Raw genomic sequence first — 144179 nt, 5'->3', positions numbered from 1 at the left:
GGGTGTGGCCCAAAAACAAAAAAAAAAAAAAAAAGAAAGAGAGAGAGAGAAAGAATGAAAGAAAGAGAAAAGAAAGAAAGAAAGAAAGAAAGAAAGAAAGAAAGAAAGAAAGAAAGAAAGAAAGAAAGAAAGAAGAAGAAAGAAAGAAAGAAAAAAGAAAAGAAAGAAAGAAAGAAAGAAAGAAAGAAAGAAAGAGAAAGAGAAAGAGAGAAAGAAAGAAAGAGAAGAGAGAGAAAGAAAGAAAGAAGAAAAAAAGAAGAAAGAAAGAAAGAAAGAAAGAAAGAAAAAGAAAGAAAAGAAAGAAAGAAAAGAAAGAAAGAAAAAAGAAAAAGAAAGAAGAAAGAAAGAAAGAAAGAAGAAAGAAAGAAAGAAATAGAAAGAAAGAAAGAAGAAAGAAAAGAAAGAAAGAAAAGAAAGAAAGAAAGAAAGAAAGAAAACAGTGGGCACAATTGTCGCTGTAAAGGGGATAGTCAAAAAAGTTATTGCACGTAAGGGAATACATCTAGGATATTCAAAGGAGGTATGCATGTCCTTTTTATGTCATTAGAAATAGTCGGAAGGAGGGTGCTGAATTCTAGATGCCACTTTGGTCTGTGATTTGGCCTTCTAGAGTCTGCAAAATGACTCCCAGCAGTTCCATATCAGGAAATGCATTTGAGTGGGAACTAATCAGAAACCTAGTATGGTAGCAACCACAGTTAAGAGTGAAGGAAGGTGGATGACAGGAGGCCGCTGTGAGTAGATAAGTAGGAACAAAGTACTGGATTCTTTTCAGACTGAGAGTCTATTTTTTTTTCCAATTTGGTAGCTGTTTGGCAGCTAGCTTGGGTGGGGATAATGATGTGCTTTGTGGGGAGCCAAGAACTGAGGGTAAAAATGGTTAAATGTGGGGTAATAGGTGGTGGAAGTGAGAGAGTAAAGGACTAAAAGTGAGCTACTGGGTGGTGAGCCAAGGGGGGGAAGGAAAGTATACAACATAGACATTGTGTCTATGAAAAACAGATTAAACCCAATGATTTCCAAACAATTGTCCGTATTTCCACATGGGGCCTCCATGCAATTTCAGATTGGGCAAGGATAAGAAGGAAAATTGCCTGAGACTTCCATAAGGCAGCACCTCTTGTGCTGCCATTCCCCATACTGGCAAGAGCTCCCGGCTCCCAGAAAGAGATCCTTCAAGAGCTGGAAGCCTGGAAACTCACCACCTCACCCAAACCCTCCCTCCTCTAGAGCTGGGTGGGAAATGGGGAAAGCCCACAGTGGTCCTCAAACTATGGCCCGCAGACCACATATTGTATTTGTATCTGTTTTGTTTCTTCATTGCAAAATAAGATATATGCAGTGTGCATAAGAATTCATTCATAAGTTTTGTTTTTATTATAGTCAGACCCTCCAATGGTCTGAGGAACAGTGAACTGGCTCCCTGTTTAAAACATTTGAGGACCCCTGGCCCAGGGTCCCAGATATAGGAGACTTCTATGTATTTTCAAAAGCAAAAGGCTCACTTGACTAAGGAATTGGGGAAAATTTTATGATATTAAATAGGAAATGAACATCATAGAGGGAACATCATAGATTTCATAGATGCATTTCAGGTTTCTTTGGTATATATTTAATTTACTGGTTTGGGATGTTCCTTTATTGTATTCACTGCTGAATAGTTTCTAAATAAAAAAACATAATATGTATCTATCTCAAAACTTTACAGAGAGATTAAGTTAGATAAATGAAAGATTGAATAGAAAAAAATTATTAATGATTCTGAGATAATGTACCCACACTTTTGTGTGTTATTTTTTTTTTTAAAGAAAATCTATGGGCTCTTCAGTATAACCTCAGATTATATACTGTTTTATTTATGGATAATTTCACTAACAAGAAGTCTGATGCTAGTACTCTAAATAATTTATCTATACCTGAGGTTTTTTTTTTTTTTTTGGTCTGTTTATGTTAAAGAGCTTTGGAGTGTCAGAATCAACTTCTAAACCCAGGCGTGTCCTACCCACTCAATATTCTCTTTGGTCCTTGTAGCTTTTAAATTTAAATATGATAATGTCTTATTCTACTTGGCTTCTAAAATCAGAGTTGTAGCACATGCTTGCAAATTGTTAAGTGCTCAAGTATCTCTTGATTTATTACTGTTGGTAATGTATTTGTTCATAAAGATTTCCTTTTCCTATAGTACCTTTATTTTAACATTAAACTTACTTTTAGGTGCCTTTCTTTATATCTTCTTATCTGAGTTTGAGATTAATGCATAAGCATATTTTATTTTTATACTCCCAAATATGGTAATCCCTTTTTGCTTGAAAAATGAATTAATGTGACTTCTCCCTAAAATCTGAAAGCTTGTTGATCATCTGTAGTTAGTATTTAACAACCTGATGTGTGGGAATAACAAATTTTGCATATTTTAATGTGTACATTTTGAATAATACAACCGAACTACCTTTAGTAAATGTTTTTATACTGGGTGGGAAAAAGAACCCCTTAGACTAAACTTGCTTTATTTTGCTTTATTTATTTATTTTTGCTTTATTTTGCAATTATCACAAAGTTAAACAAAACTGTCAACAATATGTACTGTCAAATAATCAACAATGTTCTGTGAGCTTTATAACTTCTTTAATTATGGCTGCTTTTTAAAGTTGTAAATCTGGCTTTTAAAAGCAGATCTATATGCTGAATTTAAATGAAAAGATAATACTTATGGAAAATTATTTCTTCACAAATATGCCTGGGTTAATTACAGTAGCACAGTTTATTATGCAAATAATGCTGTTTAATTTGACTTTTCAAAGGATTTTAAATCTAGTCAGAAAATGATTTGTTCTTATTTGAAAAAGAGACATTTCCATTTCCATATGAAAAAATTCATTTTATATTAAGGGATTCGTAGAAGTGACTTTATTATGTACCACTAATTTTCTATGGGCACATGATCAGCACAGTATCAGAATTTGTACCCAACAATCATGGAACACTTTGTTCTTTCCCAGAGGTACTTTGTGTAAATGTGCCCAAAGGATTACATACTGTTTATTAATACAGTATATGTCATTGCCTTACTTCACTTGGCTAGTGCTTTGAAACAGTAATCTCATCTGATTATTTTCTTGTGGTCTATGAAATCATGTTTTCCACTGAGTTCTAAGGTTCAGTAATTCAATATTACTGATGAAGATGAATTTTTAATTTTTTAATTTATCTCCATGTGTCTTTTCCCATACAGTTCCAAGTAGAATCAGCATGCAAAACTTCACAAACTAAACCTTGTACATTTTATTCTATAAAAATAGTATGCAGTGAGTTACATAGTACTTAAGTATTTTCTAAATGTAGCTGTAAAATCTAGAGAACCCAGAATCCCTAAAATATGTCTAAATTTGCTGTTCATTTGATCTCCCATGTAAAATAAACACTGGAATTCTTTCAAACTATTAGCACAGATTCAGTGAAAAAAAATGAAGTGTTAATATCTGAATTTTATAGTTCTTCAGCTGGGTTATTTTGTCACTAATCTTCAATGTTTTGTAGAAAATTATAAATTATATAGTTTGAATTTGATTCATTAATTATTATTAGCAATATATCTAAAAGTTGATCAATTGTATATTCTTATTTATTTTATTTTTAATATAAAATCTTTATTTAAGCACCATGATTGCAGTTGAGTTTCAGTCATACACAGAACATCCCCCTTTACCAGTGCAACATTCCCACCACCGATGCCCACCCCACTCCCAATCCATGTCTGTATTCAAGACAGGCATTTTACTTTTCTCACTTATTAAGATAGTAATGATAGTTGGTAGTATAGTTATTTCCCTAACTATACTCACTACTCTTTGTGGAGATCTTCATATGTCTTGTCAGGGTAAAAAAAATAGATTTTTATTTCAAAATTAGTATTTGTATTTATCAATAAGTTCAGAAAGTATTTAGAGCTTTTACTTGGAACCTAGCACTATTTTCATAATTTTCAATAAAGTTTTGAAAAAAGAAAAAAGAAAAAAAACTCTTGCCCTCAGAAAGTTTACATCTGGACAAATGTTAGAATGAAAAAATTAAGTAAATGACTAAAAGATATATTGATATTGGAGGGACTATGAAAGAAAGAGAACAAAATAGAGAGAGGGTATAAAAGGGATGGAGGAAATAAGGGAGATATAATTAATTTTAAGTAAGAATATATGTGTTAGGTCACATTTGGCATACTTAGGGTTTACTCCTGATTCTGCCATGGTATTCCAAAACTTGAGTAGACTGTGTAAAAGACAAATGCCCTACCCACTCTGCTATGTCTTTAGCCCTTGTAGCTTTTAATTTTAAATATGGTGATTTCTGACACTATTTGGCCTGCCAAACAAAATATGTTAAGCTGGTATCTTTACACGATCCCTTCTCTAATATTTTTCTATGCTTGAGTCAGTTTGGTATTTGGTGAGGATTCTTATCTGGCAGAAATCTCCTTCTCACCATGTCATTGCTAGTGTTTTCCTCAGAGCATGTGCAAGGAAAGAGAGAGATAACTTTATGGTATGTCTTTGGATAACAACACTATCCTTATAAGAATGTATTATAATTGAGATTCTAGCTATTATAAACACACTCAATGTTCAGTACTTTCTTCTCCATACATAGCCACTCTGCATTTAGAGGCAAGAGCTTCAAATGTCCTAGTTTGGTGTGGGCATATATTGGTGGTTAGGCTAGGCTTCATTACAAAGGGAACATTGAACTTCTCATTAAAAATAGACAACAAAAAATTAAGAAAAGAGACTGGTGCAAAAACAAACAAAAAATAAACAAACAAAAAACAAGAGTGAGCTAGTATGACATCCCTCAGTAACAGTATTATAAACCACAGTGCCTAAAAAAAGAAAAAGAAAGGAGAGGGAGAGAGACAGAGACAGAGTGAGAAAGAGAGAGGAGACAGAGGTGATGAAAGAATAATTAGAGAAATTGGTGGGAAGTGAAGTGAAGGATGGGTGTTGGATGACCAAACTCAACTATCAACAAGTTTTTAACACTATCTCATAGTGTCTTGTGGACTAACTCTTGGGGTCCTATTTCAATTAGAGGGCTTCTTTTGAATCCTCTTGAGGAGAGTGGATGCATGGCGGTGAAATAAGAAGAAAATATGAGAGCAGACACAAATGTATGGAGAACAGCATTCTAATTTTAATTTTTCAGCTAGGAGTTTTAGGGAGTGACTGCTGGTCACAAGTATGAGAAGAATGTTTACAATTCAAAGCAGAGCTTAACAATAAAACAATATATCAAACTATGGGAGTAAGCAGCAAGAGTTCTGAGTTACAAAGGAGAAGGTCAAGTTTAACATCTCAAAGCAGTTTCTGATAAGCTAGCCTCAGATGTAAAATTAGTAAGAAATAAAATTAGTAAGAAATAAAAAAAATTGTAGGAATTTTGTCAAGTATTTATTCTAAGGAGAATAGGCTCTATTGTTTTAGAGGTTGAAGTGAAAGGAGAAAGCTAAATTCTGAAAGGTGTAGTTCTCAATTTCTGGGAAAAGCCAATAGCCCAAAATCTGCATTCTGGCTAAGCCCTTGCATCTCAGAAGGAGGCACTGCAAGGGCAATTTGAAGAGAGAAAAAAATATTGTCTTTGATTTGGTGCCAAAAATTATCCAGGTAAAGGGGTTTTAATCAAGGCTATATTTTGCCTGCGAATGTCAGCAGAAGGGAGAATTAATTTTAAGACAAAATAATATGAAGGGAATATAATGCCAGTACCATAACATGAATCTCAGAAATTTCTCTATGGAATTTTTCCAACTCTCCATAGGCAGGGGTGAAATAACTCTGCAGTGGGCCTTTGGTGAAAACCCCTTGAGGGTAAATGAAGCCATCCATGCTAAAAATATGACATTTTAGCGGGCCTTCTATTTAACCTCCTAGAGCAGGGGTCCTCAAACTTTTTAAACAGGGGCCAGTTCACTGTTCTTCAGACTGTTGGAGGGCCAGATTATAGTAAAAACAAAAATTATGAACAAATTTTTATGCACACTGAATATATCTTATTAAGAAGTGAAGAAACAAAATGGGAATAAATACAATATGTGGCCCGTGGGCCGTAGTTTGAAGACCCCTGTCCTAGAGAAATAGGAAATTCCTATTGATGGTGTGACAACAGCAATTTAATAATAACAAATTTTTAAAAAGAAAGAGCTGGTATGTGCCAGGAAAAATAAGGAAGCTAGGGCAGCTACAAAAGAGAAAGAAAAGAAAAATTTAAAAAAAAATGGAGACTGGCAAGGAAGTTAAAGGGGTAACAGGGAGCTTATTAAAGGACTAGATTATACTGTTTTTTTCTCAGGGAAAGATGAGAATTGGAACAGACAGCACAGTGTTAAGAAGATTTCTATGACATCCTGTTGGAAATATATTTTAAAAAGGCACATGCCTAGGCACAGGGAGATTAGTTGGGCATCCAGAGAAAATTTCAAGGAGATATAGGATGATGTTCTGTCCCACAATGCAGGCAGCAGAGAGAGTAGTAAAACTGTGCAAGATAATCACAACCAACCTACAAATATTACTGAACTAATTTAATTGTGCCATCTTTACTTATGCATTTTCTTTATGTCTGAAGTACTTAGAAGCAGAACATAATTTATCTAAGTAAGTTAAATGATATTATTACTTTTAAAATCAATGATACATCTGCTAAGATGCAGGGGAAACTTTCCCACATCTCTGGGTTTCAGAGTCACATCAGCAGTTTAAGAACAACCAACAGACTAGCAGAGGGAAATACATCTTGTAATATGTGCTAACAGAGAATTTAGTGGTAATAAGGAGGAGAGAACTAAGGTGGGGGTCTTATTCTAAATTAAAGGATCTAGGACTTTGGGAGATCAAGGATTTCATGTAAGATGAGAGGAGGGAATTTCTTCTTTACTCATAGTAGGAAGATATGTTTCTCAGCCAGTTTATATTCACTAATAAATTGTTAACTGGATGAGATCCCTTAAACCACCTTCCTACTGGTCAGAAGAGACAGCAATCATTAAATTTTTGGTTAGTAAAAGAACAAAGAACTGAGATGAGGCAAGTGTTTCTTCTTAATCTTTAGAGTCTTTATAGCTCTGAATCTCAGTTCTGAATGACCCTTTCCTTACCCACATGGATGTGATACCTATTGGAAGAGACCAACTCTGGGCAAAGGAGAGAGCTTTGACCCTGGCTTGGTCTGGTCTCACATATCTGTATTGATAGATTTTCAAACATCTACTGATTCTTTTTCTTTACAGTGACTGATTTAGTATCCAAATTAAAAAGTTAACACCTTATATATAATTTAAGTCTGTTGATCTCTTTACCCTAAGGAGATATTTTTCTTTTTCCCCAACATGACTCAGTAAAGTCACAGAAGAATTTTTCCGTAGGATTTCTTTCTGAACTTGTCTGATCATTATCTCTTGGTGTTATCTTAAGTTTTTCACCTTTTCTTATTTTTTAATAAATTTGAAATTGGGTATAAGTATTTGCAATCAATATTTTTGGTAAGATGCTTTATAAGTATTATTGCCCAGGCCCAAATTACCAACATCTGACATATACTATCTGATTGTCACCTTTTCAATGATGTTAAATTAATAGATAAGTGCAATGGTAATGAAACCATGTTCCTTTACTGCAGTGGTTCTCAAATAGTGGGGCATGCTCCCCGGGGAGGGGGGGGGCATGAGGCTCCGTAAAGGGAGGGCACGTTTGACCTCGGCAAACACTGTCATAACAAGCTAAGCCCCATGTTTATGTCTCTGTATGTCTCTGGAGCTGAGAGTTGCTGTGTCCTGCTTCAAACCCCACTTCGAAAAGCTATGCATTGCAAAACATGCTCATTGTAGCCATTAATCCAGACATCACCTCTGAATAAAAAATCAGCTCAAATTATTTTATATATTTTTGTTTTGCAGGTTAAAGGTTTTTCTTTTAATAAAGATACTGTTTACAGGGGCCAGAGAGATAGCATGGAGGTAAGGCGTTTGCCTTTCATGCAGAAGGTCATCGCTTCGAATCCCGGCGGTCCCATATGGTCCACCGTGCCTGCCAGGAGCAATTTCTGAGCATGGAGCCAGGAGTAACCCCTGAGCACTGCCGGTGTGACCCAAAAACCACACACACACACACACACACACACACACACACACACACACACACACACACACAAAGATACTATTTGCAGTCTCACGGGGGAGGGCATGAAAAATGTTTTATTCTTCCTAGGGGGGCATGACAGAAAATAACTGAGAAGCACTGCTTTACTGGAAAGTACCATATTTTCCTGCGTATAAGGCCAGGCATATAAGATGACCCCCTAGGTTTGGGTTATATTCACCATATAAGACTACCTCACTTTTAATGCACACCAAATGGAAATTAAAAAACGTAAGAGAAGGGGCCGGGCGGTGGCGCAAGAGGTAAGGTGCCTGCCTTGCCTGCGCTAGCCTTGGACGGACCGTGGTTCGATCCCCCGGCATCCCATATGGTCCCCCAAGCCAGGAGCAACTTCTGAGCGCATAGCCAGGAGTAACCCCTGAGCGTCACAGGGTGTGGCCCAAAAACCAAAAAAAAAAAAAAAAAAACGTAAGAGAAGAAGAGTAGAACCTTCAAAGGTTAGCAGTATATGTTTAATAAAGCTAGACTTTGGAGTGCCAACAATCATTTTACGTTTGTCATTTATAGTGAGTGACTGTGATTTTTTAATTGTGATCTACATTGAGAGGAGGGAGAGGGGGCTCCTCCAAGAGCAACTAACTGGGGTGCAGTGATTAATAGGACAGCTAGAGGGAGAAAGAGCACTTCCTCTGTGTCCTATAAATGCTGAACAGAGGACTGAGCATGGGAAAGCCAAATACCTGGTGGCTGGATGAGATGTGGCAAAAAATAACTCAGTTCCTCTGTGTGCCCTGAAAGATGAATCAGGACAGAGGACTGAGTGATGATGCCTGGCAGCTGTATGGGATGAGGCAGTAAGAGGGGTAGCAGATCACTTGTCCCTGAAGCTGGAGTAAGCTTCAGCATGCTGTATACCGGTGTATAAGAAGTCCTGTGACTTTTAAGAAGTTTTTCAGTGTCTAAAAAGCCGTTTTATAATGCCAAAAAATATGGCTATTTTTAATACCTTTTTAAATTTTTTTTTGGTTTTTGTGTCACACCTGGTTCTGTGCTCAGAAGTCACTCCTAACAGACTTGGGGGACCATATGGGATGTCAGGATTTGAACCAGGGTCTGTCCTGTGTTGGCCACATGCCTTACTGCTGTGTTATCGTTCTGGCCCCAATACCTTGTTTTAATTAGTAAATAATATTTTGGTACTAAGTACATATACAATTGTCTTGTTTTAATTAGTAAATATTTTGATTCTATGTACATATACAATTTCCTATTAAGCAGTTTAGTAATTTAAGGTACATAAATTAATCTCACATAAATTATTTTATTAAGAATGACACATGATTTTTGTTTGTTTGTTTTTGGATCATACCTGTTGACACTCAGGGATTACTCCTTGCTCTGGGCTCAGAAATCTCTCCTAGGTGGGGGACCATATTGAACGCTGGGGTTCTAACCCAGGTCCTTCCTGGGTCAGCAGCCCTACAGCTGTGCAATCACTCAGCCCCAGGAATAAAACATAATTTTGTATTCTGTTATTTCTTCTATGTTTATTAAACAGTATTTTCCTCTAACGACTAGCTTTATCTTTTTTGTGTAGTTCATATGAGAGAGCTAGAGAAAATGCTTACATCTAGCTATAACCTTATCTATAAATCATTTTATTTTAAAATGTATCTTTCATTGAAATTTAGTGGTGACATTTGTGTAGTTTCATATATCAAAATCACTTAATACTAGTTTTATGCTATATAAAGCATAAATTCTGCTTCTGAAGAGTAAACATTTAAATGCTTATAAAATATAATTGCTACAAATTTTATTATAAGAAAGACATAATCTACACATTAATATAAAGCAAAATTCTTAAACCATTTGATCTTTTCTCTATACTGTTAAGAGTTTGATAAGCCATTTGATGTTTTTCATCTTTTTGTTTTCTATTTTCAATTTGAAAACTGCAACTTGCCAAGTTTCCTTAGTTCTTTTTAGTTTGGTGATGATAGAGCCAACAAGATTTCCTCAGAGTTTTTGTTGTTTTTTTTTTTTTATGAACAAAATAGTCAAGGATGACTTTCAATTTTCTGTTCTCAAAAACTACAACAGAAAAATTGCCATCAGCTAACAGGTAGAAAGATGAAGTTGGAAGAGGTGGGAGGTCAAATTTGGCATATCAATTTTGAAATTTTAATTTATTATACTTTAATATAATTTATAAATTTGATTTACTTATACTCCTAGATACAAGAAAGAGCAGAGAAGACTACAATTAATTATTCTCGAATGATCAGAGTTTCACAAACTTATTTGCCCTACCATCCCTTTTCCAAAAAAGAAAAAACAATTACTCAGCATGCCTCAATGGAAATCTACTTTGGTATAAGCAAAAATAATTTCCCACCAGGCCATTTCTGCTCCCAGGAATCACTATAGTTTCCCTTAGGGTAAAGAATTATTTGAATGAAAATAGATAAAAGCCTTAAAACTAAAGGAATCCATAGAGGTAGTGATTAAAATAGCAAAAAAGAAGTCAAAGACTGAAGTCAAAAGTTAGGAGACCAAAGAAATTTGTGTATTTTATTGTAAATCTTGAGAATTTTTTTAAAAACCATACTGTTTTAGATTCAAGACCATATTCCATAATCCTATTGAATGATTTGTGTCTCCTTCTGCTTCAGGTGAAGGGCTCTCAGAAAGAATGGTAGAGATTATTCTCTCAGTCACTCTGTGCATTCTATCAATCATTCTTCTTGGAACAGCGATTTTTGCATTTGCAAGGTAAGATAGATTTGAACTCACATTCATTTTTATGATGCTTTATGACATTATTCAGTGGAACTAGAAGATAGAAGCCATCATAGTGATTTAAATGGAAATAGTTTACATTTTAAAAATAGGTTAACTTGTAGAACTAGTGAAATATTTATAATGATATTTTAAAGATATTTGTATTAGTAAAATACAAATAGTGATATTTTAGAGAGCTTGAAAATATCCAGAGTAGCTAGGGAAACAAAGCAGGCATTCTCTCTTCAATGAAAGAACAAAGATTTAGAAAGAAACCATTTTCAGGGCCAAAACAGCCAAACACAGTGCATATTGCCCATTATCTATCCTTGGGAGAAGAGATACAACAGAGGAAAAGACTGGCTGTTCTGTGGAAGATATTCCTCATTTTTTGCCAAGCAGACAGATAGGAATTTGTGTGTAGGAGCAACCCAGACTTTGTGGATTGTTAAGGTCTGAAATACTCAGAATCTTTCATCAAGGAAGAGATAAAGCATTATGAGGTACCTCAAACTCATCCAGGCTGATGTCCGAGTTTCTGAAAGACTAATAACATGTTGTTATGGTACATACAAAGAAACCAACTTTATACCCACCCACAGACAAGTCACTCTAGTGCCTTCTATTGATGAAGTTTAACATACTGCTAGCTAGTGAAATAGATCATTGTCCTAAAGTAGGACTGAAAGGATGGATTTGAAAGGGGAAAATGAAGAGATAAGACATGAGCAGAAGATGGTAGGCTTTCTTCTTTATTCATAATTTATGAATATGATGCATTTAATTAAATAATTCAATAAGGTCTCCATTTTCTAGTATGTATAAAAAGAGTTTAATGCAGAAAGCACTTTAAATTGGTCCAGTTACTAACAATGGTGACCCCTTTCTTTGACTCACATTCTTAGACACTCTACTAGATTTTCCAAACATTCATTCAAGATCTTAAACTCAGCCTCTAAGTTGCCCTGTTGTTTGTGGGATCTCGGGAGAAATCTTACTGGCAGGACTACACTTACAAAAATAGCCTCTTATTGGAGATAGGCAAACCCAATGGTGCTCTGAGTCTGATGTTTGATGGCCACATAAAAGGATGCTGGTCCAGCTTGATAATGACACTGAAATCCTCCAGACTGTATCTAGAAGGGGACTGTGGTCCCCCTTAGGCATGTGCTCTGATCCTCTGAGCTATCTCCCAGGCCCAAATAAGATTTTCTTTTTTTATTTGGTGCATCAAACCCTGGGCCGCATCAATGTAAAGATATTTGTTTTCCCAACTCCAATCAGCTCAATTTGTATTTTCTTTGAAGAATGGTGTTATCTCATCTATATCTCCTAAGTATCATCTTGTAATCTCTTAAACTATAATTTGGGGGATGGGGCCAAGGTGCATGCGCCTCATCCCATTTGGATCCCCAGTTCAGCAATCAAGTTAGCCTGGGAGACCACTGAAGATTGCCAGGATGGAGATAGTAATCCCTCAAATAACAAGATCCAATGATTTATAGGCCCACATTGGAATTGCATGCCTAGTAGACTCAAGAATCACTTGGAGTCCTGAAATCCCTACCATCCACTCCAATCACCAGAGCACTGCTTCGTTAAGAAAACAAAACAAATGCGCAATTTTTTTGACAAATAATTTGGCACTCTGGAAATAATATTTTCCTAGGGCTGGAGAAATAGTAGAGAGAATAAGACACTTGTCTTGTATGTGACTGACCCTGATTTGCACACAACCCCACCTCAAAACCACTAGGAGTGATTCCTGAGCTCTGGGTCAGGAATAAGCCATGAGCAGTGCTGAATGTGGCCCAATCACCTCACCTCTTAAAAAAAAAGCATATTCCTTATATAATATACAGTTTGCAGATTCATATTATGGAAAAGTTATTATTTTAGATACTTCTAAAGATATATTTTGCAAGACATACATATTGTAAGATTTATTGTCCTATTCCATTTTTATATATATAAAATCTTTATTTAAGCATCATGATTAAAAGCTTGATTGTAATAATGCTTTATTGGGTTTCATTCATAAACAGAACACCCTTCTTCACCAGTGCAACATTCCCACCACCAATGCCCTCCCCTTCTTCCCTACTCCTGCCTGTATTTGAGACATATTGTCTTTATTTCTAAAGATACTATTCTGGCTATATCTTGTTTTTCTCCTCAAAATCTTTTATGAGTTCTCATACAATTACTAAATGAACTCCTTATTTTCCCTGGAAATGCCCCTGTTTCATTCTAAAATTGCTCATTATACTCTTAACTGCTTCTTAGCCAAATGGATTGTTTCACCTAAATATTGTTAGTTGTATGCAACTAATTGGGTTTTGTTTAGTTCATGAGAATCATTTACTTCTTTCTTGTTCTGAAATATAAAGTCAATCCTATTTGTTTGCTTCTTCTAAATGGTACTATTAATTGTATTTTCTGATATAAAATTTTGTGTGTGTGAGTGTGTGGTGCTGCATATCAAGTCCAGTTTCATACAAGTGAAATATATGCTGTGAATAAACCTCAAAGAGGTTTATTTACATTATACAGCAATATTATATGAGCTTTCATTTGAACCACTCTTTCTTATGCTTTCTACATTTTAATCCTACTTTGCAACTAAGTTGTATCATTCTTGAAAATAGGGGCAAGAGAGATAGCATGGAGACAGGGCATTTCCCTTGCATGCAGAAGGATGGTGGTTCGAATCCCCGCATCCCATACGGTCCCCTGAGCCTGCCAGGAGCAATTTCTGAGCATAGAGCCAAGAGTAACCCCTGAGCACTGCCGGATGTGACCCAAAAACCAAAAAAAAAATATTCCTGAAAGTAATGGCATTGTACGTTTTCTCACATCCTTAATTTATAAGTCATAATAAGTTGCATACAAGTTTTTTAAATGCTAAAGAAGCAGTTACATGAATCACAATATGGTATAGTAAGATAAGTATGTAAAGGACTTATAAGTAAAGAATTGTTCTTTTTTTCAGTTACATAGAACTTTATTTTTGAAATAGAACTTTCTGATAATAAAAGTAATAGTAAATATCTCACAATTTAAAGTAGGTAGGAAAGCTGGAAGCATATTTATCTTTTATAAATGTTCGTGTATGTAAAAAATAAAACATTGTATTTTATTTATTTTTAATTATTTATTTAAATAAAACTATCACATTGTTGACATAACTGATCAGTATACATTTGTTTTAGGATAACAGAAAGCAAAGTTATTAAGAAATAGAATGAGAACAGAGAATTAAGAAAATGGAAGGGGAGAGCTCTCATTAGCAGTTATATTTGTGAAAATTATTGTATCACCTATAAAGTCATTAATGCAGTAGCCAAATGTTTAATATTCTCCCATTTTTTTCTCCAGAGATGGGAAACACATTTAAAAAATGTGTGTGTGTGTGTGTTTGTGTGGCAATTGTCATTTGCATAAGCACAGCAAAATATGGAAGAAATTGAAAATAAATACTGTTGGCCTAAAAAACAGTGAGATCTTACCCCGGAAGCACTTTTGCATAAGACCAACTCAAGGCACCAGGCATACTCAGTTGTCCAACCCCCTAGTCATTTTTGGTGGTTAGCTCTTCAGTCTCATAGTTGTTACTGTCAGGTTTCTAAAGTGTTAGATCCTGGTTTCTGTACATGTCCTGTGTCAAAGACCAGGTGGTGTGTTGTGTCTTCTGGTTCTGTCTTTTCATCAGTTAATATTGCAGAGAATCCTGCCTAAAAGCAGACTATTGCTGTTGCCTGGTTGTCAGGGTGACATAAAAACTTTTTGGAGTAAGTCAGTGCCATGGCACTGTATGTAGGGACTTCCTTGGTAGAATTTATGTTCCTGGTGCTGGTATGAGAAATCTTGTTTGTTTCCATAGGTGGTATCCTCTGTTCAAGGGGTGAATAGTCAGTGTCGAATCAACTGGAGTCTGTCAAGTCATTATGCCAAGTGTCTAGGGTGTAAGGTCCCACTGCAGTATAAAAATTTTTGTATTCCCATCTCTATTAGATAAGAACTTGTTAGCAACTGTTAACTTTTCCCATTTTGATGTGCCTATGCAAAAAGGGACAGTGTCACAAGTGCATATGGGGGCCGAGGTGTCAAAACTGAAAGACCCCAGAGCGTTTTGTTTACATGAACTCTGAACAAAGATTTGTTTACTAGTATTTATAGTGTAGTATACTACTAGTATATTGAATGGAACCTGAGGATAGGGTAAATTGCTGCTATATGAGAAGGCGTTCGATAATGGTTATGCCTATAAAAGGGGTGTATCTAAAAGAAATATTCAAAGGAAATTTATAGGTCTTCTTTAACTCTTTTGAAATAGACAGGGAAGGGGCAAGATCCGGTGCACAGATTCAAGCTGTGCAATCTAGGTAGGATGGCTCCCAACAGTACCATAACAGAAAATGTCCTTAAGCGGGGATTTCTCAGGAACCAACTTTGGTAACAAGCAGAAGTCCATGGTTCTGGGAGGTGAAGGCAGAGGGTCACCAAGAGCAAATCAAAAGCAGCAGACTATAGGTTTCTTCTCATGCTGAGAATCTGTCTTTTCACTTTGTGGGCTGGTTGGCATCTGGCTGGGCTGGGGAGAAGAATGTTCTGCTTTGTGAGGAGTGAAATAAAGAATGAGTAAAAAATAGGTTAAATATGGAGAATTAACATGAAGGGCTTGAAGAGAGTTTGTAAAGTGTTAAGAAAGAAAAAAGGGGAGATGGGTTATCTATGATAGAGGGGATGACACTATACAATGTAGATATTATATTAGATATATATTAAATTAGACTGACAATGATATGGCATGCACAGACACTTGTGCACCTACACTGGCAGCCAGATAGGTTCGTGGATTACGTTTGAAAAGCTTTCCTAGGTGATATGGGACAGAATACTTTTGAAGAGAAGAAGGGGAAAAAAGAAGTATAGCTGGCAAATATGCTTATAAAGGTTCCCCTTCCCTTTTTTCCCTTTTAGGCTGGTCGTGTTTGGTAAAGGTAAACTAGATTGGTGAAAGGAATAGCTTAGGGTGTGTGTGTAGTGTTAAGAGTAATCATGGATTTTAAGTAAAAATAACCAAGTGACATGGAAATGAGCACTGTTTAGGGAGACTATACCATGAAATTGATAAATTAAACTGCCTCTAGTATGGTAAACATATGTATTCATCAATTGATTGATGGGTTACAGTTTAAAAGCAGGCCCAGTTGATATGGGACATATAATACAAAAGGAAGAGAGAAAGAAAAAGCAGTTAAAAACAGAAAAAAAATTTCATTTTTGGTCCAATCTGGTTTGGTGAGGGTAAACTTTACTGTAGAAAGGCTTGTATCTAGAACATTCTAGAAAAAATGTAGTATGGTAATGAGCACTGTATAGGCAGTATATACCATGTATTATTATCCAGTGGATCATGTGCATCATGATTTCTTTCATGTAAGACAGTTATGAGCATTTTGGTATCATGGTAGACTAAAAGAGTTTGGGGTAAAAGGGTTGATGAGGATGAGGGGAAATCTCTTTCATAAGGCCTGTGAAGGCCCGGAGGATGAGGTCCTGGAGGCAGGGCTCCCAGCCCAGCAAAGGCACAGGGCTCCTATATGGCAATGGATTCAAATGGTAGTGACACTGGGAGCCGGGGCTTAGGCCGAGCTTAGAATACCTGAGCTGCCAAAACCTGCCCGGTGGGCGGGGTTGCTAAACAGCATTCCCTTTCCCAACCCCCATTTGTACCCACCTGTCTGCTTCTGAGCTGGAGTGGTCTGAGTTCCCCATGGGCCAGTTAAGACTCCAGGGATGGGGTCCTGGAGGCAGGGTTCCCAGCCCAGCAGAGGCATGCAGCTCCCAGATGGCAATGGATTCAAACAGTAGTGACAGTGGGAGCCAGAACATTGTATTTTAGTATGGGCTTTTACTGTCACTTTGTCATTTCTCTTTTATCATGACACGTCTATGAAACAAAGATAGGAGATGCAAACCTGCAACCTCAGTTTTGATTTTTCCACATTTTCTATGTGTCTGTGACTCAGGCCTTGGTCACTTCATTCTCTCTACTATTTGATATCTCAACGAAACAACGTATTCAGATGAATTAGTAGATTTTATTGTAGATTCAAGCAGAAACCAAAACACTGATTCAGTATAAATTTGCCACATGCTCTTAAAAGTAATTCTAGCAAAGAAATTCTTGGACTTCCTTCTCTACCAGACAAGAAAACTCAACCTCATTTATCATCTGCTCTGTGCTAGTCTCTTCTTGAGCTTTTCTGTACTTATTTTAGAATTCGACAGAAGCAGAAAGAAGGTGGTACATATTCTCCTCGGGATGCAGAAATTATTGACACTAAATTCAAGCTGGATCAACTCATCACAGTGGCAGATCTGGAACTGAAGGATGAGAGATTAACGCGGTGAGCAAATTCCCGGGTGAACAGTGGTCCAGAGGGTCTGGAGTCATGACCCTATTGTGACCTAAGCTTGTTGGAAGTGTTTGTGGGGCTCCTGTTTACATAGGTCACAGGGATCTTCTTTCAAAGGGTGACCTCCATCTTCTACACCCTTCCTACTAGTCTTCAGAGAACCACTTAATCTTCCTATACTTTGAGTTTAATATGAACATCGAACTTGAATGCTCAACCAAGTTTCCAGTTTGTTTCTGATACACATTTTTTGTACCTTGAAATGTTTGGGTGATGTTTGAATCATTGATGTGATGAGTTTTTTACATCCTACTTTCTAGGTGTTTAAATCACAACTCTAAGTTTATAACTCCTTGGTATTGTCTATATCATTTTTATGAAGCTCTTTATCATTCCTATGTTAGTATCTAATTACATTGAAGGTATAAATTGTGTATTGGCATTTTAATTACCTAGTATTTAAAAAATAAGTTCTAGATAAAAGTTATCTTTTAAAGGAAAAGTAAAACATGTGTATAACTAAATATGTATTGTTGGTATTTATTATAATAGTGAATACTTACTAGTAAGGAATAATTTTAAATAGTTTGAAAATTTTAGAATGTTGACACATTTGAAAATGTTTGTCTCAAGATAGCTAAAATTTTTAAGTAAGTTAAAGATATAATATTTGTGATGTTTCTAAGCTTAAGCACTTTGTTATGAAATGATTGCACAACCTGTTAAACTTTTTAAAATTAACTGAAAATATATCAAACAGTTTTTGAGTTCATAGTTTTTATTTACCAGAGTTTTAATTTAGCAGATAGTTTTGCTTTGCAAGTATATTTGCTGTTTGGCAAAAATTTTGAATGTCCTTTTTTGGAAATATCTTCTAAGAATCAAGTTCCTTCTAACTAAACTAAAAAGAAGTTACTCGATTTTAGGAATAAATTATAAGAATTTGTTTTGTATAAAAATTTATGTTTGCACATTTATTGTTTGTTTTAGTTCTAATGTCTTGTTTTTATGCAAAATGGATAGTGTTCCAAAGACTGTATCTACAGTAGTTGTATATTAACCATGACAAACTTTCTACAAAAGAAATGTTTGAAGAGCATCCTACTGAGTGAAGTTAATTAGGAGAAATGGAACAGATAAGGAATGAATTCTCTCATAAATAGGATTTAATAAAACATAGTAGGGAAATATCAAGTGCCCCAAAGCAAAAGAAACTGAGAACTCATCTTTTGTGAGACTCTTACTACAGAATGTTGGGGACTCTTGAGGGGAGGCACTGGAACAATGGTTGAAGAACACAGACAATGGAGGAGGTTGTAGTGCTGGATGTACACAAGAAATCCTAACACTAACAGTATAGTAAACCACAGTTCATAAAATAAAACTAAAACAAATAAACAAAATAAGGCAAAAGAATGTTGGGCTGGAGAAATAGTACAGCAGAGAGAATGTTGTCTTACACCCGGAAGACCCAATTCAATCCTTGGCATATTGTAAGGTTTCTGGAGAATCACCCCAAATGATCTCTGAGCACAGCCAGGTGTGACCCATAAACAAAAACAAAAAGAACAATGTTATGTGTCAAAGATCAGTCAGTTGATATCCAGGGTAATCTGCCCAAATGAAACTGCTATAGGTCAAATAAGGATTTATTCCTGTGAGGTTATGTCTCAGCTCTAGAAAGACCATAGTGTAAAAATAGAAAAAACTTTTTCTTCTTTCTGCTATGGGGCTTCCAAATTTCAGTAGTGATCTCCCACTTTCTATTTTGTACTCGGCTTCTCAATGATTCTCAGTTGGGTTCCTAGTCTCTTCTACAAAGTGTACCAACTGTAATGCTTCCCATCTCAATTCAATTCTAATTTTTAAGCAATTGAATCTACTCATGCTATAATGTGAATGATATGCTTTAAAATACTTCAAAAGGGAGCCGGCGAGGTGGTGCTAGAGGTAAGGTGTCTGCCTTGCAAGCGCTAGCCAAGGATCAGGACCGCGGTTCGATCCCCCGGCGTCCCATATGGTCCCCCCAAGCCAGGGGCAATTTCTGAGCCTTAGCCAGGAGTAAACCCTGAGCATCAAATGTGTGTGGCCCAAAAAAACAAAACAAAACAAAAAAAAAACAATAAAATACTTTAAAAGCATTTTTGAAAGGCTGAATTGGTAGGACATTTGCCTTGCATGCAGCTGATCTGGTTCAATCCCTAGCATCCTATATAGTCACTAGGAGTGATTTATGAGCTTAGGGCCAGGAGTAACTCCTGAACACCTCCAGGTGTGGCCCAGGAATCAACCAACCAAAACAAAACAAAACAAAACAAAAATTCTTTGAAAAAAACAATACTGATTAATTCTTCACAAGTTCTCATAAGTAGATCTTTAGGAGAAAAAATGCATACAAAAATGAAAAATGTACAACTATGCCTAGAAAGTATTCTTTAAGAACTGTTTTTTTTACTACTTGCCTCAAGGACTGCTTTGTTTCATTTAACTCCTTACTTTTAGAACTTCATGTCAATTTACATCACTTTATTGGTAAAAGAATGAGTAAATGTTTTTCATCTGTATTCAAAATAATTTTTGTTTTTTTCCACATTGAAAATTTGTGCCTATTTTTTTCTAGGAAGTGAAAAGTGTGGCATGTATCTTCCAGATTTTTAATACTCAGTTATTTGCTATTATTCCAGTAGTTGTCACTGAAAAATATTCTTTTTTCTTTTTTTAAATTATGAGAGCAAAGATGCAAAGAAAGAGGACAAGGTAAAGTTACAGTGGAAGGACAATCACCCATAACATAATTCTCAGGAAAAGTCCCCTTGCTAATATCTTAACTTTGAACTTTCAGCCAAAGAACATTAAGATAAATAAAACAAAATTCATGTACAATTACTTTGTCCCTCAAGTCCCCAGATTGTAACACATTATAATATTTCTTAACAGCACACAAGGCAATCTAAAGCCATAAAACTTACGTAACTCCTTAAACATTAGAGGCATAGTATTTTTTACATTTCCATGTACATGCATATTAGCTTAAGTTAACCTCAAATTTTAAGTGGGTTTTTTTTTAAGGATTAGAGTCAAAGAGTAAAAACGGTGTTAGAGTGGCAATTGTTGTTTGCATAGGCCCACCAAAATATGAGGGGCATGGAAAGGAATAACCTTGGCCTAAATGCAAAGAGACCCGACCCCTGAAGTTTCCTGGCATAAGACCAAATCTAGGCTCCAGGCAAGCTAGATCGTCCAATCCAAGACATTGTCTGTAGTGCCAACACACTTTTATTTTTCACACAGTCTCTGTTGTTGGTATCATGTTTCTGTATTAAAGATCCTGGAATCTGCATATCCTACATTGAAGTCAGGATGTGGAGCATCCTCTAGTTTCACCTCACCATTAAAGGGCAATGCAGGGAGCCCTGTCCTGTAAGCAGGTCATTGTTGTTGTTAAGGCTTCTCAGTGTTAAGAGAAGTCACTTTTGAGCAGGTCGATGTCTGAGCAGTGGTAGGGTCTTCCGTGGTAGAGGATTGCTTCCAGGTGATGTTATAGAGAAAAATATTCTTGTTTGTAAACCCAGTGACCTATAGAATTATCTCTGAAATTGATTAAATTATCAAATAATTCAAATTTTAACTCATTTCATTACAGAGATTTCTCTACTATTTATTCAAGGCTTTCTATGTAAATAAAGTTCCTAATACAATATGCTAGGCTTGGTAAAATGATAATCAGTGGGTCTAAAATGATTCATGAGCATAAATACATGGGGTAATCCTTCAATGCAACTCTAAAACTCTTCACCTGTTTTTTGTTTGTTTGTTTGTTTGTTTGTTTGTGGGCACACCCAGTGAGGCTCAGGGGTTTCTCCTAGCTATGTGCTCAGAAATCGCTCCTGGCCTGGGGGACCATATGGGACGCTGGGGGATCGAACTGCAGTCCGTCCTAGGCTAGCGCACACTAGGTAGACACCATACCACTTGCCTGTCTTCACCTGTTTATAAATTCTGGAAGATCTTAATATATCCATGACTACACAGATTTTGTGAGGGTAGACATAGAGATGGATGGTGGTGTTTGGGAATAAAGGAGCAAGAGTTTGAATTAGCTTCAAAATTGTTGAGTAACATGTCATATGTCTTTGTTTCACAGCAAGAAATTTTGATTATTTCCTTTAAATCTGCCCTGTTCACATATGCTCTTTGTACTTAAGGCTTAAACATGTTCTTTTTCTTCCAAACTGTCTACTTTCTTCATGCTACATCAGACTCTGAATTTTTCTCAATGCTATACATCTTTATATGGCCATAAAAGAGCCTGGAGTAGCCAGAATTGCCTCAGATTAAGGCCAGGTGTGGACCCAAAACAAACAAAAGATTGCTGAGAATGATAACTGTAGCATTTCCCTGTGCATATTTTAGACTCGAGTTAAGCAAAGACTGTTGCTTAGGAAGAATATTGAATATATTGGACTTATCTTTTTCTTTTCACCAACTTAGTATATGAGCCTTCTAAACTTTCTGAGTGGTCTTTCCTTAGAGACTACTGTAACAAGGTTTCTAGGATGATAAAATGGTGATTAGTATAATCTCTGTGACTCTCTGAACTATTTTTAACTAATTTAATTTCAGCAAGACCATCATCCCATGAAAATGATACACAAAATTAAGTAAACCATATTTTTAGTGTCTGAATTTTCAGAAGGATACTATTTTATATTTTTAAGTTTTTTAACTATCACTTTTTAATCCAGTAATATATCAAAAAAGTTTTATTTCTTTTGCCACTAAATTGGGGGGGGGAGGGAAATTAAATCACAGTAATTAACGTTATGGATATTTTGACTTGAGATTTATTTTCTTCTGAAGTCGTATATTATTCCTTTCTAATTATCACTAAGTTAAAGGCATTATTTGGTTGGTGCATTAATTTGATGACTTAGGTCAATTCAGAACTAAAAATTCCAACAAAAGAAAGTAAATGCTATTTTAACAGTACCTTTTTGCATACTTATGTCTTAGAAAAAACATTTAAAATAATAATACGAGGGTTCAGAGAGATAGTACAATGGGTAAGGAATTTGTTTTTCACATGGCTGATCCACGTTTAATATCCAGTCAAATAATCCCTGAACCAGACAGGAGTGATTCCTGAGCACAGATCAAGTAGCCATGAACACTGAACCCTGAGCACGGACAGTATAGGGCCCTTAGCATAGTTGTGTGTGGCAAAATAAAAAAAAAGATATTATGAGTCTAATTCATAAATCAGAAAGTATTTTTATATTTTTGTTATTTATAATGTCTGCAAAATTTTAAACTTTTTCTACAGGGTTTTCTAACAGAATAATTGCTTTGTGTATAATTAGTTATTCTGTATTAAAATTTGCATATAATAGTTTCTGTTCACTAATGTTTTGTGGATAAGATTAAAGTATTATTCCAATTTCACAGATTAAAAAATAAACATACTCAGAGAAGTAGAATAGGTTTCTAAAATTGTTAATCTAGTAAATACAATCGTGATGCTACTCCAGAATTATTGAATTCTAAAGTATTAAGATATAGCCTTTTGTATGTGTATTGATTTGAGGGGTACATGAATGTATGTATATGTTTTATACTGAATATTATTAGATAAAATCAATATAAAAGTATTTAAATACACAGTGATCAATGTTATCCTTTATCAAGTAGTTTTCTAGACAGAATAATGTAAGGATAGAGTCCTCATTTTCTGGAGAAATGGGGCAAAGGGTGATGAGATTTTAAGGTAGGTGCAAGCTTGTAGAAAATGGAAAATCTCTAGTAGTGTAATACTTACCAGTCTTTTAATAAGAATGTGTATAAAATTTGACTTATATATGAAACCGTGTAGTTTACATTTTAGTATCAACAGTTCGCTGATAGATTCTGGTCATTCATTTTCCTTTTTTGTAAGCACTTTTAGTAAACAGTAGCAAATTTAGTGAACTTAGAAATGTACTGAAGAAGAATAAAACAAGTGACTTAATATTCATGTTCTTAGAGTAACAAGGAAAAAATGGCATGTTATGTTTGTATACTAAATAAATAATGAATCTTTACTTCCAGATATTCCTCCTTTTTCTTTAGACGCAAGGAGATTTTTGTCATCCAGTAAGTTACTGTGGTGAAATAGGTTCTGCTGTGACTTTTTAAAATTTTGTCAGGTGGTGTGCTCTATATATTTCAATACATGATGCTGAAAGCTTTGCTGTTTAATGTGTTTTTCCAACGCCAAAAGACAGAAAGCAAACTCCTATGCTTTCTATTTACACTGTGTCCTAATACTGCATGGTAATGATATGGTAAATTAATCTTACCAAAATGCACATTGACTCCTAATGTGCATGTCCTGAGAATTTGCTGTGTTCTCCTGCTGTGTTAGCTTTCCTAGTAAAATAAGTGTTCACCTGAACTTCTTAATATTCTTGCCTTATTATTACCAGGATACATCTGACAGGTGAAGGTCATACAAGCTCATGTCAACTGCTGTGGCTAGTAAATCCACATGACCCCAGATGATAACATTTTCTTTCTCCCATCAAAAATTCCTTGTTTTGCCCTCACAAGGGAGAGCCCATCATGTGTGTGTGTTTTCAGGCACTCTACTGATTTTAGAAAAGTCCATTGTTTCTAGATCTACAACAAACTCTTTCCACATTATAAGCAGAAATTATGACAACATTAGCAAGGAAACCAGAACTCATCTAAATGCCAAAGATAACATTATTTCTTCATATAAAGAAAAATAAAAATACATGTAGATAAGAACATTATTTTCTTCATATGGATAAATCAGAGGGTAAACTGTGTATCATTTGAGGATCAGTCTCTGAAGTTTCTACTTAGTGGTATAGTGATTATCATTCAGTATGATTAAAACAGAGACTGGTAGATCTATTTTATTGTGATAAATTTTAACATTTGGAGTCATAGATCATTTTGGTGGACTTCATTTTAACTAATTAATAAATTGTTAATTTCAAAATTAAAATAGTTTTATGAAGACTTTTTTAAATTTATATGTATATTTGGGAGAGGGGAACAACACCCAGAGGTGCTCAGGGGCTATTCCTGGCATTGCACTTAGGAATTACTCCTAGAGTTATTCAGAAGATCATATGGGATGCTGGGAATTGAACCCTGGTTGGTAGCGTCCAAGGCAAATGCCCTACCTACCTGTTCTGCTATCACTCTAATCTTTGCAGACATTATTTTTAGCTAGTTAGATTAATCAAATTCAAACATTTGGTCAAAATAAGTCTATTGATCAAAATATTTAAGTGATTACATCAAACATAAAATATTCATTTACAATCAGTACTCAAAGCATTCCAGACACAAATGGTTGAGGATTGCAACTCCACTGAATGTCTTTCTTTGTCTTCATTAGGCAGCATCCTTTTGCTTTTCTCACTTCTTTCTTATTTTTCTAATGCCATTAGTACCACAGAGAAGAATGTTTTTATTTCTATAGAACGTTCCTCTCCTCTCATTTGTCACAGACTTTTCTTTCTTAAAATCAGTGAGTTGTGTCTGGCTTAGATCAACAAGGCTCAGTTCATTAAGTTCATTAGAATCTTTTTGATGATCTCTCCTTAAATCTTTTTCCAAATCTTAGTTTCTAGAATTTCCTCTTAACCCCATAAGAGAGAAAGTATCTGCTTAGTGCTTCTTTTTAGATGGTAGAATGTCTTCCCTGTCGTGTCTTCATTATCTTCACCAAGGACCTTTTTCCAGTGGTTTCCATCACAGTAACCACCTCTTCATCCTCTCCACTGCTCCTACCCCCAATTGCCCCAGAGACAGCATAGGCTCAGAGTTTTAATTCAGATGCATGGCTGGCAAAGCAGAATATCTGTCAAGAATATTTGCTAATGTGTTAATGTGGAGAAGCTTAATGATGAAGAAAAATGCAACTTCCGTCACATAAGAAATATCACAGCTTTGGCTTGAACAAGAATGTAGCTTCCCAGAGCTTTCTAAAAGTACTGATCACTTTAGTTGAGTCAAAGAATTATCAATTGAGCATCAGTTGCCAATCCAGCAGTTTGCATGTACTTTAAGGAGTAGAAAGACTGGGATATCAAAGAGAGTCTTAATCTCAGAAGAGTTGTTATTCCAAAGAGTAAAGCTCCTATGCCTATTTGATCTTTTAGATATGAGAATAAAGTATTCAGTTAGCACATACTTATTTCCATTCTGATTACATAAAAAATTCATACTCATATTCAGATATATTTCTCATATAAATGAAGCTTTATATTCTGCTATCTTGATGCCAGTCATTGGTTAAGACAAAAATTTTGATTAATATTGAGGTTCACATAAAATTTACTATTTCTTTGGTAAAAGAATGAAGATCTGAATTGGATATATTCTTAAATAACACAAATGAGAGTTATATACAAGAACAAAATTAAGATCTTTTTCAAAGTATATTTAAATATTTTATGAGTATTTAGAATAAGTAATTTAATATTATAGAAGCAAATATAAGATGGAGTTACTAATAACTTGATATAAAAAGGTAAGTTAAAGCTCATTCATCATTTTTAAAACTTGAAAAGATTAATTTATTTACTTTATCACAGATTCTTCACATACTTAATAGCTAAATATAAAACAAATTTTTTGCATCTAGAAATACAAATTTGCATCTTTAACATAAAGATTATATAATTTGAAGTTCTTTTTTCAACCTATCTTAAATGACTAAAGGGAAGAGGGTCAGTATCTCAGTTGGTCCTGTGCTATTGAATGCTGATTGAAGCTGCACATCTATTGGCTTCCATTTATGGCTTTTTGCTAGGGCTATATTTTAATTCCCTATTGATTTCAACTAATTGACCTTGAGAGAAAGCTGAGTCTCTGTGACAATATGGTCTTCAATCACCACTGCCAACATAAATAAATGGATCCTCTCTGGTTATATCAAGAGTAATCTGAGTGGAATTTAAGTTTTTGATAGATTTCTAAAAAATGAGTCCAGACATGAAATAATAGCCTTTTGAGCAAAGGGCTTTAAGACAGGCTAGATTTATGTAATAAAAAGCATTACACTTTTCTATTAGAAAGTGATCTGTCTTTCTATTGAAATCTAGAGAGTTCCAAATTGGTTTATACACTAATGAACTGAATTTAATTTGATAGTCACCTTCCTTTATTTGAAATGAAGTGAATTAAAAAATAACAATAGTCTAAAATTCTTTCCATTGAGTATATTTTTTATTTTTAAATATTAATATCTCAATATTTTTAAATGTTAACATATTAACATAATTTTATATTTATATTAACATAATAGTTTTTAAAAACTATTAACATCCTCTATTTGTCTCTTCATTTCTGTAGATCATTTGTTTGAAAATCTCCACTGCTGAAATTATATTGATGCCTTCTATAAACATTAATTTCTTGTTTCTCTCTCTCTTTTTTTTTTTTTTTTTGGACCACATTTGACTGTGCTCAGGGGTTCCTTCTGGTTCTTCGTTAGAAATCACTCCTGGCAGTCTTGGGGGACCATATGGGATTCCAGGTCTATCCGGAATCAGCAACATGCAAGACAAACTCCCTACCACTGTGCTATTGCTTCAGCCCCATAAACATTAATTTCTAAGAGGTTATTTAAAAAAAATAAAAGCATTTTTCCTTTTAATAATCTCATTAGTAATGCTAATTAGTTTTCCTCATACTATATTCCACTTTCTTTTTAATTCCATGTGCTACTTGTTCAAATTACTAATTTTCTATATTTAAAATAAAACTCGATTCTCTAAGAGTTGAGAGTTGCAGTATAGGGAAGGATCCTAGGAACTGTGGTGGAGAACTATACTCATTTCAGTCCTGACTGTGGCCTGAAAACTTTGTACTCCTAAAACAACCTTGTAAACCAAAGTTACACCATTAACTAAATATGTAATATTAATCATAAGACTAGGTAAATATTATAATTTAAATAGTAAATTAGACTTAAAAGAAAAATAGATACAATATGAGGGCAATAATCAAAACAATGATGTAGATAAACAAAAAAAGAAAACTTTTATTTGTTTGTTTGTTTTGGGGGCCACTCCCAGGATGCTCAGGGGTTACTCCTGGTTCAGGCTCAAGAATTACTCCTGGCAGGCTTGAGGATCATGGAGATTGAATCAGGGTTACCACTTTGCAAAGCAAACATACTACTCGCTGTGCTATTGCTCTGGCCCCAACATCTATTTTTATTTAAAGTAAGTAGTAAGACAAGGAAGAATAATTTTATTTAAAATAATTATGCCATTTTTAAATTTATCTAAGTTATCCAGGTAAATATATGAACATTTCATTCACACAATTGGACATAACATAGGCTTGAGAGTGTTATATACAAATTAAACTACTAGAAGCAAGATAGATAAATAGGTGAAGAACATAGAAATTCAGTGATTTGGGTTTAGTTCATCAAAAAAGTATGACAAATGAAAAAAAAAATTCTAGCAGATCCTATTTCTCTTTTTAAACATATATTTTCTAAGTTTACTTGTTAAGAGCAATTTTATTATTTTTATTTCCTAATAAAATTTCTAATATTATGTGCTTCTAATATTAGATCATTTTAATGACCTTGTTTATATACATATACTGTATATATACTGTATATATATCATATGTATATGATAAATGCATTCAACATCAGGGATGTCTGATTAGAACTGCCTAAGAATTCTTAATTGATTTGCAGTTTAGTATAAAATGTATTCATAATTATAACACTTATATTTAACTTATCATGTATTTTAGTGTAAATTCACCCACAGCAGTATATTTAACAATGATTTACTCATTGTATTGCATGAATAGATTATGAGAGAATTATACTAAATCAACTGTTCGTTCTGCCCTGCTTTGAAGTGAATCTCAACCCATAATACATGCACTTGGCAGTACTATAGATAAGATGAAACATGATTAGGCTTAGCAATTTGCTTTTACAAAAAGAATTTTTTTTGTAATAAAACAGGTTAAATTCATTGAGTAGTTAACATTTGAATCAGCTATTACAAATTAGTACATTTAGTATAGAGTGTGTGAAGGGGGTAAAGGTTCAGTAGACTAATGAGTAAAATATGATTTTTTTAATAATTCCACATAGTTAAATGAGAACTTTTTTTGTTTGTTTTTGTTTTTGAGCCACACCTGGTAACGCTTAGGGATTACACCTGGCTATGTGCTCAAAAATTGCACCTGGCTCAGGGATGCCAGCGATCAAGCCCAGGTCCATCCCAAGTCAGCCACGTGCAAGGCAAAAGCCCTACCACTGTTCTATCACTCTGGCCTCTCAATGAGAACTTTTAACTAGTAATGTCATAGAGACTAGTTTAGGACCTTGAAACTAAAAACTAGAAAATCAAAAGTTCTAGTTTTAATAATGATCATTATTTTTTTTGTTTTTTTTTGTTTTGTTTTTGTTTTGTTTTGTTTTGTTTTGGGGGGGTCACACCCGGCAATGCTCAGGGGTTACTCCTGGCTGCTCAGAAATAGCTCCTGGCAGGCACGGGGGACCATATGGGACACCGGGATTCAAACCAACCACCTTTGGTCCTGGATCGGCTGCTTGCAAGGCAAACGCCTCTGTGCTATCTCTCCGGGCCCAATGATCATTATTAACACAAGTACCTGGTTAGGAAAAATAAGAAATCTTCCTGTTGTAAAATGATTCACTTTTTGATACATTTTTGAATATTACTTCATAAATAAAAATATTTTTCTTCATATTAACATCAATTGTAGAACATCATGAGTAGAAGAATTCTGAATTATATGAAACAAATTAGAAATAGTGATTTTAATACTAGTGACAGTAACTAGCACTTACATATTGCTTCCAAGTCAGGAACTTTTCCAGGCAAATTATATATGGGAGCTTTATTTGCATATATTAGCCATGCTTCCCAAATAAAAAACTGAAGCACAGAAGTATTAAGTAGCTTGTTCAAGACAATGTTTCTATTCATTGTACAAGCAGGTATTTCAATTAATTATGAGTGTTTATAATAAGAAAAAAAAGAAAAAGATAACATTGATATGCACTGAAGCTCAATTGCTACTGTTTTGATTTACAGTAGCTTAGTGTAATTTTGGCAAAGGTTATTAGTATATTTAAAGAAATTCTTTGAAGGACAAATAAAGTAAGATTATAAAATAAAAACTCAGAGTTTATTACTAAAATTAATCGACTTAAAAATAAAATAACTTTTTATTATAATTTATAATTTAGATAAATATTGCGAGTGCAAAATGAGTAAGGTTGTGACTGTAATATTGCTCTGCTTTTTTCTTGCTTATCTATATTTTAATACTTTATACCTAATATCTCTTAGATATTTTATGGTCCCCTAATTAGTTTAATAATAATTAATTAAAAGAGAATAACACTACTTTAGGTTCTAAATATTCCATTAAGAAAAGATTTGATGACACCTCCTCATATAATCTGTGATTTTCTGGGAAAACTAAAAGAGGAAAGCCCATATTTTCTCAGTAGATGATGAGCCTGTCATTACATCGAGATAATTTTGCCAATTATCTAAATGCCATTTACTAAATGAATAATTTTTTCAATTTGTGCGTATCTTCCCCATGTGACTCAAAAATCTCTATTCAGTGTTGTAGCTGGACACTCACTTATTCTTGCTAATTCAGTATCTTAATCATTTGTAATGTAAGGTTTCTTTCCTTCCTGTTTTTTGCCTAAGGTGCTTTTTTCCAGCAGGGAATAATTTCTGTTGCCTCCATGCCTCCTGCGTCTCTTGCAGTGATCAAAGCCTTGTCTCTAACTCAGGAAGGGTCTCCTATCCTTATATCAGAGATTCTTCTGATTCAGTAGCTCATCAACCATTTTCATCTAGTTCCTTATAATTTTTCTATCACCTTTTAAGACCACTTTACAGTGTTTAGGAAGCCCCAAACACATGTCCCAAGACAGAATTTGCAAATTGCTTAGTCTGCAGCTTCCCACCACGAGGCGATGTTTGGTTATAGGATGATCTGTCAGTTCACACCCTGAGCCATCACTTGAAAACATCTGTGCATGAACCAGTGACTGTCATTTTTGTCATATTTGCTCATATTTTTTTTATCAATTCCAGTATTGAAATAAAATATTTCTTTTGATTTAAATTTATTTAAATTTACTTTCTTTGTTTCTGTTTTCTTATTTGTGTCATTTTCTTATTTTTATCTTGTTTTCTTTCATCATCCTTTACTCAAAGCCACTTCATCCAACAGGTCTTATTCACAAAGGAATATAATAATAGCAACAATATTCAAGACCATGTTAAAAAAAATACCTTATTTTCATGTCATTTTATTATACTTTGTGCTTTTGTGGATTTTGCAGTGCAGTTTGTTTTGCATGATAAAGGTGTTCTTAATGATATGCATATCTCTAATTATGTGTGTTTTAAAGTGTACTTAGCTGTTTACCATTATTTTGAGATGTTTTTCAGCATGTAAATGAGCATGACAAATGAATAGTAAAAAGATATTTCTAAAGTAATTAAAGTGATTATAATTTTATTATGGTTATATATTCTTCAAATATGAAGCAGCATATAGGCAATGTGATTTTATATTTTGAAGATTCTTTTCCAGGTTTAGTACTTTCTATGGACAAATAAAATATTTTAGTTCATATTTACTGGACTATTAACTACTACATAATATATTAAAATGGTTTTTAATATTATATCCCATTTTAACTCTCTCAAAAACTTAACTTTTAGAAATATTAGTTTCCTAATTTTAAGGAAAATTAAATTATTTTATCCCAATAATAATATTTTAATTAAATATAACTAAAACAGTTACCACATAAGAAATTTATATTATTTACTTATTTATTTATTTATTTATTTATTTATTTATTTATTTATTTTTGGGGGATTTAATCTAGATCTCTTTCCGAAATATTTGTCCCTCCACTCAAAATATATTTAACACAATCTCTGTTGCAGGTTACTTAGTTATAGAAAATCTATCAAGTAAGTGAATAAATATCTTTGTCTTTGAATATAACTTTTAGACTCATCCATTCAATGAATCTTTATGTATGGTTCCTTTGTATATATATGTGTACATATATATACATATATATGGTTAGAAAAACCTCCAAGCTGGATATAAATCATAAAAGCATGACTAATTGCATGGTAACTGGAGAAATGCTTTCTCTCTCTCTGGGGTGAAGCATGCATGTCTGTATTTTAGCTTGGGAAGTAATACAGGGATATTTAAACTCCTTGGGGTTTAAAACCATGTCATTATGAGAATGAGGTCACTGCAATATTTTATATCTTCTAAAACCTTGTAATGTATAAAATGTTTTCTGTATGACAGAGAGGTATTAGTTACTTTGAGATTCATTGATAACTTTATGCCCTTGAATTTACTTGAAAAACTCTTCATTAAAATGTGCAATAATTTCTTTAAAGTCACTTTAAAAATGAAAGAAAGCTGGTCTGATGAAAGCCAATGAATGCAGAGGACAAAGGCTACTTTTCTTCTATGATGGAGTAACTTGAAAGGGCTGCGTGACTTCATGGATTTTCACTTGTCTGTTGTTCTTAAACATGTAAAACTGTCTAGTCCTTATCTGGGGCACCAGGAAAGAAATTCATCTTACATGATTCCAATTTGCCCCCTTTGTCTTTTCTTGGAGGCCCATAAGCAAGAAGTCCTTCCTGCAGCATGTTGAGGAACTTTGCACAAACAACAACCTAAAGTTTCAAGAAGAATTTTCGGTATGTTCCTAGCAGTTGTCACAACATTGCCAGACCTCCAGTCTTCTTGTGTGTCACATTTCATGTTCATCTGAAGCCAGCCAGGCCATGCGGACTCTGGCCTTGATAATCAATACCCAATTACCAAGATGATTGTTTGGATAGTAATGTTATACCAGGCAGCGTTGGTACAACTGCAGCGTGATTACCCAGTATGATAGGAGAAGGATCTTCTTCAGACCTCAGCGGTCCTGCCAGTCTGTCCTGGCTTTGGCTGGACTCACATCTGGACTGAGAATCTAGAATGTAAACTAACTTTATATTAGGCCACAAATAAATGTCACTTTAAATTGCACTCCCTTTTTTCTTAGTTTTAAACATCCCATCGTTTAGATATGCTGCTAGTTTAGGTTAGAGGCATGGCATGGATGAACTTCAAAACAGAAACTGATAGATCCAGACAATGGGAAATTAATGTTCTACAATGATTTAATAAAAGGTTAAGGGACAGCTATATTTTATAAGACCTATTTTTTTAAGTTCCTGTGAACTAAATGCTCTGCCATATTATGGAGACTATGTCATGATAAGAGTTCTCACTATTTAAAAGTTAACTATAGTTGCTTTGTTTTTAGCATTTTATGTATTTCTAAACTTAATGTTTTTAATAATGGAAGATAAAGGAAACAGCTGAAAGTTATGTAAAATCTGTAAAACTCTTTTTACACTTGATTTTTTTTGTATTAGAAATACAGACATTTTTCAGCATCACACAAAATTTTATTAGTTCTTTTTTCTGAAGTTCCCAGTTTGTAAAATTATGTTTCAAACAGTAGTTTTCAAATAATTCACAATGATAATATTTAAGTGTCTCAGGAATAACAGCAAAATGTGAGATTAATAATACTTTGAATAGCTTTTTGGTTATGCTTTTTAAGATTATATTGGTCTAGAGTTTACAAAAGCCATAAGATTCTTAGCATTTAAACATCAGGAACTGTAATTTTCACAAGTAAAAGTTCAATAGAAACTTTTCAATAAAAATTTTATTAGAAATTAAATTTTCATGTATATTGAAAAAATATCTATTGATTTTTGACAATAATGGTTTAACAAATTTTGTTTGTAACCTATAATATATGTAAGGAAATTTAAAAAATAGCATATGTCTTAAATTATAAACATTAATGTTTATTTATTTTTTTGCTCTTTGGGCCACACCAAGTGACAATCAGGGGTTACTCTGAGTTATGTGCTCAGAAATCACTCCTGGTTTGTGGGACCATATGGGACGCCAAGGAAACGAACCTTGGTTTGTCCTAGGTTAGTGCCTGCAAGGCAAACTACCTACTGCTTATATCACCACTTTGGCCCCATAAACATTAATGTTTTAATAAAGAAATATGCATTTGATAAAATTTACAATTTGATAAAACTTACATATGACCATAAATATTTATAAACTCCTACTTTTATGAACTCGGTATTATATTTAGTACCTATCTAGATATCAACTTAGCATTAATGATTTTGTGACTTGGACAAAACATTTAAACTATCTGTGCCCTAATATCTTCATTTGGAAAATAACAGTATCTAATTTGTGGACTTCTAAATACTAAAATGACTGAAAACATGCAAAGCTCACAAAAGTTATTGGCACAGTATTAATTATTATGATGATCACCCCTACCAGAAAGAGGTTCATATTATGGAAAATTCAGACATATATCACAACTTTAACTGTAACAAAAAAGATAAACATCAAATAGTAAGGGTATGCATTGCATTTATAGCAGTAATAAAAGACATCAAAAAAGATCAATTTGATGGTGACCTTTTGGACAAGAGAAAATTTGACAAACAAATGAGACAAGGGTACTCCAGAGAGAAAGAGAGAGAGATTGAATACAAAAGCATAGGTGGAAACCAGCCTCACTCATCTCTGATTCCACTGAAATGTGAAATAGGAGAAAGAACTAAGGAGAGGGATGATGGTTAGGCCTTGCATAAGTAAGGCCACCCCGTGGGGAACATTACTGTCTACAATCAACATGGTAATTGAATATCAATTACCAAAGTGAAAACCATTTAAATCTATAAAAGGAAACTTCTAGGTGTTAAATAGATGTGTCCCATCTGAAGGGGATCTCCAACTCATTTTTCTTCCCTACTCAAACTATCTCTGTATCATTGGCTTTTTCAAATGTGCTGACGTATAATTCTCAAAAAATTACCCAAATTGTTCTAATATTAGTCATTTGGTTAAGAATATCTTGGCATTTTGTACCACAATGGTGCTCACTTGCTACTTCTGGCTCAGTGCTCAAAGGCCACTCCCAGTGGTACAAGAGTTTGAACTAAGGTCAGTTGCATGCAAAATATGCACCTTAAATCCTTGTACTATCTTTAAGAATTCCGGAGTCCCATTTGGTCCCCTGTGCCTGCCAGGAGCAATTTCTGAGCATGGAGCCAGGAGTAACCCCTGAACACTGCCAGGTGTGATCCAAAACCACAAAACAAAAACAAACAAACAAAACAAACAATAAGCACAAAATAATCTTTTTTTTCTTTTTTTTTTTTCTTCTCTTATCTAGTTTTTGTCGATTTCTTTGTTTCAGTGTAGATATTTAAGTAGTTGTCCACTTTTTTATTTATATATTTACTTTTTCTTTCTTCGTTTCTTCCTTTTTGTGCTCTGTCATGTTTTTTTTTTATCTCAAGACCATTGAATTATGTGGTGCATTATTGCTGCAGTGCTCACTGGATATCTTATTTGATACTTCTTTTTGAACTGTTGTGGTATTTCACCTTCTTTTTTCCCCTTCGTCTCTCAAACCGAGGACGAGAGCCTCTAGAAGGACTCTGCCCATTGTTGGCGTAGTTGATTTTTACCCCATTTTATTACTTTTCTCTTCCTCAAACAAAACCAAATAACTCGATCTAGTCCCGCCTCCCAATTAAAGGGAGAAGTAATGGAGGTACCATGACAAAACAGTTATAAGATCACTAAGTAATAAACTAGACACAGAGGGGGCCACTCAATCTAGAAGCCCCTGGGGTGAGGGTGGAGGATAGGGGAGGCAGGATGGGAACGGAGGTGGAGGGAGGACAATTTGGTGATGGGAATTACCCTGATTCAATGTTAACATGTACTTGGAATATTACTGTGAATGATATGTAAGCCACTATGATTAAAATAAAAATTATATTAAAAAAAGAATCAGGCTAAAAAAATTTTTAAGACTTTGGAGCCAGTACAGTGAATTTAAAATGCCAATACTATCCTCTCCTATAAATTATACCTACATACAATTGACAACCCTGTTTTTCTTATTGAAGAATAGGAGGGAGAATAAAAATGTTTAAATGGTGTTGAAAACCATTGTAAAACACACTTTTAGAACTTGATGTAGAATTTGGTAAACTTGACATTTCTACAATGAAAAACCATAAATGTACATTAGCAGTTCAATGAAAATATTAACATTTTATTTTACACCAACTTTTTCATTATAAGTGGATAGTATCATCATTTTTTACCCAAAAATGTCAGTAGTATAACTCCTTGGCCCTTAGTCTGTGTCTGATTAATCTTAAGCACACCTTTGTATTCAACTATCAGTTTCACAATGACTATTCAAAACAGAGTTGACCTTTAGCATCTTCTCAAACTGACCAAAATCCTACCAAATAAAAGCCATGAAATCAAGCTGCCTAAATAGAAAAATCACTGAGCTCTTGTCCTCTACTAAGTAGACATTAAAATATTAATAATATTTTTCATTCCTAATGAAATTATTAGTAAAGGATAGAAAAGTGTTATTCACATGTTTGACACATCTTTATTTTAAGACATTTCAAGGCAATGAAATTATCCTGGAGAGAACAGTTCAACTGTCCAATGTTCTTACAGATATTTATGGTGAAAATTTACATAAATTACTATTCATTTTATCTTGTTTCCTTAGTTAATAATCATTTATTGTAAAAGAGAAGAACTTAAAATAAATAATTATCTTTTATTATATGGTATTGTTAAGTTCTGAAAAAAGTCAACATTTTTTATGACTTTATTCCATAGGAATTACCAAAGCTGCTTCAAGATCTTTCTTCAACAGATGCTGATCTGCCATGGAACAGAGCAAAAAATCGCTTTCCAAACATAAAACCATGTAAGTGCACTAATAGTGTTACTGATTCTATAAAATAATCTTGAAAATAACCACAATGTCAATCACCATTTTTTTCTTTCTTACATTTTCTTACATATTACTTTAACTATGTTTTTAAAGTGCATTGTTTTGAACTTATTCACATGGTTCTATTATGCAGGCTCAAAAAACTTGAGACCTTTTCTTTTCTTAGCCTTTAATATAACTAAAGAATATATCTTTTGGCCATTTGTATTTCTTCAAATAAAAAGTGAAGAAATACAAATGACCAAATGACACATGAAAAAATGCTCCTCATCACAAATCATCAGGGAGATGCAAATCAAAACAACGATGAGGTAGCATCTCATGCCACAGAGACTGGCACATATCAAAAAGAACAAGAACAATCAGGGCTGGCAGGGATGTGGAGAGAAAGGAACACTTATTTACTGCTGGTGGGAATGCTGTCTAGTCCAGCCTTTATGGAAAACAAATTGGAGATTTCTCAAAAAACTGGAAATAGAGCTCTCATATGATTCAGCTATTCCACTCCTAGTGATATACCCTAGAAACACAAAAATACAATTCAAAAATTCCTTCCCACACCTATATTCATTGCAGTGCTATTTACAATAGCCAGACTCTGAAATGGCTAAAGAAACTGTGGTACATATACACATAGAATATTATGCAGCATCAGGGGAGATGAAATCATAAAATTTTTCTATATGTGGATGTAAATGGAATCTATTATGCTGAGTGAAATAAGTCAGAGAGAGAGAGATAGACACAGAATAGTTTCACTCACCTATGTATGGGTTTTAAGAAAAATGAAGGGCATTATTTATTGTAAGATACCCAGAGAATAGAAATGAGGTCCAGAAGGACTGGCTCACAATCTGAAGCTCACCACAAAGAGTGGTGAGTGCAATTAGGGAAATAACTACACTAACAACTATCATGACAGTCTTAATGAGTGAGAGAAGTAGAATACCTGTCTTGAACACAAGCAGGGGTTGGGAAGGAGGGAGAGGGGCATTGGTGGTGGGAATGTTGCATTGTTTATGTTGCTCTGTTTATGACTTAAACCCAGCTACGATCATGTTTGTAATCATGGTACTTAAAGATATATTTAAAAAGTAATAAAAATTATATCTACTCTAATATCTATCCTAACACTATCAGGAATGGTCCCTGGGTTAAAAGCCAGGAGTAATTCCTGAGCACTATTCAGGTATGGCTCAAAACAAAATTTTAAAGTGATATCTGAAACATTATAGCTAGTTTAAAAAGAACTATTTTTAACTGTCTAATTTTATAGTTGACATATATATATTTTTTTAATTTCATATGCCTTTTCAATACTATTTGGAAAAATTTCTTTCTTAAAAACTCCTGGGGCCGGAGAGATAGCATGAAGGTAAAGCGTTTGCCTTCCATGCAGAAGGTTGGTGGTTCAAATCCCAGCATCCCATTTGGTCCACTGTGCCTGTCGGGGGTGATTTCTGAGTGTGGAGCCAGGAGTGGCCCCTGAGCACTGCCAGGTGTGACCCCCCCAAAAAAAAACAAAACAAACAAACAAACAAACAAAAAATAACTAAACTCAGTCTATAAGGGCATGGATTTTGAAGAAAATGAAATCAAAGAAAATAAGGTAATAAAGTATAGATAAAAAGACAATTTTGGTGTCCTAGAACTAAAAAAGAACTAAGCCATGAATTAACAAATTAAGAAAACTTGATATAGAAGGTAGCACTCTAATAGATTCTGTTATTTCCGAGGAATTTGAATGGGATAAAAAATATAGTATTTTTCATCATCAAAAATTATATTGAACAAAACTAATCATAAGTAAATTGTTTTATAGTATTGTTATAGAAATCCTGTTCTTTCTACTTTAAATGTCTGTAGTATGATCTTTCTCAATGGCTCATTTTTTTTTTAGGAGAGCTAAATAGGATTGGGTAGATCATAAGTCAGAAACTTAGAAATGACCATGTATTTATTAAACATCTAGATTGCATGCTCCATGCTCCTTCAGGGATATTCTATAAAAATAAGTACCAGAATCTGGTTTCATATAGTAAGAAATATTAAATATGTGACTAAGGTCATTATTATAAATAAGTAAACATATTTGTATGAATTAAAAATAAAATGTGTTTAGCAACTTCCAAGGAACAAAGTTTGGTCAAATCTTTATATTAAATTTGTAAAAACTTGGTATATTAAATAGGTATTTTTATGTGGTTTTAATTTTGGTTTTTTTGGACCACACTCAGCTGTAATCAGGGCTTATTTCTTGCTCTGTACACAGGGAATCACACCTGGTCAGATTTGGGAGAACCATTTAGGATGCTGAGATTAGTCATATGTATAATAAAAGCCAAACATGTACTATCTCTCTGGCCCAGGACACTCTTTTTAGTCCAAGCCCAGTTGTATTCAGGGCTTATTCCTTACTCTGTATTCAGAGATCAAACTCAGGGTTAGCCATTTGCAAGTCAAAATCTTACTTGTTATACTATCTCTCTAGCCTCTTTAGTGTGATTTTTAATATAAAGATTAACACTTTTGGTCTTTTTTGTTTTGTTTTGTTTTGTTTTGTTTTGTTTTGTTTTTGGGCTACATCTGATAACGCTCAGTGGTTACTCCTAACTATGCGCTCAGAAATTGCTCCTAACTTGGGGGACCATATGGGATGCTGGGGGTGAGGGGGGGATGGTGGAAACCAGGTGTCCTGAGTCAGCCGCGAGCAAGGTAAATGCCCTACCACTGAGCTATCGTGCCAGACCCACTTTTGATCTTTTATTACTGAGATCTCAGTGCAGCATTACTTGGGTTTCTACAAAAAGCAAGAACACTCACTCTTTCCTTAAAATACAAAAAGAGAATAGTAGTTAATGGAGCTAAATAAACAAGTTTTAAAACCAAAAGAGCTGAGAAGTGTTATCATCCCCAATTCTTTATGGCTTCAGTTAAGGTCCAAAAAATAATTTTAGGAATGAAATAAATTACATGGTAAATAAAAGATGTTTTGAAATATTAGAATAAGTATTGAATGCATTATTTACATATTTTGGTAAAGGTAAATGCTTATTTGCCTCCTTGTTTATTTAATTACATAAGATTGACAGTAACTTTTAAAAAGATGTGTTGGGGCTGGAGCATGGAAGATGCTGGCCTTGCACACAGACAACCCAGGTTCTCTCTCCAGCACCACAGAGTTCAGCCAGGGCCCCACCAGGAGAGATCCCTGGGCACAGAGCCAGAAGTAAGCCCTAAACACCACCAGGCTTGAGTACCCCCCAAAATAATTAAATTAAATTAATAACTTAAAATAGCATTTGTTCTAGATATATCCAAAAACCTTTAATCTGTATAAAATATTTTAAAACTAGTTTATTTTTGTTTTTAACTGCCCTATTGAGGAGTTGGTGATCAGAAAAGAGATGACTTTGCTAGATAAACTTTTCTTCAAGAATGTTACTGAGTAATTTGTTGGTACAACCAATAACTAATAACTATGTCAGCTATAGAGTAAAAGACAAAAACATGTAGGTTATATTAAAATTTCCTAGCTTTGTTATTGGATAGATTATTCAGTGATGTCTACCTCAAAATTTATTGTTAGAATTCGATAAATTATCCAAGCACCAGATTACAGAAAATAAAAAGAACAAAGGTTAATGGTTAATGCTTCAGTAATAGATTGCTTAACTTTGAATGCTGCTAACTTTCTGCATGAGTAAGATTAAGTAAGACTGTGAGGACTGAATGTCTGAAGAATGCAAGTCTACTCCACTAATCTAGCTTAAAAGATCAGTGAGCTGAAAACCACCTCTATAGACAAGCACACTCCTCTCTCTCTTTCTTGTTCTTTATCTCACATATGCACGCAACAGACCAGGAGTTGTTAGGCTAATTATATTCTCATATTACTCACATTGTGTTTTCAATAAAACCATAAAACTAAATAATGTTTTTGTTCCTTCTTGGAGAATAATTTTAACTTGGGCCTTCTAAATGCTTCACACTGTTTCCCCTGAGTAATGTAGGAAGTAAGATTTCAAATATCACAGTGCATTTTAGAAGGTATTAACTTACAGAGATTTAAGATACTAGAATTAGCAGCAAATGCTGGCGAAGGAATTCCTATCCTTTGATAGGACACAACCTTCAGAAGTGATCCACCATCACAAAAAAAAGTTTCATTTGCTATTGCAGAGTCTGATAGTTATTGCAGACTCTGATAGTTATAAACAGATATTCTGAGGGAACCTTAGCACCACATATGATCTCTTCATCACATATAGACTAGCCACAGTATTATTAAAATTTAAACTCTGGGAACAATCATTTACATAACTTGCTTCCAAACTCAATACATTGAGGTCATTATAAATCTCATAAAACTGCCAACTCCTTTAAGATATGTATTTAATTTCATTGAATACTCTTTTAAGTTGTCATATAAGTTTTCCTCAAGAGAAATTCTCAAACTAAATATAACTTCACATTATTACAGATTATAAAAGCAAAGAGAAGGTAAGCAATTTATCCAGACCACATATATGGTAGATTGGTCATAAAAAATTCAAAGCTAACTCCACTTACATTTTTATTTTCTCTCCTTCTTTATGTTCTTCCCAATATTGTTTTTAAAATATTCAAAATAGGATTAGATATCTTATGTTGCATATCTTAAAAACCTATCATTATGTTTTATTAAAATGAACACTATACATTAAATGTTTTAATTTAAAAATCCTCATGGAAAAAATCTGGGCACTTTTCATTGGAGGTCAACATAATATCCAGATTTTTATATATTATAAGCAATAAATAAAAGATTGGCCTTTCAAAAGACTAAGCAGGTAAAATTCATGAAAGGAAATAGTTTAGAGTATTTAGTTTAGTTTATAGTATTCTAAGTACATAGAGTAGCCTATGATACAAGTGACTTGAATAAAGGAGATTAAATGTTTAAAAATTACGAATGTTATTCCAAATGAAAATAAACACTTTTTAAAGTAAATATGCAAAACTAAAATATATTGCAAATAATATGTAGCAAAGAATATATATAAAATACCTTCCTATAAATTATATAGGAGTCCATAATGATGACAGCATGAAAATTTTGATTGCTTGCTAGATAGATTTATGTGTCAAACACAAATGTCAAACTAAGAATAAAGTTACAATGTACATAACAAAAGGCTATATACATAGCTTTACTTTTAGTATAAATATTTTTAAATATAAAATAAAAATAGAAAAAGCAGTTCACTTAACAATGCCCAAGATTAACACAGAAACTCATCTAAAGATTTTGTACTCATCTAAAAGACATTAAATTAAGCATTAAAAACATATATTACTCAGTAGATCATAAGTTAAGATGTTTAGTAATAGGAATGAAATTCAGAAGAAACAACAAGTTTTCAACCACTGTATTTTATAACATAAACTGATACAATTGGAAAATAATGTGGCAGAGTTTTGTTTAAATTTAAATTTAAATTTTTTAATTTTAATTTTATTTTAATTTTTAATGAGCAGTTTGACTTGGGAATTTTATTGTAAATATTGTAGTCTACATATACACACTAACTACATCCAAACTTTTTTGTGTGTTTGCTCTTTTGTTTGTTTTGGGGCCACATCCAGATGTACTCAGGGCTTTTTCCTGGCTCTGTGCTCACAAATTCCTTCTAATGGGCTAAGGAAACTATATGGGGTGCCGGGGATGCAGCATGAAGGTCAGCTTCTACTATGTCTCCAATCACACTTTAAAACATTTTTATATTCTTTTTTTATCTTTCTGTAATAAAATTGTATTATATTAGTTTGTTTTAAAATTAAATATATTCAATCACAAAATTCTCATATTTTAAAGATGATGAACCTAAACATCTTCATAGATGTTTATATTAAAAGAGAAATAGGTAAACCAAAACTAAAACTTTTCAGAATAAAATGCATAACATTTAACTTTTGGTATAATTGTGAGTAGATGTAGAAAATTTTGCAAATATGTAGAACATATTAATACACATTGTGTCTAGGTAGTAAAACTGAAAAAGAGAAGAGAGGACAGACATTTTTACACCCATCTATAAAGTTGAATATTATAACATGGACTCATTTGTTTTACTTTTATAGAAAAAAAAAGACAGGACTTTTATGAAGTGACCAACTCTTGATTCTCTGTGTTTTCTTCTAGATAATAATAACAGAGTGAAGCTGATAGCTGATGCTGGTATTCCAGGATCTGATTATATTAATGCTAGCTATGTTTCTGTAAGTTGGTGTATTTTATATTTTAAAAAAACATAGCATTTTTATAACTACTTAAGAATAGCAAACCTTATGGATATTATTTTTTTGTAATATTTTTTATTATGACTGAAGTTCATTTACACAGAATTATTTACAATACATAGTGACAATGAATGAAGGGCATTCCCACCACCAATGTTATCCTCCCTCCACTCTTGTTCCCAGCATGTCTCCCACATCTCCCTCCTTTACCCCCCAGAATCCTACTGCAAATGGTCTCCGCTTTACAGCTTGTTATTGGTTGGGTATCTATTCTGTTTGGTGTTCCAGTCTGGTCATTTTTTTATTTACACTACATGTTCATATGACTGGTCCTGGTATCATTCTATTTCCCCCTCAATTTATGAGGCTGAATGATTCAAATTATGCTATTCTGTTGGAGGTAAAAAGGTTAAGGAAAAGAGGAGAAAAAATTTGGTATCAACTACAAAAAAAAAAAATCACCGAAAAATATCCACAAAAGTGGAAAAGAAAGAAAAAAGTGGAAGAAAAAGGAGAAGGAAAATAATATCAAAAAACAAACAAACAAAAAATAAAACAAAACAACACCAGAAAAAGTGCTGCAGTGGCAGGGTTTGTGTTACCCCACTTTTTTTTTTTTTTTGTATAGGCACAGCAAGTATTGGGGAAGGAAGGAAATTCCCATGGCCTAAGAGATTCAGGGTTTCTCCACTCTTGAAGCATATTGTCATGGGAACAATCACTGGCTCCATACCTTCTCATTGCCATTTCTCAGGGTTGTTTTTTTTTTCTTTTTTTCTTTCTTTTTTTTTTTTTTTTGTGGTGTCAGAACCTTTCTTCTCTGTTGTGGATGAGAAAATAAGGCCACTATAGCAAGCAATCTTGGTATTTGCGCAGGTCCTAGGACAGGGCCTAGGATAGAGTCTTTAAGGCTCCATTGTTGGTGTGTTCAGTTTTCTGTATCATGTGCTCCATGTTTTTGTTCATTCCCTAAGCTGAAGTCTAGGAAATGATGGTTCCAATGGTTCTGCTCAGTCTCTGTTGTCAGAATTGTGCCTCTGTACTAAGAAGTCTTGGTTTTTATAAAAGACCTGGGCTATAGCCTAGGGTAGGGTTTTCCTTATTGGTCTCAAGGTACGTTCTGTTCAGTCACAGTTGTCAAAGTCAGGTTTCTGTAGTTAGTGCTCTTATTTTTCATAGTTCAAAGGACGATACATCTTCTGATTTCCACTTAGTGTTAGGTGATGTGATAGGACCTCCTGGTCTTAGGTCAAGTTTTCATTTCCTCGCTGTCCTCGTCATATTAACACTGGCACAAGTATATCTCCCAACGCAGCTCAGTTCCTGGTATTGTTGCATGGGTTTGTTTCAGTTCTACGTCTGGGATCTGGGATTTGAGAATGAACTAACACTGTCCAATCTCGTGGAGACTGAGTTGTATCCACATGACATATGTCCAGGATGGGACATATCCTAGAAGATAAGATCTTATGTCTGAGTCCATGATTTCCCCTTATTTACTGTGCCTATACAAAAACGTATGATGTCCTTTTGTATTGCTGGAGCTATTTCAGGTAAGGATGACAGGCCACACATACAGTATCTATGGTGTGGTCTGAGCTTTTATCCCAGGCAAGACGTTTTCTTGGTTTTTGACCAAGCAGCACCAAAACTGGTGAGGGTAGAGAAAATATGTATATATAAAAATAGAATATATAGATAAAATTGAGATATATAAAAAAAGGAAATTGAGAAAAAAAAAAAAGGGAAAAAGGGTATTTGAAAAAAGAAAGTGATTGGGGAGGCTATCTGTATGTTTAGGAATATATATCTTAAGATACATTTTTATAAAGGTATTAAGCTAACGTAGGCAATATAGGCCTCCCAATTAGGTATTCTGAGATATTCTTGTGGGGAGCGAAAGCCAAGGTACTTTTTCGTATCACAAACTTTGGTCTAGAGTTTAAGATATGATTTGTGGCATTTCAGAGTCCTATAGTGTCCTTGAGCTGGGGGTTTTACTGCAGCTGAATCCGGTATCATGCAACCATCCATGATTTGAAGGGGGTGAGAGGGGTCACAAGCTTGAGTCAGGAGGCTTATTGGTTGTGGTTTCTTGCTGATACACAAGATGACGGATCAAGAGGGTGTCGTTCATTGAGGAGCTGGATGGTGGTCTGTTGGGAAGGAGGTCGGTCTTGGTGCCTAACGAGTTAAAAACTGAAGGTAAACAGGGTTAAATAAAGGGAAGATAACAAATCCAGGTTGGGATATGGGGGGTGGAGTAGAAAGGTCTCTGGGTGTGGAAAGGCAATATAGAAGAAGGGCTCTATACATTATATAGATAAAATGTTTAAGACTAAGGCTCGGTAGTCAGAGAGGACAACTGTATAGAAAGTAACGTTTACTTCTTAGACACTGACTTCAGAGATCTATTTTAGTGCTATCCTCCATACATAGGATATTCCATTTTCTTACCTACAAATAGTCAAGAATTAGAATATTTTTTGGACTATGGTAAAAAAAAGGATATATGTCGCGCAGGTTGAGATAAATCTGCTTTGGCTAGCTGCCCAGCCCAGTGCCCACCACATACCAGTGCAAGGGCCCAACTCCTGGCTTGTGACTTCTCCAGGACCAGCTCTCGCCTCTGTAGCTTGCAAATGAATGGATAGGGGCGGAGTTTTGCTCCACCCCATCCCATCCCCCAAGACCCAGGTTACCAGATCAGGCCATGAAGACCCTCTGGCGTGGGGGAATCTGGGCCCCCGGACTGACTGGCAGTCCGAGGGTTCTTTGGCTAGCTGTCCAGCCCAGTGCCCACCACATGCCAGTGCAAGGGACCAACTCCTGGAGTGTGACTTCTCCAGGCCCAGCTCTCTCACCTCAATGTACAGAGCATCATTATGTGCCCCTATTTTATAAACTGAGAAATAGGGGCTCTTAGTTTTTCATGCTACAAATTCTTGGTCCTTCTACTGTTTCATGTTTTTTTGTTGTTGTTGTTGTTTCTTCTAAGAATTACAGATTTTCAATAATCAGCTATAAGGTGATAATATAGAGCAACTAATTAAGAATTCTGAATATGTATATTCTGCAACAATCAGATAAAGTAAATATTCCATGCATAATATTGCAGCCTTTTATGAGCAGCATTATAAGCGTAAGCAGATGAAAGCACTTTACATAGAAGCAAATTTCAGTCCCAAGTGAGCAGTATATTTGTACTATGTATGTCATTCAAGTAAACTTTTTGTTGTTGTGTTTTGTGTTACCTACCAGTGTTGAATCAGGGCTTACTCCTGTAATTCCTAAGGGTTTCAAGGAACTATATAGGATGCCAGGGACTGAGCCTGGAATGTCCAAGTGCAATGCAAACACTTTTCAGGATAATTTTTGTTTGGGATAAAAGTTACAGGTGGGAATAGACAAAGCTCTTCACTAATTTTTCTTTTCTAACTCAAGCAGTTTGAACCTCAGAGAGAAATGTTGTGTGCCTCAATTTTCTCACTCCCCAGTTTTGTCGTCTTACTATACCCCCACTGCTTTCTCAACTAAGCTCTGTTATTTCTACCACATTCCAGATACATAACTCATTTAATATTATTATACTTTATATTCTTTCCACTTGGAACACTTTATCCTCCAAATATTGCAAAACTTACTTTCTTCCATCTTCTTTTCTTTCCTAAAATAGCAATAATGAATGTTTTTCTGAGTATCCTATTATCTGAAGGCTCTCTCATGACACTAACTATTCTAATAAATTACCTTATTTTCTTAATGAAATCAATACATTCCATTTGTATTTTGGATTTATGTAATGTAAAAGAAAATAGGGGTTTTATTGTCTTTTGTCCATTATCTGCTACTAACCCTTAGACTAGAAATTTTAAATAATAATTTGAATAATAATTTCAATAATTCAATAATTTAAGTAATTTCAAACATAATATCATAAACATATGTTTTCCTTTAAACGTAAAAAAAATTGGATACTGGACCAGAGAGCTAGAGCATTTGTCAGGCAAGCAGGAGGCCAAGGTTCTCTCATCACACACATATGGACTCCTGAATAGTCCCAAAAACTTTCTCCAATCAACAAGTCAGGGGTCTCCCTGAACATTGCCAGGTGTGGATCCAAAACAAAGCAAAACAAAATCAAGCCACAGAGATAGTATAGAGATTCAGTTCATGCCTTGCTTGATCTAGAATTGGCTTGTTTCTGGCACCCCACAGTCCCCCAACATTGCCAGCCTGTCATGTAGAACCCCAGATACCCTGAGCTTATCACTGGCACCCCAGGCCTGAGAAACTGGATATTCTGAAGTTTTTGCTGTATCTTATTAGGAAGGGCCTATCAGATCCCAAAGTACTACTCAAGAGATTAAAAATAAAAATTAAAAAATACATCTTTTAACCCAAATATTTGGGTATTTCTACTGAAATTATAAAACTAAGGAGCGGGGACTAATTCCTCCCTATATTTTGGCACAAAGATGACATTATAAAAAAAACTGCTCTGTGGCTCCCTGCCTGGTTTCCTGTTTTTCGGCATGTGGCAGCCAAAGAACAAATCAGCAAACATAAACTCTCAAGGGCCATCACGATGGTAAGCTCTCTCTACCCACAAGGAGTAGGGGCTAATTCCTGCCTGTGCTTGGGCACAAAGGGGACACTATAAAAAGCTGCTTCTTCAGTGGTTCAGTGGTAGGGCATTTGCCTTGCACACGGTTGACCTAGGATGGACCACAGTTCTATCCCCTCACATCCCATATTGTCCTCCAAGCCAGGAACTATTTCTGAGTGCATAGCCAGGAGTAACCCCTGATCGTCACCTGGTGTGGCCCCCCAAACAAAAAGAAAACAAAACAAAAAGAGCTGCTCCATCGCTATCTGCCTGGTTTCCTGTTTTGTTGCATGTGGCAGCCAAAAAAGACCCCAGGGCTCATCACTAATGTAGGCTGTCTCTGCCCACAAAGGGTGAGTCTGAAGAGCGAGGCCACTCTGCTTAGCCCAGCGTCCATGTGCATCTTCTAATATAGGGACACTATCAAAACATGTAGTAAAAGTGACACCTCAAGCATGTCAATGAGGAAACAACACAGGACAACAGCATACAGAAAGAACAAGATGGTAGCTCTGATGACCCAAAAAAGTACCAACCACCTAATTAGCCTCTCAGATAAGGAGTTTAGAATAAAAATATGGGGGCTGGAGAGACAGCCATTGGTAGGTAGTTTGTCTTGCATGCTGATGATCCAGGATGAACCTGGGTTTGATTCCCACATCCCATATGGTCCCCCAAGCCAGGAGCAATATCTGAGTGCCAGAGATAACCCATAAGCATATTTGGTATGACCCCCCCCCAAAAAAAAAACAAACAAAAGAAATATGGAGGATGCCCATAGAACATAAAGAAAGCATTGCTACGGCTGACCAGAACACAAAGATAGAATCAGAAAACTCCAAACTAAAATAACAGGACTGAAAAACTCTGTAGCTGAAATGAAAACTTCAAGGAAAGCCTCTCCAACAGAGTAACTGCAGCTGAGGACAGAATTAGTGAGTGTATGATCTTCTTGATGATGCATTGGATCCTATTTGCCAGGATTTTGTTGAAGATCTTTGCATCTGCATTCATCAGGGATATTGGTCTGTAATTTTCTTTTTTGGCAGGATCTCTGTCTGGTTTTGGTATCAAGGTGATGTTGGATTCATAAAAGCTGTTTGGGAGTGTTCCTGTTTTTTCAATTTCATGGAAGAGCCTGGCTAGGATTGGTAGTAGCTCCTCTTGAAAGGTTTGAAAGAATTCATTAGTATATCCATCTGGGCCTTGGCCATTCTTTTTAGGCATATGTTTGATTACAGTTTAAATGATCAGAGTACTGATGGGGGTGTTTAGATATGCTACATCCTCCTTACTTAACAGTGGAAGGTTATAAGTGTCCAAGAATTTTTCCATTTCTTCTAGGTTCTCATGTTTAGTAGCATAAAGTTTCTCAAAGTAGTCTCTGATTACCCTTGGATCTCTGCAATATCTGTTGTGATCTCCCCCTTCTCATTTCTAATATGGTTTATCAGATTTCTCTCTCTCTTTTTCTTTGTGAGTTTTGCCAATGGTCTATCAATCTTGTTTATTTTTTCACAAAGAACCAACTTCTGCTTTTGTTGATCTTTTGGATTGTTTTTTAGTTTTCCACTTCATTGATTTCTGATTTCAGCTTTGTTATTTCCTTCTGTCTCCCTATTTTTGGTTCCTTTTGTTGGTTTTCTAATTTTTTGAGCTGCGTCATTAAGTTATTCAGGTATGCCCCATCTTCCTTCCTGATGTGTGCTTGTAGAGCTATGAATTTTCCTCTTAGGACTGCTTTTGCTGTGTCCCATAGATTCTGGCAGTTTGTGTCTTCATTATCATTTGTTTCCAGGAAAGTTTTGATTTCCTCTTTGATTTCATCTCGGACCCACTGGTTGTTCAGTAGCAGGGTGTTTAATTTTCAATTGTTAAAGTTTTTCTTTTGTGTGCCTTTGTAGTTCACATCTAATTTCAGAGCCTTGTGGTCACAAAGGTAGCCTGCAAGATTTCTATCCTCTTGATTTTATGGAGGTATGTTTTATGTGTCAGCATGTAGTTTATCCTGGAGAATGACCCATATACATTGGAGAAGAATGTTTATCCAGATTTTTTGGGATTGAGTGTCCTATATATATATATATATATATATATATCTGCTAGTCCTCTTTCTTCTATTACTCTTTTCAGGGTTAGTATGTCTTTGTTGGGTTTCAGTCTGGTTGGCCTATCAAGGGTTGATAGGGTCGTGATGAGGTCTCCCACAATTATTGTGTTATTATTGATGTCTTCTTTCAGATTTGTCAGTAATTGTATTAGATAATTTTCTGGTCTCTCATTGTGTGCCTATATGTTTAATAGTCTGATTTCTTCCTGTTGCACATATCCCTTGATTAGTACATAGAGTCCATCTTTGTACCTTACCACTTTTCTGAGTCTAACGTTGGTGTCATCAGATATTAATATGGCCACCCCAGCTTTTTTGAGGGTATTGTTTGCTTGGATAATTTTCCTCCAGCCTTTGATTTTAAGTCTATATTTGTACTGACTATTCAGGTGTGTTTCTTGTAGGCAGCAGAAGGTTGGATTTATCTTTTTGACCATTTTGCCACTATGTGTCTTTTAATTGGTGAATTTAGTCCATTGACATTGAAGGAGATGATTGTCATAGGATTTAATGTCATCTTTGTAGATAAGTTAGCTGTGTTTCAAGGGAATCCAGATAGTAAAAGAAGAAGTCAAGCTCTCACTGTTTGCAGATGACATGATACTCTACTTAGAAAACCATAAAGACTCTACCAAAAAGCTTCTAGAAACAATAGACTCACATAGTAAGGTGGCAGGCTACAAAATTAACGCACAGAAATCAATGGCCTTTTTATACACCAATAATAATAGGGAAGAGATGGACATCAAGAAGGCAATCCCATTCACATTAGTGCCACACAAACTTAAATACCTTGGAGTCAACTTGACCAAAGACGTGTAGGACCTATACAAAGAAAACTATAAAGCCCTGCTCCAAGAAATGAGAGAGGACACACAGAAATGGAAACACATCCCCTGCTCATGGATTGGCAGGAATAACATCGTTAAAATGGCAATACTCCCCAAAGCATACAGATTTAATGTGATCCCCTTAAAAATACCCATGACATTCTTCAAAGAAGTGGATCAAACACTTATGAAGTTCATCTGGAACAATAAACACCCTTGAATAGCTAAAGAAGTCCTAGGGAAAAGGAAAATGGGAGGCATTACTTTCCCCAACTTTAAACTGTACTACAAAGCAATATTTATCAAAACAGCATGGTATTGGAATAAAGACAGACCCTCAGATCAGTGGAATAGGCTTGAGTTATCAGACAATGTTCCCCAGACTTACAATTACCTAATTTTTGACAAAGGAGCAAGAAATCCTAAGTGGAGCAGGGAAAACCTCTTCAACAAGTGGTGCTGGCAGAACTGGTTAGCCACTTGCAAAAAAGCAAACATAGCCCCCCAGTTAACATCATGTATGAAGGTAAAATCCAAATGGATTAAAGACCTTGATATTAGACCTGATACCATAAGGTATATAGAACAATATGTCGGTAAAAACACTCCATGACATTGAGACTAAAGTCATCTTCAAGGAAAGAACTGCACTTTCCAAACAAGTGGAAGCAGAGATCAACAGATGGGAATACATTAAGCTGAGAAGCTCTGCACCTCAAAAGAAATAGTGCCCAGGATACAAGAGCCACCCACCGAGTGGGAGAAACGATTCACCTAACACCCATCAGATAAGGGCCTAATATCCAAAATGAACTTCAAGAAAAAAACATCTAATCCCATCAAAAATGTGGAGAAGAAATGAACAGATGCTTTGATAATAAAGAAATACAAATGGCCAAAAGGCACATGAAAAAATGCTCCTCATCACTAATCATCAGGAAGATGCAAATCAAAACAATGATGAGATGCCATCTCACACCACAGAGAATGGCATACATCACAAAGAATGAGAACAATCAGTGCTGTCGGGGATGTGGAGAGAAAGGAACTCTTATCCACTGCTAGTGGGAATGCCATCTAGTCCAACTTCTATGGAAAGCGATATGGAGATTCCTCCAAAATCTGGAAATTGAGCTCCCATTCGACCCAGCTATTCCACTCCTAGGGATATACCCTAAGAACACAAGAATACAATACAAAAACTCCTTCCTCACACCTATATTTATTGCAGCACTATTCACAATAGCCAGGCTCTGGAAACAATGAAGATGCCCTTCAACAGACGAATGGCTAAAGAAACTGTGGTACATATACACAATGGAATATTATGCAGCCGTCAGGAGAGATGAAGTCATAAAATTTTTCTATACATGGATGTACATGGAATCTATCATGCTGAGTGAAATAAGACAGAAGGAGAGAGAGAGATACAGAATATTCTCACTCATCTATTGGTTTTAGAAAAAATTAAAGTCATTTTTGTAACAATCCTCAGAGACAATGAGAGGAGGTCGGGAACTTTCAGCTCACTTCATGAAGCTTACCACAAAGAGTGGTGAGTGCAGTTATAGAAATAACAACACAGAGAACTACCATAATCATGTGAATGCATGAGGGAACTGGAAAGCCTGTCTGTAGTACAGGTGTGGGTGGGGTGGGATGGAGGGAGATTTGGGACATTGGTGATGGGAATGTTGCACTGGTGTAGGAGCTGTTCTTTGCATGACTAAAACCTAATCACAATCATATTTGTAATCAAGATGTTTAAATAAAGTAAAAAAATTTAAAAAAATTTAAAAATGAATTAGTTGTGTAATCTCCCATTGTGAGGTTAAATAAGTGAGATGTTAGAAAATTTTAGTATTTAATATTATATACCATATTTTAAAATTAGTTTATTTACTACTATATAATACATGCACTGCTCAAAACTAAAAATCACCATATACATATAAAAATTGATACATGTTGTGATTACATTTTTTTCAGGGCTACTTATGTCCAAATGAGTTTATTGCAACACAAGGTCCATTACCGGGAACAGTTGGGGACTTTTGGAGGATGGTATGGGAGACCAGAGCAAAGACATTAGTGATGCTGACACAGTGTTTTGAAAAAGGGCGGGTAAGTTATTTGAAAATCCTTCCATGAAATATTATTTTACAGTTGTGCTAATAAATATGGGATCATGTTAATCAAATTTGTGAGTCATCAATAACTTGGTCATCTACAAGAGTTTTCCCATACTATCAATAGCTGTAAAGGGCCAGAGAATCACTACAGGGTAGAAATCAATTGCTTTCCAACCTCAGTTTGATACCTGGTACTACATAGAGCTCTTAGATCCCAATTATGAGTGGTATGAGCAGAGGCAAGAGTAGCTCCTGAGTTCTTCTAGATGTGACAACTAAGCCTATAGTAGCTATAATAAAAACAACTGTGGTATCCCTCAGTTGTGCATGGATGATGACTGGTGATTTTCTCTAACTGCAGATCAGATGCCATCAATATTGGCCAGAGGACAACAAACCAGTGACGTTCTTCGGAGATATAGTGATCACCAAGCTGATGGAAGATGCTCAAATAGATTGGACCATCAGGGATCTGAAAATTGAAAGGGTAAAAAATAGAGAAAGAAAAAAATATAATAGAAAATGTGAGCTTCTTAAAAGTCTCATTTTAGCACTATCACTTGTAATCCTATCTGTGTATTCTTTAGTGCTTTCTTATATTTTTAAGCAGATGACTTAAATTTATCTCTATCACTGATTAATTACAAGTCATTCTGTTAAAGTTAATACTAATTGATTAATAACAATAATAGATGACTTGTTTCTATTTTATTTGATAAAGAGTTAAAATATTTGAGTGAAAAGAGGAATTTCCAAGGTCACTTGTATATACATTAAAATAATTTATTTTTCAATTTAAACAGAAACAGTACAAAAATGATAGCTTAAGATTCTTCTATATTGCTTTAATCTGCACAGAAAATAATATGAGGATTGTTTTTGGTATGTTCTGGTATTATCAGGCACTCAGTTGCTATGTTTGGAATACTTGGTGAATGTTTTTAAATATGGAGGTCAAACCTCTTTCAAAATCTACTATTCCAGTGGTACAAAATGCCAATGTCTTATTTAAATATAAATGATCTAGAGAAAATCCACTTGCAAACTTTCTTGTTGCCATTTATCACGAAAAGCAATTTTCTATATTATGGCAGTAATACAAAGGCCTCACAGGAAAAAAAAAGAACACATTTCTTCTAGTTAGTAAATAATATTTTTGAAAACCCCCTTCAAGGTAGCTGAGAGAGAGTTTAGCAGGCTGGGTTTAATCCCCAGTTCCACTTCGCCCCTGAATCACCTCCAGGAGTGGTCCCTGAGCACTGGGAGGTGTGGCCTCCCACAAAAGAAGTGTAGCCAGTTAAACACTGGCATAGCCTTCCCTGTGACGCTCATCCAACTGTGCTGTGTTTCTTGAATCTTTGCCCTTTTCTAGCATGGGGACTGCATGACTGTGCGACAGTGCAACTTTACTGCTTGGCCGGAGCATGGCGTTCCAGGAAACAGCGCCCCCTTGGTCCACTTCGTGAAGCTGGTCCGAGCTAGCCGAGCCCATGATACCAGCCCTATGATTGTGCACTGCAGGTAAGAAGCAAATAAATCCCTTTCTAACCTTCTTCTAAGCGCTAGAGAAGATGTTTTTAAATGGAATTGACTTTTTATTGGCATGCTACATTGGTTCGTTTCTGGCAGAACAGTATAGATTTATTCCAGTTTTTTTTTTTGATGTATCGATTACCAATGATCACAAATCAAATGGTAGCTTAAAACAAATCAATAAAAAAGATTATATGGCAGAAAGAAATGAATGTATCTTACAGCAAAGGAAACATGTATGTGTGCTTAGGAATTTTTCTGAAATATTGACTGAATGATGCCACCCATAAACATCCAAATATTTTGAATTAAACATATATAATTCATAATAGTGACTGTTAGGTATAGGGGTAGTCTGTGGCTTTTATAAGTAAATATTCTCATTATCTCAAGTAATCTACTCATAATTTAGCACCTTTTGTAAAAGCAGGTTTCTGGATTTGGGTGAGGAAGAAAATAGGAAAAAAAATAATCTTTAAGATGAATAGAAGCTGTCTTCAGTTTGGGGTATTTTGCATTTAAAGCATAACTTTCATTAGCAATAAAAGCACAAAAGTCAATTAGCAATGAAAGCAATCTCTACCTCTCCTCCTATATGATGTAAATAGAAAAGTATTTCAAAAAGCATGCCCATGTGAATAATTGTTTTTAAATACCATTTTTAAACAGTGAGAAATCCCTACCATTACCATCACCACCATTCCCTTCCTTTCATGTTGCTGTGGAGTGAGCTGCACAGGCTTGGTTCTGAGTTGCTCACATCATTTTCCAGTCCCCAGGCTCACATATATTCTTTCCCCAATTCCCCATCCTCTATATATGTGCTTATTTGTCTGACACCCTTAGAAACTTCTTAGAGAGAAAAGATTTTGTCTTGTTGGCTGCCATACCTCAGGAGTTTAGAAAAGGGTATGATATTAACTGATAAATATTGATTACTATGTTTAGGAATCTCTGTGTCTATATTAGCAAAGTTATATTTAGGCTGAAATGCTGTTCCTTAGGTCAAATTAAAGAACACAAAATTGATATTTGACTATTTCTTACCTACCAAAATAAATGAGTATTTTAGAGTCATAGTATATTGATCAGATTTAGTGACTTAATTTTTTTTTCTTTTAGTTTCACATCTTCACACAGAGGTCTTGTATTTCTGATGAAGATGGCTGAATATATCTTGACATATTTATTACTTTGTAATTTCTATGGCCTAACTATTGGATGTCTTTAGTTTTTAAAAATTAATATTTTGATAACAAAATCTGAGCCCAATACAAAGTTTCTATGATTAAGAATTTCACAGTTAAAAGAAAGCCTAGGAGCCAGAGCGTTAGCATAGCAGGTAGGCTGTTTGCCTTGCATGCGATCAACCTGGGTGGGTTGACCTCTAGCATCCTATATGGTCCCTGAACCTGCCAAAAATGATTTCTGAGTATAAATCTAGGAGTAGTATCTGAGTGCCACCAGGTGTGCCCAGACCCCCCCCCAATAAACAAAGTTCAACTGTAACCCATAAAGGGTTGTAACATCAAAAAGAAAATTAATCCTATTAGTTTCTTCAAATATTTTTCTTTTTCTTTTCTTTTTTTCATTCATTCATTCATTCATTCATTCATTTATTTATTTATTTATTGGTTTTTGGGTCATACTCAGTGGTGACTCAGGGGTTACTCCTGGCTCTGTATTCAGAAATCGCTCCTGGCAGGCTCAGGGGACTATGTGGGATGCGGGGATCGAACCAGGGTCCATCCTGAGTCAGCCGGATGCAAGACAAACGCCCTACCTTTGTGCTATCACTCTGGCCCTCTTCAAATATTTCATAGAGTAGTAATGACAACTGCCTTACCTGGAGTTACTCCAGTTACCTGGAGTGACAATATATAACTAAAGAAATTTTGAAGAATATATATATTCCAAAGTAAGAAGCTCATTTTCTATTTCCTTTTCTACATCACTATCAACCAGAACAAGCTTTTGCTGGATGTTTCTCATGGTCCCTTTACCTATTCCACAGTGCTGGTGTTGGAAGAACTGGAGTTTTTATTGCCCTAGACCACTTAACACAACATATAAATGACCATGATTTTGTTGATATATATGGACTAGTAGCTGAACTGAGAAGTGAAAGAATGTGTATGGTACAGAATCTGGTAAGTGGTGTAAAATTGTGCAGTGTCAGTTCTTCAATTTCTCCCTGGGAAGATGTATATGTCTATTATGTGCTTAGATGTCAACTTGAACCTGCCTTTGCATAGCAGAAACTTTCCCCCCACATTAGAAATATGTATGGAGGTGTTGGGGAGGCTGCAGATGGGGACTGTCCATTGTGTGCCATTGCTAGTGCCCAGCACCATTACTGATGAATTGTCCAAAAGTGTTTATGTTGATAGACACAATTAAGACTTGTTTTTTTTTTTTTTTTTTTTTTTTTTTTGTATTTAGCAGGTTTGAGAAGCTTAAGAATCAAATCAAAGGATCTTGTGAACTAGCTGGAAGCTGTAATTAGGGAACTATTTAAGTATTGTCTATTATAGAATTCTATGCTCTTTATTCTTTTATATTATATGCTCATGTATTAATGGATTTTACAGTGTATTATCTTCTAACTGGAAACTTCTATTGTAAGATTTTGTAGACAAAAACAGAAAGGAGAAAAGTAGCCTTTGTCATTAAACATTACACAGTCTCATGACACTAAGACAAAAACCATTTTTAAGTATCTTGTGCCTGTCAAATGATATTTTAGTCTTTTTCTGTATATTATCTTATTTAACCATTTCTTTTTTAAGTGGAGGCAACAAAATAAATCTACAAATGTATTATTAGCTCTGCTTTACAACAAAGGAGACAGCTCTTCGCAGTTAATGATATTTTAATTTTATAGTATTAATACATAAAAGAGTCAACATCCCATCACTATCCTGTTGATTATCACATCATGAGGCTGCAATAAGAATCTTAAGTTTCATTTGTTATCGTCTATAAATATATATTTTTATAAAAATAAGTATGCATGTAGCTCTTCATGAGATTGTTTTCCAAGGAGTTTGCTAGAAAACAAGTCTAACTTCACAGTTGTTAAGTGTGAGAAAATAGGTCCCCTCAGCCTGCCAGGGGCAATTTCTGAGTGCAGAGTGACCCCTGAGCCCCGCTGGGTGTGGCCCCCAAACCAATAAATAAATATATAAAAATATATATAAAGTTAAAAATAGTTTAACTAATCTAACTTGCCACACTTATTCATACATAATCTCAGCAAGTGAAAATGTATTATCACTTGGGGTTTAATGACAAATACATAAAAGAAATTTTGACACTACAGGAAACCACAGAAGCTTAGCAAACCATATTTCTGTCACAACATAAAATTGCTTATAGACATGTAAGTGATGTGCTTCTTAGTAACACTGGCTGTACCCCAGCTCAGTCTTATCTTTCTTTGTCATCTAGGCCCAGTATATTTTTTTACACCAATGTATTCTGGATCTCTTATCAAGTAAAGGAAATAATCAGCCCATCTGTTTTGTTAACTACTCAGCACTTCAAAAGATGGACTCTTTGGATGCCATGGAAGGTAAACAGAGGCAATATATGTTCAATTTCCTCATTTGCCCACCATAGCAGTTGCATGGACTTAATACCAAATATATGTTAGAAATGTCTTAGAAATTTGGTTTGTGCACCTGCTTGTTGTTGTTTTTTTCTTTCTCCAAAATTGGATACTCACCCTTCCATCGGCACTGCTTTTCGGTCATGAAATGTTTCAGGCTTTGGAATGAATCTTTGGAACTGCTAATTTTTCCCACCCTTCTGTTATAGGTGATGTTGAGCTCGAATGGGAAGAAACCACCATGTAAATATTCAGAGCAAAAATTACAGCTGGACTATTCTTTCAAACCCCAGGGGCCAAAATCCCCTTCCCCTTGTTACTTTTCAGTTAAACTTAGCAACCATCAAAAAATCTTTATGCTTCTCTTACTGTGTGTTACTACAACTTTCCTATGTAAATTAATTTTTAGAAAGTTGTTTGTACAGAATAATGGATTATGCATTTTTAAATGTTTTAGGAGAGAATTTCCCAGGGATATTTTGGAAGTCTTGAATATTTGGGGAATGAATCAATTACAAAATCATTGTTATGTTAGTATTCATGTTCTAGTGTGAATTTTCCCTCTGTGTTTCATTTTGAGTGATTGTTGTAAATGTTAATTCAGTGATGTTATTTTGGCTTCCAAGGTGTTTTTTTATGGATGACTTTCAGGCCAGTCAAAATGATCTGTCTTTTTCCGTGCACCCCTCCATTTTGGATCCTCTATTTTCTAAATACCATACTGAGATACCATCTCATGATCTAACAGCTGAGCAGTCACCCCTGACACTGGAGGCATGACTTCACCTTCAAACAATACACAGTAGCTTTTTGGGGACACTTGGGACTATTTCAATTGGATTGTGAACTTCGCCTTGCAAATAGAAAAATAGAACAGTTGCTTATGTGGAGTTATAAAGTACTTTTATAGAATGGCTTGTTTGTATGTTTTTAATCCCAAACTTTACCACTATGTTATGAATTTAAATACAAAGCATTTCATCCAATATTTGGAGTGCTTGACCAGCACATATATAATTAATCTATTGTTTACAGTTTTGAAGAGTTCTTTGACAGAAATGTCTAAAAATAGAAAAAAAAACAGTGTAGCAAAATGCTGAATAACAAAAGTATTACTAAAGCAGTTAATTTAACAAAAGTGCTCAGAATAACAAAAATTACAAGATCATCAACTAACGATGTTCTGGCATGATGCCAATGGAGATGGGAACGTCCATAAAATGGTCTTTATTTAATTTCCCCAGGATAACTAGAATATTTAGTGGGTGAGAAAACAAAGAAATGAATTGTGTCATAGAGTCAAGATATTTTTTAAGTCTTTTCACCTACATTTTATTAGATGACAATATTCTGAGAGTGTTTCTTATCTGCCACAGATTGCAATATGGGGTGCAGCAATAAAATAATATATATTATTCTCATAATTCTATAATAAGAAATTTATCTTATGCTCATTCCTGCATATTATGTGAAGGCCAATAAAATTGTTTTAAGGAATTGAGTTATTTTTCAGCATGACTTAAGGAGTCCTTATAAATGCAATTTTTTCCATGTTTTATTATATGATGATAATTCTTTAAAATAATCTAATGTGTTATAGATAAATGTAATGTAATGCAATATAAATAACTATGGTATAATAATTTTTAAGGTATCTACAAATTGTAATATAAAATTTACCATCTAAGATGTTAATTCTTTAATCTTGCAAGTCCTCATTCCTTTTTACATGCAAGAAAGTGCAGTTCCAACCAACCATTTAAGGCTGTGAGTTATAAAACTTATTTTAAAATGATAAAAATTCTAGAAGATTCAAGTTAAAATTGTAATTTTTTCAGTTTGTTTCTTTAGTCATTGATAATGTGTGGGCATCCACAATTTCTATGCTTCTTTTTCTGTTTATTTCTTTCTCTTTTTTTTTATTTCTTTCTGTTTTCTTCTTTTCTTTCTTATTTCTCCTTTTTACTTTCAATTTTCATTCTTTTTTCTTTTTCTTATTTACTTGTTTTCCTCTCTCCCTCCCTCCCTTCCTTCTTTCCTGCCTTCTTCTTCCCTTCCTTCCTTCCTTCCTTCCTTCCTTCCTTCCTTCCTTCCTTCCTTCCTTCCTTCCTTCCTTCCTTCCTTCCTTCCTTCCTTCCTTCCTTCCCTCCTTCCTTCCTATCTGTCCTTCCTTGAAAATAGCTGTGGAAGGCTTTGGTGAGAGGAATATTTAGTGTATTAAGGGATAAAGGGATAAACATTACCATCTTCAGGATTGTTGATTTTCTATAATATCTATGCAGAAAAATGTGTCTATAGAACATAGACATTGAAGTTTGGCCTATATGTATATGCATATATGTGTATAAGTTAGAGTTTTAATATAATGTCTCTAAAGCAGTACTTAATAAATTATATAGAGATTATGTTAAAATGTACATTCTGCTCTTGCTCTAGAGCCTGACTTTCTATTTTTATTTTTTAGACTTTACTTTTAAATTATTAAACTGCGATTTACTGTTAATGGTAGATTTACATGTACATAATTTAAATACCATATTAAATATCATCACCAGTGTACCTACCTCCCTTAAGGACATCAACTTCTCTCCGCTACAACTCCCTACCCCACTATCTCAATTGTGTAGATCCGTGTTGACTTTTGTCCTTTGTTGCTACCTTTCTGTGTTTCTTTAATTTCTGCTTTTCTTAGATAAAAAAGTTGTGAGTGGAAAAGTTTAAAGGACCTTGGTGTAGGGTAGAGATTGTGTGGCATGCTTCTTTGCTATATGAGACCATACACTGAATAGCAAGTTTTTAAAAAGCCAGTAAGGATCCATTAATACAAATTTATGCTACTTGAAATGATTTGAAATATGTATAAATTATTTGGCTTCATTATCTAAAAAGATGGAAACAACTGTTAAATGTGATTCTTAGCTCTCTAGCTATATCACAAATCTAAAATGTAATTGTACTTATATACTAATAATAGCTAACTTTTCTCTTAATTACATTGTGAAAAGGCTATTTGGGAGGGCCACGCCCAGTGAAGCTCAGGGGTTACTCCAGGCTATGTGCTCAGAAATCGCTCCTGGCTTGGGGGACCATATGGTATGCTGGGGATTGAACCAAGGTCTGTCTTGGGTCAGCCATGTGCAAGGCAAACGCCCTACTGCTATGTCACTGCTCTGGCCCCTAAAAAGGCCATTTTTAACCATATTTTGTAGGTGGCTTTAAGTGAAAATTAAAGTAATCATGAATATCTGTAACATTTTTAGATTAGATTTGTCAAAATACGTGGAAGCTCATGTACAGTGAATGAGCCACATGTGTTTCATCTGATCCATATGAAGCTAGGGTCTTAGAAAAGTTTGCCAGAGCCAACAGCAGGTGTGGGCATCACCTCTACTCTCCTCCTGCTTTACAATACATGAATAATTTGTAAAATAAAGTAAAAACCTAATTATATATTGCTCGCTTCCTAAGTGGTGGTTTATTCTTCACCTCTTGTGTTAGGGATTGATCCCAAGTCACTGGTATGCAAGTCAAGAGCCTTACTCATTGGACTCTTTCCAATGCTATTGTCCCTATTTTTGAAAACCACTTGACTGGTTTTATGTGGATTTGGTTTTTAACTTTTAATATATTTTGTAATTTAATTGTAAAAACCCTCTGCAACTATTTATACTGAGCAATTTTTCTGAGAAGGTATATGTCTAAAATGCTTTTATATGTAATTATATACCCTATATAATTTTACCTTCCTTTACAAACCTTATTTTTATTTTATTTTCCTGTCTTATAATCTAGAAACAGTAGTACAATGTTGAATAGGAATTGTGATAAGTTTTGCCGTTTTTACCTCTATATTTTAGAGTTAAGGCCCTCACTATTTAAACACAAGGTATAATATTAAGCTGTAGGGTTTTAGTAATTGATCCTACACAGGTTTTGGAGATACTTTCAGAACTTTAAATACGCCATTAAAATGTCTGCTGACTGGCATAGTTTCTAAATAGAAGCCTGCATTTATTTTTTAATCTTTGAAAGCCTCAACCATTTTTTTAACTTTGTTTTCACCTTTATTTTTTCTTTTTCTCAAATTTTCAATAACTGGGTTATGACATACAATTTCTTTTCCTACTAAGTAATGTCAAACATAGAAAGTAAGCTTTTATTGTTTTTCTGTACATTGTGCCTTAAAGAAGTTTAAAGGTTTTATAAGGATTAGTATTCTAAACAGGGTTTTTAAATTACTAAAACCATCTCTGAATACAGCAATACTCAGAATAAAACTTAAAATAATTTAAAATTACAATTATAGAAATATAATACTACTGATAGAATAAATCTTTTTCTACGTCTATTTTGTTTTATTTTCAAATGTCAATTTTGTAAATATTGACCTAGAAAATAAAGTTGAAAGGATAAAAAAATGTCTTGAGTTGTTTTAAATTTTATGTTATAATGTATATGCACACATAGTCACATATTTACTTTCCTCCAAAGAAATCTTTGAGAATATTTATAGTCATTCAAGAAAAGGTTCAATGATCTTATTTAGAACTCAGCTTAGCTTCTGTAATTTTTCTTTATTCTGTGTCTAAAACAAACACATGTAAATATTATATTAATGTTATAAAGGATACTATTTGAAATAGTATATTATCTTACTCATAAATACTACATACAGGCCATTCGTAGTTAAAGATTATTTTACTCTGTAATGTTCATTGTAGTCTTTTAAGTGTTTTCTTCAGAATATATTTAGTAGGCGGTATATGCACTCATGCAGTTTGACTTCACTCTATATTCCTGAATTACTGACTATAAAAATATTACATTTTCATTTTTTGGCTTTTGGTTTTTGGTTTTGGGCCACACCCGGTGACACTCAGAGGTTACTCCTGGCTATGCGCTCAGAAATTGCTCCTGGCTTGGGGGACCATATGGGATGGTGGGGGATACGTCATAGGCTAGCACAAGCAAGGCAGATGTCTTACCACTTGTGCCACCACTCTGGCCCAACAAATAAAGATTTTTAATTATAGTGTAAGTGCCTACCAGGATATGAGCAAAACAGCAATAAAATAGAATTTGGACTTAAATTGAGGTGAACTGTTGAATTATAAAAAACAGGTGAGAGACTAAAAATATTATGCCTTATGCTACCTTATAAAAAAGGATATATAATATATAATAATCTATTTGTAAAAATTTTTAGAACAAGCAAAACTAACCAAACTCTAAACTAATCTATAATCTATTCAATGTTTACACATGGTGGGATATATCTGGAGAATTGATTCTAGAGTACAAAAGATATTTTTTGAGGAAGGTAAAAGTGTTTTTTATCAGAATGGAGTGATATTTATGTACATGCATGTCTCAAAATAATTGAAATTATATACATACAATAAATACAATTTTATATTATGTAATTTGTAAACTGAAATGTTTAATTAAAAATTAGGTAATGAAAAAAATAGTTCTAAGATGTCTTTTATGTAATGTTTTAAAATCATAGCAGGTGGTTTATATTTTTATGGATTCTTTTACTAAAGTATATGCAGAATTATGAATGGGAATGTAGACATCAGAATTTTTATTTCCTTTGACCTGGAAGAATGCAGGTAGGGACAAGAATTACCATGAAAACAGGAAACCCACACGTTTTAAAATACATCTGTAAGTTTTATTATAAAATTCTAAGCATTGATAGCAATACTAATTTTATAATAGTCAATAATAATATGTATATTATTTCTTTTTTAAAATATTTTTATTCAAATACCTTGATTGCAAACATGATTGTAGTTGGATTTCAGTCATTAAAATAACACCCCCTTCCTCAATGCAACATTCCCATCAACAATGTCCCCATTTTCCTTCCACCTCCCCACCTGTATAAAAGACATGCATACTACTTCTCTCCCTCATGAACCTTGTTACCATAGTTGTCAATATAGTTATTTCTCTAACGACACTCACCACTCTGTGAACTTCATATCGTGAGCTAGTTCTTCCAGCCCTTATCTCTATTGTCTCTGGGAATTAATACAATAATGTCTTTTATTTTTCTTAAAACCCATAGATGACTGAGACTATTCTGTGTCTATCTCCTTCTGAATTATTTCACTCAGCATAATAGATTCCATGTACATCTATATATAGGAAAATTTCATGACTTCATATCTCCTGATGGCTACGTAATACTACACTGTGTACATGTACAATACTTTCTTTAGACACTCATCTGTTGAAAGGCATCTTGGTTGTTTCCAGAATCTGGCTATTGAAAATAACACTGCAATAAATATAGGTGTGAGGAAGGCATTTTTAACTGTGTTTTTGTGCTCCTAGGGTATATTCCTAGGAGTGGTATAGTGGATCATATGGGAGCTCAATTTCCAGTCTTTTGAGGAATCTCTATATTATTTTTTATAAAGGCTGTACTAGACAGCATTTCCACCAGCAGTGAATGAGTGTTTCTTTCTCTCCACATCCTGCCAGCACTGATAGCTCTTATTTTTTCTGATGGTGTGATACCTTGTTTTGATTTGCATCTCCCTGATGATTAGTAATGTGGAACATTTTTTTCATGTGTCTTTTTGTAATTTGTATTTCTTCTTTGAGAAATTGTTCATTTCTTCTCACCATTTTTGATGGGGTTAGATGATTTTTTTTCTTGTTAAGTTCTGTCAGTATTGTATATTTTTGACATTAGCCACCCATTATTTGGGTGATTTTTGTATCCTAGGCACTTTGAGGTAATGAAGCTTCTCAGCTTAATATAGTCCCATATGTTTATCTCTGCTTCCACTTGTTTGGAGAGTGCTGTTTCCTTCTTGAAGATGCCTTTAGTCTCAATGTCATGGAGCATTTTACCTACGTGCTGTTCTATATGCCTTATGGTTTGGGGTTAGATATCCAGGTCTTTAATCCATTTGGATTTGACCTTTGTGCTTGGTCTTAGGTAGAGATAAAGTTCGCTTTTTTGCAAATGGCTGACCAGTTGTCGCAACACCTCTTGTTGAAGAGGCTTTCCTTGCTCCATCTTGCATATCTTGCCCCTTTATCAAAGATTAATTGATTGTATGCCTGGGGAACATTCTCGGAATACTCAAGTCTTTCCAATGATCTCACGGTCTGTTTTTATTACAATACTTAATGAGGATAGCTTTGTAAAACAGACTAAAGTTGGGGAAAATGATGCCTCCCATATTCCTTTCCCAAGAGTTGTTCTAGCTATTCATGGGTGATTTTTGTTCCAGATGAATTTCAGAAGTGTTTAAGCCTCTTCTTTAAATAATGTCATGGGTATCCTTAGAGGGGTTGCATCAAATCTGTAAAATGTTTTGAGAAGTACTGCCATTTTAATGATGTTCCTTCATATCCATGAACATGGTATGTGCCCTCTTTTATTTCTTGAAGCAGGGTTTTGTAGTTTTCTTTGTATAGATCCTTTACCTCTTTGGTCAAGTTGACTCCAAGATATTTAAGTTTGTGTCACACTAATGTGAATGGGATTGTTTTTGTAATGACCATTTCTTCTCTATCATTATTGGTATACAATAAGGCCATTGATTTTTGTGTGTTAATTTTGTAGCCTGCCACTTTGCTATATGAACCTATTGTTTCCAGAAGCTTTCTGGTAGAGTCTTTAGGGTTTTCTATCATGTCATCTGCTTGATTTCTCCCTTTTTATCTAGATGCCCTTAATATCTTTATCTTGCCTAATTGCTATGGCAAGAACTTTCAGCACTATGTTTAATAGTAGTGGTGAAAGAAGGCATCCTTGCCTTTTACCAAATTTTAGAGAAAAGGCTTTTAGTTTATTTCTATTGAGAATAATATTTGCCATTGTCTTGTGGTAGCTGGCCTCAAATATATTGAGAAATATTTCTTCCATTCCCATCTTCATGAGTATTTTTGTCAAGAATGGGAGTTAGACCTTATCAAATGCTGTCTCTGCATCTATTGATATGATTATAAAATTTTTATTTTTCTTTTTGTTGATATGGTATATTATGTTGATTGATTTATGTATGTTAAACCTTCCTTGCATTCCTGAAATGAAACCTACTTGGTCATGGTGTTTGACCTTCTTGATGATGCAATGAATCCTATTTGCTAGAATTTTGTTGAGGATCTTTGCATCTGTGTTCATCAGGGATATTGGTCTGGAATTTTCTTTTTAGCAACATCTCTGTCTGGTTTTGCTATCCAGGTGATGTTAGCTTAATAAAAATTATTTAGGAGTGATCCTGATTTTTCAATTTCATGAAAGAGCCTGAAAAGAATTGGTGGTAGTTCTTCTTGAAAAGTTTGAAATAATTTATTGAGTTTATCTTGGTCTAGGCTTTTTTTTTGGAAGTCTTTTGATTACCATTTTAATTTAGTTAGTAGTGATGGGTTTGTATAGATATACTAGATTATTTTGCTTTAACTGTGGAAGATTATAAGAGTCCAAGAATTTATCCATTTCTTCCAAGTTCTCATGTTTTGTGACATAGAGTTTCTCAAAATAGTCTATGATTACCTTTTGAATAATCTGCAGAATCTGTAGTGATCTCCCCCTTCTCATATCTAATTTGGTTTATTAAGTTTCTCCATTTCTTTGTGAGTTTTGCTAATGGTTTATCAATCTTGTTTACTTTTTTAAGTAAATAAGCTTTGCTTTTGTTGATCTTTTATATTTTTATTTCCACTTCACTGATTTCTGCTCTAAACTTTGTTATTTCCTTATTGCTACCTATTTTTGGTTTCTTTTATTGATCATTTTCTGATTTTATAAGCAGTGTCACTAAGCTTTTTATATAGGCCCCTTCTTCCTTTCTTATTGCAAAGCAATAAATTTTCCTTTTAGTACTGCTTTTTGCTGTGTCCCATTAATTCTTTATTTATGTGTCTTTATTGTCTTTTATTTCCAGGAATGTTTTGATTTCCTCTTTGATTTCATATCTGACCTGCTGGTTGTTCAGTAGTAAACTGTTTAATTTTAGGTTTTAAAGTTTTTCTTCTGTGTCCCTTTGTAGCTCACTTCTAATTTCAGTTCCTTGTAATCTGAGAAGGTAGTCTTCACAATTCTTATCCTCTAGACTTTATGGAAATATGTTTTATGGGCCAGCATGTTGTCTATCCAGGAGAATGACCCATGTACATTGGAGAAAAATGTGTGTCCAGTTTTCTGGGGATGAAGTGCCATATATATATATATATATATATATATATATATATATATATATATATATATATATATATATATATACTAGTCCACTTTCTTTCATGTCTCTTTTCAGAGCTAGAATATTTTTATTGGATTTCACTCTGGTTGACCTATCAATTTGTGACAGGATAGATTTGAGCTCTCCCACTATTATTGAGTTGCTATTGATATATTTCTTCATATTTGTCAACAATTGTATTAAATAATTTGCTGGTTTCTCATTGGGTGCATATATATCATAGAATTGTTATTTCTTCCTCTTTTTCATATACTTTGATTAGTACGGTATGTCCATCTTTGTCCCTTATAACTTTTCTGAGTCTAAAGTTTGTGCGATCTGATATTAATATGCCCACTCCAGCTTTTTTAATGGAGTTGTTTTCTTGGATGACTTTCCTCCAGCCTTTGATTTTGAGTCTTTGTTTGTTTTTGTCTATTCAGATGTGCTTCTTGTAGGCTGCAAATTGTTGGGTTCATCTTTATTATCCATTTTGCCTCTCTGTATCTTATAACAGGTGCATGTAGTCCAGTGATTTGAGAGATAATTATCATGGGATTTAGTGTCATCTTTGTGTAGAAGTTTGTTGTGGCTGTTGGACTGTACTGTCTTAAAGAAGTCCTTTAAGTTTTTCTTTCAAAACTGTTCTTTATCTTTGAAGCTATGTATATTTCCTTCAAACTTGAAAGTGAGTCTGGCTGAGTGCCATATTCTAGGTGAAGCATTCATTTTACTGAGTTTTTTCACTATATCCAACCACTGCCTTCTGGCCTTGAGAGTTTCTTGTTACAGGTCCACTGTAAATCTTTTTTCTTTTTTTCTTTTGGTTTTTCGGGCCACACCTGTTTAATGCTCAGGGGTTTCTCCTGGCTAAGCACTCAGAAATTGCCCCTGGCTTGGGGGAACCATATGGGACTCTGGGGGATAGAACCGCAGTCTTTCTTTGGCTAGCGCTTGCAAGGCAGACCTTACCTCTAGCGCCACCTCACCGGCCCCCCACTGTAAATCTTAAGGTTGCTCCTTTAAATGTAATTTCCCTTTTTTATCTCGCTGCTTTCAGTATTCTATCCCTATTTTTGTGATTTATCATTGTAATTAGGATGTGTTTTCAGTGTTTTTCTTTGAGTCTCTTCTAGCTGGTACTCTTCTGTATGCAGAATTTTGTTGCATGCATCTTTCATGCTGGGAGTTTCTCTGCAATGATGTCCTTCAATGTTTCTTCCTGGTGATTCTCTTTGGGTCTCTGGGACTCCAATGATTCTTATGTTCTTTCTGTTAAGTTTATCAAAGACTTTTATTTTCATCTGTTTCCATTCTCTGAGTATTTTTTCTATTGTCTGATCATTTGCTTAAAGGTTCTTTCCAAGTCTCTTCTGTTGTATCGAGTTGTTATGTATCTCATCTTTTAGCTCTTTGACTCTGTCCTCAGCTTCAGTTAATTTGTTGGAGAGGCTTTCCATTGACGTTTTCATTTCATCTATTGAGTTTTTCAGACGTGTTACTTCAGTTGGAGTTTTCTGATTTTTATCTTTGTTGTCTGTTTAGCTCAATCTATGGTTTTTTTGAGTTCTATGAGCATCCTCCATATTTCTTCTCTAAACTCCTTATCTGAGATACTAGCTAGGTGTTTGGTTCTTCTTGGGTTCTTCTTGAGCTGCCATCTTGATTCTCTATGCATGGAGTTGGCCTCTGTTATTTTCTCATTGTCTAACTTGTAGTGTGGTTTTTTTTTCTTCCTATAAATTATGGTGGAGTTCATTGGCTAGAAGATGTGCATGGCCATGATGCAATGGCACCACCCTTGTGTGCTAGGACAGTCTACCTAGATAGTGAGCCTTGATGAGATAAAGTTCACTGGGGTCTTCCTCAGCAGCCTCATGCAGAAAATCAGGAAGCCCTATTATATTATTATTATTATTATTATTATTATTATTATTATTATTATTTTGGTTTTTGGGCCACACCCAGCGATGCTCAGGGGTTACTCCTGGCTGTCTGCTCAGAAATAGCTCCCGGCAGGCACGGGGGACCATATGGGACACCGGGATTCGAACCAACCACGTTTGGTCCTGGATCAGCTGCTTGCAAGGCAAATGCCATTGTGCTATCTCTCCGGGCCCTTATATTATTTCTTAAAGTTTCTTTGTTTATTGTCTTCTGAGGAGGAGACTTCAGACCATGCAGCAGTCTTTTGAACATCCCCAGTGCTTGCAAATGTGTGTCTCTGGAAGATAGATTTGATGTTTGGAGAACAAAGGTTACTCACACAAAGATCCATGATAATCGGTCTCTGATGGAACATAATTAGTCTTAAATTCTGGAAGACAAACTAGCAAGTCATACAATTTAGGGGATTGAGAAGTGTGAAAAAATCACTTCGTTTAAAAATATTTTTTCCCTGTGAATGCAAGAATAAATTATGAAAATGGCATGACATTATAGCGAATTATTTTTAATGGTTCTTGCTCTGCTTGGATGACTGCAAATTATGGATAAAAATACTTGCTTACTATTGTGACTTTTTACTCCATTTCAATAGTGCTAACAACCCCAGTGCTTTAAACATTAAATATAAAACTTGACTTACTTCAATTGCTATCCACAGAATTCACTCAGTTCTTATTCAGTTAGTATTTATAGCCAGGTGAATTGCCTTGGAACAAATGATGAATTCACTTGCCTAATTCCCATTCTGGAACATAGAGTTTCACGGGTCTGAATGCACTGCATTTATTAAGGAGAGGCACGCCAACAGGATTAACACTCTATGAACTGGCATGTTTGAAAGGATGTGCATTTGTGCTTTGAAGAATACATTGATATTTGGATATGGCTAGTTGTCATAGAATAGTCTTGAAAATTATGCTGACTATAAAAATAGCTTTATATATCAAAACATTTGCTATGTTTTAGTCTCTATCTTAAGCATTATCTGAATATTAATCTTCAGGTGATTATTGTAATTAAGTAATACAATACACATTGGAAATGGTTTTTATATTAATAGTTTTTATTAAGTCACCATAAGATACAAAGTTGAAAAGTTGTTGATCGTTTAGTTTCAGTCATATAAAATGAATTTTGGAAGACATAATATCTCGTTAATGCAAGAAATATCATTCAGCTTTGAGAGTGATAGTACAGCATATATGGTATTTGCTGTGCATGCCATTGACACAGGTTCAATCCCACCAGGAATGTTCCTGGAGCACAGAACTAGGAGCAAGCCCTGAGAATTTCTGGGTGTGGTCCCCCTCAAAAGAGAAAATATCACCATTAGTTGAAAAAAGAATTGTTAATATTAAATGCAATATGTAATTTGAGCTACTGGGGGAATATGAACTCATTATTAATTTATCTTTCACCAAAATTTAATATAAATTTTGGATATGATAATTCTAAGTATGTGTATGACTTTATTCTCTTTAAAGTTCATGACTAATTTTACCTTCTAAGAATGTCATTCACCCAATTTCTAATACCTAGAGCCTCCTAATTTACCAAGGCAAGACTTTTACAATTTTCTCTACAGTTTATTAGAATTTAAATTGTTTATTTCAGAAATAAAACAGAAAATTTAGACTATCGAACAGCTTTAAACAACTTTACTTCCCAGTCTGATAAACTTAAAGTAGCATATAACATTACTAATCTGTTGCTTTTTGGAGGAATCTAATTTCCTATATCATGCCTAAGTTCCTATATAATTTAAACTTATTATTCAGAGTCAACTATTTCCTTACTCCCACAGTCATCATTTCTGTGAATGAAAAAGGAATCAATTATGTAAATGAGAAGTGGTGCAAGTCAAGCAGAAAGCTCAGCTTTTGGGAAGAATTTGGTTAATCTCAAGAGAATTTCTTCAATAATTATGAAAAATTTCAAGAGAAGAACTTTTTTGCAGACCTCCCATGGGCCATTTTACTTGGTTCTAAAAATTAAGAATTGCCCAATTTACCAAGAATAAGTTTCTAGTGTTGCCTATGTTCCTGCTGTTATTTTATATTCTTAAATGATATTTATGTCAAACTCCTCTCATTAGAAAAGTAAAGAATGTCATTGTGGGGTATTTTAATTATAAAAAATAATTTAAATTCTATTAATTGGAATTGCAACACTTCATCATCTATTATTGATCATGAATCTTTTTTTTTCTTTTTGGGCCACACTTTGTGATGCTCAGAAATTACTCCTGGCTCAGGGGACCATATGGGATGTCAGAGATCAAACCACAGTCCATCCTGGATTGGGTCTGTGCAAGGCAATCACCCTACTGCTGTGCTATCACTCTGGCCTCATGAATTGGTTCTTTCTATTCCTCTGCATCTTGTCAGATAATTTTGATTTCTAATACTGAGGCTTATACACACTTACAAGTAAAGTAAAGTAAAGTACTTTACAAGTAAAGTCATAAGTGGTTTTATTTTAAAATATACTGAACTCTTCTCCTGTCTAGCAACACAAAAGCATTAGGAATTCCAGCTTGATACAAGACTGGCAGAAGCCCTGAGAAACAGAGGGGTAAGTACCCCCATCCCAAAATATATATTTAACCTGAGAGGCAACAACCCTTCTCTGTTGAAAGAACACAGGCTTCTCCTGACCAGACACACAAAAGCAGCAAAAACCCCAGCTCAGGCCAAGGCTGGTAGAAGCCCTAAGAAACAGATGGATAAGTGCCTGTTCCAACAAGTACCAGCCAGCTACAGAGCCCTTCTGAGAAAGACTTTAAGTGAAAATTTGAAGGATGTTCAAGGAACTCAAATAATTCATGGAACAAACTGGACAAACCACAACTAAGAATTAAGAAGACATAAAGTAGAAATAAGAAAGTTCCAAACCGAAATATCAGTTAAAATAGGTGGTAGGTAAAATGAAAACCTCACTGGAAAGCCTCACTAAGAGAGAAACAGCTACTAAAGACATAATCAGTGAGCTGAAAGATGAGATGCATAATAACTCCATACTATAGGAAAGGCTGGAAAGGGCTATAAAACAAATGATAAGACAATGGAAAATAGAGATCTGCAATAAATTCATTACAAACAACATAAGTATCATTGGGGTACCGGAGTCCTACAAAGAAAATCTCTATAAAAAATCAATAGTCCAGGGACCAGAGTAGTGGCACAAGGGGTAAGGCATCTGCCTTGCCTGCACTAGCATTGGACCAATAGTGGTTTGATTCCCCCAGCTTCCCATATGGTCCCCCAAGCCAGGAGCAATTTCTGAGTGCATAGCCAAGAATAGCTCCTAAGTGTTACTGGATGTGGCCCAGAAACAAAAAACAAAACCCACAAAAAAGAAATCAACTGTCAAGAACATCATTGCAGAAAAACTCCCAGAGCTAAAGAGTGCATGCAATGAAATACTACATACTCAAAGAATACTGGCTAATAGAGACTTAAAAAAAAAATCCAAGGTACATCCTAGTTATAATGATGAATTCCACAGTTAGGGATGGAATATTTAAGGTAACAAGATAAAAAAATGGACATTATGTACAAAGGTACATCCTTAAGTTTACAGTTGATTTGGCACAAACAAACCTCAAGGCACAAAGACAGTGATGGGATATAGTAACAAACTCAATGAAATGAATGTTTTGCCAAGGATACTTCACCCAGCCTGATTTATATTCAGGTTTGAAAGAAAGATACACAGCTTTAGAGATAGACAACAGCTGAGGAACTTTAGGGACTAAAAACCAACATTAAAAGAAAATAAATACCTACATTAATGCAAGGTAGATCCAACAAATACACCAAGCTCTTACAAGAGGATAACCTTAAATCCCATAGCAATCATCATTCTCGATGTCAATGTTAAGAGACAGAGTGGCAAAATAAATCAAAAAACATTTCTCTGCCTCCAATAAACACATTTGAATAGTCAGAACAAATATAGACTGAAAGCCAAAGATTAGAGAACAGTCATTCAAGCAAACAACTCCATTAAAAAGGCAGGAGTGGCCATATTTATATCAGATGACACAAACTTTAGGCTAAAAAAAGGCAATAAGTGACTGAGATGGGCACCTTTTGATAATAAAAGAATACACTAGGAAGAAATAATACTCATAAACATTTTATGCACCCAATGAGGGACCAACAAAATATTTAAAACAATTGTTGACAGACATCAATAGCAATACAATAATATTAGAAGATTGGGGAAGGTAGGAGATGGGGGCATTGTTGGTTGGAAGGTTACACAGGTGAAGGGGGTGTTCTTTTTATGACTGAAACACAACTACAATTATGTATGTAATCATGGTGCTTAAATAAAGAAAAAAAGTCAAGTACAACCCCCCATAAATTATTTTCTACGGGCCAGAGCAATGGTAGAGCGCTTGCCTTACACACATCCTATATGAGTTCAATACTCAGAATCCAGTATGGAGTATTTTTCCCCAAATCCCAGCAAAAGTGATTCCTAAGTATAGAACAAAGCCTATGCTGTGGATGGTCTGAAACCTACACACACACACACACACACACACACACACACACACACACACACACACACACGACTGCAAAACAACAGAAAGTTTTAGGACAGAAACAGTGAATCAAGGTTTATTGTTCACCACTATGGTTATGTACTATTTTCATTAGTTTTAGACACACAGCAACACCACCATGTCTACCAGGATTCCGATGATGAAAAGGTAAAACCCAAACTAGATTTATAGAGAGTGTCTCGAAGCCAGGCCAAAGGTAAGTTCTGCTCAACTGACAGGGGTACGTAGAAAAAGTATGACTCACCTTGACACTGGGAAATCAAGGATCAAGGATTGTTAGACATTCAAAAATTGGTTAACTCAAAAAAGGTTACTCCATAATACTTGAAAAACAAGTCAACTATATGCCTGGTCTCAAAAACATAGCCTGAGTATCTGGTTTTTCTCCAGTTTAATTGAGGCCGGAGAGATAGCATGGAGGTAAGGCGTTTGCCTTTCATGCAGAAGGCCATTGGTTCGAATCCCGGCGTCCCATATGGTCCTCCGTTCCTGCCAGGAGCAATTTCTGAGCATGGAGCCAGGAGTAACCCCTGAGCACTGCCGGGTGTGACCCAAAACACACACACACACACACACACACACACACACACACACACACACACACACACACACACACAAAGAAATGATCACTCTGGATCAGAACTGGGTCCTGAAAGTAAGGAAAGTGACATGCATGATACCTCTAACAGGAAAAAATGAAAGAAATGGGGCAGGAGGGAATGTCTGTCTTACAGGGAAAGGGGCAGAAGGGAAACTGGGGACATTGGTGGCAGAAAATTTGCACTGGTGAAGAATGACTGTATGACTGAAACTAATCATCAACAACCTTGTAATTGTGGAAAGAAAAACCCATCTGTATTATTTACAAATAAGTAGTGTCTAAAATTAACCGCAATGTCTAAAGTAATTTTTAAAAATTTTAAAAAATCTTTAAAAAAGAAAAAGGATATCTCTTCTCAAAGATACATTTTTCAAATACAAATTATAGTTTTGACAATGATGACTCAGAAAAGTGACATAGTACCTATTTTCTCCCTGTAGTCTTTTTTAAACACAATTACACTATAATTACTCTGTAGAGACAATGGCATGCATAAACACTAATGTGCTCTGTTTGTTTGGGGCCACACCAAGAAGTATCAGGGACAACTCTTAGCTTTATATTTATGAGTCTTTCCTGGAAGTGCTCCAGAGATTAGGTGGTGTTGGAAATTGAACCCAGGCTTCCTGCACACAAAACACACCATCAACCAGTTGAGCTACCTCAAATATTTGAGACAGAGGAGGCATATCTGGTGTGCTCAGAGCTAACTCCTAATTCTGTGCTCAGGGATCACTCCTGGCAGGGTTCTGAGAAATTTAAGTTGAGCTAGGATCAAATCTGGGTCAGTTGAGCACAAAGGCATGCTCCTTACCCACTATCCTATCACACCTAACCTCAAATACTTTTCATTTGTATTGAAAGAAATATAAAGCAATGCAATAGGATAGGTCATCATTCTGAATAGTCATAGAAATAATAACTTTGGTCAATATAAAATGAGTGGAAAGACATAGGTATAAGTGTGATAATCCAAGCTCAATCGAGTGTCTTTATGATTATTTCCCAACAAGTACCAGTTTTACACAGAGGTGTTCAAGGCATATCAAGTGTTTTTCTGATTTCTGTGATTCAATACTTTTTCTAGGAAACTTTACCATTAAGTAGGAGCTGTAGGTGCATCAAGAAAGAAAATTAATTTTTTGCATAAACCTGACTTTGTTTAATTACCAGTACCTCATATGGTCCACAAGTCCTGCCTGGAACAAATCCTGATTGCAGCTGAGTGTAACACAAAAAGCAAAATCAGAACCAAAACCAAGATACAATCTGAGAGACAGTGCAACAGGTAAGCTGCTTCCTTGAGTTCCAGCACCCAAGTTCAATTCCCCACACCACACAAAGTACCCCCCAGCCCGGCCTGGAGTGATACCTGAGCACAAAGTGCCCAAGAAGTTTTGAGCACTGCTGAGTGTGGCTCAAAACTCCTGTCTTTCTACCCGCCCCCCCAAAAAAAACCCACAGTATAAAAAAATATGTATTTTACCCTAAGGCCTTTGTGTTCATCTAAAATATTAATCACTAAAATTCAAACAATGTCTTGATTTTCATGACATTAATCTTGAGTGATTTTATTTATTTATTTATTTATTTATTTATTTATTTATTTATTTATTTATTTAGAGTTTGGGGTCATACCCAGTGGTGCTCAGGGGTTACTCCTGGCTTTGTGCTCAGAAATCACTCCTGGCAGACAAGGGAATCATATGGGATGCTGGGATTTGAACCACTGTCCATCCTGAATCGGCTGCTTGCAATCTCTCAGGTCCCGAAGTGAGTTGACTTTAATAAAATTGTAGTTGTCAGTTCTGAACTAAAAATGACTTGATAGGTTTAATTTTACCTACTAGATTTTCCTTTCTCTTTCTTGTCTTTTATTTCACTTCAAATGTTCTTTTCTCCCCACTCCATTAATGGTTACTCCTCTAGCTAAACTATCAAAAGCTACGGAGTCAGAAAAGTCTATGCACTTCTGAAGGCAGAATAAAGTGGCTGCACCCTCAGGAAATCTCCCTCTAATCTTATAAGATTCATATTCTCCTGTAGCTGAGTTTATTGTTAAGATAATATTTTTATAAAAACACTTAAGTAACACAAGGCTGACAAAAAGAGTATTATGTATATGTCCAAAAACTGATTTTAATCATCACTCTAATCTTCAAAGACAACTTACTCAATGGAGATCCTGGGATTTTCTTCAGTCAGAAAAAAAATTTAATTTTTGTGTGAATTTAAATGGATAAAATTAAAGACAAAAATTGGTGTTTTTTTTTTTTTTTACATTTATAGTGTGTGTGTGTGTTTTTTTTTTTTTTTTTTTTTTTTTTTTACAATTCTTTCACAGTAATATTTAAAGTACATGGTGACATTGAATCAGGGGTATTCCCACCACCAGTGCTGTCCTCCTCCAACCCTGTTCCCAGCATCCCCTTTCTTTGCCCCCCCCCCAGACTGTTTGTATAACTGGTCCCCTCTGTGTACAGCTTGTTGAAGATTGGGTATTGGTTCCGTTTTCATTGACTTTTGGTCTTGTATTTAAGTCTGATCATTTTTTTCTACTCAAAAAAAATTATGGAATGATTCACAAATTTTCATGTCATCCTTGCACCAGGGCCATGCTAATCTTGTCTCTATCATTCCAATTTTAGTATATGTGCTGCTGAAGTGAGCACAAAGGTTGGTGGGTTTTGTCCATATATACTACCAAGTGCTCAAAAAAAAGGAAGAAAAGTTGGTAACAAAGGGTTCTAGCTATTTCAGAATAGATCATAAAATTAATATCTTGGAATGAATCCATTTAAAATGTAGTAATGAACTTACAACCATTATATCATAAAAGAACTAAAATAAAAAAAATTAAGATATATTTATTGATCAAATAAAAAGATTAAAGAAAATAAACAATGTGGTTGTACTATTACACTCATACTACTATTAAGCATTAGAAATCACACAAAAATTGCTACTTTTCAAATGTCAAATACAAGTGTTTCCAGGAATAACATACTAGATTGGTAAAGTGCAAAGTAACCCCATGAATCTCACATTCTTACTACGTGATGTGAAATTTATCACAAACCTCAAACCTAAACAAACACACAAGAAAAGTTTGTTTTGCCATGGCAAAGTTATTGTACTACAGTCTAGGTCATGCCTGATATTTCTTGTCATGCTATTTAATCCTCAAAATTCTAGATTTTTCCAATCGTGAGTAAGAATTACCATGTCCGGTTGGATTTCAAGTCATTCTCTATTTCCTGGGTTCTATCTTCATGGCTTCAAAATGAGCTCATTCACACTTCTGTGCACACACACACATACACACACACACACACACACACACACACACACACACCTTCCAATATGAAGCAAAAAAAAAAGATTTTTAAAAAGATGTTTATAACATGGAATCTATCAGGTTAGGGCTAGGTGAATGATAAGAAGCAGGTTAGAAATTTACTAATTTCAAAATTCCTGGGTGTTGATCAAGAGTGAGATGATTTTGGTTTTTTCACTTTTTATGACATCAGGCTAAAGTTTCCCCTTTTTTTTAAAGTGGTAACAGAATAGTGGCAAAATGTGCTAAAAACTTACATTCTTCAGAGTCTGGAGTTACATAAAATCTTCTGAACACAAAGAAAGTTCAACACAGGGCTAGGCCTGTAGATTGCAGACCCTCAAATTGCTACAACAGCTGAGAGTAGAAAATTGTTCTACTGTGGGAAAATTAATGAACACTGTCAAAATGGACAGTTAATGTTAATTATGAGGATTTGGAAGTGAGAAATGGAGTTGAAAAATCCATGTTTATAAAGCCCTTGTTTGCATGAAAAAGAGATTGTTCTTTACTAAATATCCATCATAAAATTCACGCTTGTCACAGGTCACATTAGACTATTAGCAGTAAGAAAATGATTTAGTATAGTCTACAGATGAACTAAATTTTTTTTTTGGTTTTTGGGCCACACCTGGCGATGCTCAGGGGTTTTTCCTGGCTGTCTGCTCAGAAATAGCTCCTGGCAGGCACAAGGGACCATATGGGACACTGGGATTTGAACCAACCACCTTTGGTCTTGGATCGGCTGCTTGCAAGGCAAACGCCACTGTGCTATCTCTCCAGGCCCAGATGAACTGAATTCTGATGCTCTTGGATAACTTATGATTATTTTATTAGAAGTAAATTTAGAACAGAATTCTACCTTCTGCCCATGTGATAATCATTATATAAAAATGCATTTGTCTTGGGAACAGATCAGTCTAGGACAGCAAGGAGCACTCTTGACTTGAACAAGGCTGACCTGAATTTGATCCTCAACATTCCATATGGTTCCCCAAGTTCCACCAACAGTAATTCTTAAGTACAGAACTTAGAGTAGGGAGGGGGCAAGTTCTGCCTGTGGCCAATCCAGGTTTCAAATCAAGTATTCTTACAGTTTCCCAAGTACCATCAGAAGTGATTCCTGTACAAAGAAATATTCTTGTGTAACCTCTGAGCATTGTGGGGTGTGACTCACACAAACATCCATACTCACACAAAAACCTTTTCAAGAAAATAGACTCATTCAAATATAAACTATTTGCTAAATAAATTTAAAAATATGTGAAACTCAGAGTCAGAGTGGTAGCACAGTGGTAGGGCATTTGCCTTGCAGGCGGCTGACTCAGGACAGAAGCAGGTTCTATCCCTGGAATTCCATGAGGTGCTTCTAACTAGGAATGATTTCTGAGCACAGAGCCAGGAGTAACCCCTGAGTGACACCAGGTGTGGCCCCAAACACCAAATAAATAAATAAATAAAATATGTGAAACTCAAATATTTTTAGTCTATACATTTTTCCATTGAAAACAACCAGGGATCAGGGAGAGTAAAGAGAAATGGATGAGTTTTCTTTATACATGACATAAGTAAAACAATTTAAATACTACGCCTGCCCACTGGTTCCCTAATGTGAGAAACTGTGAGTGTTGCCTGTGCGTGTTTTTCCATTGTCCTGTCTCCTGAACCTCGTGGGAGTGGGCCAAAAAGGTCCCAGAAAAATAGCTATCCCAGAGGCTCATCCAAGGGCCGGAACACAAAGGAACTCTGTCTGACCATGAAAACCGACTACCTGCAGTATTCGCCGTGTGCTCTTTCTAACCAATGAACTCCACCACAACACGCAGAAAAAAATTATACCACAAGTGTGATAATGGGGGAGCCTCACAGGCAAACAGATTCACAGAGAATGAAAACAATAGCTCTGATGACCTAAAAAAAATCCAACCATCTGCTTAACCTCTCAGATAAGGAGTTTAGAATAGAAATATGGAAGATGTTTTTAGAACTCAAAGAAAGCATAGATCGATCTGAACAGAACACAAAGACAGAAATTAAAAAAAAAAACTGAAATAACAGATCTGAAAAACATGGTAGCTCAACTGAAAAACTCAGCGGATGGCCTCTACAGCTGGGTAACAGCAGCTGAGGACAGAATAAGCGTGTTGGAAGATGAGATGCAGAAAAACTCAAAACAGCAGAAGAAATTGGAAAAGAACCTTAAGACAATAATCAGGCAATGGAAAAAGTACTCAAGAAATGTGAATAGATGAAAATAAAAGTCTTTTATAAACTCAACAGAAACAACATAAGAATCATTGGAGTCCCAGAAGCCCAGGTAGATCTCCAGAAAGAATCAACTGTCAAAGATATCACCAAAGAGATACTCCCAGAGTTAAAGACTACATGCAATCAAATCCTGCATGCCCGAAGAGTACCAGCTAAAAGAGACCCAAAGAAAAAACACCCCAAGACACATCCTTGTTACAATGGCAAATCCCACAGAAAAAGATAGAATACTGAAAGCAGCAAGATAAAAAGGGAAATTACATTCAAAGGAACATCCCAAAGACTTACAGCATGCATGTCACAAGAAACTCTCAAGGCCAGAAGACAGTGGTGGAATATTGTGACAAGACTGAATAAAATGGATGCCTCACTGAGAATACTGCACCCAGCCCAACTCACATTCAGGTTTGAAGGTAAGATATATAGCTTCATGGAAAAACAACAGCTTAGAAACTTCACAGATGAAAAAACAGCCTTAAAGGAAAAACTGACAGGTCTACTCTAAGACAAGAGAGACCAACAAACACAGCAAATTTATCTACAAAGATGACATTAAATCCTATGACAATCATCACCCTCAATGTCAATGGACTAAATTCACCAATAAAAAGTCACAGAGTGGCAAAATGGGTCAAAAGATGATTCTAACCTTCTGCTGCCTACAAGAAACACACCTGAATAATCAGAACAAATAGACTCAAAATCAAAGGTTGGAGGAATATCATCCAATCAAACAACAGCCTTAAAAAAGCTGGTGGCCATATTAATATCTGATGACACCAACTTTATACTCAGAAAAGTAATAGGGGACAAAGATGGACACTATGTACTAATCAAGTGATATGTGCAACAGGAAAAAATCAGACTAGTAAACATATATATGCACCCAATGAGAGACCAGCAAATTATCTAGTACAATTACTGACAAATCTGAAAGAAGACATCAATAATAACACAATAATTGTGGGAGACCTCAACATGGCCCTATCAACACTTGATAGGTCAACCAGACTGAAACCCAACAATAACACACTAGCCCTGAAAAGAGTAATGGAAGAAAGAGGGATAGTAGATATATATAGGACACTCCACCTCAAAAAACCTGGATAAACATTCTTCTCCAATGTACATGGGTCATTCTCCAGGATAGACTACATTCTGACATATAAAACATACCTTCATAAAATCAGGAGGAAAGAAATCTTGCAAGCTACCTTTGCTGATCACAAGGCTCTCAAATTAGATGTGAACTACAAAGGCACACAAAAGAAAAACCTTAACAATTGAAAATTAAACACCCTGCTACTGAACAACCAGTGGGTCCGAGATGAAATCAAAGAGGAAATGAAAACTTTCCTGGAAACAAATGATAATGAAGACACAAACTGCCAGAATCTATGGGACACATTAAAAGTGGTCATGAGATGAAAATTTATAGCTCTACAAGCACACATCAGGAAGGAAGATGGGGCATACCTGAATAACTTAATGACGGAGTTCAAAAAATTAGAAAACCAACAAAAGGAACCAAAAATAAGGATACAGAACAAAATAACAAAACTGAAAGCAGAAATCAATAAGAGGAAAACCAGAAAACAATCTGAAAGATCAATTAAAGCAGAAGTTGGTTCTTTAAAAAAATAAACAAGATTGATAGATCATTGGCAAAACTCAAAAAGAAAAAGAGAGAAACCTGAAAACCCGTATTAGAAATGAAAAGGGGGCGATCATGATAGATATTGCAGAGATCCAAGAGTAATCAGAGAATACTTTGAGAAACTTTATGCTACTAAACATGAGAACCTAAAAGAAATGGATAAATTCTTGGACACTTATAACCTTCCACAGTTAAGTTAGGAGGATGTAGCATATCTAAACTCCCCCATCACTATTGAGGAAATTGAAACTGTAATAACATCTTCCCAAAAAGAAAAGCCCAGGCCCAGATGGATTTCCTAATGAATTCTTTCAAACCTTTCAAGAGGAGCTACTACCAATCCTAGCCAGGCTCTTCCATGAAATTGAAAAAACGAAAACAATCCCGAACTGTTTTATGAAGCAAACATCACCTTGATACCAAAACCAGACATAGATGCTGCCAAAAAGAAAATTATAGTCCAATATTCCTGATGAATGCTGATGCAAAGATCTTCAACAAAATCCTGGCAAATAGGATCCAATGCATCATCAAGAAGATCATAAACTACGACCAAGTAGGTTTTATCCCAGGAATGCAAGGATGGTTTAACATCTGTAAATCTATCAACATCATACACAACATCAACAACAAGAAAAATAAAAATCACATGATTATATCAATAGACAAAAGAAAGCACTTGATAAGGTCCAACACCCATTCTTGATCAAAACTCTCAGCAAGATTGGAATGGAAGGAACCTTTTTCAATCTTGTTGAAGCCACCTACCACAAGCCGATGGCAAATATTATACTCAATGGAGAAAAACTAAAAGCCTTTCCTCTAAATTCTGGTACAAGTCAAGGCTGTCCTCTCTCACTACTCCTCTTCAGCATAGTACTGGGAGTGCTTGCTATAGTGGTCAGGCACGAAAAAGGTATCAAGGGAATCCAGATAGGAAAGGAAAAAGTCAAGCTCTCAATGTTTGCAGATGACATGATACTCTAATTAGAAAACCCTAAAGATTCTACCAAAAAGCTTCTAGAAACAATAGACTCATATAGTAAGGTGGCAGGCTACAAAATTAACACACAGAAATCAATGGCCTTTTTATACACCAATAATGATAGGGAGGAGAGGGAAGTCAAGAAGGCAATTCCATTCACGTTAGTGCCACACAAACTCAAATATATTGGAGTCAACTTGACCAAAGACTTGAAGGTCCTATACAAAGAAAAGTATAAATCCCTGCTCCAAGAAATAAGAGAGGACACAAAGAAATGGAAACACATACCCTGCTCATGGATTGGCAGGATTAACATCATTAAAATGCCAATACTCCCCAAAGCATTATACAGATTTAATGCGATCCCTCTAAAGATACCCATGACATTCTTCAAAGAAGTGGATCAAACACTTATGAAGTTCATCTGGAACAATAAACACCTTCGAATAGCTAAAGAAGTCCTAGGGAAAAGGAAAATGAGAGGCATTACTTTCCCCAACTTTAAACTGTACTACAAAGCAATAGTTATCAAAACAGCATGGTATTGGAATAAAGACAGACCCTCAGATCAGTGGAATAGGCTTGAGTTCTCAGACAATGTTCCCCAAACATAGAAGTACCTAATTTTTGACAAAGGAGCAAGAAATATTAAGTGGAGCAGGAAAACCCTCTTCAATAAGTGGTGCTGGCAGTACTGGTTAGCCACTTGCAAAAAAGTGAACATAGACCCGCAGTTAACCTCATGTACGAAGGTAAAATCCAAATGGATTAAAGACCTTGATATCAGACCTGATACCATAAGGTATATAGAACAACACGTAGGTAAAACACTCCATGACATTGTGACTAAAGTCATCTTCAAGGAGGAAACTGCACTCTCCAAACAAGTGGAAGCAGAGATCAACAGATTGGAGTACATTAAGCTGTGAAGCTTCTGCACCTCAAAAGAAATAGTGCCCAGGATACAAGAGCCACCCACTGTGTGGTAGAAACTATTCACCCAATACCCATCAGATAAGGGGCTAATATCCAAATTATACGGGGCACTGAATGAACTTTACAAGAAAAAAAAATCATCTAATCCCATCAAAAAATGGGGAGAAGAAATGAACAGACGCTTTGATAAAAAAAAAAAAAAAGAAATACAAATGGCCAAAAGGCACATGAAAAAATGCTCCTTATCACTACTCATCAGGGAGATGCAAATCAAAACAATGATGAGATACCACCTCACACCACCGAGATTGGCATACATCACAAAGAATGAGAACAATCAGTGCTGGCGGGGATGTGGAGAGAAAGGAACTCTTATCCACTGCTGTTCTGAATGCTGTCTAGTCCAACCTCTATGGAAGGCAATACGGAGATTCCTCCAAGTACTGGAAATTGATATCCCATTCGACCCAACTATTCCACTCCTAGAGATATACCCTAGGAACACAAGAATACAATACAAAAACACCTTCCTCACACCTATGTTTATTTCAGCACTATTTACAATGGCCAGGCTCTGGAAACAACCAAGATGCCCTTCAACAGACAAATGTCTAAAAAAACTGTGGTACATATACACAATGGAATATTATGCAGCTGTCATGAGAGATGAAGTCATTAAAATGTACATGGATGTACATGGAATCTATCATGCTGAGTGAAATAAGTCAGAGGGAGAGAGAGAGACGCAGAATAGTCTCACTCATCTATGGGTTTTAAGAAAAATAAAAGTTATTTTTGCAATAATTCTCAGAGACAATGAGAAGAGGGCTGAAATACCCATCTCACTTCATGAATCTCACCACAAAGAGTGGTGAGTACAGTTAGAGAAATAAATACACTGAGAACTACCATAATCATGTAAATGAATGAGGGAACTCAAGCCTGTCTAGAGTACAGCTGGGGTTGGGGTGGGATGGAGGAAGATTTGGGACATTGGTGGTGGAAATATTGCACTGGTGAAGGGGTATATTCTTTACATGACTGAAACCTAATCACAATCATATTTGTAATCAAGATGTTTAAATAAAGAAAATAAAAAAACAATTTAAATAAAATCCACCTTAGTATTAGTTTAAAAAATAAAAACCTTTAAAATTTGATTTATTCAGCACATGTAAATTATAGGAACATTAAAAATATGTAAAAGCTCTTTCCAAATTCCAGAAAGCCCCTTTCCATGTGCTCATCTATCAAAATTGATAAGGTAACTCAGGATGGACCAAGCTTGGTCCCTGGCGTTTCATTTGGTCCCCTGAGCCAGAAGCAATTTCTGAGTGCAGAGCCAGGAGTAACCTCTGAGCACCACTGGGTGTACCCTCTTTCCCTCAAAAAAAAGAAGAAAGAAAGAAAAGAAAAAAGAAATGACATTATTGTAATAATATCCAGAGATAATAGAGATGAGGGTTGGAAGGATCGGCTCACCATATGAAAGTTACCACAAAGATTGGTGAATGCAGTCAGAGAGATAACTACTCTGACAACTATCATGACAATGTTAATGAGTGAGAAAAATAGAATGGCTGCCTCAAATACATGCAGGGGTGGGGGAGGATGGAGCTGGTGGGACATTGGTGGTGGGAATATTGTACTGGTGAAGGAGGTTGTATTTTTTATGATCGAAACCCAACTACCCGGGGTCGGGTAGGTGGCGCTGGAGGTAAGGTGTCTGCCTTGCAAGCGCTAGCCAAGAAAGGACCGCGGTTCGATCCCCCGGCGTCCCATATTGTCCCCCCAAGCCAGGGGCGATTTCTGAGCACATAGCCAGGAGTAACCCCTGAGTGTCAAACGGGTGTGGCCCAAAAACCAAAAAAAAAAAGAAACCCAACTACAATCATGTTTATAATGTGGTGCTTAAATAAAAATATTATTTAAAATAAGTAAATAAAAGTATTGATATCTGACATAAACTGGAAAAATAAAAATAGATGATACTGAATATAAAGGTAAATGGCTTGGAAAACAAGTTTTTAGAGATAAAAATTATGATTCATATTTTTAGCATAAGAATGATGGGGAATCAGTAAAATATAAAATAATTAAGTATTTTATATTCAAAAAGTAGTATACTGAAGACTCATTGGAGAAATTCACTTTGATCCTCAGAAATAAAGATTTAAACTACACAATATAGTAGATATATAAACTAGAGCTTTTTAAAAAAATAAATTCTTTTATTTAAAGGCCATATATCACATAGTTGATCATATTACATGTTTTCAGGTGTGGGTAAAATTATTCAAATAGAAAAAGGTTAAAGAAAGACAGAAAAAAAAAGAATAAAAAAGTACAGCAGCAGAGAAATTTGTAAAATGTATTGTATATCACAAACCATTTTTCAAACTGATTAAGACCACAATGTGGTACGAAAATGTGCCCTGAATCATCACTCCCACAAAGACTATCTCAAAAGACTTAATGGAGATATCTATATTTTCCTTGTATGTTTAATTTCTGATTAGTATACCTCTTAGTGTGTTTATTTCCAATTGTAAAGGTAGCCTCCTTCATCCCATTATTATATTTTTTGTTGTGGTTTTGCTTAGTACAAAATTCGAGTAGCAAGTCTTGCTTGGGATAAAAGTTCAGGTCAAAACCAGGGCACAGAGATTGTATAAGTAGTCATTTTTACCCCCAAGTGCACCAACAATATAATAGGGAATCATTCCTTTTTGCACAGGCACACTAAAATGGGGAAATCTTATGTATAGAAACAAATTCTTATCTACTAGGGATAAGAACCCATAATGCAGGGGCACCTTCCACTCTGAGCACCTGTCATTGGGATTTGACTTAGACCTCATGTGATAGAACATCTACTGTCCAGTCACTAACTACGGATTCCAACCTTAAACTGCCACAGTTCCCTACACCAGCACCAGGAATTAACCCTCCTCCCCCGGAGAGTCCTTAATACTGCGCTGGCACCAAATAGCTCAGGATAAGTTCATAGGACATCCTGTCAACGAGGAAACAACAACAACTTGAGCTAAGGCAGTGCTTCTCAAATAGTGGGACGCACCCCCGGAGGGGGCGCGAGGCTCCGTAAAGAGGGGCGAGTTTGACCTCGCAAACACTGTCATAGCAAGCTAAGTCCCGTGTTTAATGTCTCTCTATGTCTCTGGAGCTGAGAGTTTCTGTGTCCTGCTTCAAACCCCGCTTCGAAAAGCTATGCATTGCAAAAGGTGCTCATTGTAGCCATTAATCCAGACATCACCTCTGATTAAAAAATTAGCTCAAATTATTTTATATATTTTTGTTTTGCAGGTTAAAGTTTTTTTAATAAAGATACAATTTACAGTCGAGCGGGGGAGGCGCGAAAAATGTTTTTACTTCCTAGGGAACATGACAGAAAATAATTGAGATCTAAGGGCAGGTTGCCCTACCTCATCACTTAACGGTGCTATGAAATCAGAAGACACTCAGGCCTTTGATCTCTATAAAAACCAAGATCACTAAATACAGAACACTGACTTACAACAACCATGATGAGCAGAATGTCTGGAACCATAAAGAAAAACTCTATCCTTAGACTTTGTGCTAGGATCTGTGCAAAAACAAGATCTTCAATTACAGAGGACTGACTTTGACAACCACAACTGAGCAGAACATTTTCCAGCACCATAAAGACCTGGGGTTTGACAATGAACATGTCCATAGCATGTAATTAATCTCATAACAGTATGCTTCAACTGTGGAGACACCCTTATATTTGGGAATTTTCTTTCAAATTTCCCCAACACTTACTGTGCCTATACAAAACAAACAAACAAACAAACAATAAAACTTGCCAGTATGTCCTATTTTTCTTTTTTTTTCTCCTTTTAAATTTAAATTTATAGCTTCTAAATAGGGGTTCCTCCTTTCTTTTTCTTTCTTGTTTTCTTTTTCATCTTTCTTTCTCATTCTTTCTATTTTCTTTCTTCCTTTCATTTTCTTCTCTTATTTCTTTTTCTTTCTCTCATTCTTTCTATTTTCTTTCTTCCTTTTATTTTCTTCCTTCTCTTATTTCTTTTTCTTTCTTTCTCATTCTTTCTATTTTATTTCTTCCTTTCATTTTCTTTTTTCTTCTTTCTTTTTCTTTTCTTTCTTCCTTCCTTCCTTCTCTTTTGCTTTCTTTCTTTCTTCTTTCTTTCTTTCTTTCTTTCTTTCTTTCTTTCTTTCTTTCTTTCTTTCTTTCTTTCTTTCTTTCTTTCTTTCTTTCTTTCTTTCTTTCTTTCTTTCTTTCTTTCTTTCTTTCTTTCTTTCTTTCTTTCTTTCTTTCTTCCTTCCTTCCTTCCTTCCTTCCTTCCTTCCTTCCTTCCTTCCTTCCTTTTTCAGAACCATAGAACATGAATCATCTGCCTCATATCTCTACGTCTTCCTACTAATTTCAGGGGAAAAATGGATGGTACTATAGACAAAGCAGTCTCATGAGATTGAGTAGAAATAAAAATTGATCAGACCCAAGCACCAAACTCAAACTCAGTAACAATAGAATCACAAGACCTAAACTACAGCAATCTATACACAAAAGGGACCTGTTACACTAGCAGTCCAGGGGGCTAAGTGTGGAGGTATATGGCACATGCTGGGAACAGGAATGGTGGGAGTTCAACACTGTAAATATAATTGTGAATGATTTGTAATTCACATTGGTCTCAATACAAATTATAAAAATTATCATTGTATCTCAATGAGGCCCTTAAATCATTGTCAGAAGGTTTATTAAGCTCTTCGTACTTGACCAAATGTATAGAACATCTATAAAATTCGTTTCAGAACTATTCATTTGCTAAAATCCTGTGCTCATTCCAAGTGTTCCCTTGAAACTATTATATGTGGGGGACGAGCAGAAAAGAAGAGAGATAGGAGATAATAAACATTGTCTAACTAGGGACTAGTTGGATAGTGTGGTCTCTTAATTCCACTTTTACTCTCTCCTACATGTAGTAAAGGGCATCATCTCTTCCTTTTCTTGAGACTATCTATAGTTTCAAACCATGAGATAGACCATGAATTTTGAACAGTTTAATTTTATCATCAAGACATGCTGCCTGCTCAGTGACATGAAGCATTTGGAGCAATTATTTCTTCATTTCCCAAAGGGACAGATGGCAAGTCTAAATCTCAGTCATACATTATCAATGATGACACTTTGAGCCACTTTGACAAATAGAAGTTATCTTATAGAGACCCAAATAAACACTGAAAGGTCTTCTAATTTGTTTGTCCAGAGGTATTTTATAGATAACAGAATATTCTATTGATCACTCTAAGGAGTCTCAGAATTATATCTTGTTGTTTTTATTATACAAATCACTGTTCATATGCTCGGTAATTTAATTATTAGCATGTTTATGGACAAAAATTTGTTTCTCTCTTGTTTCCTTTTTTGTTTTTGTTTCCCTCTCAAAAAAGTGTTAAGTGTAGATGATATACTTGGTAGCAAAAAGTGTGAAGTTGGAATGAGATCACTCATTTAAAACACTTCAAAAAATATACAGGGATGTGGTTTAATGCCAGGGCACTTGCCTTAAATGTGTGAGGCACTGGTTTGATCCACAGCACTGCCAAAAAGTAAAGCAAATACATTAAAAGCGCTTCAAATCAGGGTTCGCTACTTTTTTCAATATGAGCTATCAATTTATACAGCTATATTTGCAATACATAATGTAAATTATATTCATTATTATATATTATTTATTACATAGCATAAATAATTTTGATTTATATCTATATGAATTTGTTCTGTATATTAAAATTCCAATTTATTATTACTATATTGTTAGTTTAAACGTCATATTTATAGCTAAATATAAGAAAATAAAATTCCAATTCAAATATATTAACAAAAGTCTCAATTTATTTTGTAATATTGCATAGCAGGGATATTCGCAATCACAATTTTCTCAAGTCATCAAATCAATATCTAATCTAATATTATTAATTTTGTGGTAGTTGTTTTTTGTGTGTTGGGGACCATACGTAGTAATGCTCAGGGGTTATTCAACTCTCCACTCAGGAATTACTCCAGGTGGTCCTTGGGCAACTATATGGGATTCCCAAGATAAAACCCAGGTGGGCTGTGTGCAAGGCAAGCACCCTTCCCACTATACTATATTGCCAGTCCCTATAACATGTTGAATATGTAATTCCAGATTATATTCAATTAAAACATGACAAATTTGGAATTTTTACAATATCTACTACCCTAAACACTAACATGACGGCAAAATTTTCTGACCTTCTTCAAAAGTGAGACAAATGATTATGTCTATTAAACAACTTTTTTTTTTAAACTGATAGACAAATGTTATGGAACAAATGTGTTTGTACGGAGGTGACTGTCACAGTGTACTTTAACATATGCTTTAAAATACCTACTATTTTGAACAACATGTCATAACCAGCCAGTTGGAGGAGAATAACATATCCTTGACTAATTATTTTTCCCTGATACATTTGTGTGGTTAACATGTTCTTATCACCACAAATTAGTTTTAAGAGATGTAAGCAAGACTACATAGGCATCCAACTTATTTTAGATGTGACATTTTAAGTGAAAAGTATGCATTATAAATGTATAAATTTCCATTGTATTATATATGTAAAATTTACAGAATGTACTATTACATTAGCTAACTTTTGGGGTATACAGAAAAAATAATTTGGTGTGGTGATATATAGATTTTTTTTCTTTCCTTAATTAGAAATCATAGTGCCAATATGCTTAGATATTTTATGATGAGCTATATATTGTATATTGAGCAATCAATTTTGGTGTTTTAATACCACCATAATATAATACTAATTTCTATGTTATAGACTAGTTAACTAAGACTAAAATCTTATATAACTTATTTAAGACCAAATATTAGCAAGTAATAAAGCAAGCCTTAGCACTTGGATTTAGCATCAATTCTTTGATCTAAAATATTTTATAGGAAAATTGTATATACGTTTTACATATTTTATATATTTATATATTTTATGGGAAAACTGTATATATATGAACTCATTTTAATGTTCTTATGTATGAATAGATAATTTGTAAACGTCTACTGGTATATTGTTTTGTTATTTTTTTTCCACAGTAGGGTGACCATTGCTTTTTGATTTGCCCAGGATCTTCCCCAGTTTTAGGATTAAAATTCAAACCTCATGAATGTCAGATATAAAAAAATCTTTGATAGTGGCCACCCACTTCTTACCAATATTTATACTGGAAAAAAATTCTAATGATTCTTAAATTTTACTCAGAAACTAAATGAAAAATGAAGACTATAAAACTATAAAGACTTCATGTTTTTCTAGATTGGGAAAATGGTTAGGGCCACATTTGGACGTGCTCAGGAATCACTCTTGTAGGGGCTCAGAGAACTAAAAATAGTGCTGCAGATAAAACCCAGGCTATAAGCAAGGAAAGCACCTACCTTCTGTACTGTCTCTCTGTTCCTACAGCTTTATATTTTAAGCACCAATGAAGAATGTAGGAGAATATTTGTTTCCTTGGAAATGATGTATAAAAGAAATAAAGATGATTGAACACAAGTTTCTATGGAAGCTTCCCACATTCAAGGAATTTCGCCAGGAGAGCAGAAAAATTATTTCTTGAAAGATCTGGTGACATTTCTGGATTCTTCTTTGCTTGCCTTAGACAGATTTTCATTGTCTCTGTCTCTCTGTTCCTCTTTCTCTTTCCCTCTGTCCCTCTCTCCTTCCTACCTCTCTCCCAAAAACCTCCTTCCCACCCCTTCCCTTCCTTTACCTTCTTCTTGAGACCCTTCCCACACCTTCCTTTCCTTTACCTTCTTCTTGAGACCCTGGCTTCCCTTCCCTTTCCTTCCCAGTTTTTAGAGGATTTAAAACTTGTCTTTTCCTCTGCTTGGTTCATTCCTCTCTATATCCTCATTGTGACTCTAATGTTTTTGTCAGTCTAAGTGTGAGACTATTTTTATCATCGTGTTTGGGAATCTCTGGGCACAGAATGTTTGCAGATGAGGTGAATTACAGGTTCATGGGCTCATCTTACTCATTGGCTGACATAAGTTTAAAGTTTTCATTTGCTTCACTTCATATGAATCCTTTAATTCAGCTAGTTGTATCTACTACACCTTATTTTCTTTGGGCTCCTCACTAGTTTTGCTAATTGCTCTTTCTTTTGCTGCAAGTTAGATTCAATTTCAGTTTCTTTATTGTCTTTCTTTATTCCTCCTATTCCCTTTCCTACTCTTTTTTTTTTCTTTCTTTTCAGCATTAGGAAAGTATAATCAATTTCTGTCTGGGATTTGGATCTACTTTTTCTGAGAGAGCTGTAAGTGCTTTTCTGAACTCAAATTTTCAATAAGTCAAGTCCTCAACATAAAAAATTTTCAGTCATGTCCTTCAACATAAAAATAGCTTCACTAGCTCAGACAAATCCTCATCTGTAAGTATTTCTTCTTTGTCCCAGTCTACAAGTTTGCTAATATGTTTCAGTTTTTCTCACTAGAAATATCAATGTAGGAGCCAGAGCAATAACACTGTGGGTAGGGGTTTGCATGTGGCCAACCCAGGTTCGATTCCTGACATTTCGTGTGTTCCCTTTTGCCTGCCAGGAGTCATGTCTGAGTGCAGAGCCAGAGTAAAGTAACTCCTGAACGTTGCCATATGTGATCCAAAAGCTAAGAAAAAGAAATATTTAATGCAACATTTCAGGCTAGTCTGTTCTCAGATCTTCCTCTATCGAAGTTCTAGTTTATGGTCAGAGTTTCATGGTTACACAATCCAATAAGGCACATTCCTGTTCTTAAAAGTGTTTACCTTAATTATTCATTTGTGTGTGTGTGTTTTTTTATCTTAGTGATTTGTCCTCCAATAAACTGAAGAATTCATCCATAAATAAATTGAACACTATTACTGGAGTCACTAACTTCAACATTTTATCTTTCATTATATTATTAATTCAAGTAAATTCTTAGTTGTATCTTATTCATATTTCTCACCAATCTAGGTTTTCAACTAATTATTATGGCTTAAAATTTAGGGAAAGAAGGGAAATTAGCATTTGTGGAATGCCTATTCTAAAGTATGAACTCAAACATGTCATTTTATGCCAACAAAAGATTCTGATCTATGTATTATAGATGTACTTTTCAAACGCATTCATTTGCTTCACTTCATGTGAATCCTTTAATTCAGCTAGTCATATCTACACCTTATTTTCTTTGGGCTCCTTACTAGTTTTTCTAATTGATCTTTCTTTTGCTGCAAGTTAAATTTCTTTTCTACAAGACCAAATCTTTGAACATATCATTATTAATGACTAGAAAGTAAAGTTCATCTTGCTTCAAAGTTCTATTTCCTTTCTATCATATATACTACCTTGTTAAAGACTTCTTGCTAAAATCCCCTATTGACAGACCAGCCAAATTCTTTTTCCTCCCACTCCTTTCACAGAGAACTGAATATCATTTAACTTTTTAGAAGATATAAAAAAATATTAAGAGCAGAGTCACATAAAAATGAAGTGGTCAACCATTTGAATGCATTTCATTATCTCACTAACTTACATTGAGGTTTGGTTATGAATGAACTGCATGTCACTGTCATAGTTTATTCATTAAGAATATAATACTATTTTCTTATTACTTACTTTTTTAAAATGTGCATTTAAACTCTCCTATGGTTTGGAGAATCTCAGTTTACATAAACCTGTTTTGACCACTTGTCAAAGTCTGTGTCCCACAAATTCTACAGAGAAATAATGTAATTGCAATTTCAGGCAGCTCACATTTTATAAACAGCTTTGAGTTCCAAGAGTTCATTAGTGAGTTGTTTGGAATCAGTGTGTATTTTCCCATTACCTAATCTAATAAAGGATGTTTATTTCTAAGCTGGCATTTCCTTTTTTCTCCTCCTATTCCTAACCCAATCCTTAAAACAACAAAAGGAAAAAAATCTATTTAAACCAATGTGAATAACAACACTGATTTTGGCCTAGGTTCTAGAGAGAGTTAAGAAAAGAGCTCTGGAATTTATGAAGAAACAACAATTTAGTAATGAATGTTTGATTTACAAAAAAAGTGAAAAATATCATCACTTTTGGTGTTGATTGCACTTGAGAGCACAACAAAATTTCTAAATGTTTTTAGAATCTTTGATGTGTACATCTTAGTCTCACTCTTTATCCAGAGGTGACAATTAAATGAAAAAATAAAGAAGGAAAATAATTATATTTACTATGTTTTTTTGGGGGGCCACACCCGTTTGATGCTCAGGGGTTACTCCTGGCTAAGCACTCAGAAATTGCCCCTGGCTTGGGGGGACCATATGGGACGCCAGGGGATCGAACCGCGGTCCTTCCTAGGCTAGCGCTTGCAAGGCAGACACCTTACCTCTAGCGCCACCTCACCGGTCCCTATATTTACTATGTTAAGGAAGTTCACAATGCTCAGGCACTCTTAAATCAATGTGATACTCTGGAAAAATTAGTGGTGAATCTCAGAATGTCACTTTTGTCAACATAATTTCTATGATCCAGCCCTAGAAGAATCCCTAGAAATAATATTTTTAACTCATATTCCTTAAACCTATTTTAAGTAATCAAATTACTTCTAGTGGCCAGACTGCACAGCATGCAGGGAGCTTGCCTTGCATGAGGCACACCTGGGTTGAGGTTTGATCCTAGTATCCCATATCTCTGAGTACTGTTAGGAGAGATTTCTGAGCATAGAGTCAGGAGTAACCTCTGAGCATTGCTGCATATGGGTTGCCACACACACACACACACACACACACACACACACACACACTGATTTATATTTTTATGCTATATTTGAATTAGTTTCACAGTTTTAAATATTTATCATAACTTTTGAAGCTATAGATGTCTCTGATACCAGTCTTATAGATAGAAAGTAAATTTGAGGTGTTAAAGCTGACCAAATTTTTAAAGTTCTTCAAAAATTATATCCAAAGTAATCCATATAATCCTAGTATTATTTCAAGGTTATTTCTCCCATTTTCCAACTTTTATTCAAATCCATCACCCTACTTGTACGTTCAAATTCCATGAGAAAAGAGATTTTTCACAGTTTTGTCTCTCTCACTCAGAATATACCCTTATCTGGGACTTAAATAAGTTGAAGGAAAAAAAAAGTATGTTAAGTACCATATTTTTCGGCGTATAAGATGACTTTTGAAACAAAAAAATAAGTCAAAAGTCAATCAAAAATTGGGGGTCCTCTTATACTCCGAGTATATCCCGAAAAATGTTTCAATATGCCACTAAAGAAACAAAAAAAAAAATCAGGTCGTAGAGTTTCCAAATCTCTTTCTTGGGGGCTCCCAAACAGTACTCAGGAGATCAGGGGGCCACTTCTGGCAAAACCCAGCTAACTGTATTAGTGGTTCAGTGCTAGGGTCCGAGGATGGGGTGTTGTTTGGTTCATGTAGTGGGGGAGATTAACTGACGCCACCAGGGAATTGCCAGAAAAGGTGCCTATGATAAGGGAGCAATCACTGCAAGGCTGTTCAGACCGCCTCTCTAACTCAGCCAATCCAAGCAGGCTTTTTATGCATGCAAATTAGACAATGTTTTGGACCCGAATCTACACTGTAAAAAAGCCTGCTCAGATTGGCCAGAGTCAGAGAGGAAGTCTAAACAGTATAACCTTTGAACCTTTGCTTGTTGTGATTGGCTCACTGTGGTACATACAGTTGCAGCACAGGAACTTTCTGTCTGATACAGCGAATATAGGCCTAAACTATGTTTTAACTGCAAAATTAGGGGGTTGTCTTATACGCCCAGTCGTCTTATACACAGGAAAATACGGTATTTAACTGTTATTCATTGTTATTTTAATTCATTTAGGAATGTGATATCTTTTATTCTGGTGATAAAATGACTTTTTAGTTGTTATTCATTATAAGATGTGACATAAAGTGTTGTTAAGAACTCAAAACAAGGGGCCGGAGAGATAGCATGGAGGTAAGGCGTTTGCCTTTAATGCAGAAGGTCATCTGTTCTAATCCTGGTGTCCCACATGGTCCCCCGTGCCTGCCAGGAGCAATTTCTGAGCATGGAACCAGGAGTAACCCCTGAGCACTGCCGGGTGTGACCCACCCCCCCCCAAAAAAAAAAACACACACACAAAAAGAACTCAAAACAGAACATAGAAATAATAAAATGTTATATTTTGGAATAATTGATTTCACTCTAACTTAGTCATTATTCTGTTATCTGACTATTGACTCCTTGTGTTGTCATTAGAACATTTTTAGTGTTCTATTGAGCATATAATTATCATAGTTTGAAGTAGAGTAAGAACACCTTATGTTTCCAAGAAAATAATGTTGGGCAGCACAATGATTTCTTTAGAGTATAAGGACCCAAACCAATCTCAATTATTAATCATAAAAGCTCTTTATTGGTGGGAGGGAACTGGTAGAAATCTGGTGATGGAAAATGAAAGACAAAAAATAAGATAGTACATTAATCATATAAAAAACAATAGAGACAGGAAGACTAGCTCGTGTAAGAAGCTTTCCATAAATAGTAGGAGAGTACAGTTACGGCAGAGTAGAGATGGACTATTAGAACAATGATATCTAACACCGTTTTTGCTGTGCTCCTTTGACTCTAAACCTTAAAAAAAAGGCCCACTTAAACTTTTGAGGTTAACTTAAACTAATATGCATATGCATGGAAATGTAAAAAAACTACCATGCCTTCAAGTTTAAGGAGTTACATAAATTTTATGACTTTAGATTAATTGGTGTACCACTGAGAAATTTTATAATGTACTACAATCTGAGGACTTGAGGGACAAAGTAATTGTACATGGGTTCTGTTTTATTTTTCTTAATGTCCTTTGACTGTATGTTCAAAATTAAGGTAGCAGCAGGGGGATTTCTTCTGAGAACTCTGTTTTTGGGTGAGTGTCCTTCCACTGTAACTTTACCTTGTCCTCTTTCTTTGCATCATTGTTCACATAATTAAAAATAAAAAAAAATAAAAAAGGAACAATGATAGTTGGAATGATCATTCTGAACAAGAACTGAAAGGAGGGAAAGGGAGAGAAAGTAATAGGCATGATACTTCTCATTAACAATACTACAAACCACAGTGTCTGTTTTGGGGAGGGAAATTGGAAGAATGGTGCTGGGAAAAGGTGTAAAGTGTGTTTACATTGCATAACTGAAACTCAATCATGAACAATTCTGTAACTGTGGCAAAAAAAAAAACAACAGTATATTTTGAACAACTTTGTACCACCAGTGTTTAAGTAACGTAATTAATTAACGAAAAAATATAAAATGAAAGGAAAATAAAACAAGGAAAGAAAGTCTAGGTGGAGAAAATTAGACGGAATACAGGGGACAGTGAAGTGACAAAAAAAAAAGGTGGCCAGGGGCCAAACAATAACGTCTTTGCTATGCACGTAGCTGATCCAAGATAGATCTCTGTTTGATCTCCAGTGTCCCATATGGTCCCCCAAAGCTATGAGTGACTTCTAAGAGCATAGCCAGGCGTAACCCCTGAATATCACTGTGTATGACCCAAAAACCAAAAAAAAAAAAAAAAAAAAGGCGAGCTGGCACTGCACCAGGTGTATGTGAGAAGTGCAATTCTGAAGTACTACTCTAGAAAACAGAAAAATGAGTAGAAGAATGTACACTGCATCCTGGCCCTTGGCACTTGCAAACATTGCAATTAGAATGTGACAGAGTGGGCCAGAGAGTTAGCACAACAGTAGGGTGTTTATTTTGCATGCTGCCTATCCAGAATGAACCGTGTTTTGAATCCTGCCTTCCCATATGGTACCCCGGGGCAGCCAAGAGTGATTTTTGAGTGCAGAGCCCGGAGTAAGCCCTGAAGGCCACCAGGTGTGACCCAAAAACAAAACAAACAAAAAAGCTCCTGAAAAAGAATGTGACAGAGCACAAGTAAAGGAAGTTGAGCCTGAGAAAGGACTGTGCATCATCAGAATCACATTGTGTGACCACTGGGAGTATCACAGCCAAGTATGTGAGTGTTCTTAGACCACACCTGGTAGTGCTCAGGGGTTTCTCCTGACTACATTCAGGAATTACTCCTGGTGAGGATCAGAGGTCCCTAGCTGATGCTGGATGATCAAACCCGAGTCAACCCCATGCAAGGCAAGTGTATCACTCTCTGTATTATGGCTCCAGCCATGTTTTATTTCTTTAATACTAAATGGATTCAAACTAAGGATGTAGCTCAGTGGCAGAACATTTGCCTTGCATGTGTGAGGCCCTGGTTGAGTCTCCAGTACCATAGACACACACACACACACACACACACACACACACACACACACACACTCTTACCTTCACACAGCCTTATAAAGATTACCAATACTCATCAAGCTAATGAGGTTATATTTCATCTGCCTGCTACCCTCTAGTCAAATACTCGCTGAGGGGCCAGCAGCGAGGGCATTTGCCTTGCATGTACCAACCTGGGTTCCATCCCCAGCATCCCATAATTTCCAAATCCCGTCCAGGAGTGGCCTCTGAGTTCAGAACCAAGAGTAAGCCTGAGTATCACTGGGTGACCACTGAGTCTGTCCCATGAAACAGCTGGGCCTGTCCCATAAAATCAAAACAAACCCTTGCAGAAATTATTTAAGGTAACCACTGTGGTCTTGACAAAACCCAAACATCGTCCTTCCATATACAGAGAAATAAACTGAGCTTTGACTTTAGGTTGCTCTTGACTAGAGCTTCTGTATCTCATCCTGGTGCTATTCTACCTCCCCAAGTGCCAAGCCAGTGTGGAGTAACGCTACAATTACAAATTGCAATTGGCCATGCTTGTTCCTTCCTGGATTCCTTTGCCCCCTGAATCCTCTTGAAACAAGAAAGGTGAGTCTGCAGGGATAAAGTGCAGAAGGACAAAGCTGAGACCTCAGTATCTAGATACTAGGACTTCTGTATCTAGAGAAGTAGCTTCAACCAAGGCACTGATGAGTGAAGACTATTAAGGTCACAGGTCCCTCTGTTTCAGCATGGAGGGTCACAGAACCCAGGTCTTAATGGCCACCACCCTCCTCTGCAAGAAAAGAGATAGTTCATGAAGGTAACTCAGCACCCATCCTCTACTACCCCTCTAAAAACCTTAGTCCAAAAGCAAAGAGATTTACCTGCCACTACTGAAGCTGCAGCCTGACAGATTTGGAAGACTGCTATGGTTTTAATCAAAGATGAATAAATAGCATCTTTTTTTTTTTTTTTTTTTTTGGACAGGCAGGAGAGAGCAAAGAACGGAAGCTCCCTGCAAATCTGAACCAAGCTATTTTGGAGCAACGAATAGTATTGCCTTTAAAATCTTTCATCATGAGTCTAAATTTAGAAATTCAGATGAGCCTGGGGGAGGGGAATGCGGTGGTGTTAATCCCCAGTTGTTTTGAAGTGGCCTTGAAATCCTGCAAATGGCAGCCTTCAAAGGTTGGTTTGGAGGATACGAATCTCTGGGTGTATTTTAACCTGTTCTACCTAGAGAAGGGTCCCTTTATCCTCCCCACTCCTGGATGGGGGTGTCACATCTTCGTTTTCTTTCCAAGTTCACGTTCTGGACAGCCCTGGCTCTGATAAACACTGGGAGAGGGACACTCCATGACCGCACTACGTTGGATTGAGTTTCAGGAGCTACTATATATAAAGCCAGGGCGACTTATGTCACCGTACTAATTAAATGCCATCTGGGTGTCTCCTGGTGGTGTTCTGAGCCCGTCACACCCTGTTCAGACTGAGGCAGAAAGGCCAAGGAGGTGAACACGATGATGGACCTTTTCGAAACTGGTTCCTATTTCTTCTATTTGGACGGGGAAAATGTGACCCTGCAGCCCTTGGAAGTGGCCGAAGGCTCTCCCTTGTACCCGGGCAGTGAGGGTACCCTGTCTCCCTGCCAGGACCAAATGCCCCCAGAAGCTGGGAGCGACAGTAGTGGGGAGGAACATGTCCTGGCGCCCCCCAGCCTACAGCCACCCCATTGCCCAGGCCAGTGTCTCATCTGGGCTTGCAAGACCTGCAAGAGGAAATCTGCCCCTACGGACAGACGCAAAGCGGCCACCCTGCGAGAGAGACGACGGCTGAAGAAAATCAACGAGGCCTTCGAGGCTCTGAAGCGCAGGACTGTGGCCAATCCCAGCCAAAGGCTGCCGAAAGTGGAGATTCTGCGGAGTGCCATAAGCTACATTGAGCGGCTGCAGGGCCTGCTGCAGCGGCTGGACCAGCAGGAGAAGGGGCCTGAGCCGGGCGTCGACGCCTTCAGCTACACACCCAAGCAGGAGCAGGTGAGTCCAGCCACCAGGCCTCAGGCCAGGCTTTCGGAGCTTTGCCTCGCCCTCCCCTCTCCACCGCTCCCTTCTGAACCTGGCACAAGGTGCCTGCAAGATCCAGGAAGCAAGCGGACCCCAGGCCCGGGAAACAGGAGCCAGGAATGGGATGGGGTGGGAGTTGGGGGGCATCTCTGCAAAGGTGCCCGCACCCCTAATCCAAGTCTCTCTGCTAATCTGCTGTGTCTCCGCAGCTAGAGCGCGCGGATTTCCTGAGCCCCTGCAGCGCCCAATGGCCAAGCATTTCGGACCATTCCAGGGGGCTCGTGCTCAGCGCCAAGGAAGGTAACGCAAACGCGAGGGACTGAACGGGCGCGACCTCCGGAGCTCCCGACTGGTGGGCTTGGGGTCTTGTTGCGAGCTCGAGGGCCGCGCCCCAAGATAAAGAGACTCGGGCGGGTGTGCTTCAAGACTGGGCCTGATTTCCAAGCGCGGGTTGGCGGGCGGGCGGGCGGGCGCGCGCGGGCTGAGTGGAGGTCCCTCCTCCCTGCCCCTGCAAGGAGGTTGCGTGTCTCTGTGTGTGTGTGTGTGTGTGTGTGTGTGTGTGTGTGTGTGTGTCTGTCTGTCTGTCTGTCTGTCTGTCTGTCTGTCTGTCTGTCTGTCTATGTCAGTGTTTGTGTGTACGCGCGCGTCTGAGCACAAGCTTGCAGGAGGGAAAGTTAAGTTAGGTTTAGGGTGTGTGTGTGTGTGTGTGTGTGTGTGAGAGAGAGAGAGAGAGAGAGAGAGAGAGAGAGAGAGAGAGAGACAGAGACAGAGACAGAGACAGAGAGACAGAGACAGAGAGAGACAGAGACAGAGAGAGACAGAGAGAGACAGAGAGAGAGACAGAGAGAGACAGAGACAGAGACAGAGAGAGATACAGAGAGGGACAGAGAGAGACAGAGAGACAGAGACAGAGACAGAGAGACAGAGACAGAGAGAGATACAGAGAGAGACAGAGAGAGACAGAGACAGAGAGACAGAGAGAGGGGTGGGAATGGGGATGGGAGTGCTGCTAGCAGGAGAGGTGAGCATCAGTGCGTGTATGCATGTTTGTGTGTATGTCTGGGGCTGTTTCTCTTGCAGAAGAGGGAGTATCGGGGTGTGTGTGTGTGTGTGTGTGTGTGTGTGTGTGTGCCTGAACCCCTTTCTCTGGCAGGAGGGCCGGTCGTGGACCCCTCGGCCCCCAGTAGCCTGCGCTGCCTGTCCTCCATCGTGGATAGCATCTCCTCCGAGGACCGCGCACCCACCTGCACCGAGGACGCGGTGGAGAAGTGAAGTGCCGGCGCCGGACCTTCTCCCCGCAGCTAGCAATCGCCCCCGCCTGCCTTGCTTAATCCTTTAGCTCAGGTTCCGTTCAGGAATTTTTAGGAATCCAGAGCCGGAAGGAGACAAAAACACCAAAGAACTCGGAAACTGCCCCGCACCGCTCCGCTGGAGAAAACCTTTCGCTTTGCGGCTTTGACTGGTGGAAGAGAGAGCGAGTAGCCGAGGGTTAGCAGCCTCACTCCTGTGTATTTGATGGTTGATTTTGTAAAATAGTTTATTTTCTGACCGCGATCCTCTTATAGGGCTCTTTAAAGGTCCCTAAGTGTGTGTTTCTAAAGAAGTTCATTCCTGACTAAATCAAAGTGGGAACGCTGCGTTAATTGAAATGATAGTGGTATTGAATGTAAATATTTGTAAATAATCTTAGTACTTTGTTGTTTATTTTTAAGTGAGTACCCAAGAGATATATTTTAAATGTGGAATGACATGTCAAACTTGGAGGACTCTGGCATTGTAATATTAAAAGATGAATTTCTATATGAGTCAAGTGGGTCCTAAATTGATTCAACTAAAAAAGCCTTTTGAGGGCTTGTGCGCATGAACACAGAGGGCCAGGTTCTTACATCCACACAAACCCATGTAGCCGGATGTTTTTCGAAAGAATGATGTAAAGGGATCAAGATGCCTTTTCCTGACCTTAAGTAAGATACTTAAACTCGGGTACTAGTGAAGAGGACCCAGAAGAAATTCTTTCCTTTTTCTCTCCCACTGACATTTTTCTTCCTCCCTCCCTCTCTTCCTCCCTCCCTTCCTCCATCTATGCATGTCTTTCTTCTTCCTTCCTTCTTTCCTTCCTTCGTTTCTTCCTTTCTTTTCTTTCTTTCTCTTTCTTTTCACCTTTTTTCTCTTCTATTTCCTATCATTTTCTTTCCATTTTCTTCCATTCCTTCTCTTGTTTCTTATTTCATTCTTCTTTCTTTCTCTTGCTTTCTTTTTTCCTTTTGTCCTTCCTCCCTTCCTTCTTTCTCCCCTTCTGTTTTCTCTCGTTTTCTTTCTCTTTCCTTCAATCTTTCTGCTTGCTTTCTTGCTTTCTCTTTTAACTGTACTGTTTGTTCCTAGAGATTGTTTTAGCCAATTCCTAAATCTAAACTAAATTTTCACCCACTAAACCTTTACTGTTGCAAAGAATCGCCACACAAAATTTTGCTTCATTGCCTAAAAGACCTGCAGTTAATTTAGCCCAAATTCCTTTCCTTCTTTGACTCATCAGGACCTATCTTGTCAGAAAAACCATCCTCTGAGGTACTTAGGGCCATAATATCTACCCAGTGGTATTGAATCAGACTAGTTGCTCCAGGATGCTCCAGGCATCCAGTAGCTCGAGATTGTTTTGTCAACACTGTTTTCTGAGGGCTGCTGGGAGGATAACTTTCTTCCAAGGAGCAAAGGGCTAAAAGGGGAGAGGCTCAGACAACAGCTCTGCACCTGAAACCTTTTAGCTCTGCCCACTGGCCAGGCCCCAGAGGTGTTCGAAACCCCAGGAGCGCTGGTCCCAGGATTTTACAATGTGTGCGGAGGTCGATTATCCAGTGACCCCAGGGAGACTCGACCACCAAGAAGCACAGTGGGGAGTGAGGCTCAGAGAGGAAAGAGGTACTTCTCTAGACCTGCTGCTGCTCTCTGACACTATTCCGGTAATTTCACTCCCCACCTCCACTGTTTCCTCTGTACTTAGCTACTTCTTCCTCCCCTCTTTCCAGGACACTGATAATTCTTCATTCCCCAACAATGTGGAAATCGAATAAATTTAACAGTTCCTAGTCCCCAAATTCCTTTTGAATAAGAGCTGAGGCACCCAAAACTTCCAGAGTCCATGATAGACAATTCCCTGCAGCCCCATAACAGTACCTTGCCTTTTATTTCTTTTTTTATCTCAAAAAACTATTTTCTAAATATTAATTTTATTGAAGCCATTGTGATTTACAGAGTCCTTCATCATTGGGTTTCTGACATACAATGAATCAAGGCTAGTCTTATCACCAGTGTCTACCTCTTTCCACCAAATCCCCAGAGTGTGTCCCAACCACGACCCTTTGCCTCCCAGCCTGCCTATATAAGAGGCCCATTTAGTTTAGATTGTTAGAATTTGGGTCTCTTGATTCCATTGTTGTTGACTTTGAGTTGCATATTTAGTTCTGCCCCCACTTTATTTTAATCTTTATCTATGCAACTGAGACCATTTGGCTTTACCCCTCACCCCCGTTTTCTCAGGGTAATAAGTTCTGTTGTTTTATATACAGAAAAAAAGTGCATTTCCCTAAAACCTTTTTGTACAGAAATGTTTCCTGATGAAAGTGACAAAAACAACTTAATTCCAATCTGAGGGTTGAAAGAATCAAGGGGGAGTTTTGGTGGAGGTAAAGTGCTGAGTCCTAGGGCTCCGAATATCTAGACTCAATCTTGGCCCCACCAGCTCAGCCCAGCTTCAATTCATTTGAATTGAATGAGATAGAATGACACAACAATAACAGTGCTTAACTCATGGGGTTGTGAAGATTCACTGAGAGATTACATGTGTGAGTGCTTAAGTCACAATCTCACACCAAATAAACACTTTCCTCAGTCCTCTTTATTTTTTTTTCTAGTCAATCTAAATTGACCTTTTTTTTTTTCTTCTACTCAAAGTGTTTTCAGTTCCTTCAGATTTCATTTTCCAGACATTGCTAACTCTGACTGGGGAAAGTCTTTATAACAAAAAGGCCAAGAGGGACATGACAGAGCTACTCTTCTTATTTTATATATTCATTTCTAGAATCCCAGTTAGGAAAAATGCTCTTAGTACTTCTCTAGAGAAGGAAAAATCTTGGGAACAGAGGTGTATTTGCATTTATTTCTTAGTGGAGGGCTCAGTCTCAGGGCCAGGGATTCTAAATGGATTCAAAACTGTTATCTCAGCCACCAGGCATCCTGAAAGAGAGACTTGGATATTTAAAAAAGGAGCATTTATTTTCTATAAAAGTATTGGGTGTTCTTTGGAAATGATTTTCTAAATCCTCTTAAGTATAATGAGCTGCGCTGGAGAGATAGCATGGAGGTAAGGCGTTTGACTTGCATGCAAAAGAATGGTGGTTCAAATCTCGGCATCCCACATGGTCCCCCGAGCTTGCCAGGAGCAATTTCTGAGTGTAGTGCCAGGAGTAACCCCTGAGCACTGCCGAATGTGACCTAAAATTCAAAAACAAAAAACCAAAAAAAAAAAAAAAAAAGAAGAATGAGCTAATGAATCACAAATTAAAACATTTAAAACAATAATTAAAACACCTCTGAAATATTTTAATGGTAAGTATCTGCAGTCACTAATTATGATTATTAGATATCTATGATTTTCTTCTTCAGACAATAGAGGTTTATACTAAAATGAATTTAGACTCATGGTCTACCTGCAATCAAATACCATAATTAGCCTTTGAACTCATTTAATATAGGATCACATACATTTTTATTTTTATAATAAGATTTCCATAATAAACTCCTTATCAATTTAATGAGTTTACCAATGGATGGACTTTACTTGATAGATTTTTATTCAGTCTTAACAAAGTCTTTACATTTATTCAGTCTTTACAAAACCATTTCTGTTAGGTGGATAACTTGAGAAATTGTTTGCAATTACATTTGCCTATAGAAATCTCTTTCTTAAATAGATCAAGTGTTTCTCAAAGACTTCAAGTGAACTCCTGCACACATACACACCACACACATACACACACAAGAACACACATATATGAAGCCACTAACATAAAATTCTTGATGTGTTTGCAATTAAATATATTTATTAGATATTAATGATGAGAGTCTTGAAGGCTGAAGTCCAAATAAATAGGCCTATGAAAACAATCAAGTGTAGCAAATTAGGTAGAAAAACCACGTTGGGATTTTCACTGAACCAAGAGATAAGCATAAAGTTACCAGGTATAAAATAATTATTTTTATATATTAACATAAAAGTAACTTGAGAAAAACTCAACTATTAGCTTTCTCAGACTAATTTGAATGTTCACAATAATTATAATTATAATCTTAATAGTTCACAATAGTATTGAGACTTGAAACCCAAGCCTCAATGTAGTAGAAATTTAGTTACATGATTGCCTCCCTCTACACACACAGTATTATATGTTTGGGGGGAGGGAATATGGGGCTAAAATTTAATTTGCCCAACTACCCTAGAATTGTTTTTGAACATTTGGAAAAGAAGCTTTATATTGCTAAAGTGATATCTATCCCTAGCATTTAGAGTTAGGATTTACCTATTTGAGTTATTCTTAGCAAAAGTTATTTTCATCTCAAAAATCTCCGCCCACAACATCATATTTGGAAAAGCATAATATGTCTTTCAAAAGTATTTTAGTTTTAGCATTGAATTTCTAGTGTCCTATATGAATGCATTATTCAGTTAGCAACTAAATATATTCTGAGAAAGAGTTAAGACATTAGATTGTGAGTCACATTTGACATTCAATCATCCCCTCTTCTATAAAAAATAACTTTTAGAAAAGGCAACCATTGGTTTCATTCTGACAAGGGCAGCTTTTATGAGTCCTATTCATAGTCAGACTGATATGCAATAACTATGCCATGTGCTAGACCAAGGATAATGACAACTACAAGGACTGGCTACTTTAACCACTCTTGATGCTGTCCTTACTTAGGCCTTTGATCTCTCCTGGAAGCCTTGGAATTCAAGCAGAGACCAATGTCTTCCTCAGCTGTCTTCTCCACAAATTCTTCCAGCAGCTTTGGTAGGTATTAATGTGTTTACTTAGGTGTGCTGGTTCCCAGAGCGAAGAGCAATTTCAGCTTGTTTAGCATAATGTGAAGTCATATATAATAAGTAAAAAATGTCCAGGACAACTAACTGCCTTTATCCTAGAGCTGGGAAAAGGTCTCTCAGGTAGAAAACAGGAGAATTAAAGTGAACTGTCTGTGGAAATCTAGTTTCTTCCACTATTCGAAGGATGTAGAATTTTCACTATGACAAAATGCCCAGGTTAGGCAAAATTTAGTGGGAAGAGAAACTGGATTTCATTTTATTTATGTGTTCTGACCATCCACCCTAATAGTGTTGTCATAATGCTTGAATGAAAATAGTTTCTTTGGAAAACAAAATAAAACAAAATAAAATATTGCTTAAAGGTCTTTGCCATTTAAGTGAGCTGCTAAGTCCAAATCTCCGAACATCAAGCATGTATTTATTCTTCAGAATGCAAAATAACAAACCTACTTTAATTATCGCCTTCCTCATACCTGGGTAGACTAAATATCACCTCCTTATCTGCCTACTGAGAGGCAGATTGCTTACACTCTAAATAATTGTATTTTTTCTATATAGGCAAGAATTTACTTCTCTGGAGGAGGAGTAGACATGTTGCTGCATCCATTTTTCCTATATATGTATATTTATGTATATACATATATAGATATATGTATAGTTAATGTTAACCAGATTTAAACTATTTCATGCTTCCCTATTCAATAGTCCCAAGGCGCTGCTCTCCCCCGTTCCTCCACCCGAAATAAACTATTTTCTGCATTTCCCTAATCTCCGACATAATTTCAGCCCCCAAAGAATCAGAACCAAACCTGAATTTCGGAGATCTGAATTTCTTTACTCTTCATTTCGGAGGATCGCTTTCTCCTCCCATCCCTAGTACAAATGCTTCTGCTTCTGCTTCTTTTTCTCCCCCCACTCCCCCTTGCTTTTTTACTTTGGGTCTCTGAGAGCCAATTTTCAGCACTTGAGTCCCCTGGGCTCTCTGACCCTGGCCTGCAACCCCCAGCAGTTCCTATTAAGCAGCGGGCGCCGATGTTTTCTCTGCTTCTTTAGTTGCTTGGGCCGCGGCGCGCCTACCACTTTGTTGGGGATCACCTTACCGATACTGGCCCTAACCTCTGAGCACGACCTCCTGACAGAGCCCTGGAGTGACGGCCTCGTCTAGGCCACCACCAGAGCCCAGAGGTCGGCACTGCAGGCTTGGAGTGAGCTGGGTTTGCTTTCTGAGTGCCCGGCAGTGCGTGAGCCCTCATTAAAGAATGTAGACAAGACTGAAGATCACCTTCAGGAACGGGTGCTCCAGAGACCAGAGTGTGCCCCAGGCTTCCAGGCCCAGCTTTTCTGATCCGGGACAAATCACCAACTCCCTGAGTACTGGGGATCTTTAAGATGACTCTAAAAGTTCTTGCAAAGTCGCCAGGAGTATTAAAAGCATACCTGGTAAGGAAAAGGAACAGTGCCTGGAACTGAGAGCACTCCATCATTGGCTGCAGATATATCTCTACATAGTGAAACTGGCTAAAAAGCCCATTTGGTGAGGGGGAAAAAACCAGAAAGGCAAATAGAAGGATAATTTCTATTCTTTTAGAGCCTCCAGGGGCACGTCTATTTGTGTGTGCGCGCGCACACACACACACACACACACACACACACACACACACACACACACACACACACACACACACACACACACACACACACACGCGCGCGCGCGCGCGCGCTATAGCCAGGCTTCTAATTCTGGAATCAATGAACAATAAGAATTGTTTTTCCAAAGGGTGTGACTTCTAGTTTCTGAGTAAAAAAGTCCTGTGCTGTGATTCAGTGGCACCAATAATGCACAGCATTAAAATATACTCACCTCTGAACAGTGTCTTCTTTAGCAACTTGAATTTTATCCAATGTAGTCATGGATTTCAGTGTCCACAACCAAAGCATCAACCTGCTCATTGTTCTACATGCACTTCAAAAGGTTTTCCTGCTTCCAGAAAAGGGGGGGCTGCTGATGGGAAAGAGCCTAGCATTCAGGTGTGTGTATCTATCTGTTAATCCCAGGAGACCCAGAAATTTTTTGTAGCTGACTATCATGGCTGGTGCTTACCAGCCTTTAATTTCTGATACTTTCTTTAAAGAGCAGATAGGCCATGGTCAAAGTTTGCTTTTCTTTAGTTCCTAAATGGATGTAGGGTCAGCCCTGGTGACATTAAAAAAATAAAAATATTCAAAGGTATTTGAAAAGAAATATGTTCCAAATGCCATAAAAATATTTTTAGTGCTCATAGTCAACATGGATGACATAGCTGGTCATGCTCCCTCCTGGTCTCACAGGACTGTAAGTCTGGGTTTGAAAGCCGAGCCCACTTAGAGAGAGAAGCCCAGGCTTTACCATCAGCTGATATCCCTAAATCATAAAAAGTAGCCTCCTTTTATCCCCAAAACACATCCTTACCCCCTCCTCAAGGATTTGAAAATGCATTAAGGCTAGTAAACACTTAAATTTTTTTAAAAAAATTGACTAATAGATGTATTTTTTTCTTAAACCGCAACTCTCCCTTTTCCCCAGGTAGTCTCAAAGATCCTGTTTGGAGTGCTCTTTGGGGGTAAGCTTTTGTCATGAAACTGTGTGAAGTTTCTGGAGTTTGAGGTGTTGGAAACTTTACACGGGCCTGGAAGGCTGGCAGAGCCAGCAGCTGGGACGCATCTGTAACGGTGTTAGTTTGCCTGAAAGCAGAAAATTAGCGATCCCAAAGCCCTGCAAGGCTGTTTAGTCTGTAGCAATGCCTGGGCGGAGCAGCAAGAGAAAGGAGAAGATCTTTTAAACGGCAGGAGTAAGTTGGGTAAAAATTTCTTGAAAGTCAAATCTTAAGCAATGTAGTTGGCTTGATTCTCTGGCAGCCTGGGGTCTTGCAAAAGTCTGATACAAAGGAAGCAGCAATGCTCAGTCAAAGGGGAGAAGGAACTATTAGGGAGGCTATTCCTGACTCTCTGGAGTCTTCCACCTTCAAGATGAGCAGAGAGACAACTCAGAGGAAGGGTCCACTTTGGGTATGGGTGGGTGGGTGGATAATACAGTTCTCTGGTCAAAACCCATATTATATCCAAAATGATCACAGAACAGAAATACTTGGCCATGCAAAGAATCACTTCAAGGTTTCAGCAACTCTTGCTAGGTGGGGTGGAAAAGTTGGGGAAAAATCATTTTCAAGACCATGCAAGTTCCTGAAAAAAGAGAAATACCTCCCAATAAGGAGACCCCTAGCTCACTTAGGTGGGGGCTGGTGGGGTTGAGCATCCCCTGTAATGCATGAACTGAGTTCTCATAAAATCTCGTTTCCTGGGTTTTTTCCTCTCTGATTCTGCGGTCCCAGAGGCTGGCTTTTGGATGATTTTGGGGTGCAAAGAAGAAAGAGGAGTCAATTCCTTTGGCCCTCAGGTGCCCCAGCAGAAATCTAGTAAAAACCATTAGAGTCCCTTGGGACTCTAAGTAAGTAAACAGCAAGTTGCCTCCAGAGGCCAGGGAGAGGTTGGCCCAGACAGTCTTGGCGGGGGTAGCAGTGGGATATGCTAATAGTGTGGGCCTCTGGGGCCGGCCTCCCTTCCCCCAGAATCTATAAAGAGCCTTAGCCCTAGCTCAGACCCAGGCCTCTGCCTCTGCCCTTGCAGAAAGAGACCCAGCTCAGGCCTAGGGTTTGGGGCCTGGGGTCAGCGTGCTGCTCCAGGCTCTGCTGTCTGTCTGTCTCACTCCCCAAACACACACACACACACACACACACACACACACACACACACACACACACACACACACACTTCTGGCTGTCTTGTGGGTGCACAGCCCAGCTCTTCAGAGGATGGACTTGATTGACGGCTGCCCATTCTCCCCTTCCCAGTACTTCTACGACCGCTCCTCCAGCATCCCGTCCCCGGATGGAGATTTCAGGGAGGATTTTGAGTCTACAGGGGCGGCCTTTCTCAGCGAGCACCAAGCTGAGCTGCAAGGCTCTGAGGAAGACGAACACGTGCGTGCCCCGACAGGCCACCACCAGGCCGGTCGCTGCCTCTTGTGGGCCTGCAAAGCCTGCAAGAGGAAGGCCAGCACTGTGGACCGCCGCAAGGCAGCCACAATGCGCGAGCGGAGGCGCCTCAAGAAAGTCAACCAGGCATTCGAGACACTCAAGAGGTGCACCACGACCAATCCCAACCAGAGGCTGCCCAAGGTGGAAATCCTCAGAAATGCAATTCGCTACATTGAGAGCCTACAAGACCTGCTGAGGGAGCAAGTGGAAAACTTCTACAGCCTGCCAGGCCGGAGATGTTCGGTACCTACCAGTCCCACTTCCAACTGCTCGGATGGCATGGTAAGTGCTGAATGGGGCCTCTCCATTGGTTTTTCCAAGTCTTTCCAAGGTGTGGTAGCCAACCAGGTCATGTGGATGACGAGTTAGGGATGGCAATGGGAAGGCAGTCTGAAGAAGAGGGGTTCTAGATGGCAAAACAACTAGGATCAACGAGGGAGTTGAGTTGATTTGGTTCGAGGAGTAAGAGAGGGTTGTTCCAGGACACAAGAACAACACAGGTAGTTGTGACTGATCCATTGAGCGTTTCCTTCATTTCTAAGAGTCCTCTCCACCCCACCCCAGTCCTCTGCTCCAATGAACCCCACCTTTCAGAATCTCAAAAGACAATAGCTATGTGAAGTTTGCTCTTCTCCCTAGCTTGACATAAAGAAGTAGAGAGAATTACCCCCATAGCTGTTATCTTTAGAGATTCTGAAAGGTTAGGAAGGCCTTTGGGCTAACACTGCCAGGTTTTAGTGCCAGGTGTGTGTGTGTGTGTGTGTGTGTGTGTGTGTGTGTGTGTGTGTGTGTGTGTGTGTGTGTGTGCGCGCGCGCGCGAGCACTTGTGCTCGCCCTTGGGAAAGTATTCTCTCCCTGAATTAGTGTGGCTTCCTTCTACTTAAATCCATTTTCCATGGTTAAAAATGCACATTGCTGCTGAATTCCACCCTTTCTGCCCTTTCAACCCCCATACTTCTTTCTCTGCCCCCCTCTTCCTTTGCTGTTGAATTTATTATCTGAGCATACAATCAGGGCCCTTACAATTTGGTAAGATCAACTCTTCCTAATTCCAGGCAACAGATTAGGCATTGGAAAATACCTAATTTAGGGCAAGAACTGTCTGCCCCTATCTATGTCTTAGCATCATTTGCAGAGACCTGAATGAAGATGTCTGTTGTGTCTTCTGTTATAGCCCGAGTGTAACAGTCCTGTGTGGTCCAGAAAAAGTAGCAGTTTTGAAAGCATCTACTGTTCTGATCTACCAAATGGTAAGAATCCAGAACTTGAGAGAAGTTTAAAAATCTACTCAACCTCACAATTCAGGCTAACAAAAACGGAAGGTACTTGCAGGCAGTGTTTGGAAGGTATAACTCATAGGGGGAAGTTTGGGCAATGCAAAATCAAGTCACACCATCCTCTCATAAGCCTCTAGCATATATATATATATATATATATATATATATATATATATATATATATATATATATATATATATAACATATCAGATATGTGCATCTTTAATGAACTATTGACTTAGCCAGTCTTCAGCATGTTCCCCATAAATTATTAGGTGTTTACTGAAAATTTCTGCAATGAACTTGCTATGATGATCTTCCATCTTACTTTCTGGATGTCCAAGGAATTTGGAGACTAACAAAAGCTTGTCAATTTGTGGATTTTTCTAATGTGTCGTTCCCCCCCCCCACTTGTGTTTGTGTTTGTAGTATATGTGACAGATAAAAGCTCCTTATCCAGCTTGGATTGCTTGTCCAGCATCGTGGATCGTATCACAACCTCCCAACAGCCTGAACTGTCTCCCCAGGAGCCTGTGTCTTTCTCAGTTGGTAGCACTGATTCACAGCTTGCAACTCCAGGCACTGCCAGTGCTAGGCTCATCTATCATGTGTTATGAATTGCAAAGTGCAGCCTTCATTCTTCTGCCAGGAGGCAGAGGAACCCCAAAGTTCGAAGGCAAAACACACTGTAGATACACAATTTCTAGCTGCACATGTGTAAATAATTCTTGTGCCACTTTAGTAGGAAATGTATTTAATGAAAACATCACTGTGGCCATTAAGGCTTTAGATCTTTCCTTCTTTTCCTTCTCCTCTGCTTCCTCCCTTTTCTCTTTAGATAACTTAGTTTCAGCAATATTTCTGAGAGGGGCAATTCATGGAAATTAGCTGGTTGCAATATTAACTTATATTTTATAATTATTGCTTATCAAATATTATCTCTTGTATTTAGATCTTTATTTTTCTCTTTTAAAATATTAGAATACATAAAACATAATTACAGGGAAATTTAAATATATTTAATTTTGGCTTTTCCCTTTACCTTTGGGTCATATTGTGTTAAATAAAACTAACAATACTGCCTAATGCTATATGTTTGGTATTTGCTGATAATGTATCTTTTAGTACTTTGTGGATAATTTTAAGATATAAAAAATTTGTTAATTCCACCATAAATAAAATTGCTAAAATGAAAAAGAGTTTAGTTAAGTTTTTTTTGAAAAAAAAAAAAACTTCTAATTTTATTAGATGTCATTGATATATCATTAAGAAACTAAAACTATTATAAAATATTGACTTTGAAGAAGTATGAATATTTGTACCTTATGGACTCATATTTGATTATGTGGATGTCACATGATAAAAGCAGATTGTTTTTTTGGAAACAAACTTCAAGGGAGCCTGCCAAAATGTTTCTTTTCTATAGTGGGTATATATCATGTTAAGTTGCATTTGTATGAAGGGGTCTAGAAATTGTTCAGGTTAATATGCTTGAAAAATAATTTTAAGATTATGATCTTTTAATGACTACATTAAAAATATGGGTTAAATTATGCTTTATCTACTTGCCTGAGAATATCTGTACCATTATTGTATTGCCAATAAAATATGTCAAGTTGTTGACTTATTTTTTATTATTAAAGTGCTGAAGAACAAATTCCTAAGGAAAGCACAGACTTCCAAATAAATGTGCCGTGAGTTTTAAAAATAAGAAAGTGCACAAATGGCATTAAAATGAAGCAAACTTCTTCTGTCTTGCCATTTATTGGTCACATTGGCTGTGCATGTGTGTGACTGATACACAGCCCTAATTTTCTGTTTGTGAATTTTTCTAATGTTTTTCCCCTGGGTCCTTAAAGATGCTACATATAAACACTCATTTCTTGAAGCCTCAAAGAGAACAATAAAGAAGATGGTCATATCCATTAACTGTAGAATAGTTTTAAATTGTATGGTTTTCTTTCTCTTTTGTGTATAGAGGGTTTGGGTTGCACCATGCTGTGTTCAAGCTTATTCTGGGATCTGGAGTCAGGGCATTAAATGTGGTGTCAGGGTTGTCTGTAGCCAAACTCTTACCCCTGCCCCATCTTTTAGACTCCTAAATTATTATTTTTAGCACATCAGTAAGTCTTTATTTGTAATTTTCCAGAATAAAAATTTATTGGGCATGATTTAAATTCTTGCGTAGCTTTGGTACATGTTTGGTTACGTTTTGAACTAGGTAGATTTTCTCTATCTTTATTGTTCAAAGAGGTTGGATAATAAGAATCTTAAAACTGCCCCTGAAAATGCATCTGTTTGATCCCTGGTCATCATAACCTTCAGTACTTTCTGTAATGACTCCTGGAGCACAGAACCAGAAGTATCCTCCAAAAAGAGTCTAAAAAGAAAAAAAAAATCCCAAACAAGCTAATAAACCAAAAATAAAACCAAACAAATAAAACTGACAGCAACAGCAACAAGAGGTGATTAAAATTAGATGATGTATGTAGATAATTTTTAATTCAAGTAAGTAAGCATTAACTTTTACATTAAAATGTTACCTCTAGGGACCAGAGAGATAACATAGTAGTAGGGCATTTGCCTTTCACACAGCTGATCCAGGATAAACAGTGGTTCAAATTCCAGCATCCCATATAGTCTCAGAAGTCGGGAGTGACTTCTGAGCACAGAGCCAGGAGTAATCCCTGAGCACTGCTGGGTGTGACCCCAAAACGAAACAAAACAAAACAAAAGTTACCTCAATAATTACAATGTATTCAGTATTAACTATTTTATAATTCCCAAAGTATTTAGACCTTTCAGTCATCTACATTTAATATAATTTGTATGTCAATTAAAGGCATTACTTTCCATAACAGATTTCTCAATAAATGTAATTTACTCAATTTATGTGTCAACTAATACACAACCCCTACTAAGTTCATGGATGAACACTGAAGGTTGTCTGTATATTCTATAAAATCTCAACTCAACAATCTCATATTATATATGTATTTACATAAATACATATATATATATATATATATATATATATATATACATATTATACCTGAAGTTTTTAAGGAATTGAATCCTAGTAGTCCAAACACTAAAAGTTTTCCTTATCCAAGAATTCAGGGAGAGTAAAGAATAAAATAAGTAGATTTCCAACATATTCAAGTGAGGACATGATTTTGCCTTTTTTTGCTCCCCTGTTGTGTCCAGCTGGCTAACTACCCTTGCAGGTAGCAACCTACAACACAGTTCTAGGAGTCATTATGAGAACTCTTCTAGATGAAGAGTAGATTCTCAGAAAATAAGAATCTGAAAGAGTTTTCTTTATCCTCAAGTCTGGGATATTTAAACTGGAAGATTTTATTTTAAAAAAGTTTGTCAGGAGATGGTGTGGAAACTGGAAAATACTCTTCAAAAGCAAATTGCAATATAAACAAAGAGGTCTTTGTTTTGTTTTGTTTTGTTTTGTTTTTGTTGTTTGTTAGAATCACTCCCAGCAGTGCTAAAGGCTTATTTCTGGCTCAACACTCAAGCATGACTCCTGGACAAGTTGGGATGATCATATCGGATACTAGGTATCAAACCTAGGTCAGGGGCTGGAGAGATAGCGTGGAGGTAAAGTGTTTGCCTTGCGTGGAGAAGGTCAGTGGTTCGAATCCCGGAATTCCATATGGTCCCCCAAGCCTGCCAGGATTGATTTCCACATCATCACAAAAATCACAGAAAATCAAAAATATTTCCTTTGTAATTGTGATTATAGAGATTTAAGGTGACTGGGTTTGAAATGTTTAACATGGAACATCTACTAAACAAAAGATTCAGAATTCAATTTAAAGCCTCAATGGAATATAAAACAATGTACTTCTTTCTTTTTAATTATATTTGCTCTATATATGAATGGAAATTAAAACTGATGATAATATATGATCATTATCACTAAGATTATTATATTTTTAAGGTTATTAAATAATTTTTTAAATTTTTGGGGGGCTACGCCTGTTTGATGCTCAGGGGTTGTTCCTGGCTAAGCGCTCAGAAATTGCCCTTGGCTTGGGGGTACCATATGGGATGCCGGGGGTTCGAACCGCAGTCCTTTCTTGGCTAGTGCTTGCAAGGCAGACACCTTACCTCTAGCGCCACCTCACCGGCCCCTATTAAATAATTTTAAAGAGAAAAATTAGTCAGATATTATATACATTTATATTCATGTACATTTAATTCACTACATATTAAGTGGGTAACAATATACAAAAATTAGCAATTATTGAAGCTTATATGGATAAATAGTTTGAGGCTTAAATATTTGCTAATTTCCCAAAGACACTATGATTTCTTCATAGCCTATATATGAGACTCAGAGAGATAAGAAAGGGTCCTTGACTTGCACAGCATAGAAAGAAGTTACAGGGTTTCTTTGATCTATCATGAATGTACCCAAACACTCCTTCTACATTTTCCTAAACAATCACATTACTAAACCAGCCCCATATCACTGAGTGTAATATAACCCCACACTCCTATCTCCAACTCCAGGTGAATGAGTCTGATCAGAGTTGTGCAAGAAATAATCCAGACCAGGCTGAAGATGAAACATATGTAGTTTGGCAGTCTTCTACCTCGGCTCTCCACCAGAGACCACCCCTGGATGGAGCCATAAAGACAGATAGCTCAGGCTATCCTGAGCCAGTCCCACCAGGTATAATAATCTCTGTTTTGGGGTAAATTCAAGTTGTAAACAAACATACAAAGGAACCAGGGATGATCTTTGTTTTACGTAAAATAAAGTGTAATTTAACACTAAGAATAAGGGAAAATTAGGATATATTGTGGTAGAGTAAACATTGCTGCATTTTCATTATTATTCTTTTCCCTCAGAAAAGTTGATATTCCAGTATTGTCATTCAGATTTTTAGATGTTTACATTAAGCTATCCTCTTAACATTTCCTGGAAGACTCAATGCCACCTTTGACTAAGAATGTTTCAGCAATTTCACTCCTTGAAATATACCCTAAGGGCCCAAAATACAGTGCAGAAAAATCTCCCTGAATTCCTATATCTATTGCAGAACTATTCACAATAGCCAAAATCTGGAAATAATCCATGTATCAAAGAACAGATGATTAGATAGAGAAACTAATACAAATCAATTGTTTAGAAAAAGAGGAAATCATACAATTTGCTATACTACATAGATGGATCTGGACCAACATATCATGTTGAGTGAAATTAGTCAGAAAGAGAGGGATGGATATAGAATAATCTCTCATATTTGTTGGATATAATGAGACATATTAGAAGAGTAACAATTGTGCAGTCAGGGAAGAGGAATATATGACATTAGTGGGCAGTAGTGGTCACTCTGAAGAAGAATGAGAAATATTAGTAAGTAAGGAGAAATATAGTGCCTACCACAGAGGCAGGCTGAAAGGTGGGAGGGGAACTGGGGACATTGGTAGAACCAAGTGGACAATGGTGAAGGGATCAGTGTTGAAACATTGTATGCTTGAAACTCAATCATGAATAACATGACAACTTTGTAATTCCTGATGATTCTATTTAAAGAAGAGCATTTATTAGCAATTAAGAAAATTCAAACAAAACCCTATTGAAATTAGTCAACACATACACATATTCAAAAAAATAGTTATATTCCAATGAACATTATAAGGTTCTTTTTCCTTCTACCGCTAAACCTGAATCACTAGAATTGTGTCTGCATGGTGCCAGATATCTTGGTACAAGAGTACAATCTAGTCATCCAGATGTTAGGGTTAGATAGTTCATCACATAAAACATAAAACTTTCAGTGGATTAGTAGTCAAGTTTTTCACTTTTCATTCAGATGAATTAATTAATTAATCCAACTTGAACATATGCCAGTGTCTATTACTTGCCTTTAAAAAATTTTTGTTTGTTTTTGGGCCACACCCGGTTATGCTCAGGGGTTACTCCTGGCTATGCACTTAGAAATCGCTCCTGGCTTAGGGGACCATATGGGACGCCGGGGATCGAACTAGTCTGTCCTAGGCTAACGTGGACAATTCTGATGCCTTATAACTTGCGCCACAGTTCCTGGCCCCTGAAATTTTTTTAATTGAATCACCATAAGATATACAGTTACAAAAAATTGGGGGGTTGAGTTTTTGTCACATAATATCCAACATTCATCCCTTACCAGTTCAGTTTCTGCTACCAAGGTCCCCAATTTCCCTCCCATCCTTAGTCCTCACCCTCCCAACCTGCCTTTAAATAATTTTTCTTCTCTCTTTTTTCTCTCTTTCTTCCTCTCTCTTTCTCTCTCTCACCTATTAGACACTGGTTTGTGGTATTGTTACTTAAGGGGTATCATGTATATCACTTTATTGGCTTTCAGCAGCCAGTTCTTGTCCAGAGTGATCATTTTCAACTACACAGTGGTCCCTTCTTTGCCCTAACTACACTCCCCTGCTCTTTGTGGCAAGATTCCTACCATAAACTGGTCCTCCTGGCCCTCATCTCTATTGTCTTTTGATAGTATTACCATACTATCTTTTTTTTAATATCCCATAAATGAGTACTCCTTGCTTTTTAATGAGGGGATGGTAATTATGTTACCAATGCTGATGATTCACTAAAATGTAAATGCTGTAGAGAAGCTAAATGAAAATAGGTATGTGAGAACTAATACAAACTGAAGAAAATAAAAACTTCATATGGTTAGAGATGCAAGTTAAAATTTTCCTCTTTATTTGAAGAATTTTTATTGGTTTGGGTATCTCAAGTTTACAGCATTACTATTCTCTGAGTAACTATTATTTTTTCACATCAAACATTTTTCTTGAAAATGTTTCACAGACAATTAAATGTTAATACCTTCCTTCTGGGCAGTTAAAATTCGATATAAAAGTGAAACACTATAATACCATACTCAGTTCACACAAAGAAAATTTTAGCTTCCCAAACAGCTAATTTTAATTAAAATTGTATTTTGAGATCCCAATTTTTTTAAATAAAATCATGACAATTAGGTAGTAGATAAAAACAATTACAAACTTTTTCTTCTAAAATTATCTCTAAGGGAAATTTAACTTAAAAGTAATATTAGCTTATCAATGAAAACTATCCTTTCTTAATTAAATCTATCTTATATTCAAATGCAAGCTGATTCAGTGAGAAGTGAACTATATGTTACAACTATATGTTACAACTGTATGTACAACTTTTTGATTATGTGGAGATTATTTTTGGGGGGTGATATGCAAAATGATGATCCTGTTATAAGTTTAGTGTTTTCTAGTTTCCTATTATTTTCCTTGAAAAGAATTACTGGATTTTAAAGTTGTACTTTAAATCACCCAGTTGGCCTTGCATTTTAAAAGTCAGGCTAAAAAATGGCAAAAAGCATTATCTACAAAAGAAAGTGACAGGGGAACTGGCATGAACTACTAAATAACTAAACTTAAAAATTCCAGACTTAGCTATTAATGTATTTTTGGAAAAAATATAAATTTTAAACTAAGTAATTTTAAATATAGGTTTTTCCCTACTGATTTCTTATATCCTAAATATATATATTCTCTATATTCTTAGCTCTCACTCTTAATTCCATTATATAAATATTTTATAATAAATAATCAATTAATACATTTTAAATTTTCACATAATCTGCATACAAAAATACAACATAGATAGAATATGTAATAATGATGTATAATACCTCTATTGGAGGGGCTCAAATTCTATGTCTAAATGTAGTTCGGAGGATCCATCCTGTTGTAAAAGTTATAATCTCTCTCAGAAAGACAGGATGTACAGTATGAATAGCTCATCCAAATTTAGAATCAATTCAAAATGAAGACATGATTCTATCCCTCCAAGACATCACTTTACAATCACAGACTAACAATAGAGCAAAGAACAACTGCACAACATTCTGCCAACATTTGAAAGGCAGAAAGAAAGTTGATAAAGTCTCACAAAGAAAAATGAAAGTCTTTCAGACAAGCTATGCTGGTCTTTACACCAACATTTTGCCAACTCAAAGCGTCTAAAATCCCACTTGAGAATTATATGGTAACAAAAATCATTTCACCCACCCCTGAGCTGGAATGTGCCAGCTGGTTAAAATAAGCATAGCAACATCACACAACAATGTCAAACAGGATGAATAGTTTCAACAATCAAAAATAGAGCCACGAAGTAAAATAGTTCCAATTAGATTTTTGGCCAGGACAGAAAGGGTAAATATGCTGTTCTAGTATAAGAAGTAGAGGAACAATTAAAACAAGACAAAAATGTTCAATTTATGGAAACTATGTGATATATGTTGTGTTGTATTTATTAATATATTTATATTATATTATATCATGCTATGTTATAGTATGGTATATATGCTATATATACTATATCAGACACAATAATAATATTAAGTTGACAAAAATCAAAGTAAAGTAGCTCTGTCAACTGAATTCAACATGTGATCTGACAGTCCAAAAACTGTTTAATCACAAAGTGACTTTGTTTTTCTTTTTTTTTTCTCTTTATTAATTTTAATTATGACAACAAAGATGCAAAGAAAGAGGACATGGTAAAGTTACAGTGGAAGCCCAATCACCCATAAGCAGAATTCTCGGTAGTCCCAACGATGATATCCCAGCCTTGATCTTTCAACCAAAGAAAATTAAGAAAAACAAAACTGAACCCATGTACAATACAATTAATTTGTCCCTCAAATTCCCAGTTGTATTACATACTATTTCTTAGCAGCACACAATATAATCCAAAGAGATTAGACTTATGTAACTCCTTAAACATTGAGGGCAAAGTACATTTATCTAGTTCCATGCACATGCTTACTAGTTTAAGTTAACCTCAAAAGTTTTAGTGGGTTGTTTTTCTTAAGGATTGGAGTCAAGGGAAAATAGTAAAAAATGGTGTTAGAGTGGCATTTGTTTGCATAGGCCCACCAAAATATAAGGGACATGGAAAGAAAAATCATGGTCTAAATACAAGGAGACCCTACCCCTGACGTTTCCCGGCACAGGACTGACTCTAGGCTCCAGGCAAACTAGTTTGTCCAATTCAAGTCATCGTCTGTAGTGGCAATACACCTTCATTCCTCACATAGTCTCTGTTGTTGGTATCATGTTTCTGTATTAAAGGTCCTGGAGTCTGCATATCCCATATTGCAGTCAGGATGGTGCAGAGCATCCTCTCGTTTCACCTCACACTTAAGGGGCACTAGAGAGAACCATGTCCTGAGGAGCAGGTCATTGTTGTTGTCAAGTCTTCTCAGTGTAAACGGAAGTCTCTTTTTAGGAGGTCGATGTCAGATCCTTGGTAGTGTCTTTCCTGGTAGAGGACTGCTTCCTCTTCTTCTCAGTGTAAACGGAAGTCTCTTTTTAGGAGGTCGATGGCAGACCCTTGGTAGTGTCTTTCCTGGTAGAGGACTGCTTCCTCTTCTTCTCAGTGTAAACGGAAGTCTCTTTTTAGGAGGTCTATGTCAGACCCTTGGTAGTGTCTTTCCTGGTAGAGGACTGCTTCCAGCTGTTGCTATAAAAGACCTTGGATGTTTCGTAGATAGCTTGCCTGGTTCTGGCGGGAATGGAGGATGCCCATTCTTCTGAGGCCTGTGCCAGGGCATTATATCAATGTTCAGGGTGTAAGGTACATTGTACTGAGATTTATTAGATAAGAACTTATCTGTAGGTATAGTGTTTTCCTATTTTAATGTGTCTATGCAAAGAAGGATCAATGCCATGAAGCGTTACTGGTGCATCTGGAGGCAATAGGAACAAGACCAGCAATTTCCATGACATAGTTCAATCATAGGCATTAAACTGAGGGACAGTTCCACCAACAATCCTTATTGAACAGCTTACAAAGAAAAGAAAAGATGAAAAGTGGATAGAAACACCATAGTAGAAGAATATAGAGAGAGTTACAGCCGTTAAAGAAAATATACATAAAATATTCAAAAGATATATGTGTGCAATTTATGTCATTCTAAATAGTTCTGGGATTGTTAGATCCACTGTATGTCTTTGGTCTGAGATTAGAACTGTGTATTATTGAAGTTAAGAAGGGTAAATCGGGGGTACTGATGGTTGGGAGGAGAATACGTTAGAATACTAGCCCCCGCGCGGTTTGCATCATGTAGACTAGTATGAAATTGCCAGTGATAGCCTGAGTATAACTGAACAACTATCTGCCACCCAACAGATCAAACACCACCCCCCAAGCCAATCTCAGGAGCTCAAGCCCCAACCAAGGCCAATCTCCGCAGCTGGCCTGAGAGTGGGGAAAACCCAGGGTGCCCCATCAGGTCCTCCCAGAAACCCACCTGGAGATCCGGAGGAAAGGGAGAGAGGGGGGTCGGGTGACCCAGGTCCGGGCCCCCCTACCCTAGGCCGGGCCAAGTGGCCCCTGGCACATACGGAGGTCTGCCAGGAGCCAGCCCATGCCGGCTGAAAATCCTGCCCCAGGAAGGGAGGAAAGCCCTCCCAGGCCCCAAGGACCAGAGCTCAAGACCCACCCTAGGCCAATCTCCGCAGCTGGCCTGAGAGTGGGGAAAACCCAGGGTGCCCCATCAGGTCCTCCCAGAAACCCACCTGGAGATCCGGAGGAAAGGGGGAGAGGGGGGTCGGGTGACCCAGGTCCGGGCCCCCCTACCCTAGGCCGGGCCAAGTGGCCCCTGGCACATACGGAGGTCTGCCAGGAGCCAGCCCATGCCGGCTGAAAATCCTGCCCCAGGAAGGGAGGAAAGCCCTCCCAGGCCCCAAGGACCAGAGCTCAAGACCCACCCTAGGCCAATCTCCGCAGCTGGCCTGGGAGTGGGGAAAACCCAGGGTGCCCCATCAGGTCCTCCCAGAACCCACCTGGAGATCCGGAGGAAAGGGGGAGAGGGGGGTCGGGTGACCCAGGTCCGGGCCCCCCTACCCTAGGCCGGGCCAAGTGGCCCCTGGCACATACGGAGGTCTGCCAGGAGCCAGCCCATGCCGGCTGAAAATCCTGCCCCAGGAAGGGAGGAAAGCCCTCCCAGGCCCCAAGGACCAGAGCTCAAGACCCACCCTAGGCCAATCTCACAAAGTGACTTTTATGGATTTTCTTTTTTTTTTTTTTTTTTGATCTAGTATGAAAAATGTCAGAAACAGTATGTGTTTCAGTGGAAGAAAAAGTGAATGACCTTGGCCAAGTCCCCAGTTCCCATCTCAGAAGTTATGGGGTGTGGCCAGAGTGATAGCACAGCCGTAAGTCCTTGCACACGGCTGACCTGGGACGGACCGGGGTTCGATCTCCGAAATCCCATATGGTCCTCAAAGCCTTCCAGGAGTGATTTCTGAGCACAGAGCTGGGAGAAACCCCTGAGTGCTGTCAGGTGTGGCCCCAAAACCAAAAAAAAAAAAAAAAACAAAAGTTACAGGTGATTTTCAACTCTGAGCTTTATTTTCCCCAATCCTAAGAAAGTTTTTAGTATCAAACTTTATAAATGAAGGCTTAGTTAAGTATAATGTGTGTTATCAAGCAGTCAAATCAATTCATAATACAGAGTGCACACCATATCTGGAAATAATTATTTTTACCCATTATGGTCCACAGGATTCATATAAAATGCTGGACATGGGATTCTGAGATGTATTTCCCAAAATGTTAATTATTACTCATCAGGTGATCTGAGAAACTGTTGGCTAAAGAAGACATAGATAGCGTGGTTTAAGAACATTTCATCAATATGGATAGATTAGTACTTACAATCTTAATTTAAGATTATGTAGTTCCAAGCAAAGTGCAAACATACCTTTTTTTGTTTGTGTTTAGCAATAAATATTTAACTCAAATCAAATGAAATTTTTATTTCTTTGTTTCAAGCCAAACCCAGTAGCACTCAGAGATTACTCCTGGCTTTGCACTCAGAAATTACTCCTGGCTGACTCAGGCAACAATATGGGAGCTGCAGATCAAACCCAGGTCAACCCTATGTAAGGTAAAGGCCCTACCTTCTGTATTATCACTCTGGAACCTCAAGTGAGTTTTTTTTTATTTAGCTTGACAGATTAGAATTAGCTTGACAGATTAGAATTTTTAATCACGTTGATGCTCTAATACATTATGAATTTTATATATTTATAAATATATATACTTATGTAAATTTTATATTACAATAATAAATTTCAACATTAGTAACTTTATAACATTTTCCTCTGAGTTTACCTTCATTTTTATCTATTATTGATGATATAATTTTACACAACAAAAATTCTTACATATTAATAAATATATGACAAAACTTGTTTTTATCCAATGGTTTTAGAAAAAACTTTAGTTAAATTAATTAATAATTAATAAATTATTTAATTAGTTAAATTAAATTTTTTAATTTTCTATTTGATTAATGTTAGTAATCTGTAATCATATTTTAATCATCTGCTCTTCAATCTATCTAGGTTTAAATGGCAAGGCAATATTAGATCATTTTTAGTTCTCATTTGAATATGGTAGGAAAAATCATCCTCTTAAAAACAATAATAAAGATAGTGTCAAGACTTGTGACTCCTTAAAATTAAAACAGATAGGGGAGAGGTGGCACAAGTGATAGAACGTTTGCCTTGTTTGCACTGACCTAGGACAGAAGTGGTTTGATTCCCTGTGTCCCATATGGTCCCCCAAGCCAGGAGTGATTTCTGAGCACATATCCAGGAGTAACCCCTGAGAGTCAATGGGTGGGGACAAAAAAGCAAAAAAAAAAAAAAATACTAAACTAAAACACAGATTTCAAATTGTTACTCTAATTTTCTCTTGAGGCTAATTTGTTTTTATTGAGACCATTGTGAATTACTAGTCTTTCATAGTTGTATTTCAGGGATATAGTGACAGTGAATTAGAGCCATTTCCACCTCAAGTGTTGACCTCCCTCCACCATTGTTCCCAGTTTGCATCCCATACCTCCACCCTTAACCCCCTGGGCTACTACTACTCTGGCTTGTTCATTCTAGCCTTATTCCTTGAGCTTTATCATTAGCTGGTAAGTTACTAAAAATGTTTTACTATTATGTGTATGTAGTACTTATTTTTTCCAATGACTTTTATAGTATTTATATTAGTGTAAAGTTAATGTTAAGTCAAATTCTTATACCATATAAAATATTGAGATCAAACTTTCATGAAATACGTTAGTAGCTATTCCTAGAAATTAGGAAACATGGCCATGAATTTCAATGAGGCAATTGTGGACATAATTGCCAAAAATTAATTTTCTTTTTAGAAAATTATTTTCTTTTTTTCTAAGTGGATGCTTTAATAAATAAAGCATCCCATAAAACACATATAAACTCTTTTCTTTGGTTTGTTTGTTTTTGGGTCATATCTGGCAGTACTCAGGGGCTTTTCTTGGCTATGCGCTCAGGTGTCATTTCTGGTGGTGCTCAGAGAACCATATAGGAAGCTGGGGAACAAACTCAGGTCAGTCATGTACAAGGCAAATGTCCTACCCACTGTGCTATCACTCCTGTCCTATACACTCTTTTACTAACAACATTATCCAATCCATTATTTTTTAGATTGGACTTTTGCACAAAGCACAATTTTTTTTTTAAGTTTAGTTTTTATTTCAGGATTGTGGTTATTGTTTGGTTGTCTTTATTGCTTTGGTGCTTTTCGGGTTTTTTGTTTGTTTGTTTGTTTGTTTGATTTTTTTCTGGTTTTTTTTTTTTTTTTTTTGGAGGGAGGGGAATCACAAACAGAAGCACTGAGGGGTTACTCCTGGCTCTAAGCTCAAAAATCACCCCTGGCAGGCACGGGGGACCATATGGGATGCTGGGATTTGAACCACCATCCTTCTGCATGCAAGACAAATGCTTACCGCCATGCTATCTCTCTGGCCCCTTTTTTTCTGTTGTTTTTGTTTTCTTGTTTGTCTGTTGTGATATTTTTGTATTTTTTTCTTCCTTTTTCCCTCTCTTCTCTTCCTTCCTTCCTTTCTTGCTTTCTTTCTTCTTGAAGAGCCACGTTCAGTGAAGTTCAGGATTTAGTCCTAAATTTGCACTCAGGAATCAATCCTTGTGAGACTCAGGACTAAATCCAGGAGCTGGAGAGATAGCACAGTGGTAGGGCTTTTGACTTGCATGTGGCTGACCCGGGAGGGTTTGTTTGATTTCACATCCTTTATGGTTCTCTATCTTCCACGGGGCGATTTCTGAGTGCAGATCCGGATTAACCCCTGAGCACTGCTGGGTGTGGCCCCAAAACCATTCAATCAATCAATCAGTAAAGTTTAAAAAAAATAAAGAATAAATCCAGCTCCTAGTGTGCTATAGATTCAGTCCCAAATCCCTTCTATTTGATCTAGTAGAGTAGACAGTCATTTCCCTGATAAAAGATACAAGAGTCATTTGGAATATTTCATTACTAGTAAATGATTAATCTTCTCTGATGTTCTAGTATTAATACTTGGGTCTATACAATGACTTTTGAAGTATTACTGAAATCGGTAAAATGACAAAGATGTATTCTTCATGTTAATTTCTTTATTTTCTGAAATTTGTCTAATTAAAGCAGTGGATTTACTGTGGAATACGAATAAGAAAATATTCTGGAGCAAGAAATAATAAATTTTTAGTGGTTAGTATGCAAGATATATAAAGCAATTGTAAACTTAAGAATAAGAAAATAATCAGTTTCATTAAAAGTGGGGAGAAGAGGAGAACACAACTTTCCTCAGAGAAGAAATACAGATGGTCTATAAGTTTATGAAAATATGTTCTACATCACTTATCATCAGGGAAATGCAAGTCAAAACAATAATACTAGTGAGACTGGAACACATTAGAAAGAACAAAAACATCCAGTTTTGGTATAGATGTGAGGAAAAATAACCTTTTCTACTGATGGTGAGAATGTTGATTGGTTCAGTATCTTAAAAAAATAATATGAACAACTTCTCAAAAATTAGTAACTGAGCTTACATATGACCCAAGAATTCTAATTCTGGTATCTCCCCCAAGGGCCCAGAATTCTGTTCAGAAAATATTTGTATTCCTGTTTACTACAACACTATTCATGATGACTAAAATCTGGAAACAATCCAATTGTATATTGTTATGCATAATCAAACACCACAAGGTTATAAGAAAAGTTTAAATTATGCACTGTCCTGCTACATAGATGGAACTGAGATATATTTTATTGAATGAAGTCAGCCAGAAGAAGAGATGCAGAATGATCTTTTATATGTAGGATACAAAGTAGCATAGTAAGAGAATAACAAATGGCCTAATATAAAAGAAACTGAGCTTACCAGAGTGAGGAGACAATGGTGACATGAAACAAGAACTGTGGTATAAGATATAGGGATTGCATTCATTGGTTGGATAATAAAGGAAAAGATAGTATGGTAATAATACCCAAAGAAAATAGAGACGAGGCCGGGAGGACTGGTTCATGATAGGAAGTTAGCCACAAATAGCTGAAAAGTGCAATTAGGGCAGAGAGGAACCACTATGACAATGACAATTGAGAATGATCACAGTGGGCAAGAATTAGGTGCTGAAAGGAGATAAAGTGATAAGCCTGATACCCCTTAAGTAACGTTATTGCAAACCACAGTGTCTGAAAGAAAAGACAGACATATAGACACAGAGAGAGAGAGAGAGAGGCAGGTGGGGATGGGTGAGGACAGACTGAAACTGGGAACTTTGGTGGTGGGAAATGTGCATTGGTGAAGGGATGAGTGTTGTACATTATATGACTGAAACTCAATTGTGAACAAGTTTGTCACTGTATCTCATAGCAATTTCATTTAAAATTTTACTTTCAAAATGAATGTTATATGGATGAAACCCTATCAGTAGTATTATAAATCATGGTGACTAAAATAAAAAATAAAACAAAGCAAATTTTCCATATAAAACATGAGCAGATAAAGAGGCCCAGAGTCATCTAGGACATATTCCTCCATTGTTTCTCTCTTTCAATTTCTCAAATATTTTTTCTTTATTCTAGATTTTACTATGTTGGTGATTTTACTTCATGTTTCCCACATTCTTCCATTTGCATGAAGGAGGAAATATTCAATATCAGGGACCAGATGCCCTCCCCAGCACTACTGGGAGTGACTCCTGAGCACAGAAGTATCCCTGAGCCCCACTGTATATGGGTCAATTTCCACTGATTATGAAATCCAAATAAGTATAGGTAATATCTGTAAAGTTTATATTCTAAAGAAATTCAACGGAATACATTGTTTAGAGCTGAAAAAATAGAGGTCAATGTTTTGCTGCAATGATATATTCAGTGCTCAGAGAACCATTGCCATTGTAAATTAATTCTTGATTTGTTGGGCCATAAATGTCATCAGTATCATTGCCCAGTCTGCTCCCTGAAACAGCAACTTGGTGAGCTGCAGGTGCTGGCTTGTAAAAGCAAGGTGCTCTTTAAACCATGACTCCATTCTTAAAGGCATTTGTTTTCAAAGGCCCCTTTGCATTCTGCTGCTGGCAAAGAGATTAATGGACTCTGATTGTGATGTGTAACTAACTCAGTTTTCCTTTGCTCCTTTAGATGGAGAAACTCTTAAACATTTTCCAAATGTTTAAGCAGTAGAAGGCTATGTAGTGGATACATAATTTGTCCTCTTGATGCTTCTGATAGGAATACATGGATTAAAAATAAAAACAGTTGTTATGTCTAGATTGACTTATCAAAGTAGAAAGGTCTTACTAGGGATTGCTATATATAGAAAGAAACCTGACAATGTAAGACTGCCCTTGATTAGCCTAGTTTTGCTAGCAAAAGAAATGATTTTATTATGCTTGATTAAGGAACAAATGCCAAATAAAAGGAACTTGATACATCAGTTATTTGAGAATTTTATCATGCATTTTACAGTGCTTAGTAGAAAATATATAGAGAGAGAAATCAGAGGAACATGAAGATTTAAATTCTTGGTATATTTCTTATAAAATAGAATATCACTTGAAATGTTTGGATGAATTAGAATATGCTTAAGTTCTTGGCTTGTTAAAAATATTTATAATGTGGGACCGGAGAGCTATCACAGTGGTAGGCTATTTGCCTCGCATGCATAAGGACGGTGGTTTGAATCCCGGCATCCCATATGGTTCCCCCGAGCCTGCCAGGAGTGATTTCTGAGCAGAGCCAGGAGGAACTTCTGAGCACAGCTGGGTGTGACCCCCCCAAAAAAAAAAAACACCAAAATTAAAATAATATTTATAATGTGTAGAACTTTTTATGTTTATATGTATGTTCAATTTTTAATATTTTAAATATAAATTCATTAATCATGAATGGAATCATGGTATAGAATTGGAAACTGAGTCTAATTTTTAGGAGTATGTGGAGTGGAGACCATGTTTAATAACATATCCCATCTCTCTGGTCTTAAAACGGTATTTTTTAATAAAATATTTTTTATTTAGTCACCATAATTTAATTTGCTACTATCTTTTTAGGGTAATACCTGGTAATGCTCAGGCCTGACTCCTCGTTCTACATACTAAGAGATTATTCCTGGCAGGAACTGGGCCAACCAAATTGGGTATAAAGATGAAACCCATGTTGATCATGTTTAAGGCAAAAGCCCTACCAGCTACACTAAATCTCTGACCCCAAACTTTCAAATAAATGGTACTTCAACTTCACACCCACCACCAATGTCAGCTTTCCTCTTCCAAGGCTCTTATAAATGTTAAAAAAAATTGTAGCTTTACCACCCATGACTTTTTATTATTTTCAGTCCAAATCAACATTCCACATCTCACAATCTGTCTCCCTCCTTACTTTACATTTCTGGGTCTTTAGTTTGGGCCAAGTGTTTGTCATCATTTCAAATCTGCTACTCTTATCTTTGTTCTCTCTAATTACCAAATATTATCAGATTATAATATATCAGATTATACATTGTATACATCATATAATTCTATGTATATTTTTGATATATTATATTATAAAAATAACTAATATTTGATCTTCCTCTTCTGACTAACATTACTTACCTTCCAATTGCAACATAATTTCATCTTATCCTGTAATGACATATGTATCTATACCTATAAACTAAGATCTTTATCAATTCATCTACCATCTATATTTGGGTTATTTCCATCTCTTGCCTAAAAACTTTATTGAACATAAGTATGCATATACCTTTCTGAATGAGTTAATGATTTTGTGTTTGGGGTGGAGATGCCCAAAAGCTTAGGTACTGTTGCATATAGAAGTTCTAGTCTTATTTAATTAAGGAATCTCTATATTGAATTTTACTGAGGTTAAACTAGACAACATTTCCACCAACAGTGAATAAAGGTCCCTTTTTCACTATCTCCCTGCCAACACTAATTGTTTTCAGTCTTTTTGATATATGCTTTTCTCTCTGATGTGCCTTGGTATCTCATTGTCACTCTGATTTTTATGTATTTCTCCAATAACAAGGGATGATGAATGCTTTTTTTTTTTTTTCGGTTTTCTTTTTGGGTCACATTCCGGTAGTGCTCAGGGGTTACTCCTGGCTCTGAGCTCAAAAATTGCTCTTGGCAGGCATGGGAGACCATATGGGATGCCTGGATTCAAACCAGCATCTGTTCTGGATCGACTGCATGCAGGGCAAATGCCCTACTGCTATGCTATCTCTCCGGCCCAATGAATGCTTTTTTAAATAAGCCTATAGTAACTAATTTTCTTTGAAAGATCTTTCTTTGAAAGATGTAGAAAGCCTGTCTAGAGTACAGGCCAGTGTGGGGTGGGGAGGAAGAACACTTGGGATATTAGTGATGAGAATGTTGCACTGGTGACATATATGTGTGTGTGTGTGTGTGTGTGTGTGTGTGTATGTGTGTGTGTGTGTATAAATCAAAATAAGAAAAGATAAGGCCTCCCAAGCTTACCACAGGCTGTGTTCTTTACACTGACTGTATAGAAAGAGGAGTACAGTAAATGCTCCCCATATATACCTCAAACCAGGCCCTTTGCCTGGTTTGTATTGTGAATGGGGGGACAAAAAATTAAAGATGTTTCCTCTTTTGTGATATCAAAGAAGATAGATAGGACTGTCTCTCTTTAATAGGAGATAATTTTCTCAATAAAAACAGACAAGAAAATATGAATAAGCCACAGCAGGCTAAGGATAATTTTTAGGAGTTACTAGTGTACTAGTTACAGGATCATTTCTTGGAGTTATTGGTGTATTTCTTTTAAAAATTCAAACCTTCCCTGCAAAAAAAATGTTTTGATAATCACAAATAGTACTATTTCCAGGAGTTACTAGTGTATTTTCAAAAAAAATCACCCCTAACTCCCTGCAACAAAAATTAATTTTGACAAAAACATCAAAACCATAACTGTAGCTAGAGCAATAAGGAATATACTCTTCTGGTTTTCTTTATTTTCTTTATTGTTATAGATGTGAAATGCCTCTGAAAAATATGGTTCCAATAAAGTGTACAGTCTAGTCCTTAAAAAGGCCCTATAAGGCATAATCAGAAGAGTCTGAGCACAGGGAAGAGATGCCTGCAAACTTCTTTCTTGAATACAGCCTAGCTCCATGTTATGTTCATTCTTCCATCTAGAGTACTAGAGTCAGCAGAAAACTTGACATACAGAAAAAGCAACATACGGTATATGATTAACTGTATCAAGTTGCATTCCCGTTTTATGTTGTTTGCTCAATATTTTCCCCATGGTACTGTAGACATAATTGATATTGAGGTTTAATTGATATATAACACTTTAACACAGAAAGTATTTCATTTCCTTTGTTATTTTGGTCTGTGTGTGTTGGTGGCATAGAGTGCATTCAGGTGTTCTGGGCTCCCTCCTGCTTATACTCAGCCAACCCAACCCAGGGGCTCATATTCATGCCAGCAATGCTCAGACACAAGGTAGAGGGACCAACTGGACACCCTGGTGGACAAACTCAGGGTTTCTAAGGCTGTACATGGCAGCACTTGGGAGAGGAGTTTTTTGGTGCATGCTTCAAACTCAGGTCTCTCTCAGCATTTCCCTGTCATATGGCCATGACCACTGAACTTGATCATTTGATGCATGTCTCAAGAGTGAAGTGACTACAGTCAAACTAATGGGTCTATCTTTTTTTTTTTTGCAAGTATCCCAAGGAAATATTTTTATTTTATTTTATTTTTTAATTATTAATGTGGTCAAAGTGAATTACAATTGTTTCACAGTAATATTTGAGGCACATAGTGACAATGAGAGAGGGACATTCCCACCACCAGTGTTGCCTCCCTCCACCTCTGTTCCCGGCATGCATCTCACATCTCCCTCCTTTACCCTCCCCCTAATGCTAGTGCAACTGTTCCCCACTTGTACAGCTTGTTGTAGATTGGGTATAGATTCTGTTGTTGTTGTCTCTGGACCTGGTATTCATGTCAAGAATAAACAAAGAGGGACCGAAGCTATAAAATAGCAGGTAGGCACTTGCCATGCAAGCGCTCGACCTGAGTTTGGTCACCAGCATCCCACATGGCCCCCTGAGCATGCCAGGAAGGCATCCTGAGCAAATCTAGGAATAGCCCCTGAGCATCGCTGGGTGTGGTTAAAAAAAAGACAAAAAAAAAAAAAGAAAAGAAAAGAATAAACAAAGAATAAACCAAATGCCAAAACCATCAGCTACAAAAAAAGAAGAAAAAACACAGACCAGCAACTTCTTTAAAAAAAAAAAAAAGGGTTGTGTTTCTTCTTCTTTTTATTTATTTATTTATTTTTACATAAGCACAGTAAATATTAGGAAAATTACAGCGGGAATCCCTTGGCCTAAGATATCTTTTTTCACTTATCACATCATGTAAATACTATTTTCCTTTTCATTCTTTCTCTTTATGTGTGTGATAAAAAACCTACCTCTCAGTTGATATTATAAGGAACGTTTTTTATTGATTGCTATCAGTACCAGGTAAGAGAAACAAATAAATTAATTAATTTATTTTATTATTTTAGCCACAACTATCTGTGCTCAGATGTTAATCCTGGCTCTCCACTCAAAAAATTGCTTCTGACAGGCTAGGCACCATATGGAATACTGGAGATCGAACCTGGGTTGGTTCTGGTTTGGCTGTCTGCAAGGCAAATACCCTGCTAGCTGTACTATTGCTTCAGCCCCAAATGTTTTTAATTTAAAAATGTATATATAAGGGGCCAGAGAGATAGCACAGCGGTAAGGTGTTTGCCTTAGACGCAGAAGGACGGTGGTTCGAATCCCGGCATCTCATATGGTCCCCCGAGCCTGCCAGAAGCAATTTCTGAGCATAGAGCCAGGAGTAACCCCTGAGCGCTGCCAGTTGTGACCCAAAAACCACAAAACAAAATGTATATATAAAAGCAAAATGCTGGTAGAAGTTATGATTTAATAGAAATATGTGAACAGCATATAGCAGTTAATACCACTTTGATGGAAAAATTAAAATATCCACTATTTTGTAATTAGTTATTATGATTTTAACATGAAAAATGTTAACCTTTCCAACCATGTCTCAGAACTGTTTTAGACTTCCATAAAAATTATTATTTAAATGAATTAAATAATGAAGATAGAACAGTGATTAATGCATATGCTCTTTAGTCAGAGTTTGTAGATTTAAATTGGAGGTTGAAAATGTATCTGATTCCTATATGCATCTAAGAAAAACATAGATATTAGTAGTATATACTTTATATTCAGCTGTATCAATTAAAGTTAATATATACAAATTCATTAAAATATATGTGCATAGGAAAGTACCTGAAATGCACTTTTACATTTTTTTCATATACCTAACATTAAGTTAGGTAAAAATGGATACCTTAGAATTTGGTTTGAGGCTAAAAAATAAACATAGTTTAATTGTCATGGATTTTTATTCATCGCTGCGTTAAATTACAAAAGATAGTTGACCCTGGCATCACTCAGAGAAGTAGCTCAGTTGGGCGAGTAAATGCCCAAAACCAGGTTCAACTCCTTGCCTGTATGGTTTCTTCTTAGCACTGCAAGGAGCTACCTCCAGACAGCTGAGCCAGGAGCAACCCTAGACTGCAGCTGTGTCATACAAAGGGAATGGGAGGCAGGACAAAAACGGAGGTGTAGGGAGGACAAATTGGTGATGGAAATCCCCCCTGATTTTATGTAAATATGTACCTAAAATATCCACTATGATCAAAATAAAAATTAAATTAAAAAAAAACTAAAAAAAAAAGGGAATGGGAACGGGAAGGGAGAGGATGAGGGAAGAAAATAAAAGGGGAAGGGAAGGGGGAGAGATTAGAAGGGAAGAGAAGGAAGGGTAGGGAAGGAAAAAGTAAAGGAAAAAGTATAGAAGAGAGGAGAGGAAAGGAGAGGAAAGAAGAGGAGAGGAGAGGAGAAGGGAGGGGTGTGGAGGGGAGGAGAGGGAGAGGAGGTGAGGGGAGGGGTGGGGAAGAGGGGAGGGCAGGAGAGGAGAGGGGTGGGGAAGAGAGGGGAGGGCAGGAAAGGAGAGGGGAGTATAGGAGAGGAGGGTGTGGGGAGGAGAGGAAAGGGGAGGGGAAGAGAGAAGAGGGGAAGGGAGGGAAGAAGCGGAGAGGGAGGGGAGGGGTGTGAAGGAGATAGGACAGAAAGGGAAGGGAAGGGGTAGTGAGAGAAAGGGGGAGGGGAGAGAAGGGGAGGGAAGGAAGAAAAGATAGAAAGAGAATACCTGTTTAAATGAGCCACCCTCCAATATTAATCTCCAGATAATTAAGGCATTATCAGAAGACCAAGGAAAATTCATATTACATTCTCCAGAGATCAATAAATTCTAGACAGAATCAGGAAGTTCTGAACAATACATGCCCAATTTCCCCTCTAATCTCCAGCTAAATCACTCTTCTTTATTAGAGCTGTAATTTGATTCTAGGTCTCCTGCTAGAGAGTTCTCTTCTAGGTCAATTCCCTGCTCCCCTTGCATCCTCTCTTTCCTTTCTCCCAATGCCATACCTGGAGAATCTTGAGGAGATGGAAATTACAGTAGTTACTGTCATCCAGTGCAGGAGGTGCTGCAGAAAATTCTCTGGTCTTTGAACAACTGCCACCACAAAAAACTACCAGACTAAGAATAACATGAATGATGCAAGAGAAAGATAACTCTACAGGGACATATAGAATCTGTGATAAAAATATTTCTCCTCCACACTATGCTCATTATCTCACCAAAAACCATGCACAGAGGAAACAGACAAGATACTACCTGGCATTGCATAAGCCTCTTAAATGGGCAAAGGTGCTAGAGGAAAAACCCATTATCAAAATGATCATCTTGTCCCTATAGATAATTTGAACTTGTTAAGGAAAGTGAACAGATGTGGTATTTGAAGTAATTTTATTCTACTTTTAGTTATCTTTTCTTTGCTTCCTCTGATTGGATAATGAGTATTTTGTAGCAATGACAGTGGTTCAGTAGATATTTTCTTTCCTTGATCTATCCAAGCTTAACCAGGTCAGAAGAGAGACTATGTGCTATGGCTACATTCTGAGCCTTCCAGAGACACAAAAGATTTGGATTTTAGGGATGGCCAATATAACAAAAATTCCTGTTTAGATTCTGACAGTCCTGCTAGTAAGAAAAAAAGAATCACGACAGTCATTACTCTGGATCAAATGAAGGGACATATGCCTGTCTTCATCACCTTATGTCTGCATTCTTCTTCTTTTTGTATAGCAGAATGGGAAATCAAAGGTGCTCAATTCTTTCCATATTATTAACTAGAAATCACATCTGAAATGGGAACTCTGAAAAGAGGAATCAGACAATGGGTACCACACAGGAGAAAAAGGAGCCTAAAAATATTTGGTTTAAAATCTCTTTCATAGTGTGCCAAGTATTATTTTTCTTGACATGCTTTCTTACCTCCTTTTGCAAAACTATAATCAGAACAATTTTCCACTCACATTTAGCAGGGGAAGAGGGCGGACATTTCATGACCCAAGTGGCAAAAGTCTAACATTTGTGGATTGCTCAAGTATAAAGAACTTTAGAATTAAAATATCTAGGATGGAAAAGATGTTATAATAACCTACATGAACTTCCCTATTTTTAGAAACATAAATTGTCAATATCCCAGATGGGTAGGTCTATAGTGCTAAAGGTCATAGGGTATAGAAAATTCAGATGCCCTATATTAGTCCTTTCTCTATTTTGTCACACTTTTTCATCTACCAAATTATTATTTCACCAAATATTTGTTGAATATTTGGTCTAGGCCCTTTGGAAACCCAAAAATGAAGGGACCTTGTAGAGAGTTAAGAGTTAAATAAGATGGAGAAATTGAATATGGATATTTGTCAGACCAGAAATCAGGGACAACACTCAAAGGAATACCTGGCTGACTTTCATAAACACCAGATTTGATCCTTTAGAACTGTATGATCTTTGAAGAATAACCCTGGTATTGATCTGACAACTCACAGCATTGCCAGGGAACCCCCACCACCAAATAAAACCCTTTAAAAAAAAGGAGAAAATTAGAGGAAACTATGGCCTCAGAAGCAAAGCAACCCTAAAGATGATGGGAGGCATCACTCTCAAACTGTACCACAGAGCTGTCCAATTAAAAGAAAATGATATTGGAACAAGGAAAAACTCTCAGCTCAGTGGAATAGATTAGAAACACAGAGAGAGATTCGTCAACAATATGGATAATTAATCTTTGATAAGGAACACAAATAAGAAATGGATCTAGGAAAGCCTCTTCAACAAGTGGTTGAGAAAACTGGTCAGTCCCATGCAAAAACAAAACAAAACAAAACAAAAACAAAAACAAAAAAACCACCCAAAGAAACAAAAATCTCAGATCTCTTGCTAACACCATGCAAAAATGTCGAATTATAGTAGATTAAATACCACAATTTTAGGCTGAATCTAAATCTATGAAGAGGAGAATATAGACACAATTCTTCATGACACTGAAGTTAGAGACATTTATAAAAAGTCAATAGAGTTTGGCCAAGCAAATAGAAAAAAAGAAAAGCAAATGGAACTACATTAAATTTTAAATAAAATTTAAAATTCCTTTTGCATTTCAAAGGAAATGGTGACCCTTATAGACTGGGCAAAATATTTTCCCAGCACTTCTCTGATAAAAGGATAATATCACAAATAAATTAATCACTGGTAAAACATAAAAAATCCAAGTTCCAACGGCAGCCATTTTGAGGCTCCCCTGTGCAACCTCCAGCCTGGGTACTTTGATCATCCCTGGCATCCATCCCCTCAGGGTTTGCTCCTTCTGCGGTGACTTGTTCCTGCTTGGAAACTGTGGATAATACTGACTATGCTGGCCCCTTAAGCACAGCAGCCATTTTGAGGCTTCCCAGTGCTGGCTCCAGCCTGGGAACTTTGATTGTCCCTGGCATCCATCCCCTTAGGGATCGCTCTTTCTGAGGTGAGTTTTCCAGCCACAAGGGGTGGAAGCAGAGGAGAGCTTCACTTTTCGGCTGCACACTCCACCTAGCCGATGAATACCACCACAACACGTAGAAAAAACCCACAATACAAGTGTGACAATGAGGAAACTATGCAGACCAACATCAGGCATAGAGAATGAAGATGGCAACTCTGATGATCCGAGAATGGCCAACCACCTAGTCAATCTTTCAGATATGGAGTTTAGAGAAGAAATATGGAGGATGTTCACAGAACTCAAAGAAAGTATAGAAGAGAAGACTAATAAGAATGAAGAGATTATGAAGTTAGAAATCAGAAAACTCCAAACTGAAATAACAGATAAAAATAGAAGTCTTTGATAAGCTCAACAGAAACAACTTAAGAATCATTGGAGTCCCAGAGACTCTAGAAGAAAATCTCCAGGAAGAATCAACAGTCAAGAACATCATCACAGAGAAACTACCAGAGCTAAAGATTACATGTGACCAAGTACTGCATGTCCGAAGAGTACCAGCTAAAAGAGACCCCAAGAAAAACACTCCAAGATACATCCTACTCACAATGATAAAACCCATAGAAAGAGACAAAATACTGAGAGCAGCAAGATCAAAAAGGATAATTACATTCAAGGGGTAATCCTTGAAATTTACAGCAGACCTGTCACCAGAAACACTCAAGGCCAGAAGGCAGTGGTGGGACATAGTGACAAAATTCAATGAAATAAATGCTTTGCCTACAATACTGTAACTAGCCCAACTCACTTTCAGGTTTGAAGGAAGTATACATAGCTTCACAGATAAACAACAGCTAAGAAACTTTACAGACGCAAAACCAGCCTTAAAAGAAAAACCGAAAGGTCTAATTTAAAACAAGACAGACCAACAATCACATCAAACTTCTACATAAAGATGGCATTAAATCACATCAAAATTATCTCTCTCAATGTCAATGGACTAAATGTACCTGATAAGAGACACAGAGTAGTGAAATGGATCAAAAAACTGAACCCAACCTTTTGCTGCCTTCAAGAAACACACCTGAATAGCCAGAACAAACATAGACTCAAAATCAAAGGTTGGAGAAAAATCATCCAAGCAAACAACACCCTTAACAAAGCTGGAGTAGCAATACTAATATCAGATGACACAAACTTTATACTCAGAAAAATTGTAAGGGACAAAGATGGACATTTTGTACTAATCAAGGGATATATAGAGCAGAAAGAAATGACTCTCCTAAACATATATGCACCCAATGAGGTACCAGCAAAATATTTAATACAATTGTTGACAAATATGAAGAAGGATATCAATAGTAACAATAATTGTGGGAGACCTCAACACGGGCCTGTCAACACTTGATAGGTCAGCCAGATTGAAACCCAAAAAAATATACTAGACCTAAAAGAGAAATGGAAGAAAGAGAACTAGTAGATTTATATAGGATACTCCATCCTCAGAAACCTGGATACACATTCTTTTCCAATGTGCATGGGTCATTCTCCAGAATAGACCACATGCTGACACATAAAACATACCTCCATGAAATCAAGAGGATAGAAATTTTGTAGGCTACCTTTGCTAACAACAGGCTCTAAAGTTAGATGTGAATTACACAGGGACACAGAAAAAATACTTTAACAACTAAAAATTAAACATCTACTACTGAACAACCAGTGAATCCGAGATGAAATCAAAGAGGTGTCAGGGACCTGACAGCCCCACACCCTTGGTCTGTTACTGCTGCTTTGCAGAACTTCCTGGTATAACTGCCATAGAGGCCCCCCACCCCGGGGGCTTAGGAAATGAGTAAAAAAATCAAGAAAAAGTTAGCACAAATTGTGCTATCTAACAGGATGCCTGAGGAGGTTTGCTAAACTATGTTGCCAGCCTTGTTCCTGCTGACCTTTCAAGCATGAGTTAAGATCTAGGTTTAACTTTATGTTTAGTAAAAGCATTGGCTAATTGTAAATGTTTTAATGGTAAATGCCTTCATGTTACACATTTCTTTCCTCAGGCACACCCCCCTGCCTCTTTTTGGCTTGGTATATAAGCTCTGTGAACTTTGCAATAAACGACTCTTGATTAGATTCTTGACTTGAGTCCTGTCTGTCCCCCTCCCCAATTCTTTTACAGGTTAAGTCCTCTTCGTGACCCACGAATAACTGGTGACCCCTGTCCTGCGGGCAGGTTTGTGTGGTCGCAAAGAGGAAATCAAAATTTTTCTGGAAACAAATGACAATGAAAACACTATCAGAACCTATGAGACACAGAAAAATCGGAGGAAAATTTATAGCTTTTCAAGCACACATCAGGAAGAAAGAAGGAGCATACATGAATAGCTAAATGACACAGCTTATAAAAATAGAAAATGATCAACAAAAGGAACCAAAATAGGTAGACAGAAGGAAATAACAAAGGTGAGAGAAGAAATAAATGAAGTCAAAACCCAAAAAACAATCTGAAAGATCAATGAAAGCAGAAGTTGGTTCTTGAAAAAATAAACAAGATTGATAGACCATTGGCAAAGCTCACAAAGAAAGAGAGTGAGGGAAACTTGATAACCCATATTCGAAATGAAAAGGGGGAGATCACTATAGATACTGCAGAGATTCAAAAAATATTCAAAGACTACTTTGAGAAACTCTATGCCACTAAATATGAGAACCTGGAAGAAATGGATAAATTCTTGAATTTATATAACCTTCCACGGTTGAATAAAGAGGATGTGGCATATCTAAACACCCCCATCATTATTGAAGAAATTAAAACCGTAATCAAAAGTTTGCCCAAAAACAAAAGCCCAGTCCCAGACAGATTCACGAATCAATACTTTCAAACCTTTCAAAAGGAACTACTACCAATCCTGGCCAAGCTCTTTCATGAAATTGAAAAAACAGAAACACTCCCAAATAGCATTTATGAAGCCAACATCAGATTAATACCAAAAATAGATAGAGATGTTGCCAAAAAAAAAAAATTACAGACCAATATCAATGATGAAAACAGATGCAAAGATATTCAACAAAGTCCTGGCAAACAGGATAAACCTCATCAAGAATATCATTCATTATGATCAAGTAGGTTTCATCCCAGGAATGCAAGAATGGTTTCACATCCATAAATCTATCAACATAATACACAACATCAACAACAAGAAAAATAAAAATCACATGGTCATATCAATAGATGCAGATAAATCATTTGATAAGATCCAACACCCATTCCTTACAAAAAAACTTTCAGCAAAAAGAGACTGTGGTACATATACACAATGGAATATTATGCAGCTGTTAGGAGAGATGAATTCACGAAATTTTCCTATACATGGATGTACATGGAGTCTATCATGCTGAGTGAAATAAGTCAGAGGGAGAGAGAGAGACACAGAATAGTCTAATTATCTATGGGTTTTAATAAAATAAAAGTCACGGCAGGGGACCTCCCGTGCCTCCACCCTTCCGCCACCCACATCTCTGAGGTTTCCTGAGTCCACACAAGGTAGGGGAACTCCGGTTGCCTCTGCCCCTCCCCCACCCGCATCTGTGAGGATTCCTGGGGCCACTTCCGGCAGAGGACCTCCCGGAACATCTGCCCCTCTCCCACCCATGTCTCTGAGGTTTCTCGGATCTAGACTAGGTAGGTGACCTTCCGCTGTCTCCACCCATCCCCCGACCGCATATCTGAGGTCTCTGGCACCCCCACTGGGACGGGCTAGGAATTACAATCAAGAGTGGTTTCCAGCAGAGGCCTGGAGGAGGCGAAGCTCAGCTGACTTCCAGGTAGGGGAGGAAGTCAAAGGAGCCAGGCTCAACAGCGCCCTCCACCATTGTGGTGGAGCAGTACTGAACTGGCTGGCTGCAAGAGGTGGAACAACTAACCAGGCTCCCATTAGAGGGCCTGCGAGAGGCCAAACCTCAGCCAGCCTACCCAATAGTCCCACCCAGAGCTGCAATCCAGAAAAGGGACCCACCCATCCCCACATCACAATAGGCAAAAGCAGGACAAAATCGAAAGGCACTGCTCTCTCAACCACACCAATAAACGCAAGGAAACATGGGTAAACCGAGGAGGACCCTAACAGCTAGAGACATGGAGAGAAACCCTAGTAAGTTCCCAAGTCCACCAAAATGCACAGATCCAAAAGACAAAGATTTAAAAGCAGCCATTAAAAAGGAAATGCAAGTCATAATAACGAAAATGAGAAAATCGCTAGCCACCGAGTACAAAAATACATGGAAGAACAAATTAGCCAAATTAAAGAAGATTTGATACAGAATATGAGAGACTCATACAAAAGGAATTCAATAAATTAACAGACACTGTAAAAAGCCATACAAGCAGAATCACAGAGTTGGAGAAGCACTTGAAGAAAAACTGCGAACCAAAAATGACGAGGAAACCAACAAGGAATTAAGAGGCAAAACACTGGAAGGAAAAGTCCAGTACTTAATGAACAAATACAAAAGAAATAATATAAGAATTGTAGGTATACCAGAAGGGGAGGAAACAGGAAAGGGGAAGAACAAGTAGTTAGGGAAATAATAGCAGAACACTTCCCTACCCTTTGGAAAGAGAACTCTGTGCAAATCCAGGAAGTGAAAAGAGTCCCTAATAAAATAGACTCTAATAACCAACACCAAGACATATAGTAATCCAAATGGCAAAAAAAATAAAAAATAAAAAAGAGAGAGAAAGTTGAACTCCTTAAAACAATAAGGGAAAATAAGAACCTCAAGTACAAAGGAAGGGACATAAGAATCAAACCAGATCTCCCATTTAAAACAATTCAAACAAGAATACAGTGAAATGAAATATTTAAACGACTAAATGAAAGAAATTTCCAGCCTAGGGTACAATACCCAGCAAAACTGTCTCATATGAGATGGTAGCCTAAAAACATTCTCAAACAAAAATGATCTTGCATTATTTGTGCAAACAAAACCGATCCTAAATGACCTACTCAAAGATGAACTACACAATCCAAACCCCCAATTGTAACAACAACCACCCTACACAACACAACTGCACAACAGCCCTCTCGGTCAATAATCTCCCTAAATGTTAACGGACTAAACTCTTCCATTAAAAGACACATAGTAGAGAAATGGATTAGAAAACATAAACCGGACTTCTGCTGCCTGCAAGAAACACACCTACAAGTACAGGACAGGCATAGACTTAGAATAAAAGGATGGATATCAATTTTCCAGGCCAATGGAAAACAAAAAAGAGCAGGGACAGCCATTATTATATAAGACCAAATTCCATTCAACCTCGAGAAAGTGATCAGAGACAAAGAGGGTCACTACATACTAATCAGGGGAACACTAGGTAAAGAGGTACTAACCCTGATCAATATTTTTGCACCTAATGTGCATCAGCAAATTATGTAAGTTAGTTGTTTGCTAACCTGAGAAACACATAAAGGAAAATGTGATAATAGTAGGAGATCTCAATACTCCACTGTTACCACTGGACAGATCCACCAAACAGAAAATAGCAAAGAAATAAGAGCCCTAAATGAAAAATTAGAATATCTAGGGCTAAGAGACTTATATAGGGCCATCTACCCCCAGAAAACAGAATACACATTCTTCTCAAGCCCTCATGGAACCTTCTCCAAAATAGATCATGTCTTAGGACACAAATCTAACCTATATAAGACCACAAATGTAAGGATTATTAGAAGCATCCTATCAGATCACTATGCAACAGAGGTCAAAATTGACTGCAAGAGGAAGCAATGGAGAAAAACTAATAACTGAAGATTAAACAACATGCTGCTCAACAACAACTGTCTCAAAGAGCAAGTCAAGAAGAAATAAAAAGATTCCTTGAGACAAACAATAATGAAGAGACAGATTCCTGAAAAAATACCATCTTCCTAGACTGGAAGAGGAAGACCTAGAAAGCCTAAACAGACCAATCACTTCAGAGGAAATTGAAGATGTAATTAAGAAACTTTCCAAGAATAAAAGTCCAGGCCCAGATGGATTTACAGATGTATTCTATCAAACATTTCGAGAAGACTTACTACCACATTTTCACAGGCTCTTCCAAACCATCGAAAAAACATGAATTCTCCCCAACTCCTTTTATGAGGCTAATATCACACTCATTCTCAAAGATAGCAAAGACACCACCAAAAAAGAAAATTACAGACCTATCTCACTAATGAGCATAGATGCAAAGATACTCAACAAAATCTTAGCAAACCAAATCCAGCACTTCATCAAAAAGATCATACACCATGACCAAGCGGGTTTTATCCCAGGAATGCAAGGTTGGTTCAACATACGCAAATCAATTAACATCATAGATCACATCAACAACAGGAAAGACAAAAACCACATGATCATATCAATCGCTGCAGAGAAGGCATTTGACAAAATCCAACACACTTTCATGTTGAAGACACTCAGCAAAATAGGGTTAGAAGGAACCTTCGTCAAGATAGTTACAACTATCTATAAAAAGCCTACAGCCAACATTATCCTTAATGACGAAAAACTAGAAGCATTTGCACTAAGGTCAGGAAGTAGGCAAGGCTGTCTACTCTCTCCACTCTTATTCAATATAATCCTAGAAGTCGTTGAAATAGCAATCTGACAAGAGAAGGGAATCAAAGGAATCCAAATTGGAAAAGGAATTCAAACTATTTCTTTTTGCAGAGATATGATGATATGCATTGAAAACCCTAAAGAGTCCACAGTAAAACTCCTAGAAACAATTAACCATTACAGCAAAGTGGCTGGATGCGAAATAAATACACAAAAGACAGTAGCATTTCTCTATACAAATAATGAGGCTGAGGAGAGAGAGATTAAAAATACAATTCCATTTAAAATAGTATCAAAAATATTCAGTACCTAGGAATTAACCTTACAAGGGAAGTGAAGGACCTATACCAGGGAAATTTCAAAACAATTCAGAAAGAAACTGAAGAGGATTTAAGGAAATGTAAGAACATCTCATGCTCATGGGTAGGTAGAATCAACATAATCAAAACGACTATCCTACCCAAACTTCTATAGAACCAACATAGTCAAAATGACTATTCTACCCAAACTTCTATGTAGATTCAATGCAATCCCCATCCAAATCTAGGCATCATTCTTTCAAGACTTAGAACAATCAATCATAAAATTTATCTGGAACCACAAAAGACCCAGGATAGCCAAACAGTTACTGAAAAACAAGAAGCTGGGTGGCATCTCTTTACCTAACCTGAAGCTATACTATAAAGTCATAGTGATCAAAACAGCATGGTACCAGAACAAAAACAGAGCCTCAGACCAGTGGGTTAGAACAGATTTTCCAAACATAAATCCCCAGATATACAGTCAACTAATATTTGAAATAGAGCCAAGAACTTGAAATGGAACAACAAAAGTCTCTTTAACAAATGGTGTTGGTACAACTGGAAAACCATCTTTAAAAAAAATGAAAATTGACCCATATCTCACTCCTTATACAAAATTCAACTCAAAATGGATTAAAAACCTTGAAATTCGATCAAAATCTATAAAGTTTATTGAGAAAAAATAGGCAGAACACTCAATGACCTATACATTAAAAAAGTCTTGGAGAATGGAATACCAATGGCAAGGACTCTAGTATCAAACATAAACAAATGAGATTTTATCAAACTAAGAAGCTTCTGCCTGGCAAAGGAAACCCTATTTAAAACAAGAAGATAGGTAACTGAATGGGAAAAAAAATTTCGCACTTAACACATCAGATAAAGAACTGATAACCAGAATATACAAAGCACACAGAAAGCTGAGTCCCCCAAAACCAAATAAAGCCATAGAAAAATGAGGAGATGAAATGAATAGACACTATTCCTAGGAAGACTGAAAGATGGCTAACAAACACATAAAAACATGCTCACCTTCACTCATCATTAGGGAAATCCAAATAAAAATAACAATGTGGTACCACCTTACACCAGTGAGGATTGCTCACATCAAAAATAATGGGAATGATCTCTGTTGACGGGGATGCAGCATGAAAGGCACTTTCATTCACTGCTGGT

At 36.5% G+C, this 144179-nt stretch overlaps 3 protein-coding genes and 2 non-coding genes across 5 annotated transcripts in view; 4 read left to right on the top strand and 1 right to left on the bottom strand.

Moving 5' to 3' along the window:
- Positions 1-57682, top strand: part of PTPRQ (protein tyrosine phosphatase receptor type Q) — a 196462-nt gene extending 138780 nt beyond the window's left edge. Inside the window, 12 exon segments of the mRNA XM_049783346.1 lie at positions 10820-10919; positions 17216-17344; positions 31363-31389; positions 32067-32148; positions 36212-36302; positions 42514-42590; positions 52150-52284; positions 52654-52779; positions 53665-53813; positions 55840-55975; positions 57276-57399; positions 57645-57682. Coding sequence (XP_049639303.1) covers positions 10820-10919; positions 17216-17344; positions 31363-31389; positions 32067-32148; positions 36212-36302; positions 42514-42590; positions 52150-52284; positions 52654-52779; positions 53665-53813; positions 55840-55975; positions 57276-57399; positions 57645-57682 — 1214 coding nt within the window.
- An 18651-nt stretch (positions 57683-76333) lies between these two features.
- On the bottom strand, positions 76334-76440 carry LOC126023649 (U6 spliceosomal RNA). Its single transcript, XR_007500753.1, has one exon. It is a non-coding gene; the product is annotated as a U6 spliceosomal RNA (small nuclear RNA).
- A 22335-nt stretch (positions 76441-98775) lies between these two features.
- Positions 98776-100590, top strand: MYF6 (myogenic factor 6). Its single transcript, XM_049783598.1, has 3 exons — positions 98776-99291; positions 99528-99618; positions 100472-100590. The coding sequence occupies exons 1-3, from the start codon at positions 98776-98778 to the stop codon at positions 100588-100590; spliced, it is 726 nt and encodes a 241-aa protein (XP_049639555.1).
- An 8673-nt stretch (positions 100591-109263) lies between these two features.
- On the top strand, positions 109264-111382 carry MYF5 (myogenic factor 5). Its single transcript, XM_049783591.1, has 3 exons — positions 109264-109770; positions 110663-110738; positions 111195-111382. Exons 1-3 carry the CDS (start codon positions 109264-109266, stop codon positions 111380-111382), a joined length of 771 nt encoding a protein of 256 aa, XP_049639548.1.
- Positions 111383-129622: 18240 nt separating this feature from the next.
- LOC126023155 (small nucleolar RNA SNORA51) lies at positions 129623-129753 on the top strand. The gene has a single exon (XR_007500361.1). It is a non-coding gene; the product is annotated as a small nucleolar RNA SNORA51 (small nucleolar RNA).
- The last annotated feature ends 14426 nt before the right edge of the window (positions 129754-144179 follow it).

The sequence above is a fragment of the Suncus etruscus genome, chromosome 11 (assembly GCF_024139225.1).
Source record: "Suncus etruscus isolate mSunEtr1 chromosome 11, mSunEtr1.pri.cur, whole genome shotgun sequence".
In the NCBI taxonomy this organism is placed as follows: domain Eukaryota; kingdom Metazoa; phylum Chordata; class Mammalia; order Eulipotyphla; family Soricidae; genus Suncus; species Suncus etruscus.
This window is presented reverse-complemented; position numbering and strand designations above follow the sequence as displayed.

What these genes read in the sequence shown, in the direction of transcription:
- MYF6 (XM_049783598.1), top strand. Translation starts at nt 98,776, where the DNA reads ATGATGGACCTTTTCGAAACTGGTTCCTATTTCTTCTATTTGGACGGG. An exon ending in ACACACCCAAGCAGGAGCAG is followed by an intron (nt 99,292 to 99,527) that starts GTGAGTCCAGCC and finishes GTGTCTCCGCAG; the next exon opens with CTAGAGCGCGCGGATTTCCT. An exon ending in CGTGCTCAGCGCCAAGGAAG is followed by an intron (nt 99,619 to 100,471) that starts GTAACGCAAACG and finishes TTTCTCTGGCAG; the next exon opens with GAGGGCCGGTCGTGGACCCC.
- MYF5 (XM_049783591.1), top strand. Translation starts at nt 109,264, where the DNA reads ATGGACTTGATTGACGGCTGCCCATTCTCCCCTTCCCAGTACTTCTAC. An exon ending in CCAACTGCTCGGATGGCATG is followed by an intron (nt 109,771 to 110,662) that starts GTAAGTGCTGAA and finishes CTTCTGTTATAG; the next exon opens with CCCGAGTGTAACAGTCCTGT. An exon ending in CTGTTCTGATCTACCAAATG is followed by an intron (nt 110,739 to 111,194) that starts GTAAGAATCCAG and finishes TTGTGTTTGTAG; the next exon opens with TATATGTGACAGATAAAAGC.